This window comes from Urocampus carinirostris, chromosome 1 (assembly GCF_059441175.1).
Source record: "Urocampus carinirostris isolate Australia breed hairy pipefish chromosome 1, RoL_Ucar_1.0, whole genome shotgun sequence".
NCBI lineage: Eukaryota > Metazoa > Chordata > Actinopteri > Syngnathiformes > Syngnathidae > Urocampus > Urocampus carinirostris.
In genome coordinates this window covers 60,592,596-60,736,774 of record NC_142349.1, presented here as the reverse complement: position 1 = coordinate 60,736,774, position 144,179 = coordinate 60,592,596, and the positions used below count along the sequence as shown (strand labels likewise).

Sequence of the window (144,179 nt, the reverse complement as noted above, 5' to 3'; positions counted from 1 at the left end):
TCTTTTTGATTCGCTCGTAGAACACATAACAGAATAAATCTCTAAAATAAATACATTACAAAAATATACAGTTGCAAATACATATTATACATGGTTACACATATTTACGGAGAAAGACGGTACACCGAGAGAGTTTTCAAAGCTTTAATAATAATAATAATATAACTTTCATCCCAAACCGTTCCTTTGAAAGGTACCAACATGCTAGTAGGATCACGCTTGCAATACATCAAACGTGTCTGTCAAAAGAAAGCATCCCGTAATTGTGAAATTCATGGTAGATCGTCCTCAACTTCCTCCTCATAACTATCGCTATCAAGGGCGTCATCCTCATTATCGAAACGTACCTTTCCTTTACAGACAATGTATGCATAAACTTAGAGGTTGCAGTCTTTCTTGGCGCACATATTCTACTAGTCTTAATCTTACCTTTTATACTCCAACGCCGCTGGTGGCCGTTAGAAAAATTACTTAAATTGGCCGCTTCACTGAATAAGCCGCAGGGCTGAACATTTGGGAAAAAAGTAGCGGCTTATAGTCCGGAATTTACGGTAGTTATAATTTACACAATATTTACATAAAGAAATGACGGCAGGATGTTACATACAGTTGGTATCGTAAGGGTTTGTGCAATATGCATTTGGTGCAAAAATAGTCAACATAGTGCAAAAAAAATAGTCAACATTGTGCAAGGTGAGCAGTAAACATAGTGCAGTACACCTTGTGCAAGAAACATAGACATGAGTACCATTTTACGATCGAATGAGGTAGTGTGTTTGCAAGAGTTTTCAGTTTTTTGTGCGGTGTGTGTTTAGGGTGGTAATGGCTCTGGGGAAGAAACTGTCTCTGAGTCTGTTTGTTTTTGTTTTGTGTGACCTGTAGCGCTTGCCGGAAGGCAGCAGGTCAAAGAGGTGGTGGCCGGGGTGAGAAAAGTCCTTGATGATGTTTTCTGCTCTGCTGAGGTAGCGAGAGCAGGCAATGTTCTCCAGACTGGGCAGAGAGCAACCAACGATTTTCTGGGCTGTTTTGATAACCCTCTGGAGTGTTTTCCTATCTGCTGCACCATTGTCGGATTAGATTGAGGGTGGGCAACTATTTGGAGTAGGGGGCCGCATATGGTTTAAGTCATTTGGCCAAGGGGCCGACCCTGGGAACCTATACAATTTATGAATAAATATAAATGTTATATTCCTTTTTATATTTGTTTTATAAACCAGCCCGGTGGCCTTGGGGGTAGGGCGCCCGCCCCGAAACTGGGAGGTTGCTGTTTCAAGCCTCGACCGAGTCATACCTAAGACTTACAACATAGTGAGGGGGCTGGGAATCCCCTCCTCTTTATCAACCTCCCAGAAAGAGTCAGAAATATGAATGTGTTCTTTACTCTAGCCACCTGCCACTAGGGGGATATGGCTCTGGTATATATATATATATATATATATATATATATATATATATATATATATATATATATATATATATATATATATATATATATATATATAAGATTTGTTTTAAATGAGAATGGTCTAATTAAATGTGTTTTGAAACACTCATAATTAAAGAAAATGAAATATTAGGTCCCTTGGCCAGGAGAGGGATAGGCACCACCATGCACTACTTGCCCAAGACACACCATGTCATGATTACCGATGTGTATCACCTGTGCCGGCTCCTTTGGCGCCAACTACCTCGGACTCTGATTGGCTCCCTGTCCCTATTTAAACCCACTCCTATCTGTCCCCTGTTGTCAGTGCGTCTGCAAACCTGAGTGTATACTAGGCAAGCCTTTTTTCGACCCTGACTCCCACCTGTCTCGTTTTTGCACCCGTCTGTCTCCGGTTAGTAACCGTTTCTGACCCCAACCACGTTTTTGCTCTCCTGTCCCGGCTATCGACCTATTTTTCCGTGCTTGATACCGCCATCACTCGCTACAAAAAATCCACTTCACAATTTGAGTACGAGAGCGACTTGCTTCCCACGCCTAGTGAACGCCGGATCGTGGACACAGCCCTTCCTCTTTACATGTGAGAAACGTAACGCAATTGGGTCCTGTTTCTGTTCTGGTCCTGACACACCATACGAAATAATCCGTCAGATAGTTCAGTCAAACTTACTACCCCCAACCAACCAACCAGTATTAATATAGTTGTATTTTTTTGCAGTATTTATATAGTATTTCTGCAGTGGGATTTTGGTAAAATATTTGTAGTATATCTATAGTATTACTGTTAGTATTACTTATTTCTGGACTATTTTTTTAGTATTTTGTAGTTTTGGAGCATTTTTTTCATTATTTTCATTGTGGGGTTTTTGTAGTATATCTAGTATTTTTGTAGCATTTCGGTCGTTGTATTTTGGTAGTATTTTCTGTCATAACATATCTGTAGTAGTATTTTTGAAGTACAGAATTCCTGTCATGATATTTCTGTACTAGTATTTCCTTAGTAGTATTTTTTTTAGTATTTCGTAGTCGTATTGTAGTTTATTTTTTGTAGTATTTACTTTGTACTATTTTTGTAGTATTACTTTAGTTTTATTTTGTAGTAATTGGGTCATAATATATCCGTAGTAGTATTTTTTGTTGTATTTATGTCATAATATCTCTGAAGTAGTGTGTTTGTATCATACTAATACTGTAGTGGTATTTTGTAGTATATCTGTAGGATTATTTTTTGAAATATTTCAATAATAGTATTTTTGTAGTCTTATTGTTGTATATCCATCGTAATATTTTGGTAGTATTTCTTTAGTAGTTTTGTAATAATGCTGTATTTTATTTCTGTTTTAATATTTATGTAGCACAATTTTGTATTAATGTATAATTGTAGCAGAGTTTTTTAGAATTTCAAAATATTTTTTGCTTTTCAAAATTAAGGCAAAATAATATAATTAGGTCCCTGTTGTAAGCATTAAATTTGATATGTATTTTGGAGTAATTTAGTAGAATTTTTGCAGTATTTCTGTCGTAAAATTTTATTAATAGAGAATTCCTGTCATGATATTTCTTTAGTTGTATTTCCCTAGTCGTATTTTTGTTGTGTTTTGTAGTAGTATTGCAGTTTTATTTTTTTGTAGTATTTCCTTTGTAGTATATCTGTAGAAGTATTTTAGTGGTGTTTTTGTAGTATTTATTTAGTATTTCCATAGTCATTTTTGTAGTATTTCTTTTGTAGTTCTGTAATAATACTATATTTTTTGTATTATTTCTGTTGTAATAGTTATGTATTAGTATTTTTGTATTAGAGTAGTAGTATTTTGTGGTATTTCTAAGTATTGTTTTTTTTTTCAGAATGAAAGCAAAATAATACATTTAGGTCCCTGTTTATAAGCATTCAATTTGATATTTAATTTTTTACTATTGAACTATTTCTGTAGTAGTATTTTTGTTATAGACACATATAAGAACAATAGGGACAAGGTTGGCACTAAAGAACATGTTCATATTACGTAGATCTTCAATTACTATCATATTATTCATCATTATTATCATATTATAATACTATTATTATTATTACATCAATGTAACCGCTGTGTACCTATGCCACCAAAGATCCACATTCACGCTGGACTGGATGATGAGGTTTTTATCACAGTTGCTGCAAATGAATGAGACACAACACGTGGTAAGCTTCTCTGCTGGCTTTGATCTCTTTGACCTTGTTGACAGCTCGCTGTTAGACTGCCTTAAACATATCAAAGACCTTTCTGTTCGGTTTACATAAAATACATTTTACAATATCAACCATCAAAATACATGTTTACATCCATTTTAACAAGATACTTTTAACAAGAGATCGTATAGTGGCTTTTTAACGTTTACAATGAATTCAACATATTTTTCTTTAGTCTGAATTTTAACCAACATCATCCTTTTTATATATATGAGAAAATAGAAATAATAACAATAATGAGTATAAAAAAACGGGTACAATTTACCTGCAAATGAATGAGTCACAACACATGGTAAGCTTCTCTACTGGCTTTGATCTCTTTGATCTGAATTTGTTTTATAACCTTATCTTCTCTGTTCCCTATCTTCTTGGTTTCTTTACCTCACTGTGAATGTGTGAAACTGGAGTGTCATGCCCAATTTCGTTGTCACAATGAAATTAAATGAAATGATCTGCATTTATATAGCGCTTTTCAAGTCAAGACTTCCCAAAGCGCTTTACATTGTGCTTCACATTTCCCAATACAACCGCGCAGCCATGTAAGGCGCTAACCTGCTTATTGGGGGTATTAAGGGTTCAGTGTCTTACCCAGGGACACTTTGACATGTAACACGGAGGAGCCGGGATTCGAACTGCGATCTCTTTATCCCAAGACGATCGCTCTACCTCCTGAGCCACTGCCGCCAATATAGTGCCCCAATATGTTAACTCATTTTGGAACAATGACAATAAAGGTATACTCTATTCTATTCTATTCTATATATTATCATTATATTTTGACGATTTTCGTTTGGGTGGCCGGATGAAAAAGCCTGATGGGCCGCATGTGGCCCGCGGGCCATAGTTTGCCGAAAGACGAATAAGAACAATGACTGCAGGTTTAATCTCCCAATCGTTTGTCACAGTGGCTATCCGTCAAAATCCACAAAAAGTATCTACGTTCGGGTGTGAGGAAAAAAAAAGTATTTACCAGAGCGCCTTGTTTTCTTGCATCAAAAAAAAAAGTCCTTTTTCATGGGAGCGCTTAAACCTGGCAACTTTTGAAAACTTGCTCAGATCCTCAGACATTTATACTCTCTGATTTCTCGCATCATCTCTCCAAGATAGTGATAATACGATTTGTGCGCGTGCGTTGATGTGTGTGTGCGTGTGTTTTTTTCGCTGTTGAGAAACAAACTGGATTATGAGCAGATCACTACATAAACAGCTTTCTAAAAAGGAGGCAGCTATTTAAAAAAAACGGCTGAAGAAATGCAAAGAGGGATTTAAATTTTAATTTGAATTTATTCCAGCAAGTGAAAGGTTCTTTTGAGAGGGGATTTCAGCAAAGATGACGGTATTTAAAAGTGATAAACAAGCATCTAAAGCGCCGCCGGAAAACATTTCTTTTTGTGAGTGTGTGTGCTTCTTTCCCCAGCTTGGGTGGAATGTTGTTTAAAAAAAATATAGTATTACTCGTAATTAAAACGTAAATAAGCGTGATTTGCTGAGATGCCTTTGCCGATTCCTCGCTGTAAATTGCGTAATTACCGTTTTTTGTTCGGCGCACCTTTTGAGGAAAAAAATGTCCTCAGGTGTTAGGAAAAAACGGACTTGGCAGCAAACACTCTACGTGGAAACACTTATCACATGTCATTTCAATCGCCAAGAAGTTGAAAACGACTACCTTTAACTCGTTGGGTGCCATTTTGTATAAATATGTTTTCAGAAGTATTGGGACATGAAAATACGTTTTAATTTTTTCTTTTTCAAAATATTTATATTATAAAGGAGGCAGCACGGCGGATGAGTGGTTAGCGCGTCCGCGGCACAGTTCTGAGGTCATGAGATCGAATCTGTCACAACCAGCACACAGGGTAGACCCAATCGCGTAGAGTTTTCTCACAATTTTATTGAATAAAAGAGGAAAGGCAGCGCCTGCGATCGGATGCTTGCTGGACGCGGGAAGCAAGTCGCTCTCGCAATCGGACTGTGATCCAAATATGGAAGTGGATCTTCCATAGTGGGCGATGGCGGTGTCAGGGACGGAAAAACAGATCGATAGCCAGGACAGAGAGCAAAAACGTGGTCGGGGTCGGAAACGGGTTGTAAGCCAGGACAGGAGAGCAGACGTGGTCGGGATCAAAAACTGGTCGTAGGTCGGGACGGGAGAGTAGATGTGGTCGGGATCAAAAAGAGTCGTGGCCGGAAACAAACAGGAGCAAAAACGCGACAGGCGAGGGACAGGGTCAAAAAAGGCTTGCCTTGTATCAACAGAGTTTCGCAGACGGACTGACAACAGGTGATTGACAGGACAGGTTTAAATGGGGACAGGGAGTCAATCAGAGCCCGCAGCGGTTGGCGCTCAATGAGCGGGAACAGGTGATTCACATCGGTAATCATGACAGAATCCTCCTGTGTGGAGTTTGCATGTTCTCCCCGTGCATGCGTGGGTTTCCGCCCACATTCCAAAAACATTCATGTCAGGTTAATTGGCCGGTCCAAGTTGTCCCTAGGTGTGAATGAGCGAATGAGTTGTCTGTCTCTGTGTGCCCTGCGACTGGCTAGCGACCAGTTCAGGGTGTCGCCTGCCCACAGCCCGAAGATTCCTGAGATGGGCTCCAGCACCCCGAGACCCTACTGAGGATGAGCGGTGCAGATAATGGATGGATATTAAGGGTTTGGTGCAGCTCATCAGTAAGTATCAAAACTCTTGAAATGTTTTCAGTATGAAAAATCACCATTAGATGGTAGGAGGGGCTTTGAAGAAATATCTGCCCACACATCTAGGAAGCCCCCACATTGTAGTCTTGCTTCCTGTATACCGCATTGAAATGTATAGGCAGCCCCGTATGGCGGGTATAGGCGTCGTTAAGCATTGCGGTCAGACTAGCAAAGATATGTATAAGTACAGACAGTCCACGCTTTTTTCTCCTAAAAAGATAACAAAGACCTTTCATTATCGTCAGAGTAAAGAGGGATGACCTATAACTTCATTATAGGTTATAGGGCGCACCCCCAAAAAATAGTTTTTGGTCCTATATTTTCCATACATAAGGCGCACCGGATTATAAGGCGCTACAATGGGAACGTCGACAAAACAGTCAGATAGTTCAGTCAAACTTATTACCCCCTTAACATTCCCAAAGCTTGCAAAGAAGCAAATATGTGTCGTAGACACGTGCGGATGCGGTGTCCGTACGATGTCACCAAACAAACATTTCTTAGTTTCCATTTTGTTTTTTGCTGGCAACTGTGTGGGCAGCAAAGTAAGAATTTCATTGTGCAGGGAAACGGGGTTCTTTACTGTGCATATGACAATAAACACTTTGAATTGAATTTAGTTTAAAAATAGACTCATCACAGAAACATCAAGATCGTTCTAAAACAAGATACCGGGAAAATATAAATCCGCATAGCTCACCTAAGTTCTCTTGTAGCCTTCACGTAACCATGGTCTTCTTAATACCGTGAGTGTAGTAGATCCAGGAGAGTAAAATATTTACAAATACAGAATAGTAAAACATGTTTTCTCTATGCCGTAGTGCAACCCAACGTGTGATTCACATTCATCTTTTTCGGCCAATTGCAGTCTTTGTTTCGCCCCTTTAGCCTATGCGAGCCTGTAAATGATAAAAAGGAACTGCCCCCTTTACCTCCGAATAACTTTAGCCAATAGTGACTGATTCAAATGATGATTGACACATTGGTTAGGAAATGAAACGCCGGTATATAAATCCCAGCATACACCGCGGACTACTTCGCCTTCGGGGGAAAATCGAGTCGGCGGCTGCTTGCCTTAGTTGCAAGACTTTGCGACTTAATATTGAGCCATATATAGGGCGCACTGTATTATAAGGCGCATGGTCAGCTTTTGAAAAAATAAAGGCTTTTAGGTGCGCCTTATAGTGCGCAAAATACGGTACATTTTTTGTATCATAATTATGGAATGCCGTGACATGTTACTATGCCTATATAACCACAGAAATACATTTTTGTAGGCCTTCAAAAATGTGTCCAAATGGCAAAAATCAGCTGGCACCTGTATTTCTCATTTAGGAGAAACGTACCGTGGTTTGCCGAGAATTGTTTCCCCGCCGAGAACTGTCCCCCCCTAGTGGGAGCCCGCATAGGATCTGTTTATTTTGGTAGAATACAATACATTCATGTCTTCGTCTTCTGTTTTATCTTATGATAATTTGACAGTTCACTACAGCGTAATAAGCTTTTTGGTAGAGCTCATAACATTTTTAATACCAGTGATATTGGGAAGAAAAGGCAAAATAAACATGCTACTTGCGCAAATGTGCGTTACTGTTCTACTACATTCCCAACAAATGGAAGACGAAATTGTTTTAGTGTCATTTTCGCTATCATATTCCTAAAAAGTGAGATCAAAGTGAAAAAATGGTTTGATGGTTTTAGTCATAAGCGAACTAAGCGGCAGCTTAGGGGCCCGCAACCACCAGGGGACCTCAAAGAGCGGGTCACTTTTTTGGTGCCAACCTTGTCCCCATTGTCACTTTCATGTGTCTCCAACAAAAAAAACTTCAACAGAAATACTCCAAAAGTATTACAAAACTAAATATCAAATATAGTGCTTAAAAAACAGGGACTTCATATGTTGTTTTGCTTTTATCCGGAAAAGAAAAAAATAGTGTAGGAATACTGCAAAAATACTACGATACAAAATATTACAGAAATTTCACCCCATAATTACTACAAATACACAACTACAGTTATATTACAAAGATACCTGGGGAATAGGACAAAAACAATACAATGAGAATACCACAAAAAAAATACAAAAATATTACAAAATACGTCCACAGAAATACTACAAAAATACTTCATAATACTATAATACAAAATCACTACCAGCAAAATATTACTAAATACACAGTACTACAGAAGTATTCCAACAGAACTACAGCAAAAATACAGCGAGAGTAATAGTACAAAAATTCTACTATGGAAATACGACAAAAATATAAAAAAATAAAACTACATAAATACTACAGATATCCATCAAAAATTATGCAATAGATATACTACAAAATACAACAGAAATAGTACAAAAACACGAAAAAATTATTATAGAATATTTCTACAAAAACACAAAAATCATTAAAGTACTGTAATACAACAAAAATACTACAAAATACTAGGAGTTTACTACTGTGGAAAAATTACAGAGGAAACTACTGCAGCAATAGAACAAAACTAAAACTACAGTAATACTACAAAAAACTACTGAACTTCAACAAAAATCCGACTACAGGGATAATAAAAATATACTTTTAAAGTACAAGTACTGTAACGCTTGAAAACTAAATATCAAACGAATGTCACATCTGGCGCGGTTGCCATGGCGCCCAGTCGGCCCCGCCCATGAACACCGGCTGAGACGTATTTGACTGATTGGTTCTTAGAGTACTTAAACGCGTTCCTTTGAACTGTGCGGGGCTGGAGCATTTGTTATACTTGTTAAACTTCTGTGAAACGTCTGTGAGAATTATGTGAGACTTCTGTTGAATCCTGTTAAATGCCTAGTTCTGTGAACCTGCCCGTATTTGAGCCTGTTTTGTTTTTTGGTCTGATCCGTTTGTTTTTGGACATTCTTTTCTTTTGAGTTGATTTCTAATCCACTCCTTTGACCATCGATTCCCGGATCGTTTGTGCGCCCTCCTCCTTGTGGTGTCGTGTAATACACTCCCCTTCCTGCGGTGTCACTGTATACTTATGCGCAGCCTTGTACTTGTGCTAGAGAACTACCGAAGAAGAAGTTGAGTAAACACTCTATGACTGTACCGTCCGTGCCTGTCTCTGAATCCGACTGCAACCCGACTACATACACAACATATTGGCGACGAGGATGGCTTGGATCGGAATTTCACAACCCCCTGCTTTGCTTGAAACCCCGGGTGAGCCTACGATGTTGTACTCCACGTGGATTCAGATGTTCGAAAATTACCTGCTAGCATTGACTGCTAACGAAATGCCGGACAAACGAAAGCGCGCACTACTGCTGCACTGTTTAGGCACAGAAGGGCAGAGAATTTTTCTTTCCCTTCCTGACACTGGCACTTCTTACAAATCCGCCTGTGATGCGCTAGAAATTTTCTTTGTACCGAAGATTAATGTCGTTGCTCAGCGTACCAAGTTCCGTCAGCGTGCTCAGAGACCGGGCGAGACCACTGCTCAGTTCATTGCCGCATTGAGGGAATTAATTGCTAACTGTGACTTTGGCACGTTTGCTGATGATATGATCAGGGATCAATTCATTGAGAAGATGTCCTCTTCGAGAATCAGAGAGCGCTTGCTGCTGGAAACGGACTTAAAGCTTGACAAAGCGATCGCTATTGCTACACAAGTCGAATCTGCTATTTCAGAAGCTAATGCTATTACTCATGTGCACGTGTCCGACACTCCTGTGAAGTTTGTGCAACAAAGAGATAAAAGGAATCAGAGCAGTACACATACACAGCGCTCGAGAGATAAAAGGAATCAACACAAAACCTGCTACCGTTGTGGATCCAACTCTCATCTAGCAAATGACCCCAAATGCCCTGCTAAAAATGCAAAATGCAACCAATGTGGAAAAATTGGACATTTTAGTAAAGTGTGCCGCAGCGCAATTCCTACTCGATCAGTAAGAGAAGTTACTGTCCCAGAACTTACTGTGTGTCATGTAGCCCCTACAGCTGCAGTCCCAAAGCGCCTTACGTGTACAGTTGCTCTCCATGCGAATGATGAACAGTCAATTACTACTGACCTGCTTGTGGACACTGGTTCAGCAGTTTCAATTCTGCCAGAGAGAATTTACAGACAGTCATTCATGCACTTGCCTCTCTCAAAGCCTACTGTGCGTCTGGTGACCTACATGAAGAAGCCAATTCCAGTGTTGGGCTGTCTTCAACTTACTGCTACATACTGCAACCAGAGTGCACATACTGACTTCTACATAGTTCCTGACGGTACTCCACTACTGGGAATGGACCTGTTCACTGCACTTCGCCTCCAGATACAAGATGGGCAGATTACAACACCTGCTGCATCGGAGATGAGTCACTCTGTCAACACTACAAATGCTCTAGGCGTTGCTACAGGTTTTCTACACAAATTTAAAGTGAGTGCAGACGTCCCTCCAGTCCAGCAAAAGCTACGCAGACTCCCATATGCCGTGCATGACAAGGTGTCGGAGGAGCTGACGAAACTGGAAAATGATGGCATCATGGAGATGGTGGCTGCTGTGTCTCCTGATTTTGCTGCATTCACTGCTGATGAGCTCTCCAGTGCATGTGAGGAATGTCCAGTGCTACAGAAGGTGCGACACTACATGCAGAAGGGATGGCCTCGTACTGCAAAAGGCCTTGACCCCCTCATCGTGCCATACTTCCGTGTGCGAAATGAGCTTGCCTTGCAGAACAGTGTCATTGTGCGTGGCACTCATCGTGTTGTGATACCACAACAGCTACAGGGAAAAATGATCCAACTTGCTCATGCTACACACCAAGGGATAGTTCGCACAAAACAAAGACTGAGAGACTTGTACTGGTGGCCTGGAATGGATTCTCACGTTGAGCTCGCCATCAAATCATGCACCACCTGCTTGCAGCATGACAAAACCGCAACCACGCGTACTGCACCATTACAGCCTGTGCCTACCCCAACTGCTGCCTGGGAAAAAGTTGCTGTGGACATTGTTGGTCCTATTCACTCTGCGCCTGCTGATTGCCGCTTCGCCATCACCCTCATTGACTATTACAGCCGATGGCCTGAGATTGCCTTCTGCTCAAATGTTACTTCTGCCTCTGTTATGACTTTTCTTTCCATTGTGTTTAGCAGAGAAGGTAATCCACAGGAAATTGTTACTGACAATGGCCCTCAGTTCGTGTCGACCGAGTTTGAAGCATTCCTTAGTGACAGGAACATCACACACCGTCGCAGCTCTGTGTACTACCCCCAAGCCAACGGTGAAATTGAGCGTTTCAACAGAGTCTTCAAGGACTGTCTACAAACAGCCAACATCGAAGGTAAACCACTGAAAGCCTTCTTCACTGAGTTTTTACAGACTTACAGAGCCACACCACATGCTGTGACTTCAGTATCCCCCGCTGAACTGTTGCATGGTAGACCACTGAATACAAAGCTTCACATCACAGGTCTTCACTCCATGCGTCCCACTGCTGACAAAGGCAACATGCTACAAAACATACAAAACAAACAACGGAAGTCCAAACGATACACCGACAAACGTCGCGGTGCAAAATCACCCAGCTTCCAGATTGGCTCTGCGGTTCACATCCGCAAACCTGGAATCATTGCGAAAGGACACTCAAGGTTCACCAAGCCACTGACAGTGGTAGCTCAAAAGGGTCCAGCCACTTATCTGCTGTCTGATGGAAAGGTGTGGAATGCTTTCCACCTTGCCCATTCTTCCACCTGTGCTGCTGTTTCAGCGCCACAGCCTCCTGATAATGATGCTTGCCTCCTGCCAAGCGACCAAGTTGCTGAGCCACCCGAAACTGAAACTGTGCCCTCAACACATCCCTCTCCTAGTGCACCGAGAATACGACATGCTCCTGCATGGCTTCAAGATTATGTGACTTAAAAACAAAAAAAATACAGAAAAGATGTGATGATGTAAAAAAAAAAAAAAAAAAAAAAGACATGATGAATGTTCATTGTTAAAAAAAATTGTCATGTTTGTTTATGATGTGATCTTCATACAGTCTGCTTAAGTTTACAAGGTTTACACACTTTTGCTTACCGATATTGACAGTATAGTTCCTTACGTTATTGCTTACCTCTGATAAATATTTACCTCTAATCTGGTAATGAATATTGAAATGTATGTTTTCTACAAGCTCATACTTACCGAAGAGTTATTGCGTATTTTAGATTAATGCTACTGTTGTGTCCTATGCTAACAAAAAGGGAATATGTGGTGTCGTGTAATACACTCCCCTTCCTGCGGTGTCACTGTATACTTATGCGCAGCCTTGTACTTGTGCTAGAGAACTACCGAAGAAGAAGTTGAGTAAACACTCTATGACTGTACCGTCCGTGCCTGTCTCTGAATCCGACTGCAACCCGACTACATACACAACACTCCTCTTCCCCCAATAAACTGTAAGTCCACGCGAATGGGTCCTTATTTCCTGTGTCCCGCTCCATTCCGTGAAAAGGAATTGCTGAAAATAGCGACCTTATATATTATTTTGCTTGAATTGGGATTGTTTGAAAACCAATTTACTTCAAAAGACCTATACTATGTAAATGTCTGCATCTATATTTATTTCCGAATTTGAAAATCGGATCCTTTTCCAAGATCAGTCCCTTGGCCCACAATTTTGGACCCAATGCGCCCCTTGACTCCAAATAGTTGCCCATCCCTGGATGAGAACAGTAATAAGTAAGTAATAAGGGGCACCAAATCAAATTCTGCCTAGGGCCCCATGAAAGCTCGTTCTGGTCCTGGTTTTAGTGACATAGCGCAGACACGTCACTCGCGCTAGGAGGGGGACAATTCTCGGCGGAGTGGGGACAATTCTCGGGACAATTCTCGGCACAACGAATCGCGGGCGGGATCGGCACAGCGTTTAACTCGATCTGTCAGCTATTGTAACGTGGGATTAAATGTATACGGATGTGATGACCAGCGAATTCAACGTGAAGACACGAACCCAAAAGACAAAGAGTTACATCATTTTGCCGAACGGCTAATCCGATCACGGTGGGGAGAGGGGGGGGGGGGATGCTGCTAAGTAAAGCTATTTTACAAGACTCCCTCACAAGGATGCAGTGCCAGTATCGGGATATGATTTCACACAGCAGTCACATAACCTATAAGAAGGCTTAAGAATGGGAAAAAAATGGAACACGGCAAAGTCTTCCCCCCAAAAAAGACTGCGGTGAACTAATGCCGCGGTGGCAAACATGCGAGAGTTGTTTAAAAAGCGCTCGGCGACGGTTAGCGTGCACCTGGCATCTCGCGAGCGGCTTGGCAACACTCCTCCCTTCTAATTACAATGAGCACCCAGTAATGCAGGCGAGAGAGGCTGAAATCGGAACGTTGTCCTTCGAGACGGCTTTTTTTTGTTTAATGGCTATGCAGAAGAGTTCCTCGAAGTGCAGATGGCAGGCTTTTGAAGCGGGTTTGTACTCCAAGGTAAAGAAAAGGCCCCTGGTGGGAGGCCATATTGTCATAAAGCTTTAGATTTGTCATCTAGGGGGTCTAATGGATCATATAACGAATGTTTATTGTTTAACTCCTACAGTAATCACTCGCTGTATCGCGGCTTGCTTTTTGCGGTTTTGATACTTTGTGCATCTTAATTTAAATTCTCTTTATTGTCATTGACGTCAACGTATCGTGCATTGTTGTCAGTAGCAGACAGTGTCAGGTTCAAAACAATCTCAGGATGAAATAAGAGACTATTTTTGAGTTACAAAACAACTTATTTATTAAAGAAAAGTAAGCATAACGGGCAAGGCGGCCGCACTCTTAAATTATAATGAAATAAAACCCACGGACTGAAGCCTGAGCCCCTTTCTTATTCTGATACAATAATTCTGATTGGAGGATAAAACAAATCATGTGAACGTAGGAGGAATTTTGATTGGTTTGGACAGGAATCATATATTTAAATGCAGTGTATAATGGCGTGCGAGTATAATAAATGAGCAATAAGGATAGTGAAACTTTATAACACAATGCATCTCTGTAATTTCAGGGAGGCAAGCTCTCGAGCAGACTTTGGACTGTGGGAGTCAAGGCCATCTTGAATAACAGCTAGCAGAACCCAGGAGGAGTGGCCTAAGAAACTGTTAGTGGCCTTTCAAGTTTTAGCTTCTTAATCAGAGGCACATTTTTTGGTGCCTGAGAACTTATTCTTTTGACCTTGAAGGTCCTTGCGTAATCATAAAACTACACACTTATTGAGTATACAATAAAGATATAAGAGTACAAAAGTATAAGAGTATAAGAGTGTATCAAAATATAAGATAGCAAACAGCAAATACCATCATGTGGGCAGGTAATGTATTTGTGTGTTGGGTGGCTGTGACTGTCTGTGTGCGTGACTGTGATAGGTTCGTGTATGCTGACAGTCAAAAAGCTGGGTGGGCGCACAAGTTAATATGGCCACCAAAACAAACTGTGAAGCACAGCGACAGCTAGCTTTTAGCAGCTCAATACATTGAAAATAAATTAATCAGTTAAGAGCGCAAAGAAAAAGTCTTCCCCAGCGAGTAATTCGTGGATTGTTATCAGGTCCGAAAAGGGGCTGAGGTGGTATTGGGAGAGAAAGCAATAGAAGTGTTGCAGGTCTGGCCTACTGCTACGTAAAAAGCCCCCTCTGCCAAGCTTGAATCTCACCAACGCCAGATCCATTACCCATGAAACAGATGATCTAGACCTACAACTTCTGGAAAACCGCTACACTCATAACTCTTGTATTTTAATCAACCTTGTTTAAGCCGCAGTCACCCAATGCTAGCTTGCAGCCGCTCTCCAAATCGCTTTCCTGCACTGAAAGGAGAAGTCCTCCAATTTTGTCAAACTTTTGTATAATGACAATAAAGAGCATTAATTCAACAATTTCTGTGTTCTGTGTTTGCATTTGTTTTAAACAAGTGTAAATACTCCATGTGGAACAGCACTGAGTGTATTATAAACTCCTTCACTTGTCCAACATTGAAAACAAGGATAATTGATCTGGATTACGTGTTTTCCATTTTTTTTAACTTTTAGTTAAAAAAAAATATAGCAAAATCATAGTACCTCCAGGTTTCCCGCATCACTTCTGCTTCTGGGGATCTCATAGTAAACAGAAAACACAAGCTATGCTTGACATGTCCATGACATGACATTTTGCATGTCCAATCTGTCTCCAACCACATTGAAAGAATAAACAAGGCACTGCCTTCGTTGCTATAAGTGTTTAGTCGATGTCAAAGCAACTACATTTAGTATTAGAACAGATGTAAAGTCTTTGCACTTTATTTTTGCGATCAATCAGCACATGTTCTCAATGCACTGTATTGTATTGTTGCAGTTTTCACAATCTGGAAAAAGACGCTATAACATGATCCTGTTGTCCTGGTCCTTCTTTGGTGGTTTAACTTGGTGTATCATCGATGACGCTACAGTTTCATTATTATGTCGAAAACGTTTCCCAGGACTGCAACACGCTTGTCACACTTGTAAATTGAATAACTTGATTGCGCCGTTCTACTTGTTTTTACGAGATACATCCTGGTTTTACATGATGTAGGTATACCGTTTGTCTTTCTCTTTTTAGCTGTTGATTCCACCAGGTGTCCAAATTCAAATCAATGTGCACACACATACAAAATATTGCATGATTTGTCCAGACAAAATGGCGTTTAGTTAAATAAAATAATGTTCAGTTAAGGTAATGAAAAAAATAATGTGTTGTTTGAAAATCGTACTTCGACATCATATTTTAATATTTAAGCTCAAAGTTGTGTCAAATGTATCCGATGACAGGTATGTATATACTTTATAGAGATATGTCTGGTTATAGAGTATGTAAGGGTGTTACAAATAAAACTAGAATTGAATTACAGTAATGCACCACTCTCTGGTCTCCTAAAGTCCAAAATCAAGAGCCTGCATATGGTACAAAAGACTGCAGCGATGCTTTTTACTAAGACAAGGAAGTTTGATGACATTACTCCAATTTTAGCTAACCTGCATTGGCTCCCTGTTAGCTTAAGATGTGATTTTTAGGTTCTGTTGGTATTTTACAAAATTATGCATGGACTTTCTCCCTCATATCCTTTAGATTTAATTTCCCCCTATGTTCCTGTCCGGACCCTTCGCTCTGAAAATGATGGTCTACTAGTGATCCCAAGAGCCAAGAAGAGATCCGCAGGGTCTAGAGCATTCTCTATCTGGGCCCTGCTACTGTGGAATGGTCTGCCCTCTTAGATTCAATCTGCAACCTCAGTGGAACTGTTTAAATGTAGGCTTAAAACACATTTCTATTCTAGAGCTTATGAATGACCTATATTTAATGTTGACAATATCTGTGCATTGTTTGTTATTGCATCATCCCTTTAAGCCTGGTCATCCTTGAAAGGGATTACCTCATGTCCGGTCCCTTCTCGAGGTTTCTTCATTTTCCTCGTGTTGAGGTTTTTGAGTTTTTCCTTGCCCTCATGTAGATTTTAGATCAGGGGATGGTGTAATAATAGTCCGTGTCTGTGGTCTGTGCAGCCCTTTGATTAAGGGCTATACAAATAAATATGACTTGACTAGAGCAGAAAACGCTTTTTTGAAAGACTTCTGAGATATATAGACTTTATAGGTAGCAAATTGCTAGAAACAATCACCCAACAGAAACCGGTTTAAAAGACATTAAAAAATATTGAAAATAGGCTCAGGTACTGTCTAAAAGACGTCCATTTTGGTTAAATTGTAAGACTTTATCATAAAAATGTTAGGTCTTGAAACAGATGAATCTGGACTTAAGTTACTCAGCGTCCCTCCTACAACATGTGGGAATCAGAAAAATGGGGAAACTACGTATGCGGTACATTTCAGGGAAGATCGAGTATGTTCCTGTAACAAATATTTGGATGAATACAAACAAATTAAACATTTGCATGCCTAACACCTTGCTATTGGGCCTCTCAACTCACCTAAGCAAAAAATAAACCCTGAAAAAAACAAAAGTGGAGTGCGGCCAAACCTTAAAAACAGTCTAGCTTAGCGCTAGGCTAGTTGTTAATACCTCAAACAAAAACAACCGCATGGGTTTCGCTTCGGCCAATAGATAAAATGATTTTTTTTTTTAACATTACATTATTTGCCATCATTTTTTCAAGGCCATGAATATAAAACAAGAAAATGATCCATATAAAAAGATCCTTCCTTACCTTGCATCTTGAGGTCAGCTCATACAGAAGACAGTACTTCATTCCATGTCGTATGTAACCGCGAAACTTTATAGGCCATCGGAAACCAGAGATCTCCTACAAACGTAAAAAGACCCAAATTTGAATACGAAAGGACATTTTTAGACAATAATGTAGTACAGGAAAAAACCCAATAACAGTTGATGTCCTAAAAGTAGGCCAAAACCGTCTCCTTTGACAATACTGTGCAAAACAGAATGCAATCATTAAATTTGTATTCATGGACGTAGGAGCCAAATATATAAACCTGTTTGCAGTGCAAGTGTGTGTTTTTTTTCATGACGGACAGTCGGATTTATTCATACCTCCCCCTTCCCTTTGGCTCCCTCCCAAAAACTCCCATAAAGGCGAGCGTCGCAGCCTTTGAATAAGCCCACCACTGTGATACAAGAGCAGGTATCGCGACGGCAACAAACGTTTATCCGGAGAGAAAGTTTTGCCGGGAGTCGCACCGGAGTTACCGCATTAGCATGTGAAAAGAATAAACAGGCGCATTCTCAGTTACACGCTCCACCTGGCCGCTCACCAGCGTCCTTGTCAGAAGTCCACCCACCGCACTGGCTAACAGTGAAAGACCTCCCGGGGACCGCAGTGACCATTCACTGGCGTGCCTCTTTTTCCCATGCACCTGCGACTGTTTTTGTCCTCGCTATTTTTCGCTTTGTCTTTTCCTGGCAGCGCGGTATCATCTGAGACACACTTTGCCTCCAAAAGGAATTCTCTCGCCCAACAATGTGGTCTGTTTGTTCGCCGGATGTGGCGGGCCGGAGAGTCAAAACGCCGAAAAACAAAACAAGTCGCCGCAGTAATAATTAAAATCGCCTCAAGACAAAATAAGCTCGGGGAGGTTGCGCTGCGGAAAGGGGCGTTCGGGATACTTTTATGGTGTTTTTTTCTCGCCGACTTGAGGGTCCTTCCGGGTGCTCCTGGACGGCTTTGGGTCTTCGCTCTCTTCGGAGGGCTCATCCGGCTTCTCCACGGTGCTGGACCTTAGAGAGGCGCTTTAGCGTTTTCCAAAAGGACTTTTGCCACAATCGCTTTGTCCGCTTCTTGCATTGTTTTCTGTAGAACACATTTACGGCATGACTTTCCAGGTTTATCCCCCTCGTGAGCCATCTGCCCCCTTTTTTGGCTCCTACTTAAAACCTGGGCTCATCTTTCTCCAAAACCGAAATAAAGCTGGGAAGGCATTGTGCAAAAACAGCAAGTTTCTCAACTCTATCATACTTTTAGAAGACTGTCTTTCCTAAATATTTCTATACTCACCAACAATACTACCGCTATATGCGTTTCACCAGTGGTCGGCAACCACTGGGCTGTGGGCCGATGCCGGGCCGTGGATCGTTTAGTACCGGGCTGCATTGAAAGAAAAAGAAAAAAACTTATATTTTGCTCATAAAGTATTTATTTGTGAATACTGTACATACATTTTTTTCACCGCAAAGACCTAAAAGTTTGGGTGGGCTTTATGTCGAGGTTTTACAGTACGACAAATATCGCTGACCGAATGCTGACCATTAGGCCAGTGGTTCTCTCAAATAGAAATGCAGTCCCTCTTAGGAAGGGGGCGCGAGACTCCATCAAGGGGGGGTGCATGCGCGTTTGACTTCGGGGAGCTTTTTTAAATAATTTTTTTAGTTTCCCAGAATAAAGTGCAATTGCACATCCACTACACTGGGGTGCAGTGGCGTTCTCATTGGCTAAGTGTTTTGGTGACATTTAGGTTCCAGGCAGTGCATTAGTATTGTCTATGCTACTTGATTCATCCTGAAGGCAACGCAACTAGGAAGTAAATGTTTTTTATATACTTTAATACAACTCAAGTACCGTATTTTCCGCACTATAAGGCGCACCTACAAGCCTTTATTTTTTCCAAAAGCTGACCATGCGCCTTATTATACAGTGCGCCTTATATATGGATCAATATTAAGTCGCAAAGTCTTGCAACCAAAGCAAGCAGCCGCCGACTAGATTTTCCCCCGAAGGCGAAGTCGTGTATGCTGGGATTTATATACCGGCGTTTCATTTCCTAACCAATGTGTCAATCATCATTTGAATCAGTCACTATTGGCTAAAGTTATTCAGAGGTAAAGGGGGCGGTTTCTTTTTATCATTTACAGGCTCGCATAGGCTAAAGGGGCGAAACAAAGACTGCAATTGGCCGAAAAAGATGAATGTAAATCACACGTTGGTTGGGTTGCACTACGGCATAGAGAAAACATTTTTTAATATTCTGTATTTGTAAATATTTTACTCTCCTGGATTTGCTACACTCACGGTTGCAAGAAGACCATGGTATCATTAATGAACGTGAAGGCTGCAAGAGAACTTAGGTGAGCTATGCGGATTTATATTTTCCTGGTATCTTGTTTTAGAACGATCTTGATGTTTGTGTGATGAGTCTATTTTTATTATTATTGCCATATGCACAGTAAAGAACCCCGTTTCCCTGCACAATAAAATTCTTACTTTGCTGTCCACACAGTTGCAGCAAAAAATAAAATGGAAACTAAGAAATGTTTGTTTGGTGACGTCGTACGGACACCGCAGCCGCACGTGTCTACGACACGTATTTGCTTCTTTGCAAGCTTTCGGAATGTTAAGGGGGTAATAAGTTTGACTGAACTATCTGACTGTTTTGTCGACGTTCCCATTGTAGCGCCTTATAATCCGGTGCGCCTTATGTATGGAAAATATAGGACCAAAAACTATTTTTGGGGGGTGCGCCTTATAACCCGGTGCGCCTTGTAGTGCGGAAAATACGGTAAATAAAATTAAAGCACTTCATTGAATCAACATAAAATGTACGATATCCAAAATACTCACACCCAAAAATAAATAAGTAAAATAAATAAACCTGAATGTTTGGAATAAAAAAAAAAACTGTGTACAAAAATTAAACAACCCGGAAGTAAACGTGTCTTAGCAGCAGCCCCACGTTGACACTATGCTACAGGTATGGTTTCTTTTTTCTTTTTTATAATAATATTTAGTAGCGTTAAGCACAAATTGTAGAAACAAAGTGGGGTATACCCTCAAATGAGACCCTCTGAAAACAATATTTAACAAGTTTACAGAGACGGGCGAAGAGAGACGGCGTAAAGAGACAAACAAAGGTCTCCTCCTGAAGGCTAGGGTTAGGAAACGTATGTAGAACTTTATTTCATCTATGGAGGGAGATGAGCAAAGACCTGTGTGCTTGCTATGTAAAATTTTTTGGCAGGGGACAGCACAGAGCCAAATAATTTAAGCGATTACTTCACAACATTACAACTCAATCAAGTTTTTCATCTCATCTCGTCAGCTGCACCACTTATCCTCAGTAGGGTCGCAGGGGTGCTGGAGCCCATCCCAGCAGTCATCGGGCAGTGGGCAGGGGACACCCCGAACTGGTTGCCAGCCAATCGCAGGGCACACAGGGACAGACAACTCACCCGCTCAGTCACACCTAGGGACAATTTGGACCGGCCAATTCACCTGAAATGCAGGTCTTTGGAATATCGGAGGAAACCGGAGTGCCTGGAGGAAACCCACGCAAGCACGGGGAGAACATACAAACTCCGCACAGTAAGGCCGGGAGCTGGACTTGAACCCACGCAGGAGGTTCCCACGACCTCAGAACTGTGCCGCACACGCGCTAACCACTGCGCCGCCGTGCTGCCAATCAATCAACTCAATCAAGTTTTTATCCAGCGAAAATGTGCCGAAAGGCGTAGATTGGGCATGGACAGAGATAACGCGTTACCACCAATACTAACCAATCTCTGTTTTATCCCCATCATTTACTTAAAAAAAAACAGATTCATCTTGGGGGGTGCGAGAAGATTTTTTCATTCCGATTGAACAGCCCCTGATAGCAGGTACTGTAAATTCCGGACGATAAGCCGCTACTTTTTTCCCAAACTTTCAACCCTGCGGCTTATTCAATGATGCGCCCAATTTATGTAATTTTTCTAACGGCCGCCAGCGGCGCTCGAGTACAAAAGGTAAGATTTAGACCGGTGGAATATATGCGCCGAGGAAGACTGAAACTTCTTGGCTTGTGCATAAATTAAATTAGCGTAAACATACCCTCGTCATGCAAAATGCAAAAAGAAAGGCACATGACCCAGCTTTCAAGTTAAAAGCAATTGAGCAGTCTGATAAAGAAGGAACAGCGCGACAGCGCGAGTTAGGCTGCGGAAGCGTGGGACGACGTCTATATGACAAAGTTTCCTTCCGACACTGAGGAAGACGACTTTGATGGCTTCAGGAAGATGAGGACGGTTTACCGTGATTTTTACAAGTACGGTATGTTTTTTTAACGGACCCGTTTTACTGTGTTGCGAGCGTGTTGCTAGCGTGTTGCTACCATTAACTCCCCTGTCACGGGCACCGTTTGGGATGAAAGTTATATTATTATTATTATTAAAGCTTTGAAAACTCTCTCGGTGTACCGTCTTTCTTTGTAAATATGTGTAACCCATGTATAATATGTATATGCAACTGTATATTTTTGTAATGTATTTATTTGAGACACTTATTCTGATATGTTTTGCACAGGCGAATTAAAAAAGAGGGGCGGAACAAACAGGGGGGTGACGGAAAGTGGGGTAAAGGTGAGACCTGTTTGTTGCCGCGGCGGACAAGAGTGGATATATATTTTTCCCACCCTTACCTTTAGAAATATACACTTTTTTTCCTTGGATTACTTTCAACGGGTACTCTGCAGGTCTGTATCAAACCTTAAGTACCGGTAACATTTTCCGTTCATTTTGCCGGCTGTGATTTTTGGACTGTGTTCTTCAATGAAGGACATTTAGTTTCAATCGCGGGACTTGAAGTCGGGTTTGGATTAATTTTGTGTTTGTGTTACGTTTTTTTAATGTGGGCACATGCGGCTTATATACAGGTGCGGCTTGTGTATGTACAAAATCGTTTTTCCTCTTAAAATGTGGTGGGTGCGGTTTATAATCAGGTGCGCGCTGTAGTCCGGAATTTAAAGTGCTTTGGGATGTCTTCATTGACTTGAAAAGTGCTATATAAATACAAATTTACATTACATTACATTTTATGTCATCAGAAGAGCATATATCCAAAGGTAAAGCAGTAAAAGTAAAAATCTCACTATCGGAACTACTCAAACGGCAGAGCTTAAGAGAGAATTAGGGCATTGTGTGCAGACGCATTCTCTTAAGTATTCCAGAAAGTGCTCTGATTGGCCTGGCATCTGTTTTTAGAGAGCGGTTCAACATTGTTCTTGCAACTGCAGTATTAAAACAATACCCCCAAAAAAAAACAGAAACTGGAAACATGGAAGGAAAAACAAACAGTTTTTTTTATATTTAATCCAACGTAAAGGAAAATAAAAATAGCACATTATGCCCTAATTGACAGTCCACAAATACTATTACCAGGCCGATCAGGATTAGCGGAGGAACATACCTAGTTATCTATTCCCGAGTGCCAAGGCTGCTAGCGGTGGGCAACTACATTTCAAAAGCTGGCAAATCCAGTTGTCTCCTAAATACAGAAAGTACTTAAATCCAGACCGAACAGAAGAAAAAGACGGATAAAGGGGCCGCTCAGCATATCACCGAAAAGCTGGTGCACTTTCCAGAATCACTGGCTAGGTTAAACAAATATGCTAAGTCGAGATCAAAACAATCCTTTGATCTGCAGCCTAGTTTCCAGACGAATGGCTTGGCTCTTGTTGTAAATAACTTGTATAAATCTATATACCGTTTGCCTCCAGGTAATATGAAAAGTGCCAGGGATTCACAGACAAAAACAACAACAAAAAACTGGTAGTTAGGAGATACATCAGATAAAAGCATATGAATATTTCAGTGGCGCACTCTGGCATTTTGTCGCATACTTTCTAACCCCGTGTGATCATTCGAGGTGTTTGAAAGCAGACTAATGACAACTATCTGATCACGGAGCGTCCCTACCTTCAGCGCGGCGTTCAGCGGGAAAACAGAGTATAGCATTGTGCCCCACTCGCAAACCCACAGAACAAAAAAAAAAGGAAAAGAGGGCTAGAAGAATCAGAACTTGCTGACTAACTTTGCTGTGTTTTGGTGCTGCGCACAAAGCAAAACGCTGTCCATTCAAAAGAGACAGCATAACTCTTTTCACAGAGATGGTGGGGGGTGCATAGGCTGGCGGTGGGGGGGACAATGTGACATGCGGGCCTCGGAAGTTGAGGGCCACATGGGGCCGGGACCGACTGACACCGCGCCGGCAACTAACAGAACTACTTTTGTATGCTCTCAACTCTTTGGGACACTTTTGCGTTGTTGTTTGGGTTCAACTAAAAAAACTAAAAACCCTGATTGGCAAAAATATAAAAGTGTGCCTTTTAATCAGGAAACAGGAAGCAGAACCCACTTGCGTAACGTTACTCACAGTTTATTGGGGAGAAGAGGAATGAGCGCACACTCGATCCGGGGATCGCTGGTCGCGGAAGAACCGTAAATTCCGGACTATAAGCCGCTACTTTTTTTCCAAACGTTCAACCCTGCGGCTTATTCAGTGATGCGGCCGATTTATGTGATCTTTTCTAACGGCCGCCAGCGGCGCTCGAGTACAAAAGGTATGATTTAGACCGGTGGAATATATGCGCCGAGGAAGACTGCAACTTCTTGGCATATCCTCATCATGCAAAATGCAAAAAGAAAGGCACATGACGCAGCTTTCAAGATAAAAGCAATCGAGCAGTCCGATAAAGAAGGAGCGAGCGTGTTGCTGGCGTGTTTCGGAATAAGGGAGCGTGGGACGACGTCTATATGACAAAGTTTCCTTCCGACACTGAGGAAGACGACTTTGATGGTTTCAGTTCTAAGGAGGAAGATGAGGACGGTTTACTGTGATTTTTACAAGTACAGTATGTTTTTTTAACAGACCCGTTTACTGTGTTGCGAGCGTGTTGCTAGCGTGTTGCTACCATTAACTGCCCTGTCACAGGCACCATCTCACATTATATGAAGGGTTTACTGAAGCTCATCAGTGTGTATCAAACCTCTGGGGATGATTTCAGTATGATAAATAACAATTAGATGACAGGAGTGTCTTTGTCCACACATTGTGGGGGCCTCCACTTTCTATTGTTGCTTCCTGTATTCAGCGAAGGAGAGTGTGTAGGCGACTTCAAATGGTGAGTAGGTGTAGTGAAGCAGCATAGTTAGAGGAGCGAGGATAAGTACGGACTGTTAAAACTTCGACAGTCCGTGTTTTTCTTTCTAAGTCCCTTTGTCATTGTCAAGGCAGTGAGGGATGACGTTTTCAAGCCTGAAGGAACGTGATGGACATGGTGACCTAAATCGTGTGATCACATCACCAGAAACATCAGACGCTGAAAAGTTCTTGCCAAGTTCATGAATCGTTCAGTGTTCTTGCAAAAAAAGTTGCCCTTTGCCTACATAGCTTTAGAACTACATTTTCAGTGAGACAAAATGGGAAAAATTGGCTGGCATGTTAGAGAAATAACGTGAATAATAATCTTGTTATTACGTCATCTGTGCATATACAGTGAACAAAACTAGTATTTGAACACCCTCACAAATTGTTAAAAAATCATGTATTGTGATTTCTGGATTTTTCTTTTTAGTTTATCTTCCTCACAGTGGACTTCCACCTAAGGTGAAAATTTGAGACCCACCCCATGATTTCTAAGTGGGAGAAATAGAAAAATAGCAGGGTGTTCAAATACCTATTTTTTTTTCACTGTATAGTGGTAGATATACCGTGATATAGTGGTTAAATGCCGGCCCTCTCACCGTCGCAACCCCAGTCTGATTCCCATTGCATGTAATGTTATGTTATTATGTTCAGCGATGTTTTTCGATTGATCATCAACTTCTCATCCGTATAAACTTTGCGTATTAACCAATCTTATCCACCATATTATGCAGTATAGAAGGCACACATTTCTGGACAATTTGGGGTTTCTAAGTGTGCCTTATAGTCTAGGAAATACAGTACTTGTCATCTTGCCATTTCTCTTTCTACACTGGTGAGAGTTTGTTTGCGCTGTTCCTTGAAAGGAGTAGTACTAACCGTGGGAGGAGATGTTCAGTTTCTTGGTAATTGATCACATGGTATAGCCTTTGTTTCTAAGAACAAGTATAAACTGTCACATTAAAAGTGCTATTTTTCTGGCCATACTGAAGATTTAATCACAGCCACAAATGTGAAGCTCTAGATATTGAACTAGCTCGAAGGAAGGTGAGTTTTATGGCTTCTTTAACTAGCTAAACTGATTTCAGCTGCGCTAACATCACGCACAAGGGTTTTTTAATCATCTAATAAGCTTCTGACACAATTAGTATATAGTATAGTATTGTATATGTACTAAAATGTATATATTGTATTCAAAACAGATTGTCTTTTATCAATTTAAGTATGTATGAAGTGTATTTCTGATAAAAAAAAATTTGCTATCTCCATTGGGAAAAAAAACTGTGATTCTCTTCTTTTATGGACACGTTTAGGCAAAACTACTACTACTACTACTTGTCACGGTTGCCATGGCGCCCAATTGGCCCCGCCCGTGTGACACCAGCTGTGGCTCATTGACAGATTGGCTTTCTGTCTATTTAAGCTCAGTGCTCTCATTTTTCCTTTTTGAGTCCGTCAATGAACTTCTGCCCCGCAAGACCTGGGTTTTGACTCGGTCCTGTTTCCTGTTGACTTTTCCTGTCCGGTATTGTTCCCGTTTATTTTCGTCCTGTTTAATATCGGTTTCCAGTTTTGTTCCCGTCTATTTTTTTCCTGTTTATTATTTTCTCCAGTTTTCGTTCCCGTCTAGTTTGTCCCGTTTATTTTCGATATCCTCTTTTCATTATTCATCCTGTCTGTCCCGTCCTGTCCGGTATCAACCCCATCTGTCCGATATCCACTCGGGCAATTGGTATCGATCTCGTCGGCCTCTGGCTTCCTATCATTTTGCAGGGTTGAACAATTGGGAAAAAAGTAGATCCCCGGATCTAGTGTGCGCTCATTCCTCTTCTCCCCAATAAACTGTGAGTAACGTTACGCAAGTGGGTTCTGCTACCTGTTTCCTGATTAAAAGGGAAAATTTTATATTTTTGCCAATCTGGGTTTTTAGTTTTTTTTTCCTTTGATAGTCTCCTTTTTATTATTTTTCTTTCTTGTACTTTTTCTTTCTTTTTCCATGTTTTGACTTTTCCTTTTCTTCGTAGTCTCTCTTTTTTTAACTTTTTGCTTTCTTTTTCTTGTATTTCTTTCTTTCTGGGCAAAAAAATGGAAAGAAAAATGTTGCAGTTCGGTCACTTTGACTCTCTGTAGTTTGTATACTTCCTCGTGCTTTGTAACACTCGTTTTCAGTTTCCCTACACAATACAGTGACGTCTAGTGGTCAAATATCACACAGAGTCTCTTTAAGAGCAAAAAATGTAAACAAAACGATCGTCACTGTCAGGGCAGCACGGCAGCGCAGTGATTAGCGCGTGTGCGGCACAGTTCTAAGGTCTTGGGAACCTCCTGTGTGGGTTCAAATCCAGCTACCGGACTTACTGTGCGGAGTTTGTATGTTCTCCCCGTGCTTGCGTGGGTTTCCTCCGGGCACTCCGGTTTCCTCCCACATTCCAAAGACATGCATATCAGGTGGATTGGCCGGTCCAAATTGTCCCTAGGTGTGAATGAGCGAGTGAGTTGTCTGTCCCTGTGTGCCCTGCGATTGGCTGGCAACCAGTTCAGGGTGTCCCCTGCCCACTGCCCGATGATTGCTGAGATGGGCTCCAGCACCCCCGCGACCCTACTGAGGATAAGCGGTACAGCTAATGAGATGAGATGAGATGAGATCGTCACTGTCATGAAAAAAAACGTAACTTCAAAATGTATGTATTTTTTCCACAACTTTTGAAATAAATACCGTATATGTATTGGGGAACAGAATGTACCATCTTCTTGACCTGTCTGCCTCATGTGCGTGGCGTACCCCGACGCCGGACCGGAATGGTGCGATCCGCCGTGTCAAGGCGCTACATGGCAGTCGTCGGTGCGATCGGCACATATGCATTATGGGAGAAAATTGTGAAATGACAGATCCCGGGTGTGATAGTGAGCGAATGACTAACTCAATAGGAGGGGCGCTCCAGGCTGTTACGCTTTTGAAAAAGCAGTTTGCACGTTACTTTATCTTGTCAATCAGATTCCTGGAAGGGAAGAGGTGACTGATAACTTGAATTAATTATTTTCTTTTGCAGGCATGTGTTAATTCATGTTAATTTATGTCCCTTGCAGGCCCAAGCCAGAATATCCCGCGTAAAGCGCCACCTCTGGCACCCAGATCACCACGCCACTCGCTTTTGCATATATTTATATCCAATGAAAGACTTTTTTTTTTAATCCTGTTGGAACAAGAACTGTCTGCCAAATTTGATTTTTAAATGTACTTTTTAAGCTCTTCCTCTTTCAACGCTCCACGGGAACACGGGGAGCTGTGTTTACGACCCTGATGGGATTTCGAAGTTACAGATTATTTGCTCTTAAGTCAATTAAAATGTAGACACAGTTCAACTAGTAGCACAATGTTATTATTTATACGGCTTGGGAAGTGTACCGTGTTGCTTTCAGGAGCATTTGGGGAAAAAAAACGCGACGATGTGGGTGTTTTTTACGACGTTTATTGAGGAGGTGCTTTTCAACCGGGGCGGCACGGCGGATGAGTGGTGAGCACGTCTGCGGCACAGTTTTGAGGTCATGGGATTAAATACCAGCCTTCCCGTGTGGAGTTTGCATGTTCTCCCCGTGCGTGTGCCTCCGATTTCCTCCCACATTCCAAAAACGTGCATATCAGGTGGATTGGCCGGTCCAAATTGTCCCTAGGTGTGAATGAGCGAGTGAGTTGTCTGTCCCTCTGTACCCTTTGACTGGGTGGGAACCAGTTCCGGGTCTCCCCTGCCCACGGCCCCTACATAGCTGAGATGGGCTCCAACACTCCCGCGACCCTACTGAGGATAAGCAGTGCATATGATGGATGGATGGATGGTCTGCCGTGGCCTACCAGTGTGCTGTGAGAAATTTCCATATCATTTCTTTAGCTTGATCTATATCATTGCTTTCTTCCAGTGATCAGACAAATAAGTAACATTCATCCACAACAGTAGGTGGCAGCAGATTACCTTTTGTTTCTTCTCATGTGCTAATTATGTGTTCACGAAGTAGTACAGGTATATATGTTTGATAAAACTTTTAAATAATTTTATCAAACAAAGCAAAAATCATCTGCACCGTTTTGCTGATCTTTGTCAGAACCGGAACAGATGGTAGACCCAAACACGTAACGTTTCACACAAAAGTTTATTGGGATATCGAGGAAATCAGGTGCAAAGAAACAAACGTCAGCGATCCGGTGATCGCTGGACAGGAAGGGCCAGCAGCACACGGGATCGGCGCAAGATCAGAATGCGGAAGTTGTTCGCCAGGACAGAAGATCGGAGCGTGGTCACGGGCAAAAACGGATCGATAGCTGGGGCGGGAGATCAGAACGTGGTCTGTGGTCAAAAACGGGTCGTTAGGTGGAGCGAGAGATCAGAGCGCGGTCAAATAGACAAAACGGGTCGATATCCAGAGACACATCAAGAACAGATGAGTAGGAAACGGATGAAGATGAGACCGATGGCTGCCAGAGTCAAAGTGCTTGCCTTGCGTATGCAGAGGTTCGCTGACCCACTGACAAGGAGTGACTGGAGTACTGGGAATAAATAGGAGGGAAATCAATTAGGCAACTAGGAGCAGCTGCCGCAAAACGAACGGGCACAGGTGAGTGAAATGAGAAATTAAGACAATTTTATTTTTATTTTTATTATTGTGAAGAGTAAGAAAATAGTCAAAATAATTTGTTCCACTGACGAATATATTTTTTACAATTTTGAGTATTATGTTTTTAGTTTTCCAGATAAAAAGTGGAAAAAGGGTCTAAACTATTGTAAAATTGTAAATTACAGCAATGTTTTTAACCAAAATGAAGAATCTGTGACCGATGACCACAAATGATAAGAAACATTTGATATTGTCAATCTTGTCAATATGATCATTTACGCTTAATAATAAAACAGGTCTGGGAACTAATTGCTAAATATTTTCGATGAACGGTGTGTCTCGAGATTTTTCACTGAAAGAATATGTGCATTGTGTAGAAAAAGGTTGACACAAACAGTATTAGGAATTACATTTGGATATAAAATACTTTTGATATTGAAAATAAGGGGAAAAAAACATGCGGAGTTCCAGTTTTACACCAAGTCATGTTTCTAAGATGGCTGACTGCTACTGTTTGACATGATTTGCTATTTGCGTCACGGCATCATGAAAATACCAATATGCTGTTGGCTGAACTATCTCCCCCGATGCCTTTCTGTCTCCTTATTCAGTTCTTAATCTTGTGTCCTTCGGCTGATAAAATCCTGTATTTTTTATAATGGTATGGGTCCCAAGGCTTACAGTGATGCTGAAGGAAGAAGAAAAACATGATATTTATGGACACAAAGCTTACAATTATCAAGAAATACGAATGAGGCTCTCGAATCACTAACCTTTGCTAAATTGTGTGGCTGTAATCAATTGTTGATCGGGACTTTAAGAATAAAAAGGAGATTGAAACGAGCAAATCTTCTAAGGTCACGACAATCCATGCAAGTGCAAGTTTTCAAACCATTTTAATCCACCATTGTTGTCTCCTCCCTTGATGCATTCACCCGTAACCCCACTTGACCAGCTCAAGTCACGTCACATCAAAGGTAAATATGATTTTTTATAATGTTGTTTAATCATATACATGTATATTGTATATAGGTAGTACTTACTATATACTACTTAGCCATTTTAATAATCTAATCAGGGGTACCGGGGGGTTGGAAGTTATCCCCCACTATACAGCAATTTTATTTTGCAATCCCTAGCTCAGCATGGATTTATGTCGTATCCCAAGGGTCTACTGTATAAATAGATTTCAATTTCATACTGATCAGAAAAGTGGAGCTTGATCAGGAGGCTGCAGTAACGCCTTGGGCCTGTGGTGGCAGTAATGAGTATAGTGGAAACTTCAGTGACCCTTTAAGATATATATTTCTTTTTATCCTTGATGTAGCAGGAATCGATCAATGCTGTCTTCTGAGTAACATATTTTTGATATCTGTTAAAACTCTATTTGTTTACTCGTTAAAATGATATATGGTGGCTTTAATGTCAGGAAAAAACTTATCTAAATTGTCCTTCTGTGGTTTATGAAAGAGTAATTTCTAAATCCAGTAAAACTAAATATATCGTTGCTTTCAGATGAAAAAATGAAAATAAATGAGATTGTTAATTCATCCTCCTAAAAAACATTTTTTCACGTGACACGACAATATAAAATAATAATTTATAGTGTGGGACAGTGTGTAATATTTTTCCACTAAATGTCGCTGAATTGTGTGATGCACCCGGAAACAAGCGCCAAAAAGCACAATGAAGAATGCAAACTACGAAGACTCAAGTGAACAAAAAGCACAATTTGTCCATCTCATTTTTTTTTGCCCAGCTTTGTGTGGGTTTGGGGTTTTTCAGGTACCCGTAGCAGCAAGATGGTGGGCAATTAAGTTAGCTCCCTCTAGAGGAGGCTCTTGTTATTCATAAATATCAAAAAAGGCACCTTTGTATCGGAACCCGAACAGACGGTGGACCCAGACGCGTAAAGTTTTCACACAAGCTTTATTTTACGGGAAGAGGGGGCAGTCATGAGCGGAAACACAAACGCCAGCGATTCGGCGAACGCTGGGCAGAAGACATCGAAACCAGTCAGGACAGACGGGATCGATACCAGATACAGGATAAACGAGCAGATACCGGACAGGACGGGAAAGACAGGATCGATACACGAGCAAGATACCGGACAGGACATGACAGAGGGATCAATACCGGATACACAAGTAAGATAACGGACAGGATGGGACAGACGGGATCAATGCTGGGATACTGGATACAACAAGCAAGATACCGAACAGGACTGAACAGATTATGGCCTCCCTTCTAGCAGGTTATCGAGCTTTCATTTTAGCTTTCTATCTTTCTATTTAGATATCTTTAGCTAGATAACTAACCCCCCTTGTAGTGTTTGTACCTGTTTACCTCTCTAGCTAACTATCAAGTTATCTTTTTAGCCATTTTTCAAGCAACCTAGCTAGTTTTTAACATTTTTTTGCATGCTATTGAGCTAACATGTTACCTTTAAGTTAGTTATTAATCTAGATTATGGCCTCCTTCTAGCTAGCCATCGAGCTTTGTTTTTAGCTTTGTATCTCCATATTTAGATATATTTTTAATACCCTTTTAGTTTTTTGTACTTGTTTGCCTTTCCAACTAACTATCAAGTATCTTTTTAGCCATTTGCAAGCTATTTAGCTAGATTTTTACATTTTCTGTGCATGCTATTGAGCTAACATGTTACCTTTAAGTTAGTTATTAATCTAGATTATGGCCTCCTTCTAGCTAGCTTTCGAGCTTTGTTTTTAGCTTTTTATCTCCATATTTAGATGTATTTTTAATACCCTTTTAGTTTTTTGTACTTGTTTGCCTTTCCAACTAACTATCAAGTATCTTTTTAGCCATTTGCAAGCTATTTAGCTAGATTTTTACATTTTCTGTGCATGCTATTGAGCTAACATCTTACCTTTTAGCTAAATTTTGGCCTCCTTTCAAGCTAGCTATCGAGCTTTGTTTTTATCTTTTTACTGTCGAAGTTTATAAAGATATAAACTCATTGCTGACAAAAGTATTCAGATAAAGGCAGAAAAAAGGGTTAAAACTACTACGCAAATGTAGGAGCTCGGCCCGCCAGCCATCTTGTTTGGCTGCCCGGGCCGTTCTGACTACATCCGGTTTCAGTAGACGTATTTATTGAAAGGTCACGCATGCGCAGTAAATGAATGGAGTCACGCATACGTGTTACGTTACAAACAATGGAAATAGACTGAAAACATGGATCTTTGAAACGTGACTATGTGTGTGTGTGTGATGATTACTTGAATATTAAAAATAGAAAAACAGGTTAAACAAATTAATTTCATAGCATAGGAGTGTGAGAAATACACAACTAAAAGTAGCTTACTTTACATTTATCTTTTTTGATATGTATCCCACCCCTTTAGTGTTTTAGCTGTTTACGTTTATAGCTAACAATCAAGCTACCTTTTTAGCCATCTAGCTAGGTTGCTATTTTACAAATGTATACCAAACTGGGTGCCATTTGCGCCAACTAGTAATAAAAAGAAACTGTATGGTTAAAAAAAATGGAGACTCCTGATCTACAATATACATTATGCCAGCAATACATGTTCTTCAGGACCAAAAACGTGTTTGCCGTGTTTTCACCGTCTGTGTATAATGTCCAAACGAGGGAAGGGGCGGTAACGTCAACCCACAAATGTATCACCTTTTAATGTAATATAAGAGAGGCGTAATGCGACCCGAGTGTGAAAATGAATCGACGCGCAGATGTCACCACGCGTGTAATTGCGAACCCCGGACGCCATCGCTTATTTCGGACACTGCGATACGCTTATACATTATGCGGTTATAGGCCGTTTCAGTGAAAGGAATCCCGCTTTTGCCGCCGTACCTCCGATGAGTCCACTTAGCAGAAGCCCCGGACGATATTGTCGGTCCGGTAATCATCTCTATCTTCATTTTTTTCTGTTCTCGTGTCTGAAGTCAACCATATTTGGCTTTTGTCGAGCTGAATATAGATTCGAGGTATACTGCTCGTTTTATTTTAAGGAAATATTTGTAAATGAATCGTCAAGTATTCATTTGGAAAAAAAAAAGTGGGCATAGACATGAGATGGACGTTTGAATGAAGGCGCGGATCCAATCGGGACTTGGCAGATGAATCGAGATCTGTATGTTTCCCGTTTCATACATTTGGGTTGAGCTGAGATACTTAATGAGTTGTGTTTATCTTGGAATCATTTTCATGGTAAGAATAAAATGTTTTCGGATGAAATGATTTGATTTTACTAATAAAAACTGTATTACTTGCTAAAAAATAATAGCAATAATATATTTTTCATCTGTTTTTCATATGAATCATCACTCAACTGTGTATTAAACAGTTATTGTGTTCCTAGTCTTACAGTATTTAATGTATGAGGGGAATAAAAGTTTTTTCATCCTTCTAATAAAAAAACAATATATATTTATTTTACATGACAGAAATAAATTGTAGGATTATTCAAAATAAATACTAACCAATTGTATTCATTTTTTGGGGACAAATTCCTTTTGTTTTCTATCTTATGCAGTGGTGATTCATCGATAACCATTTTAAAAATTCATGAGAAAATAACATGCCTACCGATGAGCGATACAATTATCAATTGTTTTTGTTTATTTGGATGCTTCGGTGGTGCTTTATTGAGCAATTGTCTTATATGATTTGGAAAAATAATAGCATAAAATGACATTAATACCATGCTTTACTCTCTATTTTATGACAAATTCCTTTTGCTTTTTATTTATTATTCAGTGTTTTAGGATTTAAAACTATAATTACACTAAGGACATGTTTACCATGCTTAGAATTACAGTGTTTTTTATTTTTGTAGTTTAACAATAATATTGATTTGAGTGTTTTTTTTTAACAATTTGTGGAGTTTTTCCTGTTTTGTTATTCAGTACCACTTAACTGTGCAACCATTATTTAAGGCTGACAATAATTAAAATAAAACAAGCATGGCGTACTTGTCAAATATTTTTTGGTTTTGTTTACCTCAAGAATTTCTTTAATTACTGTTTTTTTCTAATTTTATCCAGTTTTATTTTATTAAACAACCATTATTTAACAATTGGGGGAAAATCATATAAATAAAGTAGATTGTTTGATATTTATTTTTCTTCTGATCATCAGACACAAGATAGATAGATAGATAGATAGATAGATAGATAGATAGATAGATAGATAGATAGATAGATAGATAGATAGATAGATAGATAGATAGATAGATAGATAGATAGATAGATAGATAGATAGATAGATAGATAGATAGATAGATAGATAGATAGATAGATAGATAGATAGATAGATAGATAGATAGATACTTTATTCATCCCCGCAGTGAAATTCACAAGATTACAATGAATTCAACAGCTCCATAAATAATTGACAAATTAGAGGAAAAAGAGGGGCTGAGGGGAAAAAGCCGGAGCTTCCCACTATGTTCAATATCAGAAAATGGTTTTAGTTTACAACAGAATACTTTGTTTTTGATAAATTCCTTAATTTTTTACCATTTAAATTGTATTCAGTTGTGCTTTATTAAGCAACTGTCTGTAAATATGTGTCTGATAAAAAAGAAATGAAAAACATGAGTAAATAAATGAATACAATTCAAATGTATATGATGTTTCGTATTTAACATTTTCTGTTTAGCGATTGAATTTATGTCATTTTTGAAGAATTCCTTCTAGTTTTTAATTCTGTAGTGCTTCACAGGGCAGCTGCCCTTTAAGATTACTCAGATAATCAAAATTAAACACGAATGAGTAGATACAATTCAATAAAAACAAGCCTATGATGTTCAGTATTTTTTTTTTTACAAACTGAATTTATATTTTAAAAAATGGAGTGTTTTTTATTTTATTCAGTTGTGCTTAATTGAGCAACTGTAATTTAAGATTTGTCTGATAATAAAAAAAGACAAATATGGAAAGACCAAAATGAGAAAACATGCTCACAAAGTTCAGTATAAGGTTTTTCTAATGAGTTTAACAAATGTATTCAATATTTTTAAACAATTTTTATGCTTTTTAATAATTTTTTTAATGAGTTCAACAAATGTATTCAATATTTTTAAACCATTTTATGCTTTTTAACAGGTTTTTATAATGAGTTTAACAAATTTATTCAATATTTTTCAACAATTTCCATGCTTTTCTATATGTTTTTCTTTTGAGTTTACGCAATTTATTCAATATTTTTCAACAATTTCCATGCTTTTCTATATTTTTTTCTTTTGAGTTTACGCAATTTATTCAATATTTTTCAACAATTTCTCTGCTTTTCAATTGGTTTGTCTTATGAGTTTAACAAATATATTGAACATTTTTCAACAATTTCCATGCTTTTCAATAGTTTTTTCTTTTGAGTTGACCAAATTTCTTCAATATTTTCAACAATTTCCATGCTTTTCAATAGGTTTTTTTTTTATATATTACCAAATTTCTTCAACATTTTTAACAACTTCTTTACTTTTCAATGGGTTTTTCTAATGAGTTTAACAAATTTATTCAATATTTTTAAACAATTTCTATGCTTTTCAATATGTTTTTCTTTTGATTTTACGTAATTTATTCAACATTTTAAACCATTTCCATGCTTTTCAATAGATTTTTCTAATGAGTTTAACAAATTTCTTCAATATTTTTAACAATTTTTATGCTTTTCAATAGGTTTTTCTTTTGAGTTTACGTAATTTATTCAACATTTTTAACAATTCCCATGCTTTTCAATAGGTTTTTCTTTTGAGTTTACGCAATGTATTTAATATTCTTAACAATTTCTATGCTTTTAGATTTTTATTTTGAGTTTAACAAATGCAGTCAATATTTTTAAAAGTTTACGTGCTTTTCAATCTATTCAGTTGGGCTTTATAGTGCAACCCTCATTTATCACTGGGAAAAATTATTTGACTAAACAAGAGATGCCTACCAGCATCACAAAAACTTTCCCCCCTTTTAATTAAACTTGGAAACTTCTATATCTGGATTTTTGTCAATCGACGGCGATCCTTCGCGTTCGCCACGTCGCTCTCGCAAGAATTGCCGAACTGAGCAATCGCGCGTTAAACACTTTGACAAATTGCGCGTCCCCCGGAGACGGCGGACGAGAGGAGCGACATTTGCGCGACGAGCAGAGAAACAGCAAGAAGTTCTAACAAGGAAAAGCCTGCCAGGTGGCGAACTGGCTGCACCAACAGAACGCACAATCTGTCTGCTTCTCCTTCCAAAGCGTTGACAGCTGCCGTCAGCAGCCTCGCGCCATCGCACTCCTTGGCTCCTCGGCTCTCCCGGCCCTTCCCTCTTTAGTGTTTCCTGCTAACCTCCGAGACGGGGTCACCTGGCCCCCTTTGCCGCCCGTCTGTGGGGTCCTGCTGGCCCCCTGGAGACCAGCCTGCCTGCAACGGGAGGGAATACGCACCTAACAAAGGTCTGGCCCGGCTCCTTTCCTGCGCCCCACCAAAAAAAGGGGGGCATCCCTTGACCCTTTTTGTTTTGTCACATCTATCGAATTAGAGTAAGGTATCACAAATGAGCCGAGAGCTTTTTGATCCTCTTTTGATCGGGTTTTAGCTTGATATCGGAACCAGATGGAGTCGAGTGCCGTGGCTCGATTGAAGGTGTAGGATTGGAGCTAATAGCATGGTGCTAGACGGGCTTCATTCTGTCCTTCGATTGAAGGTTGGGAGGGGCTGTTTTGGGACTAAAGCTTTACAAAGGAACACGTTCATGGAAGGCAATTACTATGAATGAATGAATGAAAACTTTATTCGAACGTCAAAGGAAAAACAGAACAAAAACAATAAGTCAACAACAAAATAATGTTACATAATATGTTCGAAAAGGGGTAGTAAGAAGCAGATGCTTATATTACCTACCTCTTCATCTTCCCCACAAAATACACCAATGATATAACAACAATTGTAAAGATATTAATAATAACAGTTATGATATAAGAATAGCAACAATAACACAAAGTTATCTAGACGCACTATTCCCAATCTCCCGCACCCTCCTCATCTCTGTATTCCGCCAGGAATGTTCCTTTGTATCTAAACCTGAACAAGTGAATAGTTGGACACCGTTTGATCTCGTCTTACAAACTGTTCCAAAGCTTAACTCCACACACAGACACACGCATACTTTTCCTGGTGGTTCTCACCTTTGGGATTATGAATTCACTACAGCCCCTTAAGTTATAATTTCCCTCTTTCAGAATGAATAATTTATGGTTGTTTTGTGGCACTATGTTTTTCATCATCTCATAAGCCACACCGCTTATCCTCAGTAGGGTCGCGGGGGTGCTGGAGCCCATCCCAGCCATCTCCGGGCAGTGGGCAGGGGACACCCTAAACTGGTTGCCAGCCAATCGCAGGGCACACAGGGACAGACAACTCATTCGCTCATTCACACCTAGGGACAATTTGGACCGGCCAATTCACCTGAAATGCATGTTTTTGGAACGTGGGAGGAAACCGTAGTGCCCGGAGGAAACTCACGCAAGCACGGGGAGAACATACAAACTCCGCACAGGAACTACTTTTTCTCCTTTTTCTCTTTTCCCCTCTGTTCTCTCTTTCTTTTCTCCCTTTCTTTGCCTATTTCTGTCCCTTTACCATTCCCTCTCATCCTTCCTCTATTTTTCTCCCTCTTTCTCTTACTTTCTATATTTACCTTTTCCTTCTCTTCTCACATTCTTTTTTTCTTCTTCTATCTCTTTCCTACTCTTTATCTCTCTTTTGCTCTCTCTCTTTTTCTATTTCTTTGTCTTTCTCCCTTTTCCCCTCTTACTCGTTTTTTCAATATCTCTTCTTTGTTTTTCTTTCTTATTTTCTCTCTTTCACTGTGTACTTTTTACCTTCCCACTTCTGTCAGAACCTGAACAAATGGTAGAACCAATCGCGTAAGGTTTCACACAAAGGTTTATTGGGATATCGAGGAAACAAACGCAAGCGATCCGGCCCTCGCTGGACAGGGGGAGCAAGCAAGATTGGAGCGTGATCGGAATGCAGAGGTGGATTTGCCGGTGCGTGAGATCAGAGCATGGTCAAATGGGGAAACGGGTCGATAGCCGGAACGGGAGATCAGAACGTGGTCGGTGGTCAAAAACGGGTCAATAGCTGGGGACAAACAGGAAATCAGGGACAGACGAGTAAGATACGGATGAGAACGGGACAGACGGAAGCCAGAGTCAAAGTGCTTGCCTTGCGTATGCAGAGTTTCGCTGACGGACTAAGAAGGAGTGACTGGAGTACTGGGTAGAAAAAGGAATCAATCAGGCAACTAGAAGCAACTGGCGCCAAACTAGCCGGCACAGGTGAGTGCAATGAGTACCGTAAATTCCGGACTATAAGCCGTTACGTTTTTCCCAAATGTTCAGCCCTGCGGCTTATTCAGTGAAGCGGCCAATTTATGGAATTTTTCTAACGGCCACCAGTGGCGCTGGAGTATAAAAGGTAAGATTAAGACCCGTAGAATATGTGCGCCAAGAAAGACTGCAACCTCTAAGTTTATGCATACATTGCCTGTAAAGGAAAGGTACGTTCAGATAATGAGGAAGACGCCCTTGATGGCGGTAGTTATGAGGAGGAAGTTGAGGACGATCTTTCGTGAATTTCACAATTACGGGATGCTTTTTCATAACAGGTGCGTTTGATACATTGCGAGTGTGATCCTACTAGCGGGTTGGTACCTTTCAAAGGCACGGTTTGGGATGAAAGTTATATTGTTATTATTAAAGCTTTGAAAACTCTCTCGGTGTACCGTCATTCTTCGTAAATATGTGTAACCATGTATAATATGTATTTGCAACTGTATATTTTTGTAATGTATTTGTTTTAGTGATTTATTCTGTTATGTGTTCTACGGACGGATCAAAAAGAAGGGGCGGAGCACACGCGGGCTGATGGGAATTGGGCTAAAGCTGAGTTACCGGTAGATCTGTCTGTTGTCGCAGCGGACAATAGTGGATATATATTTTTCCCACCCTTAACTTTGGAAATATACATTTTGTTTCCTTGGATTACTTTCAACGGGACCCGGACTTTACAAGTCTGCATCATACGTTAATTACGGGTGTCATTTCCCACTTATGATGCCAACTGTGCCTCTAGAATTGAGTACTATTGGCATGGTCAATAGGATTTGGCCATGAAAGTCTTCCAAGGAGATGGCAATGATCACGTTCGGGTATTTGATTTTTGCATTCCGGAGATGGAATAAGAGCTTGCTCTGTCCACTCCACGCATCGGCCCGGTATTGCAGTACCTCCGGGAACGGTGCATTCGCAATGATCGCAGCAAGGCTTTAGGGCTAGGACCTTAGCTTGGCCTTTTGGCTGAGAGTAAGTGTCCCGGCTCCTAGGCTTTGTAGCGTATTATGAACTGACCGATAACGGATAATGGATAATGAATAACGAAGATAGATCAATAACCCTTAAAAACCCCAAAACCCCCGCAGTAATAATTGTGGTGCTTACAGCCTGTCTGGGTTAAGCTTATGATTGTGTCACAAGTTCAGGTGCGGGCGCACGCGGCTCATACATGGGTGCGGCTTGTGTAAGAATAAAAGTTGCAGATCACCTAAATAATGGTGGGTGCGGCTTATAATCAGGTGCGCTCTATAGTCCGGAATTTACGGTAATCATGACAACTTCCTCACTCTGTTTCTCTCTCTTTCTCTGTTTCTCCCTGTTTCCCCCCCTCTCTCTTTGTCTTTTATCAGGGGTCATCTTATTTGCACATATTTTGTTGTGTGTCATCGGTAGCGAATGGGAGGCAGCGCATAGGGAAGGGGGTGTGGCTTATACAGGAACAACACACCAACCGGGAATTAATAAGGCAAACATAAGCACAGAATTTACAGCTTGTGCTGAATTTTGGTCTTTTTATTTGTAAAATTATCTTTGCGAGACGGATGCAGTTTAATTTAACACAAGAATTAGAAAAAATGTAACCCTAGAGCTGTAAAATTCAAGGATTTGGATTATCTTAAATTTAAACAAAAGCTGAAAAGTGACATTATTATTGCGATATCTGATGATACTTTTTCACAGCCCGATCCCACATTTTTTGAGACTTCTTTTTCAGTTGTTTTTTATTTGAAATGAAATCTTCAATAAGAATTGACTGCAAAGAAAAAACAGATCACTCCCATTTTTGTGGATTCTAATCCTCACCTTTACATGAAAACGTCCAACGCAGAACACTTCTTATCCAGAGGTTTCGCTCCAGGTGTCAACCAAAAGCACAGATTTCAATAGATAGGAAAGAGATATCAAATCCGAACCGGGTGTTAAATACTTTCTACGTTGTAGCAGGCCCAGGAGAGATCTATATTTGACAAAGAAGCTCACAGTTTCCGATTCTTTTCAGCCAGAGAGCAGAGCCGATTGCACGGAAAAGAAATCTAGCGTTGCAACCGGGCTAAAAATAAAACCTGGCAAAGTTTTCCCCGTCCCTTATTGGTCCCGTAGTTTGATTTCACATTTAGCATTTGCATTCCCCTCCGCGTAAACATTTCATTCTTCCCCCTCGCCGCGGCACAATGAGACTTGAGTGACTTTGGCAGCAGATTTTTGGATGGCTGCTCCCAGAATCCACCAGTGTATGTTATCAGCAGGTAAACAAGCTTTCCAACAAAGCCGTAATGGCGCGGCAAGCGGGCATAAAGAGGCTCATCTCAAAAAGCTATACAAGCCATCAAAGCCGGTGTCATTTGCTCCACTCTGCACTGCTGCTGCTGAAAAAGGCAGGAAAAAAAACAAAAACGGCCCGCCTATTTCCAGACACTTTGCAACTATTTGTATCGATTATATACTTGTCAGCGTTAAGCCGGCAGATTACGAAAATAAGACAAGGCCGTTTTTAATGTTTGCTTTTGTTTGGCGGCGGGGAATCATAAACGGTGTCACGCGTCGCATTAACGCGATTTGCTATTTGAATAATTATTTCCACACTTGTGTCTATATTTGGAAGGATTACGCGTGGAAATCAAGTTAACGAATTCGAAATAGAGGAGGCTTGCCTCCGTGGGGGGGAACTTGGACATTTTTTTTTAAATTAAGGAATAATAAATACAAAACTAACAATATTCCTGTGAAAACATTTCAATGCAAATACTGTAATCCATCGCTACTTCGTGGTCTCAGTGCGACTTTGGTTAAAAAAAATCGGCGATCCATTATCCCCGATCGAAATAGCGAATATTCGTCGGGCCCGGCGGCTCTAGTTTTGCTGTGCTATGCACCAAAAAGTGAATTGTACTTGTGTGGCCACAAACGATTTTTGCCGATTTTTAGTGGGTCTGGAGACACTTTTTGGGGGTTCAGTTCATCTTTTGTTTTTTTGTCGCTGCAATCCATTATCGTCTGTCACATACTGGATGCCAATTTGCCCCGCCCGTTTGGTGCCAACTGCAGCTCGTTGACTAGCCTCCCTCTTATTTAAGCTCAGTGCTCTCACTCACCCTTTGTCAGTCCGTCAACGAACCTCTGCACCCGCAAGACGTGTGTTTTGACTGTGTTTCCTGTCTGGTATCGTTCCCGTCTATTTTTGTCCTGTTTGATATCGATCTCCAGTGCCTGGTATTGTTCCCGTCTATTTTTTCCTGTTTTATATCCATCTCCAGTGTTAGGTATTGTTCCCGCCTATTTCGTCCTGCTTGTTATTGGACTCCAGTCTCCAGTGTCTGATATCAATCCCGTCCGTCCCGTCCTGTCCAGTATCGACCCCATCTGTACGGTATCTGCTCATGTAACAGGTATCGATCTCATCAGCTTCTGGCTTCCTGTCGTTCCTTGCCAGACTGCTGCCTTACGTCTTCCACCCAGCGATCGCCGAATCACTGGCGTTTGTGTTAACGTGCATGACTGCCCCATTTCCCGTAAAATAAAGCTTGTGTGTGAAACGTTATGCATCTGGGTCCTCCTCCTGTTCTAGTTCTGACACAGAAGAAGGTACTTTAGTCAAGCAGTGTCCCTTTCTGGCCTGCTTTAAATTAAATATATGGTTAAGGCTGTGATCACTTATCTCTGGTACTACGAACAGGAGTCGGCACACTGCTTTTTTGTTTTAGTTTGACCCGCTGAACCATTTTTTTGTGGCCTGCCTAAAATTAACTGCACTGTTTTGTCGCGATCCATTATCCACAGTTGACCATTGCTGAAAGCTGGGGCAGAGAGAGAAAATTTGTGTCATGCTCAGCGTCTTTTATTCCGATCTTTTCGAAATAAAATGGCGGGCATCTATCTCAGCTGGATCTGTTATCCCCGGTCGACTATTGCCGTGAGCAGGGGTTGGCAAAGAAGGAGGAGGGTTACCGGGCAGATTTTTGTCAATCACAGGGGCTTCTGGTCCCTGTTAACTGCGATCAAAATGGATTGTAATATATAATTTATTTTTTTCTAAAGATGTGTTTAACAATATTTCTACATGTGTTTCTAATGTAATGCTGATGTAATGATTGACATGTGAGACTCTCCTATAAAAAGGCAGCCAGTTATGCGGGGCTTATGTTTCCAATACTTCTTTTTTCAAATAACTTTGATATTAAAATATGCATGCATGTAAGATCATATTTTTATATTGTTTTTTCTGTTGGGATTAAAATTTTGAATTTTTTTCTGAGGTGTAAAACATTTCTGTTGCAAAATTTCCATTCATATTTTATTTCTTGACTCTTATTTTGGAAAAATGTTACTGCTCATGTCATTGCTCAGTTGTTCTGGTGGAATAATAACTTGGGCCAGTCTTTAGTAAATAGTTGCTTATTAATCCCAACATCCTTTTTTGTGGCTTTTTATTTGGGAACAAAACAAAAAACACCAATTAGCAAAAACAGAGAACAAAATATTTGCAAAAAAACAGCTACAAAATACAATGATTTATGCATCTACATGTGTCCAAAGAGAGTAGCCTGAAGTGGAAAATTTTAACTCCCTACCCCTATTCCTTTTTTGCAGAAAGTCAATTCATGTTTATTTGTATAGCCCTTAATCACAAAGATTGGAAATTTAAAAAAGAAGACATAACTGTACACCACAAAAAAAGGGAGGGGATAATATTTCAGACCAGCAATTATCCCGATATCGACTCTTAAAACATACGAGGAAACTCTGTATATTCATCTTCTTTAGTATATTTATAAAAAACAGATATAGTATGCACAGCAACTAGGTAGTTATTGGCAGCCACATGGTGCAAAGGTCCAGGGTTCAATTCTAGCAAACACAGCCTCTCCATGTGCAGTTTGCATGTTCTCCCTGTTTCTGTGTGGGCTTCCTCACACATTCCAAAAACATGTATGTCAGGTTAACCGGTCGAAATTGTCCCTAGGTCGGAATGAGCGAGTAAGTTGTCCGTCCCTGTGTGCCCTGCAACTGGATGGTAACCAGTTCAGGGTTCCACTGTCCGAAGATAGCTGGGATGGGCTCCAACACCCCCGCGACCCTACTGAGGATAAGCAGCACAAACAGTGGATGGATGATGGTATAGTATATCATTTTTTAAAATGACATAAATTAGAGACTTTTTGAGGCCATAATCTAAATCGTTGCATGAATTAATTCCTATTTTCTCTTCTATTACATGATTATCCTGGAGTCCCACATTTACTCTTGTTGTAAACAATGTTTGCTATATTAACAATGACAGTAATGACAATTCTAAATATATTCTAAATATAGTTTTATTATCATTTATATCTAGACTAGCATGACTTCATTTTGGGGGCAGCACGGCAGAACAGTGGTTAGCACGAGTGCCATACAGTTCTGAGGTAATGATCACACCTTTTTGTGTGGAGTTTGCAAGTTTCTCCCCGTGCTTGTGTAGGTTTTCTTCCAGGCACTCCGGTTTCCCCCCACATTCCAAAAACATGCATGTCGGGTTAATTGACCGGCCCAAATTGCCCCTAGGTGTGAATGAGCAGATGAGTTGTCTCTGTGTGCCCTGCGACTGGCTGGCAACCAGTTCAGGGTGTCCCGTGCCCACTGCCCGAAGATAGCTGGGATGGGCTCCAGCACCCCCGCGGCCCTTCTGAGCATAAGCGGTGCAGATAACGAATGGATGACTTGATTTTTCTGAAGAATTCAGGGGATGCATATGTCATTCATTTGATGCTTTCACTCGCTATCTCAACATAAGCAGACGTTGTTTTTCTATTTCCGTGGGTTTCGAACATGGCGGGAACTTTCCTTAAAACGCGTCAACAGCTCCACTTTTCATCTCGTTAGGCACACTCGCTGCTCACCGCCAAACTTTAGCGCGAACGTGCCTTTTGGGCACCACACAAACCTACGCACTTTCCTCCTTTGCGCGGGAGCCTCAAAAGCTCCCCTTTCACACAGCTAATTAGCCATAAAACGCCGCCATCACTCGCTGACAATTTCCAATCCCGAACCGATAAATGTGTTGAAATTTCAAATGTATGCGGTTGCCTGTGTTACTAATAGCGATTATGTGGGTTGAGGAAAGAAAAAGAAGAGAAAAAAACTCCAGCAAGCTCGCAGTCATATTTCGTCGACATTTCATCACACGTTTAATCTGGCCCCCGTCTAAGATTTCCTGCTCAACCTGTGGCGGAGGCACAATGGCGGATGAGATTACGAAGCATGTCTGTTAAAGCACGTCTGTTTGATCGTCATTGTGTCGGGGTGAACTTCTCTATTTGACAGCAGATATATAACCTAATCTCTCTTCCGGGCGATGAATAGTGCGGAAATGTGATGGCATTAAGTCGATTTCCTCCTTGCTTTGCACTTTCAGCCTTAATTCCCCTTGGCTCTTCTTCTCCTTTTCAGATGCTTTTATTTAGATTTCAAAAATGTTAACGTGAAGGCTCGCTTATTCGTTTTCATTGAACTGTCATTTGAAGTTCAGGCATTTATTTACCCCCCCTCTCCAAACAATGCTTGTTTATTTACAGCCGGAGCTATCTCGGCGAGTGTCAGGGAATCAAATGAAACTTGCGAGCGGCGCGTGACAAAAGGGCGAGATTTGACATTCTTTGTGAATCGTTTAAACCTTCGTTTAGCGGAGGCGGCTTGAGTGTTGACACAGGGGGGAAAGGAATTGCGGGCTTTCTTTGGATTGCAATCGAGGGGCCCCCTTTTTGAAACCGTATTAGCGGAACTGGCCTCATCCAATAGCAAACAGACGCCCGATTTCAGGTTTTTCAAACGAGTCCACGACTTTAAATGAAACATACAGTTGGATAAAGAAGTTTGAGCACCCCTAAACTATCCCAAGAGCCAAGAAGAGATCCGCAGGTTCGAGAGCGATCTCCATTCGGGCCCTAGTGCTGTGGAATGCTCTTCCCCTTGAGATTTTATCTGTAACCTCAGTGGAACTGTTTAAATCTAGGTTTAACAAACACTTCTATTCTATAGTATATGAATAACCTATATTTTATGTTGACGATATCCATGTATTATTTGTTATTGCAACATCCATTGTAGCCTGGTCATCCTGGAAGGGGGAATACTTCATGTGCGTCCCTTCCCAAGGTTTCTGAGGTTTTTGAGTTTTTCCTTGCCCTCATGTAGGTTTTAGATCAGGGGATGGTGTCATGATAGTCTGTGGTTTACAATACTCTGTGGTCTGTGCAGCCCTTTGAGACTCTTTGTGATTAAGGGCTCTTCAAATTAACATGACTTCACTTGACTATCGGATAGATAGTGTATAAAAGGGAAAAGTGTGAAGCTCATTGTAAAGCACTTTGGGAGGTCTTCATTGACTTGAAAAGCGCTATATAAATGCGGACCATTTACATTTAGTTGACTTCAAGCATTTCCTTTATAAATCCTCAATCGTTTGGATTGAGAATTTCAGTTAAATACATCACATAGCAGACAATCATAAATGAGAAGTGAATTGAAGTTTATAAGATTCAAAAGCCAATTTTCCAATTTCTCCAGTGCCATTAAAAGAAGAGATCGGGTGTGAATCAAGAATTTTGCAGAGCCACAAAAATATCTGTGATTTGCATATATTTTTAATCTTGTGTGTGCATTTATCAAGACGTATTATTTGTAGATCTTGAGTAAATCGCAAAAACAATTATTTTTGAGACAAATCCCTCCCCATATAAAAATGACAGTAGTCTGCGGCTTACATTTGCAGTTGCAGGAAGTTCTTCCCGACCCCTTATGATGAAACAAAACGTTGGTCCTCAATTTCCCTCGCCCGGACGCGGGTTACCGGGGCCCCCTTCTGGAGCCAGGCCTGGAGGTGGGGTCCGCTGGCGAGCGCCTGGTGGCCGGACCCTTACCCACGGGGGCCGGCCGGGCACAGCCCGAAGGGACGACGTGGGACCCTCTTCCCATGGGCTCACCACCTGTAGGAGGGGCCAAAGGGGTCTGGTGCGTAGAGAGCTGAGTAGCGGCCAAGGGAGGGGTCCTTGGCGCGACGATCCCCGCCTACAGAAACTGGCTTTTGGGACATGGACCGTTACCTCTCTGGCAGGGAAGGAGCCCGAGTTGGTGCGTGAGGTTGAGAAATTTCGACTAGATATGGTCGGACTCACCTCCACGCACGGCTTGGGCTCTGGTACCAGTCCTCTCGAGAAGGGTTGGACTCTCTTCCACTCTGGAGTTGCCCGTGGTGAGAGGCGCAGAGCCGGTGTGGGCATATTAGTTGCTCCACGGCTCGGCGCCTGTACGTTGGGGTTCACCCCAGTAGACGAGAGGGTAGCCTCCCTCCGCCTTCGGGTGGGGGGACGGGTCCTGACTGTTGTTTGTGCTTATGCACCAAATGGCAGTTCGGAGTACCCACCCTTCTTGGAGTGCTTAGAGGGTGTGCTTGAGAGCGCGCCCCCTGGGGCCTCCCTCGTACTGCTGGGAGACTTCAACACTCACGTGGGCAATGACAGTGAGACCTGGAGGGGCGTGATTTGGAAGAACGGCCCCCCTGACCTGAACCCGAGTGGTGTTTCGTTATTGGACTTCTGTGCCCGTCATGGTTTGTCCATAATGAACACCATGTTCAGACATAAGGGTGTCCATATGTACACTTGGCACCAGGACACCCTAGGCCGTTGTTCGATGATCGACTTTGTCGTCGTTTTGTCGGCCCTGCGGCGGCATGTTCTGGACACTCGGGTGAAGAGAGAGGCGGAGCTGTCAACTGATCACCACCTGGTGGTGAGTTGGCTTTGATGGCGGGGGAAGATGCCGGCCCGACCCGGCAGACCCAAGCGTGTTGTGAGGATCTTTTGGGAACGGCTGGCAGAATCTCCTGTCAGAAGAAGTTTCAATTCACAACTCCGAGGGAGGCGGGGGACATTGAGTCCGAGTGGACCATGTTCCGCGCCTCCATTGTCGAAGCAGCTGATCGGAGCTGTAGCCGTAAGGTAGTCGGTGCCTGTCGCGGCGGCAACCCTCAGACCCGTTGGTGGTCACCGGCGGTGAGGGATGCCGTCAAGCTGAAAAAGGGGTCTTATCGGGCCTTCCTGGCCTGTGGGACTCTGGAAGCAGCTGGAAGGTATCGGCTGGAATGCAACTTCGACGGTTGCCGAGGCAAAAACTCGGGCATGGGAGGAGTTTGGTGAAACCATGGAAGCCGACTTCCGAACGGCTTCGAGGAAATTCTGGTCCACCATCCGGCGTCTAAGGGGGGAAGCGGTGTGCCATGTGGTTTTCGTCCTGGCCGTGGAACACTGGACCAGCTCTATACACTCTGCAGGGTCTTTGAAGGTGCATGGGAGTTTGCCTGTCCGGTCTACATGTGTTTTGTGAACTTGGAGAAGGCATTCGACCGTGTTCCTCGGGAGGCCCTGTGGGGGGTGCTTCGGGAGTATGGGGTACCGCACAGTCTTATCCGGGCTGTGCGGTCCCTGTATTCCCGGTGACAGAGTCTGGTCCGCATTGCCGTCAGTAAGTCGGATTCGTTCCCGGTGAGGGTTGGGCTCCGCCAGGGCTGCCCTTTGTCACTGATTCTGTTCATAACTTTTATGGAATTTCTAGGCGCAGCCTTGGCGGGGATGGATTCCGGTTTGGGGGCCTCAGCATTGCGTCAATGCTTTTTGCAGATGACGTGGTGCTGTTGGCTTCCTCAGGCCGTGATCTTCAGCTCTCGCTGGAGCGTTTCGCAGCCGAGTGTGAAGCGGCTGGGATGAGGATCAGCACCTCCAAGTCCGAGGCCATGGTTCTCAGTCGGAAAAGGGTGGTATGCTCTCTCCGGGTCGGGGAGGAGGTCTTGCCCCAAGTGGAGGAGTTCAAGTATCTTGGGGTCTTGTTCACGAGTGAGGGTTGGATGGAACGGGAGATCGACAGACGGGTCGGTGCAGCGTCTGCCGTCATTCGGACCCTGTACCGGTCCGTCGTGGTGAAGAGGGAGCTGAGCCAAAAGGCAAAGCTCTCGATCTACCGGTCGATCTACGTTCCTACCCTCACCTATGGTCATGAACTTTGGGTCATAACCGAAAGAACACAATCCCGGATACAAGTGGCCGAAATGAGTTTCCTCCGCAGGGTGGCTGGGTTCTCCCTTAGAGATAAGGTGAGAAGCTCAGTTATCAGGGAGGGACTCGGTGTAGAGCCACTGCTCCTCCGCGTTGAGAGGAGCCAGTTGAGGTGGCTCGGGCATGTAATAAGGATGCCTCCTGGACGCCTCCCTCGGAGGTGTTCCGGGCATGTCCCACCGGCAGGAGGCCCCGGGGGCGACCCAGGACACGTTGGAGAGACTATGTCTCTCGGGTGGCTTGGGAACGCCTCGGGGTAGGGACGTCTGGGCTTCCCTTTTAACGCTGCTGCCCCCGCGACCCAACCTCAGATAAGCGGAAGACAATGGATGGATGGATGGATGGAAGTTCTTCCCATTAAAATATACTACTAGGAAACGCTACCTTAATTTTGTGCATGTCCCATATTAAATTTCCATAATTAATACGTACTACGCACTAATAAACATTGCTTAGTGACCTGAATGGGGTGATGACACTTCATAGGACAATGCCATACAAACAGATGCCAGCTGCCGTTAATCACAAAGGAAGAAGAAATGCAATGTCGATGCGAAGCCACCAAAAAACAGCAGTCTTGTTGACATTGCAAGTTCAAGGATTTACAAGCATTTCACTCAAAACAATATTAAAATTCAAGCACCTGTACGAAGCATGGATTTACAGAAAATGTGTAATAATTATTTACACAAAAGGAGGCATGCGTATAGAGGTACCCTAAAGGAAAAATGCCAAACTTAAGTAGATTGTCCTTTTGCAGAAATAAAAACCGATAAACCAGGATTCACCAACCACCAGGCCAGGACCAGTAAGGAGCTGTGGGTTGTTTGGGCCCGGGCCGCACAGAGAGAAAAATATGTTCCATTATGCTGTGCTTATTATCCTTTTACTGACACTGCTACGTTGAAACTGAACTTGAACCGGGGTTTTGAGGTTTCGTTGAACGTTACAATGATAATAAATAATATTTTTACTGTTCTATCCTATGCAAAGTGACAATTTATTGTTATTGTAACGTGTAGAATACAGAACCAAATTAACGTTCGCCTCTGGAATTGTGACTAAAGATAGAAAGGAATAATGACATAAAATCCAATGCCTTCCCATTTGAATGAATGAATTAAAACTTTATTTCGAACATTATAAAATAAAAACAGGACAAAAACAATGACTTAACAACAACATAATGTTAACATAACATGTTGTTTTACAGATTGCTCCTCATGTGTCTAATATTGCAAAGTCTCACGGATATACATATTACTTAGGTCGGATATCAATAATTATAATGATAACAATAGTCACATATTTTATACACTAATCGTAGTACCAATCTATTAACGTTATAATGCTACTAGTCACCAAATATCCTTGTGACACCAATGATAATAACAATAATAGTAATAATAACAGTTATGATATAATAATAGTAACAATAACAACAAGGTTAACTATAGTTAAAACGCAGTGTTTCCTATTTCTAGTATCACTCATTCCCCATTTTCTTCATCTCTGTATTCTGCCAGTAATGTTTTTTTGTATATAAATTTAAACAAGTGAATAGTTGGACATTGTTTGATCTCGTCTTGTTAATTGTTCCAAAGTTTGACTCCACACACATACACACACACACTTTTCCTGGTGGTTCTCACCTTTGGGATTTTGAATTTACTACACCCCCTTAAGTTATAATTTCCCTCTTTACGAGTGAATAATTTACGGATGTTTTCTAGCACTATGTTTTTGTTGACCTTAAATAGTAGTACGGCCTACAAACGTCGTTTGTTCTTAGAATTCTTTCACAAGATATCCATTTCTTTTTATTTCCTGATATATTTTGTCGCATAATATTAACATTTTTGGGGGGCTTATTTAGTCGGTTGTAAGATACAGAACTGTACTTAATCACATTTTTAGTGGAAGTACAATGTTGGCAACAAGATTCACATGATATAATTAGAAATTATTTGAATGCAACATGAACTTTTTCTTCTTTTTTCCGTGTTTTTTTTCTTCTTTTTTTTTAATTCCTTTAAGAAAAATCTTATTGTGTTTATTGTTTCCGAGCTCTTACTTTTTTCTTTTTGTTCTCCATTTACTTTTTTCCTACATTTCTTTCTATTCTTTTGTCTGTTTTTTTTTTAATTTTACCTTCTTTTTTTTCTCTTCCTTTTGTTTATTTTTTTCTCAGCTTTTCACTACTTTTTCATTTTGGTATTTTTTTCTTTTTGGTTCTATTCCCCCATTCCTTTAAGTCATTTTGTGCACAATTTTACATAATATTTGGTCATGTTGGGATTAAAGAAGAAAAACAACCTGAAGAGCCGTTTCGGACCCGAAAGAGCCGGTTCCTTTTAGTGAACCGAGCCGAAGAAACCAGTTCTCGACAAACTCTACTAACTTTACTCAACTTTGTTTTACTTTGACTCGACTTCAAAGTACCGCGTTTAATAATAATAATTATTATTTCCTTTGTATTGTCATTCTTTGTAACAATGTACACAGAACGAAATGTCGATACACCTGACCCGTTGTAGCGAGCCGATGCAGCCGCAGCCAACAGAGGGCGCTGCCATTTTACCAATGTTATAAGTCTTAGGTATGACTCGGCCGAGGCGCGAACCAGCGACCTCCCAGTCTCAAAGCGGGCGCCCTAACATCTAGGCTACTGAGCTGGTAGGACACAACGTCAGGGGAACCCGTGTATTTTTACCTTCATGCACTGTAAATTCACTTCTTAATTAGTAATTTTGAGCCCTCATTTTGTGCGCGGAACACTGGTCAGTAGACGTGGTTTATTGACGTCACCCATAAACAGGAAATGAAGTCACACATGAATGTGATTTCACATTAAAATGAAATTAGACTGAAAAACGTATTTACGAATAATGGAATTAGACTGATCTTTGAAAGGTGACTATGTGTGTGCGTGTGTGTGTGATGATTGTTTTTATATTAGTAATATAAAAACAGGTTAATTTCATAGCATGGAAGTCTGAGGAATACACAACCAAAAACACCCAACTTTACACCAATTGCAGTAGTGTAACAATGTAGGGTATTAAAAGAAAGTTTCATTTTCCCCCCTCTCCAAATGTTCCCCTTCATTTTCCCTTTTACATAAAGGAAGTCCCAAAATAAAAACAATTATAAGTAACCTCGAGGGCATCTATAATAACGAGTCGCTTTAATCACACCTTTAAAAACAGTCAGGGGAATGGAGCCGCCTATATAGCACATTTCGTTCCCTTTCCCTTTTTGAGGAAACGTCGCGGTTGGCAGACGGGCGCAGGCAACAGACTTGAAAACGGCTTCAATCGAGGGGGCCCTCGCGGAGACGCGAGCCCACCAACATCACTTTCCCAGTTCACAGCGGGGTGCATCGCAGCTCGCCGACGAAGGCTCCCTTACCATGTGGGTCTCGGGGTGTTTTAACAATGTTTAGCGCCATTTCCTCCGCAAAGCATAAGCCTCTTGTCACATTTTGGATGGCTCCTCGGTAAAATTGCTGGTGTGATTCCTACCATTTTCGGGACGGGGCCCGAACGAGAAAATATGCGAGGCGACATTCGATACCGGGGTTGGCTGGCAAGCGCCGGGCGTGTGCACTGGACAGGCTCTCAGTGTAAATGTTTACAACCCCCCGCTGAGCTCGGTGCCGAATGGGTTGCGGCGTTGCCATGTGCGCCCGTTTCCGTTGGAAAACCTTTGAACGGATGTCAAACTTTGCTGTGCGAACGCTTGACGACCAGTGTTCCCTCTAAGCTGCGCGCGTGCGCAATTACGCACTGCTCGCACATTCTCAGCGCACAAGAAAATCTAGCCGGCGCACAAAAATGAGGGCTCAAAATTACTGATTAAGAAGCGATTTAAGTCAAAGTTACAGTGCATGAAGGTAAAAAATACACGGGTTCCCCTGACGTTGTGTCCTGAATGCGGTATTTTGAAGTCGAGTCGAAGGAGAACGAAGTTGAGTAAAGTTAGTAGAGTTGGTCGAGAACCGGCTTCTTCAGCTCGGCTCACTAAAAGGAACCGGCTCTTTCGGGTCCTAAACGGCTCTTAAGGTTCTTTAATCCCAACATGACCAAATATTATGTAAAATTATGCACAAAATGACGTAAAGGAAGGGGGGGAATAGAACAAAAAAAGACAAAAATACCAAAATAAAAAGTAGTGAAAAGCTGAGAAAAAAAGAAACAAAAGGAAGAGAAAAAAAGAAGGAAAAATTTAGAAAAAAAGCCAGAAAAAAAAAGAAAGAAATGTGGGAAAAAAGTAAGTAGAGAACAAAAAGAAAAAAGTAACAAAAAAGTAGAAAAAAACACGGAAAAAAGAAGAAAAAGTTTGTGTTGCATTCAAATAATTTCCAATTACATCAAGTGAATCTTGTTGCCAACATTGTACTTCCACTAAATGTGATTAAGTACAGTTCTGTATCTTACAACCGACTAAATAAGCCCCCAAAAATGTTAATATTATGCGACAAAATATATCAGGAAATAAAAAGAAATGGATATCTTGTGAAAGAATTGTAAGAACAAACGACGTTTGTAGGCCGTACAACCTTTGCAATCGTACACGAGTCAATTCATTCAAAAGAGAAAAATAATTTTGCATTGCCGGAAACTCAGCAAAATGTAACTTGATGTCAAGTTTTGGACATGTTTGATAATTATTTAGTTGCCACACTTGGGATTATGGTTGCTCACTTTTGTTTCAAGCGTTGCTCACCAGCTTTGTGTGAACGCTCAGACCCGTGGAAAATTACAGGGAACATTGTTGACGACCCCTCCTCGGTGCAGGCCAGCTTTTAATTGGCTGGAGAGGAGAATGGACCGGACATCATAGCAGGAACCTTTTACACCCGATAATGTGTGTACCCGTTTTAAATAGCTTGGGAAAAGACAAAAATCAAAGCACTGTACTTTCATTGTCCTGTTTGGGAAAACAAATCAAAATGGAGCAGAGTAGTAAATCATTGCTGATATACGAAAATAACCGGACTGAAAATCCTAAATAACTACTGAATAGTATATTATTGTTGGTAACCTTCTTTCCTTAATTTACCCTGAAGGATTTTATACATTTGACTATAAGGGATTTTGTACGATCAAATACAAATTACATTTAAATGCAAAAGATATTCACTGGAAGGGCAGCACGGCGGCACAGTGGTTAGCGCGTGTGCGGCACAGTTCTAAGGTCTTGGAAACCTCCTGTGTGGGTTCAAATCCAGCTACCGGACTTCCTTTGCGGAGTTTGTATGTTCTCCCCGTGCTTCTGTGGGTTTCCTCCGGGCCCTCCGGTTTTCTCCCACATTCCAAAGACATGCATTTCAGGTGGCAACCAGTTCAGGGTGTCTCCTGCCAACTGCCCGATGATTGCTGGGATGGGCTCCAGCACCCCCGCGACCCTACTGAGGATAAGCGGTGCAGCTAATGAGATGAGAGATGAGACTATAAGGGGTTTTGTACGATCAAATACAAATTACATTTAAATGCATTAGATATTCACTGGCTGAGCTGTGGGGCGAGGTCAATGTGAAGAATGATGTTTACAGGAACAGCGGGGAACTGGGACAAAGGGCTGATAAGATAGTCAGCGCTTCTCGGCGCAGACGGCCCTGATGACGTGGAAACGCTCGGGGTCCAAACATCGAGGCGTGGGGGCGTTTCCTGGCATGCCCATGGGTGGAGCCGGCACATGAGCTGGTGGAAAAAACGTGGTCCTGCAGAACTTCAGAAGATCAAGGGAGAATCGAGAAGAGGCTCGACGAAGACTCGAGCGACACTAATTCGGCTAATTCGATGGAGTTCACTTAATTAATTTGTTTAAGAAATTAAATCTGTCCCTGTGTGGAAATTCCGGTCTCTTGTCCATATTTTCCCAAAAAGAAACGAGCTTGCATTGTTAGGTGAATGAAGGTTATGTTTGGTTAATGGAGTCAGATAACTAATTCGAACAATTTGGTAAACGATATATTTTTAATATTTATTTCCTAACAACCCCGTGTGAATTTTTTCTTTCAAACGAGTATCCCTAACCAGTGCAAAACATTTTTGGTTCAAGAAGAAAAAATGAAACACATTCTAAAATCATTTGGTTGAGATAAAGGGCAGCAAATGGACTCAAGTTATAGATATTTGAAAGATCTACCGTAATCAAATTCAGGGTCCGTGCGCCTTTATCATGGCCAAATTCAAACACTTTTTAAGGGGGAGCATGTAATAGTGAAGGTGTGTCAAACAAGCGGCCCGCATCAGGCCAGCTAAGGGATCGAATCCGGACCGCGAGACAACGCTGAGGGAAGCACAAGACAAAAATGAGCTGCAGGTTGAATCATGTCCACTTGATGTTGCCAAAGCCAGGTGCCTCTCACAAACGCTGTACTTGTATTCCTCTCTCTTCTACCTCTCTTTTTCTCTTTCTTTATTCCTCTTTGTCTCTTTCTCTCTCTGTGTCTTTTTACCTTCTTTTGCTCTCTCTCTCTTGATATCACATTCTCTTTTTCTCCCCTCTCTCTTTCTTTCCTTCCCTTTTCACTCATCTCTTTCTATTTCTCTTTGGATTTCTTTCTTTCTCTTTCTTTTGTTCTCTCTTTCTTCCCCTCCTATCACTATTTCTCCTTTGTTTCTCACATTGTCTCCCTCTTTTTTCTCTTTCTCCTTTTCTCTCATTCTTTGTCCCAACCTCTCTCCTCTTCTCTCCCTCTCTTTCTCTTATTTCTTTCTCTCTTTTTCTTTCTCTGTAATCTACTAATCCGGCCCCGGAGAGAATGTTTGTTCTATCGTGTGGCCCCCTGAGTTATAATGAGTTTGACACCCCTGATTTAGTTCCTATCTAGTGGTATGAAAAACTATTTCAGTGAGAAAAATATATATTTGATTAGTGGGCAAACATACTTTAACTATCATACCACTGTTAGTTTTTATGCAAAAAAATACATCATAGGTCGAGACATTTGTATTTCTCTTACATGGTGAAATACATACTTAGAAGTCAACACCATGTTTTTCTGGCATCTTGCTCCTACGCTTTGCTTTCAGCACTTGTCTTTTTTTCTCTCTCTCTTTCCCCCCTGTCACTATTTCTCTTTTGCTTCTCACATTCTCTCTCTCTTTTCTCTTTCCTTGTCCCACCCTTTCTCTTTTTCTCTCCCTCTCTTTCTCTTGCTTTTTTCTCTCTCTAATCTACTAGTCCGTCCCCAGAGAGAATGTTTGTTCTATCATGTGTTTGTTTGCATTAAAGAATACAAATATGACACACTTGGGCTTTAAATCCAGTGTGAATCATGTATTGAACGACAAATATTGAACCTTTGCACGTGACGTCACGTTGCCTTCCCTGGTAGAACGAGAGCCACAGTGGACGGCAAGAAGTGCATTTGAGTTATACAAATATCAATTATGACGACAGGGGAATAGAACTTTTTACGATGTTGTATTGCTGAGCAGTGGGCTCTGCTCACCGGCCAAGTTCTGAATTTTATCGTTTCCCTTTTGATGAAGACAGAAGACGGCAATGTTTATCCGCCATCAAAGAGAGGGACTGGTGTTGTGCCAAGGCAAGTATTCCAGGATTTGCAAGATACATTTGATGCATTTCAGAGCAATTTTATGTTGAGTGGGTAATGGGTGGAAATGTATGTTGACCTGGAGAGGGATGGGCACCACCAGGCTGTATTTGCCCAAGACACATCACAGGAAATGGTCCCCCTAAGACTCTGGAGCAGGGGTCGGCAACCTATGGCACGTTAACTGGGGTTAACCAGTGGCACGCAAGCACACGGCCAAATGATAATGATTTGTTTTTTTTAAAAGCGCATTTACCTGAAATTTAGACATCTAAAGGATTTACGTTAGGCTTTACGTGGGTTTTTCAGTGTGAGTTTGCCTGGCGCCTCGCAGAGAGAGAGAGGAAGAGAGACCCAGCCAACGAAAGACACGTGCGCAAAAAATGAACGAATCATGACAGCTCCTCGAGCGAAAAGACCTCGTTCTTTCCAGCCAGCGTGGATGGGGCTTTGTGCAAAAAAATGACCGTGCTGTTTTGTGCATTATTCCCCGAGAAGGTTGTACCTCGCGCATCAAGTGTTAAACGTCATAACGAGACGAAACATGACACATGAATTCAAGGCGGAGACATTAAAACGCGCTGTGTCCAGATACGGCAAACGAACACAGACCCTAAAAACCTTTGTCGCTGCTAAAAAAACACCACCACTGACGCAAGCTTTGCTCACTGCATAGCAAAGCACAGAAAACCATTTACTGATGGCGAATATTTTAAAGTATGCTTCTGCAATGCTGCTGTTATTTCAAGTTTTGATATTTTCTGCAACAATATATCATTGATGAATGGTTTAGTTGCTGACCATATTACTTGTTTTTTGATTGTAGTTTATAGTTAATGAAGAATGGTTGATTCTGGTTTATTCTTGTGGTAAAAAGTTGAAGTCAGAATGGCCTTTCCACATGTTGTTCACCTTCACATTTTAGTTACTTGATGAACAAGAATAGTGGAAGACGAATAGGTCAGTTATACCAGTGTGCTGCTGGAATTTTTTCTTTCCAAACATTTAGACCATTATTCAGTATTTTTGCACTCTTCAGACGAGGAAACTGTAATAGTCATCCATATCAGTAGGTGGCAGTAGATTCTTATATACTTTTATGTACTAATTATCTGCTTTTGAGGTAGCACAGTACATTTAATAACTTAAATTGTTTAACAAAGCGGTTTAAGATTGCACTGTAAAAAATAAAAACATAAACAACATCATTTTTTTTTATATTAAGTATTATTTTCTTCTTTTTATATACCGGTACTAATTATCTGCTTATGAGGTAGTACTGTGAAATATTTTACATAACATTTTCGACGGACGGTGTGCCACGGAACTTTTTTATAAATAAAAGTGTACCTTGGTTCAAAAAGGGTTGAAAAACACTGAGTTGTACGATTAAAATGTCTATCCAAGTTGTATATTTGGACTGGTGTAAAATGACAGCTCTGTTAGATATTAAAAAAATGTTGTCATTAATCTTGGTGTGGCACACTGATTTACAAGGAAATTTGAAAGTGGCACTCCGCACCGAAAAGGTTGCTGACCCCTGCTCTAGAGGTTAAGAAATCCAACCAACTGACCAACGACACTCTTATATAAGTTAACTAGTGCCAACTAGCTAAGTTAGTGTCTTACCTTTGCCATTTCTTACTAAGTAAATTACCTACTTTTATTACCATTAACCAGCCATTCAAAATGGTATTCTTCCAAATATCACATCTATTGAAGTGTTATAAGCTCTACCATGAAGCTTATTACGCCGAAATGAACTGTCAAATTATCACGGATAAAACAGGAGACGGACCTTCAGACGATAAAACATCATTTCGCCAAAGTAAATATGTTCAACGTGCTCAAAGGTGATTTATATACGAGCTGCAAATGCTCCGGGCTTTATTGTTCTATTAAATTCTGCCAAAATTTAAATACAAAGTAGTTTTAGCAACGTTGGGGGACATGTCACGCCGGCACAACAAAGTGAAGCATCACGTACTAGGTACTTGGGACTGGAAGCATCCAGACTTTGAGATCAGCGCAGGTGTATGGGGATACTCCATTTACAATACAGTGGTAGAGATCGTGTGGACTGAAGTCAGGAAAATTTGGTAAGTTGTATAGATATCAGGAGGAAGAAGGTATGGGTCGGTCCTCAGTTTCTCTAATTAGCACTTTTTGGGCTTTTTGACAAAGCGAGCAACCCCGTCCTACAGCTGCACAATATTTGTTTGACTAGTAATTGCTAATGGTGTTAAATGGCATAACTTTTGTTGTCTGTTTACTGGCCTCACCTACTGTTTACTACAGTTTACTGCCGTACGCCTTGGTGTTGTCACAAGGTAAGGGCACGTGTGTGCAAAAGGTCAATATGTGCAATTTTCATATGCAATTTTTAATCTTGCGTGTATATTTATCAAGACAAGTTTTAGATCTTGAGTAAATCTTACATATATTTGTTTTGGAGTCAAATTTGTCCGCATATAGGGATTGGGGAGAAAATGACAGTATTATGTGGCTTCCTTTTTTAATTGCATGTTTTTTGCATGGCCCATAATAAACATCCATAATTGAGATATAATCCTTGGACTAATACACATTTCATAGTGTGTAGCAGGCACCTGTCCACCAGGGCGCGACCTGGAGTGAGCAATGACGCTTCATAGGATAATCTCAAAACAAAATATTGCCAGCTGCCAGGAAGAGGAAATACAATGTTAAAGTGAAGCCACCAGAGAGCGGTGTCAGCTCCATTTTTAAGCTAATTTGATGAGAAACATGGCAAGATTTCCAACATTTAAAAGAACTTTACCTAAAATTCAAGCACTTTTCAATCCTTGAAATCACAATATTAAATTTCAAGTATTTTTTTCAGAATTTCAAGCACATGTACGAATCGAGCAAATTGCTTTTTCTTTAAGGAAATATTTAAAATACATTCTTAAATCTCTCAATGGACTTTAACAAAAATATATAATAAATTCTAAAAACAAAATGACAGCAAAGATATAAAAAATTGCAAGTTATCAAAAAAGAAATGTGGAACTTTGTCATTTAAATTAACTTTTAAAACAAAATAATAATAATAATAATAATAATAATAAAGAAAACTGAAAATGTAAACTCTGTTTAAATAAACGCTTGTTGTAGTTCTCATAAAAAAAAAAGACAATATTAGTTATATTTATATGCCTCATCTGGTTTTCATCACTGTATTATCATTAGTGGTCATTATTTTACGACTTTTATTTCAACATTAGAAAACCCTGACATTTGATTTAAACTCCACTACATTAACCACTTGTTATGGTTGTCATTGTTTATTTCTGTCAAGTTTTCATTTCTTTTTAAGAGTATTGATTTTTAATTTAATTTGTACATAGGTTTATTTAGTTTGATTATATCTTATTGAGATATACGTTTTTTGCCTGACAGTGATCATGTGTAAAAGTTCTCAAAACGGAAATGCTGACTTTTATATTGGAAAAGAACATCAAGATTGAATGAACCTTTGAGTTTTAAAACAAATATGCTGTATTTTAATTTATGATTACCGGTTCGTATTTATATTTCCTAGATTACTTTATTTGGCTTTATTCCATTTTACATTCACTATAATACACTGTGGGTTGCGTTAAATGTGTATTCCAACTGAAACACATCTTTTGAAAGAAGAACAAAATATTTAACCAAATCCTAAAATTCTGAACTAGATAAATTCCACGGACAGACTGAGATCATTTCTTCCTCATGCCATGAGGCTCTTTAACTCCACCCGGGGGAGTAAAAGCCCACATTAAACCCCACCTCCACATTTGCACATTACCCTATTTCTATTAAAGTGTGTATTTTCCCTAGCACATTTAAATACTCTATAGCAAAACGTTAGATTGCGTATATTTGTATTCTATCTACTGAGGATAAGCGGTGCAGCTAATGAGATGAGATCTTTATTTTATTTTTCAACACAAGGATACTGCTGGAAGTGTGAATTTCCCTACGGGGATGAATAAAGTATATCCATCTATCTGTAGGGTACATTAAATGCGTATATTAACTACAACACATCTTTTGAACAAAATATTTAACAAAATCCTAACATTCTTTATTACATGCTTACTAGAATTTCTGACTTGAAAAATACACAAAATGAATCACAAACGCTAACTTGTGTTATGCTGACAATGATCACCTAAAACAAGAAATGCAAAAGATGAGATTTTAGCGCATACGAACCATATTTGGGATCCAACCTTTATTGTTTCCAAACTCGTTTCTTTTGCAGTACAGTCATTTTCTGGTTACACGCAAGATCTGATGGCCGATGTACAATGTTGCCTCGTCATAAAACACCAGCACACAAGTCTTCTCTGCATTTTCTACCGCGAGGTTTGTGCATGATTTTTGACCTATAACGTCACGACTTCTTTGTTGCTTCCCAAAAATCAGTTTTTTTCATTTTCTTAAACATTTGTTTTTTAACATTTCAAAGTGCATTTTCAGGCTTCCAAAGGTGACTTACTTATCTGTCCCGCCATCAGCAGAGCTGAACTGTACACGTCAGTATTCACAGATGAGCCTGACCGCTTTGCTGTGAGGAACAACTACATTTTCCAAATACGACACTTATCTGAATAAGTCAAATTAAAAAAAAACATATCAATATGCATGCCATGAACATTCATCCATAAACATCTATTACCATAATAAAATGTATATATTTTTTCTTCATTACACTCTTTTGATAATGACAATATTTTCCACAAAAGAACAAATGCTGAGAACTAATGATTTTTTACATTTTTGTTCAATTTTTTTACACACAGGTCATATGGCTTCATGCCACAGTGTCTAGGGCAATACCCTAATGATTCATGTTGCGAGCATTTGGTCCGCAAAACCAAATTTAGCTTGAAAATAAAACCAACAAACAAAAAACAGATGAGTGTTTCCAACTTCAAATTTGCAAGAGGCTGACCTAAAGTTTTCCTTTTCATCTGTTTGAAAAGTTCGTTCAAGTGAAATGTTATGCCTTGAGGTAAATTAAAAAAAAAGTTTTTTTAATATTTTATGACATGGTTATTGTACTCTTCGGTTCCAGGGAACAGCTTTGACTCTGTAGAATTTAGTTCCGAGAGGTACCTTGAACCTGTTCTGAGCCTGGGAAGAGAACACAGGAAGAACTTTTGTGAAGCCTACCAAACAATGATGGCTGTGCCTTCAACTATCCACTTGTTGCTATTGTGCAATTTTTTTTTAACTTTTCATTTCTCACACACACTTTGACAGAGGCTTGGGTCACCCATCATACAACAACACGAACAAAAAATAGATACAATTGACATACCCATAAATAACAAAATAAACAACAACAAAACATGTTAATAAAAGAAATAAAATAAAAGGTGAGGTGTTTAGACATCAAGTAAAAATTGTGTGATAAGCTTCCATCTTTTCGTGAATTGATCTAGTTTCAGTTGAAGTCTTGCAGTGTTTTCCATCATGTACATTTGCTTTAATTTGTCTCTCCATTGTTTTATGTCAGGAGGTTGTGGTTTCACCCAGGAAGCTGTGATCATTTTCTTCGCTACCAGAAGCATAACCCTTAGTACATAATTTTGTTGACCAGTCAATAATTCTTCTGGCAAAATTGCTAATACATAGGTCACTGGGTCCAAAAGCAACTCCCCACCAATAATTAATTTTATCTCTGAATACTTCTCCAGAAATTTAATATCACAGGGCAATTCCGGAAAATATGTGTGAAATTTCCGACCCTCCCACAGTTACGCCAACATAAATTGGATGTATTTTTATATTTTGAAGTGACAGAGGGTGTATAGAAGTATCGCATTTTTACTTTCCATCCCTGATTGGTAATAAAAAAAGTAGTCATCGGCTTCAAATAGGATGACGAGCCTTAGTCTATATAGCACATATTTCACACAAATATAAACAATTTTGAGTACTTAATGGATGCAACCAATAACTACAAAATTAGATATAACTTGAATGAATTCAACTCCTACGAGTTGCTTTAGCGTCTGAATGTTATTCAAAAAAAGAAATTCAAGAAATGTATAAACACATTCAGTCCCACTAATGGCCGTATTTCAAAGCTCCATCTTTCATGTGGTTGGCTAGCAGAAAACGAGTTAAAGATGTGCGTTTGTCCATTCATTTTTTTAAAACAATAACCTGGAAATAGAAAAAAAATTTGATTTCTGATTAAGCATCTTTGCTTTTTACTTTTTTTACTATCATCCCTCTCAGCTATAATTAATCTAGGGAAAGATTCCAAAAACAGCCAGTGTAAGAGTCGGATGAAAGATCACATTTTTCTAAATAAACAAAGGGCTTAATCTATTTTAAGTACATACCTTTTTTGCCTGGCAATACTCTTTCTCTATCACCTTTCCAAGCACCCACGGGCGCCTCGATGACCCCGAAGCTGCACAACCAAAACGCGCATTATTGTTAAAACACTTTTTTTTTTAAATTTAGCTGGGCTAAACAGTAAGTATTTGTCTCTAACCCGGTTTGAGGTCGAGCGCAGTGAGTGACTCTGAATGAAGGAAGTAGAGCGTCGGGCCCACGGTGAACAGCACGTAGTTGTCATGTCTTTCATCCAGGATTATAAGCACCAAATCGCCCACCTGGAAACTAACACAAGCAAAAATAAAGAGGAATTTACTCAGATAATGATTAGAATTAATTGAATGATGGCAGGGTTTTTCTAAGCCGTCGCAAAAAATTGTGAAGGGATATGTTTACTTACTCTCTGATGGCGATTTTGTCAGAATGTCGTGAGGACACAGAAGACATGCTCTGAGACATCTAAGTAATAAAATAAAGACATAATTAATTTCATGCATTTTAAGACTATTAATTATTTTTCCTACATCCTTTAGTTCAAACTACTGCCTGAAAATAGTGTGAATCTAACACACTGAATCTCGTAGATGCTACTGGCACCAAGTGGAGATAATTGACTACTGCAGCGACAGTGAACTGACCAGTCTTTGGCTGAGGCGCTTGTTCTCTTCCTCCTTCATGTGTAAAGTCTGAAAAATGATTGAAGCCGTACGTATTAATAAGGCCACACTGAAAACAATTATCTTAAGTACCTCAGAGATCACAGTAAGACAAATGACGAAAAACATTTAATTTCAAAATGTTGCTAAAAAAAAAAATGTTAAATTGAGATTTATATGGTCTTTTTTGTATATTCCAGCTGTTGAGGGGGCAGTTAGATTACAGAAAAATGCATGTTTGGATAATTTATTATCTAAAAGGTACTTCAATTAATTATCAAGTGATTATAAAGGATGCTGATTACAAAATTGGGTTAGTCATTGCACAAGGAAAAACGAAAAAATATGTATATAGTTTATGAGAATGTATTAATTAAATAAGTACAAAAACAAGAAGAAAACAGAAATGGTACATATCCTCGCATGCAATTTATTTAAACTGCTTCACTGCTGTAATTTCATAGAATCTAGATCGAGATATAGAGTGACTGACTAAATTTAAAAAATTAAAACAGGTTGAAGTTGTGTAAATGCTCAGTATGTTTAAATACCCTCTCAAGTACGAGTATCCTCTGTTTTTCTTCAGACAGCAAAATGGTATCACTAGACAAAGAAAGGCAAAAAGAAACATCAAGTACTGCGACTGTCGTACATCATATGAATCTCAAAAGAATCATTCTGCTTACTGGACTGTCACCATGCTGGCCTCCACTGCTGAGTCGACATGCTCCTCTTCCCTCAACGTGGCCACAGAGGCTAGCCTATCAGTGTCGGCTACAAGTTCGGAAGAACACGCTCCGGTGACCTCCTGCGCCAAGGGCTGTGCGGTGAAGAAGGCTGAGGAGACAAGTGCAGTGCTTCGAAGCCGGTTCAGATCCTCTTCCAAGAGCTTCTTTTCCTGCATCACGCTGGCTCGATCTTCAGAGAGTGTCTCAATCAGTGCTACAAGCACAAATTAAGACGTCATATGGGGATCTTTACTAGGAATCAAGAAAACATGAGCAGTCCTCACCTTTGTCCTTTTCCTGCTGTTGAGTAACATTTTGAAGCTTCTCTTTGAGCTCACTGATGATCTGCTCCTTCTTCAGCCTCTCACGGGTCAGAACAGTGTTGAAGTTTGTCTAATGAAAGACACAAAGAGTTTAGTTGCGAGAGCTAGGACGTATTGAAAAAAGAAATATAAACTATTTTGAAGTGTTATTAGTCAGGTAGCATGTGAAGAAAAATACTGTTGCAGCAGCACAAACCTGTTGTTCAGCTATTAGAGAGGTCTTGAGGTTCTGGATCTCCTCATTTTTCTTCCTCTCTAAAAGCTCCAGCTGTGTCTGCAGTGAGGCTCTCTCCTGCTGCAGGCGTTCCTGCAGGGCCGAGTCCAGTGAAAGAGGGGCTTCCATGCGGTTCTCTGTAGCATCCGTGCGGCTCTCAGCACACAGGGGTAACCCCGCGTCACTAATAAGAAGCGTGTAAATCGATGTTGATGAATCACCAAGTTCATTAATTGTTTTTAAATATTCAAGCTTTAAATAAAACCAAAGTAATACTCTGGTAATCGCAACGCAAATCAAGATTTAGAAGTAAAAATGGATGGTGCTGCAATAGACACTGCATCAGAAATTAAGTTTTTAGAGGTCATAATAGACAATAAATTAAGCTGGAAATCACACATCAGACACATACAAACTAAAGTATCTAAAAGCATTTCAATAATTAATAAAGGCAAATTCATTTTAAACTATAATACATTGTATTTATTATATTGTTCTCTAGTTCTGCCATACTTAACATATGGTGCAGACGTCTGGGGTAATAATTACAAAAGTTCACTACAGCCCCCTTTTATCATCCAAAAACGTGCAATTAGAACCATACACAGGGTAGGATATCGAGATCATACTAATATTTTATTCCTGCAGTCCAAATTATTAAAATTGGATGATTTCGTCATAACTGCTATTTAAGGTCAACAAAAACATAGTGCCAAGAACATCCAAAAATTATTCATTCGGAAAGAGGGAAATCATAACTTAAGGGGCTGTAGTAAATTCATAATCCCAAAGGTGAGAACCACCAGGAAAAGTACGTGTGTTCTTGTGTGTGGAGTCAAACTTTGGAAGAATTTACAAGACGAGATCATACAATGTCCAACTATTCACTTGTTCAAATGTAAATACAAAAAAACATTACTGGCGGAATACAGAGATAAAGAAATTGGGGTATGAGTGATACGAGAGATTGGGAATAGTGAGTCTACAACTATGGTTAACTTTGTTTTTACTGTAGCTATTGTTATATCATAACTGTTATTAATATTATTACTATTGTTGTTATTTGCATTGGTGTATTAAATAGGGAAGATGAAGGGGTTGGGAAAATAAGCATCTGCTTCTTACTACCCCTTTTCGAACATGTTATGGATCATTATTTTGTTGTTGAGTTATTGTTTTTGTTCGGTTTCCTTTTTAATGTTCGAAATAACGTTTTTCATTCATTCATTCATTCATTCATTCAAGACCCTGTAGGAATATTTACCTGGATAACTGCCTGTTATGAAGCTCATCCTCAAGTTGCCTAATCATACTTGAGAATCGTTTTTCCATCTCCTCATTTTGAAGCTGCAAAGATTTTAAAGCTTCATCTGAGGCTTCATCTTCTAATCGTTTGCATAAAAGCTGGTTTTCAGCCTGCAAATTGCTGCTCACTGTCCTCAACTCCCGCTCCAATTCTTGGAAATTCCTGAACTGTATCTCTTTTTCTTCAGTTAGAGTAGACAACTGCAGGTCAGTCTCTTGCTTGAGGTTCTTAAGTTGCTCTGCGTGACTCAGTTCAGCATCTGCAGCCTGCTTCTGAAAGGAAGCGGATTCGCTTCGCAGCAGGGCCATCTCCTTCTCGTGTCTGTTCACCAGCTCTGAGATGCAGTTGTCTTTTTCGACCTTGAAGAGGCTTTTTAGCTCAGCTTGGTTCATTTCGTACTCTTCATCTTTAGCCTGAAGTTCTTGTTTGATTTTTGCTAGTTCTTCATTTAGTATTTGGGTCTCCGTTGCGACCTGGGATCTGACTTCCTCAGCCAGCTGCATCTTGGTCTCCTCTAGGATGACTCTGGCATCCTCTACCTCTGTCTCTTTGAGGGCCAACTCCATCTCCACTTTGCAGCGCAGTTCTTTAAGCTCAGCATAGTGAGCCTCTAAGTCTTTTATTTCAAGGTCCTTATCTTTTAGAGCAATGTTATGCATTTCTGTCACCTCTGCAAGTTTGGCATTGTTCCCATCAGCAATGTGTTTCAAAGCCTCTTGATGATTCTGAGTGAGATTAGCTAGTTCTGTTGTACGTTCCAAATTGAATCTGTCCTCAAGCTCTTTCAAGTGCACCTGCTCTTCAGCCTTCAACTCCTGCCTTATATTCTGCTGGCTGCGTTCAATCTCTGAATGCAGATTCTCGAGCTGACTTTTTAGAGAGTTTTTAGAAGCCAAAAGTTCCTCGAGCTCTGCGGTTCGTTCGTTCATCAACTGCTCAGATTTTTTTAGCTTTTCTCTCAAATCGCTCTCCGTTTCAACCCAAAGCGCCTTGTCACTCTCCAGTTGGGTGAGTTCTTTTTCTTTGCGCTCCATTAGGCCTTCCAGCTCCAACATGGCTCGCTGTACATCTCGCACAATGTTCTGGTTGAGCTTGTTGTCCTCTGTTAGCGATCTGACCTGTTGCTCGCATGCTTGCTGAATGGCGAACATCTTGCTCTGATGCTGCTCTTTCAACTCCAATTCAAGAGCCCGGCAGATGTTGTCAACCATTTCGCAGACATCTGAACTCACGCTTCTCAGGGCAAAGCCAAATTCGTTTTGCTCTTTCGAAACCTGACTGCGAAGACGGCACAGGTCATCTTTCACACACCTCAAGTTTGAGTGGGACTCCTCAGCGGCTAAGCGATAGTTGTCAATTGCTTGATGGAGCACAGCAATTCTTGTGTTTTCCCTCTCCAGAGTGGTGGTGTCCTGCATGCGCTTGTTGTCAATGGCATTGATGACGGATGAATATAAAGACTCCACCATCATTTCTGGGCTGGTAGGGTCACTGATGGGGTTCGGAGAGGTGAGATTCTCCTCAATTACAAATTCGTTGACCGCAGACATGAAATCTGACTCTGGGCTCTCTGCCAGAGAATCCAGGTCAAGGGAACCAGGCTGCAAGACAGTATCCATGTTGGGATGGCCAATGGTTTCAAAATCAAATGTCTGTGCGTCTATGCTGTCTGGAGAGAGGTCCTCTAATGAGGCAGGAATATGAAGCGGATGAGAGCTGGATCCTTCAAGACCCAGAGAGGCAGGTGCTTTGTTAGTTGTGGCCGGGCTTGGTGGGCTTTCTGCAGACTGAGGTGTCAACGCAGTTGACCTTTGTGTGCTCTGGCTACTTGAAGCCTTGACAGAGAAAAACAAAGAATGGCACTACTTGATCATTTAGTAGGGGAAAGTGGGGGTGTCAAAATACAATCCGCTTTGATAACCTTGAACAGCCATTAATTATCTACAATTAGCAAAATAAATTGGCATTTTATGGGAAAAAAAATATTAAGGTCAGACATATTTTGTGTCGACCAGCTTTTAATGACATGAATTTACCCTTTGTTCACTCAGCAGATTGGTGACTGTTTTTGACATGTCATCCAAACTCTGTGCAGCTTGGACAAGATGATGGAGCTTTTCCACGTGACGCTTCAAAGGCTCAAAGTCACACATTGACGGGACCCTACCAAGAAAAAGAAATAGAATGACTTTGATGGAGTAAAACAAAAATGGAAATACATTTACATATGTTACATTCTAAGGCTTACATCAGAAAAGGTTGAACCTCAGCAGGACAACAAGTCTTCAAAAACTGCAAGTCATCGACAGAGATGTCTGGAAGTTCATCATCAAACCTTCGTGGTTTCCGTGTCTAATTAATGAAAAGCAGCGTGATTAAATTGATTTATAACCAGGTTAAGTAATGAAAGGTTCTTAAGAAACAAATCTCTTACGCAAAATGATGTTGGAGGCCACGCGTCTAGCCCTCGAAACAAGCGATTTCTGAGAAAGGACTTTCCTAATAATACAATAAAAAATATTTAATGTGTGACATCAACAAGTAACAAACTACATCCATACTGTTTGTCCTTACTGAAGAGCTTTCCAAAATTCTCCCTTTTAAACTTCTCTGCCTCATACAGTTGTTTGCCATCCTTCACAAGTGCATAGGCCCACTACGGGGAAAAATATAATGGTTTGTGTTATGATTCTCAAAAGGCATAAATTACCCGTTAAACGATAGCACAAACCTCTTTGTAGTGTCGCATAAACATTTTCCTCCTGACAACTTCAACCACAGCTAGGCAGTACATCTGCGGCACAGTACTGAGGGCTTCAACGATGCGCACCCTTTCCAGAAGCTCAGTGAGGAGCCGGAGCAGAGCTTGAAGCTTCTCACCATCCTGGTCTGCGTGGAGCATCACGTAGCAGCACCATCTGAGGCAATCATGAACACCATGAGCATTAGGAAACAAAGTCGAAAACCGAATCTAATCGAAAGCATTACTTGAGTCGGACTTGAAGATTGTTTGCAAGCTCCTGTTTGGCAGTGGTGCACTTCTTTTTGATGTCCAGCAGCTTTCGGTGGTTGTTCAACATGATCATCAACTGGTTGGTGTGACTCAGACACAAGTCGGGAAGAACAGATGTATCCTTGAGGTTTTCAGCCCGTTTCTGGTTGGCTAAAAATCCCTATGGGATTCAAATAAAAAGCAATATAAATATAAATATATACATATAAACTTTTCTTAATGAGACCAATTCCATTATTTCCGCATCATTCTGTTGTTCAACCTCAAAATCATAACTTATAGAGTAATATATCCCATTTACAGACCTGAGCAAGTTCTTTTTGTTCATTGACCAGCTTCTTGCAGCTTGCAATCATCTGATCAAGAGCATACAACCGGTCCTCCAGCCCCTTGATGGCTTTCATGTTTTGGTTATCAAGCTTGGCAATTGTTTCGCGACAGTCGGCTAAAAAGGGTTGAATTATCCGAGGCTCAAGCTGCAAAAACAATTTCAGGATTTCTTGTTCTATCCAACACATACTTAGGACTTTTTATTAAATAGAATATTGAACGGACACTTACCCTGTTGATGGAATCAAAGCACTTTCTAACGACGGACTCCACATCGTTTGGTCGATCCTGCACGTTGATCCAGTCCAAGAGTGTGACATTGAATTGGGGCATATCGCCAACAACAGGAACATCTTCCTCCATCAGAGTGGCTACAAACCCTCCGCTATCTGTCATTTGACCGCTGTCCTGTTCGACAGCACTTTCGATCTTGGATGTCTCAGTACAACCTGGTACCTCTTTGCCATGTTGTGCATCTGGGGCATGTAGAACCGACTCAGTGGACTTTACCTCCTCCGTCTCATCTGAATCTTTGTCCGGGGTGGAAGCAGACTTTTTCATGTGCTCTCTGTGACTTTGCCTTGTTAAACATTCCAGCAAAGGTATCCTGGCCATCACAGCTACTGCTGTCCCAAGCCTGCGAAACAGAAAGGTATAAGTGAGCAAAGAACCATGACACAACTCTGTCCTTGCTGAATGGGGAAAAAAACCTCAGTCTAATTCCAAATAGACGATGTATTTTTGATTGCTTTCAAATTGTGACATTTAGATTTTTTTGTCGGTCAAAAGAATTCTTGTTACAATTACAAAAATATTTTTTATTAGTAAATTGTCATAGGTTTCCCTTTTAAAATTGTTCGAGTGAAATACATGAAAACTTATAGCGTTCAGCACAATATCAATTGTGTTTTGTTCCTAGGTGCTACTTAAATGATTAATTCAAACATAAACACGACAAAAAAAAGTTACTAAATAGAATGATTTGCATAAAAACTGATTGGATTATTACTATGTCCCGGGTGGTGACACTTACTTTGTGAGTTTAAACTTAATTTCCTCCAGATCGTGTTGGTAAGTCAAATATGCGGTGTCAAATTTCTTTAGCAGCTTCTGATAGGATAGCGTGCAGTCGTCCAGGTTGGCCATGATGGCGGCCCAGCCTTGGTGTTGGAGGTGTTCATCATGGACCAAACGTTCGCAGAACGAGCTAAGCTTGTTGGCAACTTCAAACATTTCCTGCAGCATAAGGAGAACACATTCCATATGTTAGTTAACACAACAATATTAAGTGAACATGTTCAATACAAAACAAGTACATTTTTAAGTGTACATAATAAAAATAATCATTACCAGAGCAAGTTGTGTTCGAGAGGCAACGGTGTGAAAGACGGCGGGCATCAATAGTGATTCCTCCACCTTCACCTGAATCTCACTTTCAATAGAAAAGGTGGTTTTGGGGATGGTTGGATCCCGTTCAGACAAGATCATCTCCTTATTGAAGAGGAATATGGGGTTTGTTTCCTGGAGGCAAAGGAATATATAGCAAAGTTAATCAAGTCTCTGTGTAAATTCTAATTACTGAAAAAAGGGTAGTCAATTATATAAAAATTGTTCTGTATTTTTAGAAACAAGTTATATTTATTTAACAAATAGTCCGAGTATGTATCAAAGAACACAAAACAATGTGTGCTGTATCACAGAGTCCAAAAGCTGTTATTTTGTTCCACTTGCTCTAAACCCTGCTGCTTTTTTAACAATGCAGCTAAATTATTGCAAAGTTTGGGTATAAAAGACAACTGCGTTACAGTATGAAAACTTGGCATTAAAATGTAAGAAAATAAACATCTACCAGTATAAAATCTTGAAATGAACCATATACATCCGCAAAAACATGGTGCGGGCTACAAAACAATGTGCATAGTTGGGAAAAAAAGGTACACTTACAGTGCCAGCACTGTAACTGCAGACACGTCTTTCTGCAGCCATACATTCGCCTCCATTGACAACAAGGACTTGATGTTGAATTGCAATTTTATATTTTGCTTGGATGGCATGTTTAAGCTCCAGTACACTGAAAAGATATCAAGGAAATCAGTTAAATGTAGGCAAAATTAGCAGGGAGACTAACAGTGTCCAGTGTACAGTACAGAATGAACAGTTCTCTTACGTTTGGACAGCAAGATCAGTGTCAAAAGTCAGTGTACTGCCATTGTTGACCTGGAACACATACAACTTCATGTTGAATTGGCCGCTGGTCTCTGCGCTTGTTCATTTAGTCTTCAAAGACCACCTATCAAAGAGAAAGAAATTAAATAAAAGCATCATCCAAACAGCACGAGTTGACAGATATTTCTTTCATCATTAAAGATAATTACTTTAGGAAAGACAACACAGGGGTAAATAAATTGTTGGGATTTTTTGAATACCATGTGGCGCTCAAAGTTCTTTGACACATTCACAAACAAGCGGTCAGTCGTGGCCAAGGATTGCAATGTCAGATGCCATTGGGAGCAAATAAAGGTTCATTGCAATGCCCAAGGGCACTTTGACATAGTCAGCAGAGCAGAGGATTTATCCCACAATAACAATAAAAGCAAGAATGTCTTTGTTGTATCAAAACATAAAAGCCTACAGGAATAGTTATCTCAGTCTGGATATTTATGCCATTGCTCTATTTTATGTGACTGTCTTTTTAAATTATAAATCCACATTATATTTAAAGACCAAGTAATAATGTTTCTGGTGCATTTCTTTAAAAATATTTTTTATCATAAAAAAAATAGAAATAAAAAGCCAGCATAGACAGATATCAATAATCAAAATCTGTCTATCATTAAGAAAGTGATTAACTCCATTACTCAAATCGAATCTCCTCACACGGTTCACAAAGTTTGATGGAAATTATCAAAGCAGTTTTTACACAGTAGGATGGCAACACCTTGAACTAATTCCGGGCCAAACGCAGCACACATGGACAAACAATTACTCGTCTTTGCAGTTTCTGTACAGTGTGCATGGCGGCTGGGTGGTTACTGCGCAGCGGAGGTGTAGGGTTCAATTACAGCTACCGCAGCCATCCCATGCAAAGATTGCGCACATTCAAAAATCATGCATTACATGTCAGGTTAATTGGACAAATTGTCCCTAGTTGTGAATGTGTGAGTGGATGTCTCCGTGTGCCCTGGGAGTGGCTGTCAACCAGTTGAGGTTTTCCCCCGCCCACTGCCCGAAAATGGCTGGGATGGGCTCCAGCAGATAATGGATGGATGTACACTTCAGTTTGAGAGTCTGTAAAACCTAGCATGAATGTGAGAGCAACCGGGAAAAAAACCCATACAAGCACAAATTAAACATGTAGACCTCAAGCAAAGGGAATGACCCGGAATCAGACTTTTATTTTAAGATTCTTTTACTTGCTTTAAAATCTTTAAATGGCCTTGGCCCTTCTAACCTCAGTGAGCTGCTGCACTGTCATGCTACTGCTCGGTGCCTCAGGTCAACCAATCAGCTGTTGCTGGCGGTACCAAGGTCTTCAAGGAAGCTCTTTTGTGTTGCTGTTCCCAAAATTTGGAACAATTTGCCAAAGCACAGGCTCCCATACTGTCCATTTTTAAAACTAGTTTTACAACCCATTTTTATTCCTTAGCTTTTGACCCAGCATTGGACCTAGTTCCTGCTTATATATATATACATATATATATAATATTTTTTGCGTGTTTTCATCATAATCTGTTTAAGTTTTTTTTGTCTTCAGTTGTGGCTGCTTTAAAAGGCTTATAAATAAAGTTGAGTTGAGTAGAGACCTCTAAACCGTAAGCCCGACCTTACCAGTCTACCGCAATGCATCAAACTATTGATATTACAGTATGCTGGTGAACATTTGACAAAAATGTTTTATAGGCACAAAATATACTACACATTGAAACGATGTTCTTCTGCATATCATTAATGTCAATGTTTAAAATTACCATTCAAAAGTGAAGAACTTTTACCCATCCGCCCTGTAATTTTTACTACCAGCCTCAATACACTAGCAAGACTCCTCAAAATATAATTGCAGTGTTTACAACACAAAGATAGTTAAGCCTGGTTGTCAAGGGCTAAGAACATAGTTTGAACCAGGTAAAAATTGGTCAACAAAATGTTTGGGGAACCCCATTCAATACTTCACAAGGGACGTATTACTGTACTCTATTTTGGGTGAAAACATGAAAGAGAAACAGGAGCTTTTAAGGGAAGGTTGCAGCTTAACGTCCGTCACTTCGCAACCACTCGTTTCCAAAATAGATTGTGGGGTTCCTGCTGATTTTTGGCCCCACATACTGGTTGATGGCCAGTTATAGGGCACACAGAAACAAAAAAACGTGTACGCACTCACTCCTAGAGACACTTTGGACACGCAAATCATCTTGTCACATTGTAAAGCGCTTTGGGAAGTCTTCATTGACTTGAAAAGTGCTATAGAAATGCAGACCATTTACCATGCTTGTTTTTGGCGACATGGGAGAAAACCAGAGTGCACCCACTCAGGTCACATGGAAACCATGCAAAAGTCTCCACTTAATACAGTGAGGCTGTTCTATGGAATTGAACTCGGGACCTCTGTACTGTGAGACAGGCTTGCTAACCAGTCATCCACCTTTCTGCCCTGCTTGCACATCAGTTAGGAATTAAAATTCACTGTTAGTCTGGTGATCCAATAGGCTTAAAAACTACAGTGTCAGAAACTATTGTCCCACAATGTAACCAAACTAAGAAGAGTCCTGCAACAACGTAAACCATTTCCCTTTAAAAATGATCATGCATTCAAATGACTAGTGCACTAAATGCCATCTATTTAGCGGCCCTTCAGTTTGAAGGGTCACACAAGGGACAGTCATGCATTTTGTCTCTATTGTTAGAGCCCGTGATACCTCAGGCTTTGTGTTTGCCTGTGTATATTTTCAAAACGATAGCAGGCCGTAAGCACGGTATTTCCATAACTTAAGCGAGTAACATATGTCACCTCGTCCATCAAGATAACCATGCTAACTAGACGCTAAATATATGATGAAAACACAATTGATGTTTACGAGCAAGACAAGCGAACATTCCTATCATAAGTGTGCATTTGTATGTAAAAAAAACGCCCCGGGTGAAATTAATGCTCACATTTGCACGTCTTACCTCACTTTACTTGCATCTCCCGTTATTGGGTCTCCACCTTACCCAAGGCGAGTGGGGCTAGCTAACAAGCTAGCACGAGAGCTAGCTAGCTAAGCCGTCTTACTTTAGCATACATCGAGCTAAATTAGCAACCTTTGGTCGCTAGCTTCTGGTGACACTCTTTGCGAGTGGGGCTTTTCAAAAATCAGTTCTGTTGTTTCTATATGACCGAAGACAACATGACAACGAGTATAGGGTGAGCGTGTATCTCTTGTTTAGCACAAAGCTAACTATGCTAAGAGCCTCATTCGCTCTGTTTTTGTTGTTGTCATCTCTTGTGGGCGGTTCGTAAACGATTGGCTCTTTGGTAACAAGGGAGGGAACAACAGTGAACAAAACTTTTACGAGCGATCATAAAGTTATATTGATATATTGTTAAAGTGGAACATTAAAACGTGTATTTATAATGAAATGTTGCTCTGCCAAAATTAAATTTTGAAATGGAGTGGGATTTTTTTTTTCCTGATCTTGTAATGAAACTTGGCCTTTTATAAAAAAAACTATTTAAATTGAAACAAAATTTATTTTTAATCACACAATGGTTTCTAAGGTCGTTAAAAGTTTGTTCTGTAGTAAAAAGTCATATCTGCATCTGGTTACGTCATTCAGTTGTTGCAGGTGCATTGTGGGAAAATAAAAGGGGACGCGTCGAGTGTTACGAATGTTTTGCTGCAACATGAGGAGGGGTGTGGTTAAAGTGGCCTGCAGTGACGTCATTTTAGAATTGATTTAAAAACGGCAAACTAGCGTTTTTCGTCTTACACCCTTCTTTTTCTGTCTCATTTAATTTCCTTATTTCTTTGTCTCTTTCTTTCTTTCTTTTTATCTTTCTTCCTTCCTTCCTTCCTTCCTTCCTTCCTTCCTTCCTTCCTTCTATACTTCCTTCCTGTCAGTCTGTCTTTCTTTCTTTTTTTCTTTCTTTCTTTCTTTCTTTCTTTCTTTCTTTCTTTCTTTCTTTCTTTCTTTCTTTCTTTCTTTCTTTCTTCTATTCTGTCTGTCTGTCCATCTGTCTGTCTGTCTGTCTGTCTGGCTGGCTGGCTGTCTGGCTGTCTGGCTGTCTGGCTGTCTGTCTGGCTGTCTGGCTGGCTTCCTTCCTTCCTCATATTTTCTAACCAACTGTCCTCATTTTTTGGGAAGAAACGTTCTGCCGCAAAATGACTTGGACAGACAGGCAGACAGACCGACGGACAAGCAGACAGACAGGCAGACAGACAGACGGACTGACTGACTGATTGACAGGTTGGTTGGTTGGTTGGTTGGTTGGTTGGTTGGTTGGTTGGTTGGTTGGTTGGTTGGTTGGTTGGTTGGTTGGTTGGTTGGTTGGTTGGTTGATTGATTTATTGATTGACTGTGAGTAAAAAAAATATTTGATCCCTTGCTTATTTTGATGGTTTGTCCATCAAGACATGATGATTATATAATTCTAATTAGAGCTGAATTCCAACACAGAGAGAAATGTAAGTGTAAATGTAAATGGTCTGCATTTATATTGTGCTTTTCAAGTCAATGAAGACCTCCCAAAGCGCTTTACAATGTGCTACACACTTACCCATTCACACACACACTCACACACCAATAGCGGCCATGCAGCCATGGAAGGCAAAATACCTGCTGATCAGGGGCCTTAGGGATTCAGTGTCTTGCCCAAGGACACTTCGGCATATAAAACGAAGGAGCCAGGAATCGAACCTGCGACCTCTTGATCCCAAGACGAGCGCAAATCAAGAAAAACATGTCTTAATTCTTCTTAATTTTATTGAGACAAAAAGTATTTTATCCTCTGTGGTCAGGTGAGACCAAAATTGAACTACTTAGTCTCAACCTGTCATGTGTGGAAGAACAGAAATGCTGCCCAAGAACACTGCCCTCCGTCAAAGTGGGAACCTTATTCTTAGAGGGTGTTTCTCTGCCAAAGGCACACGGCTAACTAATCGTATCAGTGGGAAGAAGAATGGAGCCATGTACTGTGCAGTTTTCAGGGACAACCTCCTCCCCTCTGCCAGGAAACTAAAAACGGGCCATATATGAGGGTCTTCCAACATGAAAATGACTGGAAAACTACAGCAAAGGCAACCAAGGAGTGTCTCAAGAAGAAGCACATTAAAGTCATGGAATGGCCCAGCCAGTCTCCTGACCTCAATACAATTGAAAATCTATGGAGGGAGCCGAAGGTCTGGTTAGGCAAAAGACAACCCAGCAACCTTAATAATTTAGAGAGGATTTGCAAATGAGAGCGAGCGAAAATACCCATTGGCATGTGTGCTAACCTTGTAGTTAACTACCACAAATGTCTAACCAGTGTGCTTGCAAACAAAGGCTTTGTCATCAAGTATTAGCTGTTTTTGACAAGCGGGATCAAATTTCATTTCCCTCAATGATATACAAATGAATTAAAATAGATTATTTAAAGCTACTTTCTTTTTGATGTTTTGTTTGTCCATGTAAGAATGTATCTATCATTAAAATAATAGACTGATCATGTCTTTATTAGTGGGCAAGCGAACAAAATCAATGGATGGATGGATGGATTGATAGATAGATAACTATATAGACGGATAGATAATACAGTAATCCCTCGGTTATTGCGGTTAATAGGGGCCAAAACCACCCACGAAAAGTGAAAATCCGCGAAGTAGCGACGCCCCTTCAAAAATGCTTAAAAAAAAAATATATATATATAAAAATATATATATATATATATATATATATATATATATATATATATATATTTTTTTTTTTTTTTTTTTTTTTTTTTTTGGGGGGGACCCGCGAAGCTCTGAACCCGCGAACGTGGAACCGCGAAGTAGCAAGGTCCAACGGTATACGTTGTCATACAATGTTATAAAATGTAAAAACAACATTTATAAATTATATTATTGTCACTTGGGCCCGCCCGTTTGGCCCCAGCTGCTGCTCGTTGCCTGATTGGCTTCCCTCCTATTCAAACTCAGTGCTCTCATTCACTCCTTGTCAGTCCGTCAACGAACCTCTGCACTTGCAAGACGTGTATTTTGACTCTGTCCGGTATCCTGCTCGTGTATCCAGTATCCGTATCGATTCTGCCTGTCTCATCCTGTCCGGTATCTTGATCGTGTATCGATTCCATCAGTCATGCCCTGTGTGGTATCTTGCTTGTGCATCCAGTGTCCGGTATTGATTCTGTCTGTCCTGCGCTGTACGGTATCTTGCTCCAGTATCCGGTATTGATACCATCTGTCCTGCCCTGTCCGGTATCTTGCTCCGGTATCGATCCCGTTTGTCTTGTATCTTGCTCCAGTATCCGGTATCGACCCCGTCTGTCCCTTCCTGTCCGGTATCTTCCTCATGTATCAGGTATCGATCTTGTCTGTTTCATCCTGTCCGGTGTATGCTCGTGTATCCTGTATCTGGTATCGATCCCGTCTGTCATGTACAGTTTTGATCTCTTCTGCCTCTGTTTTCCCACGCCCGACTTCTCTGTCTTACTTCTTCCGCCCAGCGATCGCAGAATCACTGGCGTTTGTGTTCACGCGCATGACTGCCCCATTCCTGTAAAATAAAGCTTGTGTGAAACGTTACGCGTCTGGGTCCTCCGTCGTACAGGTTTTGACAATTATGGAATTATAATAAATTATTCTGCTCATTTTAAGAACGTTTGGCGTAAAATAGTAAAAAAAAAAATAATCGTTAGATTAAGAGATATGGTCAGATGTTGCACATGACAAATGCTATAGCTCATTAGACTTTGAACAGGTGGATATAAAATATTAGAAAATTGAGTCAACAGATATTTGAAAAATTGCTAAGAGCCCCAACCAAGGAAGGTGAATTGCTGGTACTCCACAACTTTCTTTAACAAGAAAAATCTCACATGCAAAAAAAAAAAAAAAAAAAGAAAAACAATTGGGACCAAACTCTGTATCCAAAGTTCTTCATAAAAATTATAATATATAACCAGCTCGGTGGCCTTGGGGGTATTGCGCCCGCCCCAAGTTTGGGAGGTTGTGGTTCAAGCCTCGGCCGAGTCATACCTAAGACTTAAAATATTGGTACCCGTTGCCTCCCTGCTTGGCGTTCAGCATTAGGGGTTTGGAGTTGGGGGGTTTGGTCACCTAATGACTCCCAACACATCAGTTGGGTTGAGCGAGGGGGCTGGGAATCCCCTCCTCTAAATCAATATCCCAAAAGAGTCAGAAATGACTCTAGCCACCTCCCACTAGGGGGATATGGCTGTGGTATATATATCTCAGCTCATCTCATTAGCCGTACCGCTTATCCTCATTAGGGTCGCGGGGGGGCTGGAGCCCATCCCAGCCATCTCCGGGCAGTGGGCAGGGGACACCCTGAACTGGTTGCCAGCCAATCGCAGGGCACACAGGGACAGACAACTCATTCGCTCATTCACACCTAGGGACAATTTGGACCGGCCAATTCACCTGAAATGCATGTTTTTGGAACGTGGGAGGAAACCGGAGTGCCCGGAGGAAACCCACGCAAGCACGGGGAGAACATACAAACTCCGCACAGGAAGTCTGGAGCTGGATTTGAACCCACGACAGGTTCCCATGACATCAACTGTGCCGCACAAGCGCTAACCACTGGTATATATATAGTATATGATAATATATAAACTGTTTACGCTTTTATGGTAGATTTAAAAAAAGTTGTTTGCAGAGAGGAGGGAGTTTTACCTACTTATGTATCGGTGTGTGGCATCGGTATTGATGACCACTCAGTATATGGGTATTGGTCTGGGTCTGGAAAAAAAAAATTCTGTTTAAGATTCCTCGAAGCTTTTACAAACAAAAACCCCAAATCAGAATAAATTATAGTGTTTTTTAATCATAAACACGGACAAAACGACCTTGCGTGAGAATTTCAAAAGTAAAGTTATTATTTTGATATTGTTTGGGGACATTTTTTCTAAGCTTTGTATTGTCACAAGGCTGCTTCATAATTCAAGGAGCTTGAAAAGAGGAGAAGGGTTTCTAATATGATTCTGAAGGTTTCCGTTCTAAAAAGCAAACTCACTTGGTGGAATTAATGAAAAGATCAACATCAGACATCCAATAATATGGGTTCATGAGATGTAATTGTTTTCAGAAGTTGCTTTGGGGGATTTTGTCTACTCAATACAGGTCATACATAACATTGATGTATTCCCCCTTTATATCTGCTCAAGCCTGTAAGGACGCAGCATATGCAAACAGCCATTTGCCCCAAATAAGAATAGCCTGCAGGCAAACACGAATGATTCTTGACTGTGAAGAATGAAAGCCAACATGATCATTCCTCTCATAAACCACACAGTTCCTGATAGCATTATTTATTTATGACACATAAACCCCAGAAAACAATCTACTCCGTAGACCGTACATTAAACAGGGTTGGGTAGGGTTACTTTAACTGGATTACTTTCAATTACTTTTGGATTACTCCAATACCAAATATGCTAATGAAAGACAAAAGAAACTAAATATGAATAAAATTATGACTCACAACATGTGGTAAGCTTTGTCTCCTGGCTTTGATCTCTGGCAAAACTAACATAAAATGCGACAGAAACAAAATGAAAATAAATCCAAACAGCTTGCCAACATCATTTTTTGCCGTTCCATGTAATCCGTTACTCCCCAAGCCTGCACAAAATGTAGTAATTTTATTCATATTTAGTTTCTTTTGTCTTCTATTAGCATATTTGGTATTGGAGTAATCCAAAAGTAACTGAAAGTAATCCAGTTAAAGTAACCCTACCCAACCCTGACATTAAATAAACAACTAATCCTTCACACGTACACACGAAAGACATGACGTGAACACTCCACGCAATCTGCAAGGAAAAAAAAACCTTTTTCTGAATTTAAAATGCAATTGCTTAAAAATGACTTCAATTTACGCAACTCCTTTTGAAAACGTCTGACTTTTAACCAGCAGAGAGCAGCAAAAGACTAAAATAAAAAACAAACAGTCCGTCCATTCATCGCGTAGTACAAGTAGCTTATTGTGTGCAAAAAAAGATTTGTTTGTTTCAGATTCTACGTCAGTAACATTCAAGAACAAATATCCCTCTAGCGTTTGCGTATTTTTAGATGATGCATCTGCAAGGGAAATCGTCGTTGAATATGTGATATTTTAGTGCCTCATCTGTTCCTGAATGGCTTTAGGGTAATTCAATTATAGTCGTCTTAGCTTATGTTTGACTTAGCAGAAATAGTCAGCTCTTTTTACACTAACAGCTGTCTTTTGTCAATTACGGACTGAATGTCGCATATAAAGTATGTGTTTACAATTTAAAACTGCAGAACTGTGGATAGATAGCTATGTGGTGTTCACATATGAACATTAGCCAAAATACAGCTAGTGGCAAACAAACTTTTGAGAAAAATCTTGTTTAACTTCTGTTTTCTTCATTCTCATGTGCAAAATGAAGTGACAGATGCGTTTACATACTAACCCCCTATGTGAAAGCCGGCTTCACAAGGCTCACCTCACATTAAAGCATTGAAGTCAATTCAAGTCACATTTATTGGTATAGCCTTTAATCACAAAGTGTCTCTAAGGACTGCAAAGGTTACAAGGAAAAACTCAAAACCTCAACATGAGGAAAATAAGAAACCTTGAGAAGGGGCCTCATAAGTGGTAATCCCCCTTCCAGGATGACCAGGGTGCAATAGATTTACCATTAGGTAACAGTACACAAAACAATAAAAGAATAAATTAGGAATAAAAGAAAACAATAGGTACTATAGGCAGCACGGCGCCTGAGTGGTCATGAGATCGAACCTTCCTGTGTGGAGTTTGCATGTTCTCCCCATGCTTGTGTGGGTTTCCTCCGGGCACTCCGGTTCCCTCCCACTTTCCAAAAACATGCATGTCAGGTTAATTGGCCGGTCCAAATTGACCTTAGGTGTGAATGAGCAAGTGAATTATCTGTCTCTGTGTGCCCCACGACTGGCTGGCAACCAGTTCAGAGTGTCCCCTGTCCACTGCCCGAAGACAGCTGGGATGGGCTCCAGCACCCCCGCGACCCTGCTGAGGATAAACGGTGCAGACAATGGATGGATGGAATAGGTACTATGGTGAAATTTGTCTAGAAATTCCACGACAGCAACGACGCAGTTTCCCATCTCTACCGGCTGATCGATGCAGGTGTTGACATGCTTAATATCCAGATGGTGGTCCGCTGACTCATCTCAAATAATCCTTCTCCCATGTATCACCACCAGCCAGGCAGTCGGAAAAAGACAGGACAATAAAAGTATGGGGTGGGAGTCAATTATAAGCTATTACCGGTAAATAGAAGTGGGTCTTAAGTCTAGATTTAAAAACCTCCACTGAAGTTGTAGATCTTATCTCCGGAGGCAGAGCATTCCACATCACCCGGACCCGGATGGATAACACTCTCGAGTCTGAAGACTTCTTCTTGGCTCTTGGAGTCACAAGTCGACCAACATTTTTTTTGTGTTACAATTTATTTTGAGAGAAAACCAAAGTTTACTTTTTGTCATTTGCGGCATATTAAAAACGTGCTGAAATTTGGATGTATTGGATGGCAGGTACGTATGTTCTTCTAATGATGTTCAGATTTATCCCCCCACAAAGTCTTTTCAATGTCTTGAAAAATACTTTTTTATAATTTTGACTTTTCACCCAAATAAAAATGTATTTTGGACAGAACTTTGCGGTCTTTTAAACTTCTTCTCTGCTATTATTTTGCTGGGTGGGTAAATATTGAGGCAAGTTCCCCGTTTTTCATCATTTTTTGGGAGAATATTTTTAGTGTTTTGGGGTTTTAGAATGTATTTTGGACAAAACCAAAAATAGACATTTGGTCACTTTCGGCAGATAGAAATTAGGTGCATAGGTGCAGAAAAGATGGTGCATCCCTTTTCAATGTTTTCCAAATTTAGCCATCAAAAGTTGTATTTTCAATGTCTTGATAGAGACATTTAAACAACTCTCACTTTTTAACCAAATAAAGACATCTTTTCGCCATTTTTTCTGCTGCGTGAGTAAACGATGAGGGAATTTGTCGTGGTAGAATGTCAGTAACATTTTCTCTTCCATTTTATATAACTGCTGTTAGGTTATCATGGCGGTTGTTTTAGGGTCTGACACACCTCCTATGACCAGAGGTCCCCAACCAAGGTTTGAACTGGGCACAGGTGTGTCCAATGACCTGCATTCTTTAAAAAATACATTTCGGTTTTCACATGTTTGTTGGGTCATTGTAGGTTTTAATTTCGCCTGGGATTGGCATCCCCGTTTTCATTGCCATTTTCATATCCACTGTTATGTCAGGTTAGTTTGTTTTCACTTTCTTGTTTTCCTGCCTTATTCGATTTCCAGTTTTGGTGTTTGTAGTTTGGATTTTCTCTGTTTTTTTGTTCACATTTATTGTTTGGACGTTTTAATTAATTTTGTGATCACTTGTTTGGTACTTTGGTCCTGATTTTGTTAATAAATAGGCAAGGGAAGTTTATTTGTTTAGCACAATTCATACACAAGGCAATTCAAAGTGCTTTACAGAAATGGCAGACAGCTTAAAAACACACAATAAAAGACATTGAAAATTTGAAATGTGTTTTTAAAATGCATTAAAACCACAGATAAAACATAATAAAATCAATTAATTAAAATAAGGTAAAAGTGAAGAGTGCAGATAGAACCCTTTCAGTTGTATGCACAGTTGAACAGAGCTGTTTTCAGCCTGGACTTAAACATTGTCAGAGTAGACGCCTGTCTGACGTCATCAGGAAGACTATTCCAGAGTTTAGCTGCATGGAACTGAAACGCTGCTTCACCCTGTTTAGTCCTGGCTCCGAGCACCAGCAGAAGGCCTGTCCCTGAGGTTCTCAGGGTGCGAGATGGTTCATATAGGACCAACATGTCACAGATGTACTTTGGTGCTAGACCATAAAGAGACTTAAACACCAGCAGAGCTGTTTTGAAGTCTATTCTCTGAGCGACAGGAAGCCAGTGCAGAGACTTGACGCCGGACTAATATGGTCGTACTTCCTGGTTCTAGTCAGGACCCGAGCAGCAGCATTCTGGATGTTCTGCAGCTGTCTTACAGCTCGTTTAGAAAGTCCAGTTGTTACAGTAGTCCAACCTGCTAGAGCTAAATGCATAGATAAGTTTCTCTAAGTCTGGTTTAGACAGTAAACCTTTGATTCTGGCAATGTTTTTGAGATGATAAAGGCTGATGATGTTATGGATTTAATGTGGCAAGTTTAGGTCTGAGTCCATAAATACCATCCTTGTTTTTGAGCACCCATGCCTCCCCAGCATGGTTTAGTTTACCACTAAGTTGTTTGGAACCAAAACTGTGAGGTCTTTTCGACATATCTTCTACCAGATTTTTCCCGACTTTGTAAATACTAATGCAAACAATTTGGTCATTTTTGGTAAATAAACTCTCCATGCAAAAAGAATCTACCCCCAAAACAGTCTTTTCTTCTTTTAATTTTCAACCAAATAATGACGTCTATTGGACCAAACTTCTTTTTTTCAACATCTTTTTGCCAGTATTTTGCTGGGCGGGTAAATATTAAGACAATGAGCACTTTCGTTGTTGTTTTCATTTTCGGAAAATCACTTTTTGGTGCTGACAAATCTATGCATGCAAGTCAGATCAAGTCAGATTTATTTGTACAGCCCTTAATCACAAAAAGTCTCAAAGAACTGCACAGACCACCATTATACACCCCCTGATCTGAAACCTCCTCGAGTGCAAGGAACAATTCAAAAACAGCTTGAGGAAAATGTGCAGAGCAATTTTTAGCGCCGAAAATCAAATGCATTTCTTCTAGTGTGGTCCAAGTTCAGCCCCCTGGACGTCTAGAAAAATACGTTTTTTAGAGGTCTTTTCAATATTTTGAGTGGGTGAATTTTGATACAAAATGCCCTTTTTTGGGTCATTTTTGGCGTAAAAATTGTGATTGTTTAAATTTGTGGTGTTGCCACATAGCAGACAACTTTACTAGGGCTGCTAACGATTATTTTGATAAACATGTATTGGTCGATCATTGTTTTAAGAGACGAATCCGATTTTCTTTTAAATCCACTTTTTAAAATATTGTAAACAATTATTTTTTTAGGTTAAATCTTTTAATATTATAGATATTTACAATGTGCAAATGATATATAACATGCTTAAAAATATGTCCCTTGTGTTGAGATTTTTTTTAAACTTTATATATTTTCTTAATATATTTTCATATTTTTTCTCTATTTCTGCAGCACTTACTGTTCCCTTGAAAATTATTAACTTTGAAGTGGCAGGCCAGGTAAGGAGAGTTTCTAAAAGTGTGCCTGTCAGTCACACTTAGCCATAAACTTGGAGAAAAGTTGAGGGTGCTGGGTGAGAGAGAGAAGGGCTGCGTTATCTACATAGAGAAACTGCGCCTTGAGGGAATTGGTGGAGGAAAGAAGTATTGAGGCACGGCGGCAACCTCCCCGTGTGGAGTTTGCATGTTCTCCCCGTGGCTGTGTGGTTTCCTCCAAAAACATGCATGTCCGGTAGGTGTGAATGAGTGAGTGAGTTGTACGTCTCTATGTGCCCCGCGACTGTCTGGCAATTGAGGATGTCCCCTACCCGAAGTAGTTTGGGATGGGCTCCAGCACCCCCTACTGAGGATAAGCGGTGCAGATAATAGATGGATGAAATAAATATCGATCCTAAGGGACCATATCTAATCCAACTACTTGCTTACGATCGATAATATCAATATGTGGACCCGATCCCCACTCCTAGTTCAAATTAGTCCCTGTTAGGAAATTAAATATTAAAATGTACCGTTTACCAAATTGTTCAAATTAGTTATCTGACTCCATTAATCAAACACAACCTACATTCTCCTAACAATGCGCGCTCGTTTCTTGAAGGAAAAGATAGACAAGAGACCGACATTTCCACACGGGGGCAGATTTAATTTCTAAACAATTTAACTAAGTAAACTCCATCAAATCAGCCGAATTAGTGTCGCTCGAGTCTCCGTCAAGCCTCCTCTCTCGATCTTCTGTTTCTCTCCTCGGCCCACGTTTTATCTGCAAGCAGGTGTGCCAGCTCTTCCCATGGGCGTGCCAATGAAAGCCCCCACGTGGGGTCCACCCCCTCGCCTCGATGTCTGAAGAAACTCAAAACAACACCGAGCGTTTATCAAAACAATGCCTGACGTACTTTGTCAGAGTCCTGTTATCAAAATTCCCCAGCTAAAACATTCCGAATTTGGAACAGCGTGATCTGAAGCCCACTCAGTAAAAATCTTCATTGCACTCGATAAATGTAACATGTATTTAATCGTGTAAAATCCTTTATAGTAAAATGTATAAAATCCTTCACCCACAAACTTAAAAAATACTTTTCTTCAACACACTTAAACTAAATTAAGGCGTCTTTTGGACCGAACCTTAAAGTTTTTTTCCCCAACGTTTATCCTGCCAGTTTTTTTGCAGAGTGGGGAAATATTGAGGTAATTTCATAAGTGTCAACCTCTATGTTTTTGCCGTACAAAGTACGTTTATTATGCATTTTAAGACGTGTACGATGAACAAGAAAATCTGTACGGAAAAACGCAAATTTGTCAATTATGGGTACCATCCGGTATACACCGACTATCACGAAATCAATCAAGTCAAACGAGTTCACCGCGGTAGCCTCTATCTCGGTATGTTTTTTTTTCCCGTTGCAAACGAAGTGAGCGGTTTGATGCTACTGTGCGCATGCGTCTGCCTGCCGGGGGATTTCCCATCATGCATCATAAAAATATGGTGTAAGATTATTTTGTATTTTGTAAAGGAAAATACAACAGTTTGTACAGGCATGGAGCCGTGGAGGTTGACAGGTATGATATCGATATGCTGGGTTGGGTAGGGTTACTTTAACTTGATTACTTTCAATTACTTTTGGATTACTCCAATACCAAATATGCTAATAAAAGACAAAAAAAAATCATCATTTTTGCCGTTCCATGTATTCCGTTACTCCCCAAGCCTGCACAATTTTTTAAAATTTTTATTCATATTTAGTTTATTTTGTCTTTTATTAGCATATTTGGTATTGGAGTAATCCAAAAGTAATTGAAAGTAATCAAGTTAAAGTAACCCTACCCAACCCTGTCAATATGTGGACACGATCCCCCACTCCTAGTTCAAATTGGTCACCCAAACTTGAAAACTACTTTTCTTTAACACACTTCAACCAAATTAAGGCGTCTTTTGGACCGAACCTTGAAGTTTTTTTCCCCCAACTGCCAGTTTTTTTATGCAGAGTGTGGAAATATTTAAGTATTTTCCGCACTATAAGGCGTACCTAAAAGCCTTTATTTTTTTCAAAAACTGACCATGCGCCTTATAATACAGTGCGCCTTATATATGGATCGATATTAAGTTGCAAGGTCTCGCAACAAAGGCAAGCAGCCACCGACTAGATTTTTCCTCGTAGGCGATGTGGTCCGCGGTGTATGCTGGGATACACATGCCGGCGTTTCATTTCCCAGCCAAAGTGTCAATCATCATTTGAATCGATCACTATTGGTTATTCGGAGGTAAAGGGGGCGGATCCTTTTTATCATTTACAGGCTCGCATAGGCTAAAGGGGCAAAACAAAGCCTGCAATTGGCCGAAAAAGATGAATGTGAATAGCAAGTTTGGTTGTCTACGGCATAGAGTATACATGATTTACCATTCTGTATTTGTAAATATTTTACTCTCCTGGATTTACTACACTCACGGATATAAGAGGACCATGGTTGGACATTACTATTGAACGCAACGACTTCGGTAAGCTACTCCGGCTATACATTTTCCCAGTATCTTGTTTCAGAGTGATCTTGATGTTTCTGTGATGGGTGTTTTTTATATTAAACTCAATTCCAAGTGTTTATTGTCATATGCACAGTAAAGTTGCGAGCGAAAAAGAAAATAGAAACTAAGGAATGGTTGGCATTTCTTGAATCCCAAGACTTTAACCATCCGAATGATATTTGGAACGATGCATTTGAGTTACATCGTATGGACACCGCACGACACGTATTTGCTTCTTTACAAGCTTTCGGAATGTTAAGGGGGTAATAAGTTTGACTGAACTATCTGACTGTTTTGTCCACGTTCCCATTGTAGCGCCTTATAACCCGGTGCACCCTATGTATGGAAGATATAGGACCAAAAACTATTTTTTGGGGGTGCGCCCTATAACCCGGTGCGCCCTATAGTGCGGAAAATACGGTAATTTGTTGTTGCAGAATGTAAATGAACCTTTTGCAGTATTTTATATAACTGCCAGGTAGGTTATCGTGGTGGTTGTTTAGAGCCCTCCGCCCCTTCGAACGACCAACCCACCCACCCGAATCCAATCACACCCTCCCCCATCTCAAGTACAATTACGTGATGGCTGACGTTTGAGCATGCGAAGGAGGGAGTAGCAGCAGCAGCAGCAGCAGCAGCAGCGGCATTAGTTCGAGCAGAGGAAAACGACTCCACGTTAGCGCTCCCAATTGAAGGCGACCGTCTAAGGCAGCGGAGCGGACCGGAGCGGGGGGCGCCGCCGTCAACACGCCGAGCCCATTGTCTCCCCAGTCGGCCCGAGCTGTAGCTTCTCCGAGGCGTAGTAGTGCTAGGCGGGGAAAGGAGATCCAGGCGGCTTCGAGGGAGAACACGCGCCGTGGCCAACTTTGAATATGAGCAAGAAGATCGGAAAATCAGGGAGCAACTATTGATGCTTGTGACCGTTGCCAACAGCAGCACCAGCGGCGGCGGCAGCAGAACAATTCGCGCGGACTTCTTTTGTTCGAGAGCAGCACGTTCCGGTGGCCACGTTTGTGTTGCTACCTCGCTAACAAAAACAACAACAAACATCCGATAAAGTCTCAGTTCTACACGCACACACGCGCGCGCCAAAAAGATGAATTTCCAATCCGGCGTGTCCGGTATCTCGCCCCAGTCCCAGCCGGCCATGCCCACTCTGGGCACCGTCCCGTCTGCGGTGCCTCAGTCCATCCCGTCGCAGTTCGGATCCGGTTCGTCCGGCGGCTCGGGTCAATTCGGATCGGGGACCGTGTCCGGCCAGGCGGGGCAATCTGGGTCTGCCGGCTCGCAGTTTGTGCTGTCCAACTCTGCTGCCATCCGGGCAGAGATCCACCGGTTCGAGTCGGTCCACCCCAATATTTACGCCATCTACGACCTCATCGAACGCATCGACGACTTGGCCCTGCAGAACCAGATCCGGGAGCATGTGATCTCCATTGAAGGTGAGTCTGATGTTTTGGATCCTTGCAGCTTCATTCATTCGAGTGAGGAAGCAAACATTGACCTCACTAGTGCAGATTTAGTGTGGTCAAAACATGTGTTCCAAAAATGTCTTCAAATGTAATCACTATCTAGCTTCCATCCATTATCCATTATCTGCACCGCTTATCCTCAGTAGGGTCGCGGGGGTGCTGGAGCCCATCCCAGCCATCTTCAGGCAGTGGGCAGGGGACACCCTGGACTGGTTGCCAGCCATTCGCAGGGCACACAGGGACAGACAATTCGCTCGCTCATTCACACCTAGGGACAATTTGGACGTTTTGCATGTTTTTGGAATGTGGGAGGATACCGGAGTGCCCGCAGGAAAACCCACGCAAGCACGGGGAGAACATGCAAACTCCGCACAGGAAGGTTGGTAGCTGGATTCGAACCCATGACCCCAGAACTGTGCCGCACACGCCGTGCTGCCCCCACAATCTATCTTCTGCTATCCAATTATGGATATTACTGAAAAACACGATAAAAAACTCGCCCTAATAGTACATCAAATAGTTGTATAGGTAAGATTAAAAAAAGGATTATTCCATACCTGTCAACCTCCACGGCTCCATGCACGTACAAACTGTCGTATTTTCCCATACAAAATAATCGTTCACCATATTTTTTTTCCGGAATGATGCATGATGGGAAATCCCCAGGCGGCAGACGCGCACAGTAGCAAACCGCTCGCTTCATTTGCAACGAAAAAAAAAACGATACTGAGATAGAGGCTTCCGCGGCGAACTAGTTAGACTTCGTGATAGTCGGTGTTTACCGGATGGTACCCATAATTGACAAATTTGCGTTTTTCCGTACAGATTTTCTTGTACGTCGTACACGTCTTAAAATGCATTATAAACGTACTTTGTACGGCAAAACCGTACAGGTTGGTAGGTATGTGTATTCTAAATTGATATAAAAACCAAATTTTTCTGGACTGTAGGCACACAATCCCCCCAGAATTTGCCATAAATTTGAAAATGAGCCTTTTATACCAGAAAATACTGTGATTAAATTTGGAAATGCATCGTTATGATTATATGATACTGCATATGGTAACTGTTTCGCCTTTGAGAAACATAGTGGTCACCGAGTGCCCTCTTGTGATTAACATGTTAATTGATTGTTGCTTAAATTAATTTTAGGTGTGAAACCAGATGTCCTCATGTTAATTTATGTTTATTTTTTAATGTAAATGTATTATCTTCATGCAACTCCAGCTCTGACAGTAGTTTTAATTCTATACATCTTATAGTGCAGAGCATATTATGATATAGCATTAGCACAGGGAAAAGGTAGAGCGCTCGTTTTGGGATCAATAGGTCGCAGGTTCGATTCCCGGCTTTACGTGTTATATGTCGAAGTGTCCTTGGGCAAGACACTGAATTCCTAATTCCCCCGATAGCAGGTAGTTGCCTTGCATGGCTGACGCTGCTTTTAGTGTTTAAAAGGGAAAAGTGTGAAACACATCGTAAAGTGCTTTGGGAGGTCTTCATTGACTTGAAAAGCGCTATATAAATGCAGACCATTCATGTGTAACCCCTATGCTTCAGTGACAGTAGTGTCAATAGAGCTCATGTTCCCATTAAGGTGATTTATTAATACTATTTTTTTCAATCAAACATGATTGCTAATTGTAGGGATCGTTTTTCTCATTTTACAAGAAAAATATTTAAAATTAAAAGTATGATTTGTTTGGTGGTATTGGCATTTTAAGGATTATTATAAGGATTACTAAAAAAAGCAGATCAAAAAGTTTAAAATGCAGTGTATCATTTTTATATATCTATGGTTTGCTAACTTCTGGTTTGTTTATTTGCCTTTTTTCATGATCTCCATTTCCCATAGTGGGTGGAAAGGATGGTGGACATTGGACACATTGCAATTTAAATTTTGGCTGGAATGGTTTAAAAAGAAAAAGTTAATTCTGTTTCAATCAGATGCTGTTTAGATTCGTGCTTCTTATCCATCCATCGACACTCGGTCTCTTTAATTTGAAAGCTTGTCATAGAAGCCAACTGGCGTGTGAAAAAAATGCCTGTCACATGAAACTAATGGCGCACTTACATGCTGATTGGCGTAACTAGGGGAGAAGCAGAGAGCAATCCATAATGGAGTGAGTCATAATGTCATTGGAATGATTTAAGTGATTATCTTGCTCCCCCATGCTGAAATCAAGTCTGATGTTTGCATACATAACCATCAATATGTAGCAGGAAGTGTATCAATTTACGTTAGTTTCCAACCCAAATTAAACGATTGTTGGTATGATAGAATTATGCCTGAGGTCACAAATCTCATCCTGGAATTAATGAGAGCAAGGGCCTGTCGACATGCTTTCTTAAGGTCTAGGAACAGATTAGAACAATTGATGTCCCAGATGTGAGAAGATGGAGCATATGTGCACTGCAAAAACTCATGCTTAACTGAGGAAAATAATAAAAGGTTTAAGTAAAACTGTCATGCTGGAAAATAGTTATTAAACAGTTAAGGTTTTTTTCTTTTTATTTAAATATATTTTAAATGTAAAACACTGTCATGTGTTGATTTTTTTTTTATTAAATAGTTAAAGTATTTTTCTTTTGATTTAACTATATTTTCAAATGTCTCATATTTTGTAATATTTTATAAAAATAAGTTAAATGATAAGTCCGTTTTCTGGTTCTGTTGACATTTTACGTAGCAATTTCTTCAGTACGTTTTTTTTTCTTGTTGCTATAATTTTTTTGCATTTCCCAATTTTCTTCCCAGATAAAGCTCCACACTGCAGCTCAATAAATAAGAATAAATAAATACATAAATAAATAACAGCAATAAGTATAAGAATAATAAGTAATGTACCGAGACGAAAATTTGGGACTGAAACCGAAAACGCTTTTCCCAAAATGAAACACGGAGTAATAAATATATGCATTAAAATACATATTTTGAACTGATTTGCTAATAAAGATAACATATAAAATGATGGATACATGACAAGCATATTACTCGAATTGGTAGAAAAGAAGTAAAATGGTTAAGATATCTAAAATCCAAATCAAACAAGTAAGTCCATTGTACTTTGAGTAAATTAGCTCTTTTTATGAAAAATAGCTTGTAGGCGCTATACTCAATAATTTAGCTTTCCCCATTTTTAAATGCATACTTTTGGTGTATTCTAGTTTTTAATGGACAGGAGTATGAATCATGAAAATAAAACGGGAATTGGAGAGAATTGATGAAGATAATGGAGGTACGCTAACGGGTGCAGTCTAATGCAACAAACGTGTCAAGCTAGCATTGTCGCAAAAGTCAAATAATAATCTTAAACTCTTGCTGTACATAGTTTAGCGCCGACAAATCATCTTAATGAATGAAGGCACTGAATGTCTCACATAAAATACGTTTTTACAGACCAAATCAGCTCAACTGTAGTAAGTCATGTCTGTAGTTTTAGTCTAGCTACTAACAAAACTTGGAAGTAGGAGGACACCTGAACTTTTGTTGGTTGAAACTTGGCAAAGTCCATGTTTTAAGATTGGTTGTTTTTTGACAAAAAAAAAGTAAAATGTATTTTTCGCGCATTTCCATTTACCTAAAATAAAGAATGTAAAGTTTGGGTACACATTTTAAACAAGATTTTTGTGCTATCATTGATATGTTGGAAAATATCGTTGACCACAATTGAAAAACATGGGATGCGAAGGAAATCAAACCTGGGTTGGTGCGGTGAGAGATCCGAATCCTAACCACCAAACCACCCATAATATAGGTGACATACAAAATGTAATTACCGTAAAATTGGACTATAGAGCGCACCTGAATATAAGCCGCACATTCGACATTAAAAAAAAAAAAAAAAAAAAAAAAAAGTGTACATACATAAGCCACTCCTGACTATAAGCCGCACGTGCCAACAATGAAACATGAGATATTTACAAAGAACAACGGTACACAGAAAAAGTTTTAATAATATATGGTACCTAAACCCCGTAACGCTCTTATGGCCCGGCAGTGGGCACCCGGACTTTAGTATTTATTTATTTATTTTATCTCATTATCACACTATTTGTAGTCACAGTACCAGAGACGAATGTTTGAGAACGGAGAGAAGAAAAAGCCACCTTTTTTTTAACAAAGATAAATTTAAAAGAGTACTTGGAAACGTCATTTCCTATCACGTAGTATGGGCAGCACGGCGGAGCAGTGGTTAGCGCGTGTGCAGGCACAGTTCTAAGGTCTTGGGAACCTCCTGTGTGGGTTTAAATCCAGCTACCGGACTTCCTGTGCGGAGTTTGTATGTTCTCCCCGTGCTTGCGTGGGTTTCCTCCCACATTCCAAAGACATGCATTTCAGGTGGATTGGCCGGTCCAAATTGTCCCTAGGCATGAATGGTCGAGCGAGTTGTCTGTCCCTGTGGGCCCTGCGATTGGCTGGCAAACAGTTCAGGGTGTCCCCTGCCCACTGCCCGATGATTGCTGGGATGGGCTCCAGCACCCCCGCGACCCTACTGAGGATAAGCAGTGCAGATAATGAGATGAGAGATGAGACTTGGAAACAACTCTGGTGTCTCTGATTATGAACCGGACTTTGAAGTACATTGAATAAAAACATCGTAAATTTAATCTTAGTATTGTGTTTATAACTTACATGGTCAATAAATGACTTTAATCATTGCAGCATTTATTCAACATTGTCGCTTACAATGTTTAGTTTGAGCTGAGTAAAAGTGAAACCAAATTTTATACTGATTTTAACCAGGAATTAGGGGTGCGCATTATACACGAAGAACTACGGTAACACGACATAACTACATTTCCACCAATAACCACGAGTCTTCTCCCCTCATCACCATGTCTGATTCAACAACGGTTAACACAAACTAGTGAATTACTCCGTTTGCTGATTGTCAGCAACTGATTTCTGATTTTTATAAACGCCATCTGAACACTCCTCACATGATCACACAAAAGAAAAATCGCTCAAGGTCATCTATCAGACATCATCAAAGCCCTGCCGACTCCGATTGGTCTTGAGTTTTGGCGGATGTGTCCTGAGGTGACTGTGGAATGATTTTTGTGAAAATCCTCTAAGAATTTAGAAACTGCAGTTGCACACGGCCTGTTTTTAAGAAGCCTGTCTCATGCAAACAATCCACAGCTGACCCCTGCCCTACGTTACCATGACGACCCGAGAAGTAGACAAGTTTGCGACCAGGTGAACTACTGCTTCCGTAAAAAACTTCGACTGGCTTCTTTGATGGGAAACTTTTGGGAATATTTCATACCAGATTTGTTGGTGTAATGTGACACCTGATTGGTGGGCGGGCACCCGAGAGACCCGGTCGTTTCTGTCGCAGGCAATTAAAATGTCACATTCCCAGGATGAGTTTCCTTTTAAAGACGCCAAAAAGTTTCTCTGTTATTAATTGCTCAGCAAGCCCAGAAAACACTAGGGAGGTTTCTCGATTTGATATTACAGCCGAGGAGAATATACTATAGGTCGTTCATCACCCTGAAAACCAAATTGAGAAAGCGTATGTGTGTTTTATCAGTTTACCATGACATTGATAATTACACTTTTACAAAGGAAAAAAACAAAGCATGTTCAGTTCTATTGAGCTATGCAAAAAGCGAATCTATTATCAACACTACTGTTCTTTGATTATGAAATGAATCTCCAAATTATCATTTTCTAAATATTATAATTTCATATTTTCAACAGTAAATATTTTTATTCATCCTCAATGATTATATTTATGTTGGATTGTAATATCTTGTTGGTACAAAACCTCTTTAATCACAATTTAGTGAATTTCACATTTAAAGAAAAATCTATAATGATGATCATTTTGCACGTAGAAATGTCATTTCCAAAAATATTTGACGAATTATTAAAATTTTAATTTTAAAACAACAATTAAAAATTTTTGGGGGGCTGGGGGTTGTAACATTGCAGATATCATAAAATATTGATCTGTATTTGTGTATATTTCCTTACACATTTTTAGCCAAACAAGTGACTATACAACAAGGTAATTGGTCTTTCCCAGAACCACTTTGAAATAATTTCCTGTAAAAAAGCTCCCCTACTTACAACCATTCGACTTACGAAAAACGGCAGATACGAACGTTTTTTTTTGGGGATGTCGAAAAATATCCGCTTTAAGTTAGATTTTGTATTGTGTGCACCTTTTTCCGAGTACAAGACATTACTGTCGTGCTTCTTTCCGCGGCTACTACCGTGTGGCGCTGTGAGAGGTCACCCAGCATCCACCCGGAAGAAAAAAAATCTGCTTCCTACTCCTGGTTTGTGTGTAAACATGCTATACTGTATCTCCAGCGCGCGAAGAACTTTGACATTTTATTGTATAATATCTCGTGCATCTATTCAATATGCTTGGTGTAGAGTGTAAATAAGAGGCAAGCCGTTTGTTTTGAAACGAAAGTGGAATAAGAAAGCTTGATGCGGTTGAGAAAATGGTTGGATCGCTTTTTTTTGGCCACTCTCTCACACGGAGGAAGACCTCTTGAAGCGCATCTTCTAAAAGTAAGTTAAACTCGATTTGATTTATATTATATAGAGCATATTATTTTATGAAATGTTTATTTTTTAGTACAAAACAATACAGGTTACTTATGCAAGCCTTAAACATACTTATATAAGCCTTAATCATACCAAATATAGCACTGAAGCAACTTACGGACAAATTCAACTTATGAACGATCGTCCGGAACCTGTCTCGTTCTTTAGTTGGGCAGCGTCTGTATTATAAATGATCTAATGATTATTCAAATGTTAAAATACCTAATTTTCCAGACTTTAAGGATCACCTTAAATTTTTGTGAAATATAATCATATAACCGGTGCCTGAGATTAAAGTTACTAGCTGGGAAGCATGAAAAAAGAACCTCAGAATAAATATTATTGAGCATAAACTAACATTTTGATATCTGTTTTTCACCTCTAAATTGAAATGATAAATGGTTACCATATGCAGTAGGATTTCACTCTAGTTATGCATTTCCAATTATATTTACCGTATTTTTAGCTCTTTAAGGCACGCTCTTGAATTCCTAGTGTTTTTTTTTGTTTGTGTACCTTATAGTCCAAAAATACAGTAACTGTTTGTTGGAGCCCTAGTTACAGCAGATTCGTCTTTGCAGTTCTAACGTTCTCTGAGGCTAGGTGTTATGTGTAACTTAATTTTATTTTGATAGAACATGACAAAGCACATTTATTTGTCATTGCTTTTATGTAAAAAGAAAATATAACAAGTTTTGCTGTATGTTGACATCTTTTTGTTTTTTGTTGAATCAAAAACTTCCCCCAATATTGTGATAGTACTATTTTGAGGTATTAAAATGTGGTATTTTTTATATGCTGCATCCTGTCCTTATACGCAACTAATGACAACAATTCATAATATTCTCCTGGGTTTTATTCTTGTCGATCATTGTTCTCCTGTTGCTAAGTAACATGACATTTATTAACGGAACTCTTTTATACATGTTCCAATCTTTTTGTTTATTCATTTTTCTTAGACACTATAGAGTTGGGTCCCTAATCTTTCAAAAACCACACCAGTAATGCACATAACAATCGTAAATGCACTTGTTTGCCTACATGACAACCAATAAAATATCTTGAAACATTTTGGGTTACTGCAGCAAAGTTGTGGTAGGCCAGTCATGAAATGTAAAAATACAGCATATGCAAGGGTTTACAATGGACTTGTGAGCAAAGTTGCTCGGCTTTGCTATTTTGTTTGCGTTGAATTACGCTGGCGAGTTCCTGACAAGACAGTATGCCGATAGCAAAGACACACGGGATATGTTAAGCGCCGGCAACAATCACTTCTTGCGTCTTCCCAAAAAAATGCTTGCTTGGCAGTTACTTTCTCTTTGCCTATGATTGGCAGGCATTTATTCCTCTGTGTATTGCAGCTCATCCATGCTCCATCTTTTGGTACAATAGGTCCGCTAGCTGTTGTAGTTCATAGCATCAGTGCCCCAATTATTCATGTGCATCATCCACTTAAGACAATTAAATCTTCCATCTGGGAGAAAATAATTAGGTAAAGACTAAATATCCGCTCTTTTTTATCCATACACTAATATACTCTACTCTGCCACACTGTTGCAAACAAAACAACGGCACTTAGCAGCTTCAGAAAAAAAATTAACTACTTTTTAAACTGGTTAACATTATATATTTTTTTCAATTGGTGTCTACAGCACCGACAAGTTATCTCTGATCACTTTTAGTGCCATAATGTATGAATATGTTTTCAGAAGCAATAGATTTATTTTGTTTTATTTGAAAAAAACGATTATAACTGAGGGCAGCACAGCGGCGCAGTGGTTAGCGCGTGTGCGGCACAGTTCTGAGGTCGTGAGATTGAACCTCCTGTGTGGAGTTTGCATGTTCTCCCCGTGGTTGTGTGGGTTTCCACCCTGCACTCCGGTTTCCTTCCACATTCCAAAAACATGCATGTCAGGTTAATTGGCCTGTCCAAATTGTCACTAGGTGTGAATGAGCGAGCGAGTTGTCTGTCCCTGTGTGCCCTGCGATTGGCTGGCAACCAGTTCAGGGTGTCCCCTCCCCACTGCCCAATGATTGCTGGGATGGGCTCCAGCACCCCTGCGACCCTACTGAGGATAAGCCGTCAGCTGATGAGATGAGATTATAACTGAGGGCAGCACAGCGGCGCAGTGGTTAGCGCGTGTGCGGCACAGTTCTCAGGTCATGAGATTGAACCTCCTGTGTGGAGTTTGCATGTTCTCCCCGTGCTTGTGTGGGTTTCCACCTGGCACTCCGGTTTCCTCCCACATTCCAAAAACATGCATGTCAGGTTAATTGGCCTGTCCAAATTGTCACTAGGTGTGAATGAGCGAGCGAGTTGTCTGTCCCTGTGTGCCCTGCGATTGGCTGGCAACCAGTTCAGGGTGTCCCCTGCCCACTGCCCAATGATTGCTGGGATGGGCTCCAGCACCCCTGCGACCCTACTGAGGATAAGCCGTGCAGCTGATGAGATGAGATTATAACTGAGGGCAGCACAGCGGCGCAGTGGTTAGCGCGTGTGCGGCACAGTTCTGAGGTCATGAGATTGAACCTCCTGTGTGGAGTTTGCATGTTCTCCCCGTGCTTGTGTGGGTTTCCACCTGGCACTCCGGTTTCCTCCCACATTCCAAAACCATGCATGTCAGGTTAATTGGCCTGTCCAAATTGTCACTAGGTGTGAATGAGCGAGTGAGTCGTCTGTCTTTGTGTGCCCTGCGACTGGCTGGCAACCAGTTCAGGGTGTTCCCTACCCACTGCCTGAAGATGGCTGGGATGGGCTCTAGCACCCCCAAGACCCTACTGAGGATAAGCGGTGCAGATAATGGATGGATTATAACTGGTTTGGCGCAGCTCATTACTAAGTATCAAGCCTCTGGGATCGATTTCAGTATGTAAAATAGCAAAGCCGCTTTGATCAGGTCTTTGTCCACACATCGAGGAAGTCCCCATTTCAGAGTCTTGCTTACTGTGTCCAACGATTGAAGTGTGTAGGCCCTGTATGATGGGTATAGGCGAACTCAACTTACGGAACCTTGTTTAAAAGTAGGGCAGCGTTTGTCTATCGAAGCCACTTCAGCACTACATACTAGTCAAACAGCATAGTCAAACAGCCTTCATCTGTTATTTCGATATATCTAAACCATCTCTAAATGTTTTCATCAACTCTCTCTCACCACACCACTTCTCTTTCTTCCCCATTCCTTAACCTATTCAGTCGTGTCACTCTACACATTGAAAACAAACATTTCATTTCAAAGTCATTTAACGTATTACGCTAATTTACTCTCAAACCCTACGCCTTTGAGCCGTACATCACTGTTGGCACCACCACACCTTTGTACAATCCTCGCTTTTCATCCATTCACAGATCTCTACATTTGAACATAACTAAAATAAAATTAAAAAAAAAAATCAAGCTTTTTGGTATTGAAAATGTCGATCGTTAGAATAATGTTGATTTTTGCAAATATTTAACAATTATTTTCGTACCCAATCTGTCCAGCAATGTTTTTAATGATCACTTGTAGTTCTTTTTAAGTGATACCATTGTCTAAGTACCACGTCCTACCTAAAATGGCAATTGCTTTTAGAAAAAAACGTATCTAAGTCTGAAAATGTTACTCATTCATTCTGAAATATGGTTCTCAATATTCTGCACCTCTGATATTATTTTGATTGTGGAATTAATCGTTTATGAGTTATTTTACATATTTAATTGATTTATTCAAATGAAAAAAGTATTTATTCATTTGATTTAAAACATCAAATTTCAAGCTAATGTTTGAATAAACATAGACTTTCGTAGCTCTTATTAAAATGGAACCATTTTGGAGCTAGAAGGTTTCAATTTCACATATTTGCTTTAGAAACTAATAGGAAATTTGCATTTTTGACGCATGCTGTGCCGAAAGTTTTTTTTTTTTTTTTTTTACAGCATTAACTTGAAAGACAGATTTGTTTCAGGATTCAGTGATTGAAATGAAAACCGTTTTAGTTGAGAAGATTAGTTGATTAATAAACAAAATAATGGCTGCAATATTTAAGTGATCATTGAAAGTATTGCTCTTTAACTTGCAGTCATTGTGGCCATGCATTGTTTCGTCCAATCTTCCTGACTTTCTATTTTCTGCATTTTCCCTTCCTGTTGTTTTTCCATGTTTGTTCTTGTTTCACTCAGCATGAATGCAATTTTATTATTACCCTTTTCCCAATTTGTAAAAGCGGAACAATTGAATTTTTGGTATATTTTGAAACAAGTCTCAAGAGCGTTCGAACAACCTATAATTGCACCGGATTGATCTAGTCTGCTACTCTTTGTCGTTGTCACAACTATTACTTGCAACTAAAAATGAGGCCAACGAATGCTGCTCCAGGAATCTTGATTGCTGCATGTTTCATTTCCGCTGCTCATAACGTTGTGGATCTACATTATTGTCACGCTCGCAGGATCCCTATAGGATGTTGAGGCACGGATATAGTTGTTCAGCAACAAACATGGAATGCTAAATCTACCCCAAACAACACTTAGTGCCCCAATTTAAGCACATCTGTCATGGTCGAAGGTTGACCTAAAGCACTTCCTTGTCCCAGTCCCGTATCTGCAGGAAAATACTTAATTGTTATTCCTCACCACTCATGGAGGCACACAGCAGCAGGATTAACAGGTTGTTTTACGAAAGCGGCATTCGCTTTTCACAGTTGCTTATTTTCTACACCCAAATGAGAGCTGTAACTCCTTGAGCTTTTGATGAGCAGCAACAAACATCTGACTTGCCCTCCACCTGCATAAGATGAACCGCACCAAATCTCCTTTTTTCCCTTCACTCTTGCATCATTTCAGTGTCTGTTGCCTAGGAACCAACCAGTGGAGCGTGCATTTAGTTGCAAACGCACAAGATAGTGAATAGAAATTGAAGGCTTCATAAAAAGATATCCTGTCTATGGTCTCCCTGTGGTCTTGTATGTCAATAAGACCATTGTTTCATTTGTTGTCACTGTTATGTACAGTATATACATTTTCCCCTTCCCGGGCATTGTTAGTACTTGTACTGACAATATATCCTCTTCAATATAAACTCTTCTGTTTTCAGTGTTAGTGAACAAGCTCTCACAAATCACTCGAGCTCATTCCATCATTCAGCATAATATGCAAGAACGACCAGGTCGGCAAGTGGGCACAAATGGCAACGCTCAACTACAGTGTGGGAGTATTAAGTGGTCCAAGATGATTCAGTGCTTTCGTTAATCAAAGTTGCTTGTGTAAGTGGCCAAAAAATGTAATCTGCAGCGTTGGGAGCTTAGTTTTCAAACAACGTTGTAATGGATAACACACTTAACACAAAATGTATGGAAATAAATCGTGGAATGCTAGAAGACCGATTTATTGTCTATGTTTCGTCCATTTGACTGTCACATTTTGTGGCATCGGAAATCAGAGGGGTAACAAGTAATCAAGTGATCACCAACTGGTTTAGTATTTGTTAAAATAATTTTTCAATTTAAATTTCTCAGAATCTTCAGAATTTCACCTCCTACGTCAATCCTGACCAAATTTTTGTGTCCCCCATAACAGGAGACTGATTATTGTATATGCTTGGCTAAAAAATAATAGTTCATATTGAAATGATATCTCACGTGTTATAAATTGGTATTTTACATAATAAACTGATTAAAAAAAGCAGAAAGTATTTCCAGTTACGTTCAATGGTTAGCTGAAATGGGACAACAGTCATCCTGTTCCAGGTGGATTTTATGATGTTATCAGCATCTCGGGTGACACAATTGGCTAGCTTATTGGGCTAAACACAGTTTATGCTTGCACAGTAATCATTGCCTTTATTTTAGGCTTTAAATTCTGACACAGACAAAGTATGTGTAACGTGTTTTTTGTTTGTACTCTCAAACCACTACAATAATGTTGTTAATGCTTTCATCAGGCCCGCCACAAATTTCTGAATGTGTCAAACGAAGAAGTCAGTCTCTTGGTTATTTCTATCAAAAGTTAGGATTTTTTTTTAAAAATCAATGCAAACCAAATGCTCTCTCTGGCCGCTAGAGGGGTCGTGTCGAGTTTTTATAGCATGGTGAGTTGATTCGGGTGTAAAACTGCATTCACTCAACTGTTAAAATAAACCAGTTAACACGTTCAGTGCCAAACCTAAAAATCTTGTTTCCCCATATTCATGAATAAATGATTTGTGTTTAGAAAATATCCCTTGTTATCCGTGATTATAATTGGGTAGTCTACTAATGTAGGTTAATAGATAATGCATAATACTGAAAAAACAAAGCTAATCATTTGAAGTTGACATTCTTTTATTGATCCGCCTTACTTGAGAACAGAAAGTCTGGAACGGCCCCAAAGCCAAACTGAGTTTGACATCCCCGATTTAGATTATAGATACATCAGACAAGAAGAGGGTGCTATAAAGTTCCAAGTTTGTATAAAATTAAAATTTTTATGTATCTCTTAGTTTGTCTATAAGACCATACAAACCATTCAAATATACTTCTAATTTGTACAAATATTTTCCACACTACCACCAGCTCAGTAGCCTAGATGGTAGGGCGCCCGCTTTGAGACTGGGAGGTCGCTGGTTCGCGCCTCGGCCGAGTCATACCTAAGACTTATAACATTGGTAAAATGGCGGCGCCCTCTGTTGGCTGCGGCTGCATCGGCTCGCTACAACGGGTCAGGTGTATCGACATTTCGTTCTGTGTACATTGTTACAAAGAATGACAATACAAAGGAAATTATTATTATATTAAATGATTTTTTTTCTTTTTGCTTGAAATATTTGAAATTGTACCTGATATGATCCTCCCTTTTTTAAACTATGTCAGATTACTGATTCTTAATCACTGACCTAAATACAGGGTTTCCTCCAGAAAACATACTATGCCTGGTGAGTCAGGCATGGGGCAGACTGTTAATGAAATACCTCCGGGGATAAAAATTGGTCATCAGGAAGTGGGGGTAGTCATTAGATTTTAAGCGGTATATGCTGAATGAAATGGCTTATAACTCTTTATCCTTTGGACTTGGAAAAAGGAATCTAGGAGCATCACATTTTCATAACTTCAAAATCTACAAGAGTAATTGACTTAGAATACCATTTAAATTCAGTTCCTTGTGTTGCCATCGTTATAAAATGTCGCTGCGTTTGACTTAATAGTACCTTACTATGCCTAGGCATAGGCACATTTTTTTTTTAATAAAAACAAAAAACACCCTGTCTTTTTGTGCACCTCTCGTTTGACGTACCGCATCATTGGCTTCTTGTCAGAAGTGTACTGTATTTTGTTGCCACCTTAGAGACAAAGTTTAGTGACCGTGGAGGAGTAGTGTTTAGCCGCTCGACCGAACAGGCGACAGCTCGCGGTTTGTATGGCACAAAGAAGCTCAGCCTATAAATTATCCTGTTGTAATGGTCGTTCAAAGCTAAACAGGGAGAATTTATTGCATACACTGCACTGTGTTGGGATTGAAACTTAATCAAGGAAACTGATCAATTCAATGTATTCAAATGGGATTTCGACTAAAGAGGCCAATCGACTTGCTGATGTGCATCTTTTGTGATGGTGCAGCGGATATGTGGTCTTTTGTTCTAGTGAAGCCCCATAATAAGAATGGCACTTCTCTGGGAAGGATGTTTGCATTTGTTACTCATGTCACACCTTTCATGTGACATGCGTTTAACTATAAGTAGACAGTGACTGTTTACATGAAGGCAATAACATGATACAAAAGGGAGTATTGGATTTCTAGAGCAATCTGAATGAATCGTTTACATGCCGAGAGACAAACTAATAACCCCGTACTCATGGTGTTTGCAAGTATTTCGATTACAAGGGCAAAGCGGGAGAAACTTCATCCTGCATATACACATTTAACTTTTAACTTTCGGCATTAAATAATGATTTCATTCTTGTCACTCACCAAATTCAACACAGAACCATGCTTGTCTCAGGTCAGCTCCATTAAATCTTTTCGTGTTTATACGTTGTTTGCCAAAGAATATGGATGAGGGTTTGTAAAGATGCTTGAAATCCTTGAAAAAGCTTGAATTTGGATTTTGTGTTTTCAAATTCAGGAAAATGAAGTGCTTCAAAAATGCTTGAAATCCTTGAAAAAGCTTGAATTTGGATATTGTGTTTTCAAAGTCAGGAAAATGAAGTGCTTCAAAAATGCTTTATTTTGCTGCCATTGATATGTTTTTTTGCAGTCTGACTCTAAACCACACAATAAATGAAAAAGGAAAAAATTAGTGTGTGAAAATGACGCCGACACGCCCGCTCTGGTAGATTCTCATAACTGCATAGTCATGTGGAGCGTCACTACCCCCCAAGAGGACAGCTCTATTGAGAAAACTGTCTCTTTTGGCTCAGCTCTTTCGGCTTCCAAACTGCTCCTCAGATATTAGTTTTTTTTTAAAATTTGTGGTCTTGTGTGTGGTCTGCATTTATAAATGCAAAACACTAAAATAAAAATAAAAAATATAAAATTTTCAATGCTGCAAATAAATAACAAACCCCCCCAAACTATTCACAATTCTGTATTAACCAATTTAGACACAGATCTTCTGAAAAACATGCAAAAAATATAAATCAAAAGCAAAAAATCAGCAGTCTCTATGATTGAAAGATTGAATGCATTCTGCTTGGTAGCAATCAATATAAATAAAATGAGAAATTGGCTCTTTTTCTGCTTTTTATACATGCAGCACTTTTTTACGTCATCTTATAGTAGCCCATTGACACAAAAATATTTTAAATCATAGATGTGAACAGCTCAAAATAGTATGTGCTAGCAGCAAGATGGCGACTTTATTATAGTCATCAAAGTCAACCCCCAAAAAAGTTATTTTGATCCGTGCTGGATTTCTTCCTTTGAGAGTACTAAAGTGAAAAATTGGCCCTGAAAATGCTTGTAGAGTGCTGGAGTTTGGCCATGAAAAAAGTGTACGAACACGATGGATGGATACAACTGGCATTCACCAAATATGGATTGTAGCATTTTTGCCGTGCCGGAGACAATAAAACAAAAGATTCCTGGATAAATCAACCAGGAGTTTTTTTTTTTTTAGTTTCTAAGCAGAGTTTGTGTTGATCATTCGTCTCTGCACTATTCTTTAAGACCCCTTGTGATTTTGGGGCAATAAAAAGATCCCGATTAAGAAAAAACAGCACATGCACACAAGTACCCGGATTACGCAAATGCATACACATGCAAGTGTATTGGGATGATGAAAGGACCAACCCAACCAATTTAACCTGAATACTCTCAGTCGGACTAAATGCTTATTACCTGCACCGCTTATCATCAGTAGGGTCGCGGGGTGCTAGAGCCCATCCCAGCCATCTTCGAGCAGTGGGCAGGAGACATCCTGAACTGGTTGCCAGCCAGTCGCAGGGCACAGAGACAGACAAACCACTTGCTCAGTCACACCTAGGGACAATTTACAATTAACCTGACATGCATGCTTTTGGGAATGTGGGAGTGCCAGGAGAAAACCCAGGCAAGCATAGGGAGAACATGCAAACTCCAAACGGGGAGGCTGTGGTAGCTGGGCTTGAACCCTGAACCTCTGCACCGTGGGGCTGCGCGCTAACCACCCAGCCGCCGTGCTGCCCACGACAGGCATTTATTTGATATTAATTAACTGACCGCTGGCTGAATAATGGAACATCCCTTTTGGGATACATGAAATACATATAGACTAGATCAGGGGTGGCGAAGAAGTTTGACACAAAGAGCCGAACTTTTTAACTGTGAGAGTCAAAGAGCCACACCACGCACTGACCGGCATTAGACGTAACCTACGCAGATGATTGGCAGTCAGTTATGTGTCCGGAGCAGCATAAAAACAACAAATCTGCCATATTCATTTCAAAATATTATTATTTGTTATTAACTCTGATGGTTTCAAGTGTGTTTTAAGAGGGGGAAAAAAACTAAACATGAAACGAAGCAAAGAGCCACAGTACATAGAAAATATGATGAGGCAAAGAGCCGCATGCGGCTCTAGAGCCGCGTGTTCGCCACCCCTCTGCTAGATCGTCCCTGGTTTCAGAAATTCTACCATTCCAACAATACTGTTTTCCATACTTATTGTCACAGCTTGTCTTCAATGACTGCGTGAGAAGCGAGATACAGCCTGAAACCGATCGCAGCACATCTGAAAGAATAAGAAATACAATAGAGGACAAACAAAAATAACCCCAATGTTTGTGTTTTCTACTTTATATTCTAGCCAGCATGTTCTGCTCTCTCATTTTGTAGTTTGCATGACTAGCACGTGGAGTTGAGAGCAACAATTTCCTTCAAATATGTATGTGTGGCAGCAAGGTAGCGCTTTTCCTGCAAATTCTTCCTCTTGACTCTTGACTTTTTTGAGAGTAGGTTGCATTTTTTCCGGTGGATTTGGTCCAATGCCCTTTTCCTGTATGATAAGCCGCGGCTGTGTTTATCCAAAGGTGGAAACTCCGGACAGAATTTACATTTTCAGGCAGTCACCTGAAAACTTAACTGAAGCCTCAAAGTGTTATTTGGGTTCTTATTAAGATGGTTTTCACAGTGAAATTTGGTGTGCTCGTTAATCATAGAAAATACGAAAAAAATCTTGTTGAAACCATGATTTTTCGGCGTTTGCTGTGCTATTTAATATCAGTGATTACTTTAGTCATTTGCCAAGCTCATTTGAAGGACGTGATGTGTATGAGTTACAAGCAATTATCATTAGCCACGGGCGCTCCTATTAGGAGAAAACTAGCAATTGATTAATCGGTTGATAAATGTTTTTTTGTGTTCGCTGATGTCATGCTAACTTCTCATGAAAACACATTGCACTGAATAGTGCAACATTGATTAGATTCCCTGCAGTCACCAGTAGCTTTTCTGTATGCTGAGCTACACTACTGCGGAATGTATTATTGTAGAGCAGTTGTTCAAGAATTGGAGTACGTGAGATTTTAAATAAGTTTAAATAAAATCATATTCAATCTATGTAAATAATGTTAAATGATATACTATCCAATTCTCTTGATCCTAGCGAGGATAACTGGTGCAGAAAATGGATGGATGGATAATATTTAAACATTTAAAAGTAATTAAATTCCCTTTTTCTCAGAAAATACAAAAAATCTACTTATAATGAAAGGTATTTTAGAAGACTATATATTTTAAAATATGCTGTAAGTTACAAATTCATTATTTGAATACAGATATTTTTTATGATCCCCAGTGAGTCTTGCAATGGTGATGTGTAGTATGCATACAAAAAAACAACATGTGTTCATTTAAATTATTAATTTAATTTTTATATATTTTAAGAATTGTTTTTCAAGTACAGTATGAAGAATAAAAAATAAAAACAAAAAATTATCTGAAATTAGTGAGATTACATGCCAACTCAATGATTTTTGTTTTTACTAGGACAGACTATTATTTAACTTATTTTACACATTTTAAATGCATTTTTCATTGTAGAACATGTTTGCTTTTAATTATTCACTTTTCAGCATATCTTTGTATTTCAAAATAGTTAAATGATTCAAAAAATTAAGGTAAAAAGTTTAATAAATGTTGTTGAATATTTTTTTAAATGTGTTTCTAATGTCGTCCACCAAAATATTTTAGCAACAGCTAGTCAAAGTGAAATGGGAAATAAAATGAAAAATTAAAGTACAAACTGAGGGCCGGACTGATTGAATATTGGATTTAAAAAATAAAATATAAAATTGTAGTGAGCCTACTAAAAGGCGGACAAATATATTTCAATATGAACCGTTAAATAAAGCTATAATTTTTAGGGCTTTGTTTTCAAATGGCACAAAGGACAAATTTCTTTGGTTTATTAAAAAAAAATCAAATGGAAGAAGCCATTTTTAAGGCACCATCAGTAAACTATATTTCATTTCTTATCAAAAGTGGGCTAATATCGTTTTAAAGAAAAAAAATAATAGCAATTTTCTCTTGTTAACTCAACTACAACAAAATAAAGTGCAAGGAGAAGTAACGTTCAGTAAAAATACGATGATTCCTGGTGTATGATACAATAATGAATAAAAAAATAATAATCTCGGAGGCCAAATAAAAACCTCAAAAGCTGGATGTGGCCGGCGGGTTTTGACTTTGAGTCAGGGGGACATGGCAAGTAGAATATTCAATGACAATTTTGTACCTCACTTATAAAAGTAGCAAACCACTGTAGTAGAGTATGCTCCTATAGCTGACATTACAACGTTTTTTTGTTAGAAAATCTACTAATTGTTACAGATATGATCATTATTTTACCAATTGGCCATTATGAAATAAGAAAACATAAGACAATTTTTTTTTTTTAATTTTTAAAAACATTTGTCAAACGAATTCATCATAAAAAAGATGGATTCACAGAGAGGATCACCGATCCGACTGCATTACTGATGTTTAATTAAAGTGTAATATGCATTATTAATTGCAGTTACGGGACTGATCTATTGTCCATTTTCAAGGTAAACGCATTCTATGTTTTGACTTGCATTAGGCAGCTGGACTGAAACAATTTTGTCTGTTTTGTCTTGGGTTTTTGATTTGATTTTTCAAGGCAAGTTTACTTTTATCACCGCTGGCCATCTGTGTCAACAAGTCATCACAATGGCCCCGAGCCCTCATTTGATTTACAAAGTTATATCTTTGGAGAATATGTATGCGACTGTCGGTGTGCACTGTTGGCAACTGATGGAAAAGAGGGATTTGCGCTTCAGGTGCTTGGTTGCTCATTGTTTTCTCAATTTACATTTTAGGAGAGGAGTAAAGTGCACTGAATCGAGTTTGAAGTGCTCAGATTGCAAAACTGCTACGAGAGTACCAGACATCCATCGTCACTTGCTGAAATGACACAGATGAAAGAGTTTTGTTTAGCTATATAACTTCCTACAGGGACTGGAATGCGCACATTCTACTGTTTATTATGTTTGTTCGGCAGATGCAATTCTGGTATGTGTAATACTAATACAATTTTCCCTTCTTCCTTTGAAAGGATTAGGCTATTAGTGTTTACTGCTTAATCATTTTTTAATCTATACTAGATAGATAGATAGATACCTTATTCATCCCCGCAGGGAAATTCACATTTCCAGCAGCATCCCTTTGCTGAGAAAAATACAATAATAAAGCAAAAGGAATACAATATACAAATACCCGATGACAGTGACAGCAGTCTGTACTAGTACTAGTACCTATATTCACATTTTACATATATAGTAAAGAAAATAAGTATCTGAACACCCTGCTAATTTGCTATTTTCCCACTTAGAAATCATGGAGGGGTCTGAAATCTTCATCGTAGGTGCATGTACACTGTGTGCGAGATAAACTAAAAAGAAAAATCCAGAAATCAAAACGCATGATTTGTTATCGATTTATTTGTATGATATAGCTGCAAATATGTATTTAAAATGAATGTAAATATTCCGTACAGTAGCCTTTGTTTGCTATTACAGAGGTCATACGTTTCCTGTAGTCTTTCACCAGGTTTGCACACACTACAGGAGGGATCGTGGCCCACTCCGCCACACAGATCTTCTCTAGATCAGTCAGGTTTCTGGGCTTTCGCTGAAAAACAGAGTTCGAGCTCCCTCCAAAGACCTTCGATTGGTTTCAGGTCTGGAGACTGGCTGGGTCATGCTAGAACCTTGATATGCTTCTCACGGAGCCATTCCTTAATTTTCCTGGCTGTGTGCTTCGGGTCGTTGTCGTTTTGGAAGACCCAGCCACAACCCATCGTTAATGCTCTGACTGAGGTAGGGAAATTGTACCCCAAAAGATAACAATACACGGCCCCAGTCATCCTCTCTTTAATGCAGTGCACTCGCCCTGTCTCATGTGCAAAAAACACCCCAAACACCCCTATGATTCAGAGTAGGTATGGTGTTCTTCGGATTTTACTCCTCATTCTTCTTCCTCCAAACACGCTTATGGAATTATGACCAAAAATTTCTATTTTGGTCTAATCTGACCACTTACTCCAATGACTCCTCCGTATCATCCAAACGGTCATATGCAAACTTATATGAACATTTCAGATGTGGTAGAAATAGCAAAATAGCAGTGTGTTCAAATACTTATTTTCTTCACTGTATATGTTGTTGTGGAAGCACTATTATGATTAATCCTACTCTTCTGAGTAGATTTTGCTCACATTGGCCAACAAGCCCCATTGTTTTAGGACTGCATTTAGTGTTTCTGACCATCCCAAAAATCTAAAAAAAAAACTTCTACAACATAACATTGATGACATCCCTTTCCTGGGCAACAAATGTTTTCACCCGGTCTCCAATCGGGGACACAGTGCCAGTAATACAAATTTAAAACGCAATGATATAATTATGTGAAATCATTTACATAATATTCTCACCCGAGTATTAGTCACTCTATGAAATAAAACTATAGTCCGGAAAATACAGTAAGATCAAACATTTTATTCCTGAACTACCGCTCCCGAATGTTACGATTGGCTAGTTTGCTAATTCCACGCTATGTTTGGCTCTCTAACTGTGACTATATGATCCCTGCTTATTTTTCTTCTCTGTTTTTCATTGTTAGCCTCTCAAGAACACCTGAGTAGCTCACAGACCAGTTCAGAATATACATCGCCAGTGATGGGTCGTTGTGATTTTCTAAGAAATATAATTTCTAACTGGCATTGGAAATTATTGTCATGCTCAGTGTCTTTAAATGCACTATTATTTCTTCCTAAATTATTTAAAAATCAGTCAATAATTGATATATGGAAATCTTTCAATGCCTTCATACAAGACAGGTGTTTTAGTGGTTGACTGAGCGTATTTTAACCCTAATAGTTAAAACCAGGTAATAACATAAAGGTAACATAGTAACTACATTATGTTATATTAGAAATTCATATAAGACTCCCTTCACTCTAATCAGTAACAACTACATAGCTCTTGGCTTCAAAAAGAGCTATGTAGTTGTTATACTATTTACTATTGTTATTATCATCAATTTTGTTGTTATGGCTTTCTGAGTAGGTTAACATAAACATGCCCTAACCTTTCAATGTCAGAGTAATAAGGCCGAACGATTAACTGAAATCTAATCAATACTGTAATGTGACGTAGTGCGAGTGTGTAATCGCATGACACTGCATTTTTTTCAAGGATTTATAGTTCTATGTTTGTGAGTGAAGGAGTGTTTGGCCAACCAGAATTGTCACAGTTCGGGTTTTAACTGTGCCATCCAATCAGAGGCAGGTTTTAACGGCGCTAGCCAATAAAGGTGAGAGAAAGTTTGCAAGCAGCATGCTCTTCCACACACCCGCATGTGAGCCTCGTGTCAGCAGACGGCAACCTTAATAAAGCTCCTTAGAAAAGGGTGCTGGTTTCTTTAGGTTAAAGCATGTCACTGTAATGACGTTTTTACATAATACTAAACTAACTCAGAAAATGCACAATTCTTTGAAAAACAAAAATCTCATCGAAATTGCAGTAGTCTTCTGAAAAATTTTGCAGCCCTACCAAGTGATACATTTTTTCATGTGAGTCATTTTGCAATGCTATTTTATAAAGTTTAACTAGCAGGTTAGCTTATGTTTTTTGTTTTTATTTGATGCCTGAATTGGTTTTACCTCTGTTATGCAAAGTGTTTGTCGTTTAGCCTTTTGGTTCTTTATTGATTGTAGATTCAGTTGCATTGTTGATTCGTAATAATAGTTTTAAAATGCATGCAGAGTACCGGATTGGAGGTATGCCAGGTTCAATTGCAGGTTTTAAGCCACGCGTATTTTTTCTTGTCTGATTTAGGCTGTGTAATAACGATTAGAATCAAAAGAAACACTCATCAAATAGACATTCTGCTGCTCTGTATTTGACAAGACATTGATTCGGTGACTATAAGCGGGAAGCGTTTTAATGAATGCGTCTCATGTGACTAAGAGGTCTGCAGCACGACTGTCACGCTTTCATTGAACGTGAAGAAACGCAGATTAATCCTAGCGCCTGTCTTGAATCGTCCAAATGGGGTTTGATAAATCTTTCGAGCATCACCTGAAGGCATTTCACTATAGCTCACTATAGCAGCCGAAAAAACGCCACACGCCAAGTTTGTGCAGTGTTTAATCCTCGAAAAACACAGCCGGCATAGCACACTTTCGTCACGTGGTTATTCTCTCGAGTCAAACAGAGCCCCTCTCTCATGACAGACTTGTACTAGATAGGCGGGCTTGACATATTTCACATTCTCTGTGAAAAAAAACTCTTGTTATGGAATTAGCTTGGACAGTATCATTCATTATCTCAGTGCGTTGACTCTTGAGCACAGGTCAACGGAGATGAGTTGTAAACAGAACCTCGGACGAAGGGCCTGGAGGTCTCTGCCTGGCCCTCAAGTGCCTTTTCCACACTATGCATCTTTGCCACATTCAATATGTAACCTTGTCCTTTGCAGCAGAATGTTCTCCATTGTGCTACGGAACAAAGACGCTCTCTCTCGCTGTGACAGCATCTTATTTTTGTGTGTGTTTGATTGTTGAGAGGTCAAGACGGGGTTGTTGAGCTTATTTCAGGAAGATTTAGAGCCGAGTGGTACATTGAGGTATGGTCACAATACCTTTCTGGTGAAATATTTTGGAGGATCTGCTATAGGCACTCTGCAAAAATATAAATTAAGTTGGCCACTTTAAAAAATTGACAATTTGCACAAAAGAAAACTCATGAACTTGTGGATTACAGTGACACCAAGGGACTCAACCATAATTACTGAATTGTTTTCCCATACAAAGAAATTGTATTTTTTATGATTATTGTACATTCGTACACGTTCCAAAATACCCAAATAATAATAATAAAACATTTAAACAGAAATATTGATTTAAATGTGTAAATCATAAAGATTAAACGCAAGATAAAAATATATAACAATTTAAAATAATTTACTGTACCTTTTTTGAGCAATGGTTTGATGCCAGACAATGTCATTATCGTACTTCACAGTAATTTCGTTCTTCAACTATATCGTTGTTCTCACTGTTTTCTTCTTTTTCTTCCCTTGATCATTAACATTTCTGGGAACTATTATTATTCGCAAAGAAGGCAATAAAACACACAAATCACAATAAAGTGTCAGGCTGATGCTCCCTCTCGAAATGATACAGGCCTAGTGTAGCCAAAATGGCTTCTCATCTTACTCAGCTATGCGTTAGGCTGTGTTCATTTATCTTTTTAATTCAAATACAGAAGCAAAAATCATTCATGTATTTTGGTCAAATACTCATTTGTTCAACTACAGACGTATCCAGTACATATGTATGACTATAAATATTTTTCATAGTTAAAAAAAATCTTCAAATTTGCAATTAAGTCTCAAATAACATTTACTTTTTAAACTCTACCTGAAAATAATCTTCCATCTTGAAAAATGTACGGAACATTTACTGTTGAGACGCTGAAATTCTTATGATTTAGAGATTTTTTTTTGATAAAAAGCTATCCAAACAATTAAATGGTTTAAAAATAGTTTATTTGATAAAGAATTATTCTCGATAAATCTATTGGTTGTTTCACCCATAAATCTTATCTTATTTGATTTGTTTTGCCCAATTTCTAGCAAGACCTTGTACCATTTTCGTGTAAAATGTTAAATATGTAAGAAAACAACAAACTGACAAAAGTTAAACTATTAAATTAAGAGCACAAAAATACCAAATCTGTTAAAATACTTGTAGGACCCTTAAGGGCAACTAGTGGCTGTGTAATGGCTGTGTATTCTTAGTCTATTGTATAAATCAGCTTAGTAAGATTTTATTCAATCAAGAGTCTTCGTGGTCTCCGGCCTTTTCATTACTTGTTCCGACCGTGCTGCATAAGAGCTCCTTTAGCACATTCACCTACTAAAAGATTCTCTGACAATTTTTCCATACAAAGACTACAAAGGAGACGCTGAACTAATAGATGTTATTAAGTCTCCCTTGTGGTTTGAGGTGAACTAAAAAAATAATCAGAAGGAATTGAAATCTATATTTAATGTACTCCGAGAAATACTAGGTGAGATGGTGCTCGGTAAAGTTCAGTTTTTTTCAAATTTCAAAATAAGGATTATTATTTTATATATATATATATATATATATATATATATATATATAGGGGTTCTTTTTACAGCCGTCGCAATCTATCGGTCAGTCGCAAGTAATGGTCGATCACACAAATACATTGTGCTTTTTGTGAAACGCTGTAATCTATCGGACAAATGTAGCATGTCACGAACATCAGAGTTGCTCATGCTCAGTAACAAAGCCGAGACCATAAAATTATGTAAATGAAATGCATTTTTTTCTAATTAGATCACTTTTTAAAATATCGCCTTTCTACTTCGGAGTATTTGATGATTCAGAATTCAAAAGAAATGTAATGTATACCGTTTGTATTTACGTTTATCATTTGTAAATTGTATGAAGTTGGAATTTATTTATATTCCCTAAAAAAGAAAAGAAAAAATAACTCCAATGCAAATTATATTACTAGTTAAGTGGATGTTGGAATTTTGATTTTCACATAAATGTACGGGGCATTTAATCTTTTTCAATATGATAGATCATTTTGACTTGATCATTTTGTAAGTAGCTCGAATGCTAAAAGGTGTGAGCACCCCTGATATACAGTACAAACGCTGGTCTACTTATGAACGTTCGTAAGTTGAATTTGTTCGTAAGGTGCTTCAGTGCTATATTTTGTGTTTGAGGTTGATATAAGTATGTTTAAGACTTGTATAAGTAACCTGTATGGTTTTGTACTAAAAAAATAAACATTTCATAAAATGATATGCTCTTTAAAGATGAATAAAGTGAAGGTTAACTTACTTGTGGAAGATGGGCTTCAAGAGGTCCTTCTCCGTGGTAGCAAGTGGACGAAAAAAAAGCGATCCAACCGTTTTCTCAACCGCATCAAGCTTTCTTATTCCACTTTCATTTAAAAAGAAACTGCTCGCCTCTTCTTTACACTTTACACCAACTGTATTGAATGGGTACACAAGATTTTAAACTTTGAAAAATTCAAAGTTCTTAGCGCGCTAGAGATACACGACACTGGAAGTAGAAGCCGAATTTCTTCTTCGGGGTGGATGCTGGGTGACCTCTCACAGCGCCACGCGGCGGAAAGAAGCACTACAGTACTGTCCTCTACTCGGAAAAAGGTGCACACAATACACAATCTAACTTCCAGCAATGTCCGGATATTTTTTGACATCCCGAAAAAAATGTTAGTATGTACCGTTTTTTTGTAGGTTGAATGGTCGTATGTAGGGGAGCGTCTGTATATCCATCCATCCATTTTCTGCGCCGATCCTTACCAGGGTTGCGGGGATCTATGGCATAAAAACTTAATTTTTTTAGTATATAAACAGCAATGCATTTGGAAATAATTTTATATTTTGCATGTTTTTTGTTGGGTAGATTAATTTGAAAAAGTCTGAGCACCCTGACTTATAAAATAAAACAAAATTATTTAGTATATAATTAAATCATGTTGAATGAATCATCAATACATATGAAATTTTGCATTTTTTTATGGTACGCACATACTTTTGAGTTGGTCATTTTCTAAATTTCTCTCGTACTGAAAAACTGTAAGCAACAGCGACCTATATAAACAAACTATACCTTATGTCTTGGAAAGATGGTCTGCATGTAAACACCTGTTGCACCGTTTCGCTCTTCTCCATGATGGAAATCCATGATTCTGACTTGTTTCAATGGAGTACAAAGAAGTTTTCGTCTTCACTTGTAAAACTATGTTGTGTTCAATAACTCCCTTCATTAATTAACCCCAAAAATGTTCAAGCAACCCCGCCCTACTCATCTTCTGTCCTGCCTTTCTTACTTTCATTTTTTTTCAAAGTATGTATCATCATCTTATCCTATGCTTGTTGGAAATGCTCATGTTTCCTGCCAGTGGGGTAGGGCTAGAAACAGATGGCCAGCGACTACCGAGGAAGGGGTTTTTGGATCTCAGCGAGCGAGCAACAGATGGAAAGTCGCATATGCCTCCAAGTCCCTTCATCCTGCCAGCAGTCCCGTGACAAGCTGTGGGAAGATTCTTCCCAGGTTGTGGAAGACAGGATACAGGATCGTGGCACAGAATACATTTTCAAAACTATAGACATGATTATCTAAGGCCAATTTGTCTGCGATGATCTCACACGGGATAAAGGGGTTAAACAAGTTTTCTAGTAATTGGGGAGACAAATCAAGCCGGTTTTTGCAATTGATCTTCAAAATAAAAGCTACGTGTATTCCAGGGCCTTGTGAATATTTTATTTTTATTGGGGCGGGATTAGCTCAGGAAGTAGAGCGCTCGTCTGGGGATCAAAAGATCGCAGGTTCGAATCCCGGCTCCTCCGTGTTACATGTCGAAGTGTCCTTGGGTAAGACACTGAACCCCTAATGCCCCCAATAAGCAGGTTAGCGCCTGACATGGCTGCACGGCCGCTATTGGGAAAAGGGTAGGGCGCCCGCTCCGAAACTGGGAGGTTGCTGGTTCACGCCTCGGACGAGTCGGTACTCATTGCCTCCCTGCTTGGCGCTCGGCATTAAGGGTTGGAATTGGGGGGTTTGGTTACCTAATGACTCCCAACACAGCAGTTGGGTCTAAAATGGCGGCACCCTGTTTGGCTGCAGCTTCATCGGCTCGCTACAGTTTTACTGTACGGGTCAGGTGTATTGACATTTCCTTCTGTGTGCATGGTTACAAAGAATGACAATAAAAGTAAATTTTATTGTATTTCTATTCTAGTATATGGTGAACCTTTCGCTATAACGTAGTTCGATTTTCACGGTTTCGTTACTTCACTGATTGTGTTCTTCATTCCGATTGGCTGAACCGTGTTTCCGCTTCTTCTCTATGCATCAATAAAGTTGGCGTCTAATATGTACATTTATGTAAAATGGCTTGCCAAATGTATGTACATGCAAATTGTATTGTAATTCCAAGTTTCTCTTAAGCCCATAATGTCGACAAAATGTTCTGTCCTTACACAAGTATTTATCGATAGGTTTAAAGTTTAGTAGACACTCAAAATAAAGAAACAAGATATCTATGGATTTTAAACTTGCAAGAAAATGGGATTGAAACTCAAATTTTAAACAAGAAGTTCTAACAATAGCCCTCCACCAAGCACTTTATTTTTTTTTTAAATATCTGAGGTCACAAAATTAGACCCGCCCTAAAGAACAGTAACATAATTAGCCCGTAGTGACAATAATGTAAACAGTTCATTATAGTCAAAACAATGACCAACATTGCGCAATAATAGTCAAAATAACAAACTGGCATCCTATGCAATCTCATCTGCAAGTGTCCCTTATCAAAGACAGACTAAAAGTAACATTTGATAATACTGTAATTGTGCAAAAAACGTCACAGATTTCACCCATCACCGGTTCTTTTTGGAGTGTAACTCCTTCAATAAAAGAGCGTACACTGTAGTACTATTTTCCAGACTGTACACGACTATAACAAATGCGAATGTGTTTTCATTGTTTTTGTTTACTGTAATGCACTACTCTCCGGTCTCCCAAATACCAAAATCAAGAGCCTTCAGCTGGTACAAAATGCTGCAGCGAGGCTTTTAACTAAGACAAAAAAGTTTGATCACATTACCCCGATTTTAGCTAATCTGCATTGGCTCCCTGTTAGCTTAAGATGTGATTTCAAAGTTCTGTTGGTAGTATACAAAATCATGCAAGGATTCATATCTTTCAGATTTAATCTCCCGGTATGTTCTGTTCCGAAGCCTTTGCTCTGAAAATGCTAGTCTACTAGTGATCCCACGAGCCAAGAAGATATACGCAGGTTCAAGAGCGTTCTCCATCCGGGCCCCGGTGCTGTGGAATGCTCTTCCCCCTGAGATCTGATCTGCAACCTCAGTGGAAATGTTTAAATCTAAGCTTAAAACACACTTCTCTTCTATAGCACATGAATAACCTATATTTTATATTGACAATATCTGTGTATTATTTCCCCTCATATAGGTTTTATATCAGGGAATGGTGTCATAATAGTCTGTGGTTTGCAATAATCTTTGGACTGTGCAGCCCTTTGAGACTCTTTGTGATTAAGGGCATTACAAATAAACATGACTTGACTTGTTAAAATAATAACTTATTATAACCTTCAGGATGCCCTTTTTGATTTTGGGATTCCTCGTACATCTTCCTTTGCTCTGTCTAGCAGCTATAAGCGCTAACCTTGAAGGAAAACTATCCTTTTTATTGAGGGTAAACTATAAGACGGAGATCAACAGCATTGTTCCTGCGCACAGATAGCCCCCTAAGAACACATGAGTAATCTGTGGAACGGTTCTGAAAATTGCTCACAAATAATTGGTCATTGTGATTTTCCTGGAGTTTTTTCTTTTCTACCTGACATGATCATTTTTTGACGTGATATTTGTCTTTAAATACTTTATAAGTTTGTCTAAGATGATTTTAAAATTATACAACTCAGTTTTGAAATTTAAGGCAGATGTTTTAGAGCAGGGATGTCAAACTCAATTGCACAAGAGGCCAAAATTCAAAACACACTTAAGGTTCAACCGCTCAACAAGGATAAACATTTATTGAACACACTTAAACTGAATGTTTTTGGAACATAAATATGAATAAAACAGACAAGAATATTAACTTTAAACCTTAAAACACTTATACAGTATTTATAATTTTCTCTAAAAAATATCTTGTTAAATTATTCAACTTAGAACTTAACTTAAACAACTTAACATTAAAATAACATTCAAAGTCATTTGCTCCTATGTCAATGTATATATCAATAAAAACTTAAATATCCCAAAAGATTTTGCTCTACTTAATATATCTCCTGTCAAAAGTAGAAATATGAAAATGCTACACAAATTATTTTGTAAAAACGTCACAACATTCTGAGAACAGTGAGCCTGATGTGCTTACCTTTGGCGCAGACGGAGTAGGGCGAGAGATGGGATGGAGTACTTACACTTTTTGCATAGCTCCACCCATCCCTCCCACTCACCCAATCAAATAACTTTAAGTTCTCTTCCGGTGTTTTGGCGTATTTACAATTTGTTCCGTGGATTCATCAAAAAGTATCTGAACACTGAACACAGATTATATAGTGAGCTTTTATACAAAGGGTTCTTTAGCGTTGTACAGCCAAAACGAGTTTTTTTTGTGTGACACCTTGATTGTAAATCATAGTGAAAACGTGCCCTATATATTCTGAAAACTTCTTTAATCTTCAGCCATGGTTTGGCTATGCGTGTGTCTGAACAGGCTTGACGGCTAAAGTTTTGAACGAGATGGAGAAAATTTGCATGCAATTAAATTTGTCTCTGAGCCATAGGTACTCATAGATAGAGCCATATATGGCTCGCGAGCCATTGGTTCCCGACCCCTGGTATATAGTATAGTATACGTCATTTATGAAGGAATAGGTACAGTGACTAAAAAGTCAGAATATGATGTCCAGGGACGAGACGGCGTTGTTCATATTGACGGGCCATTAATTACAATAATGTAAAATGGTCTTGCGGGCCAGATATGATTAAACGGCGGGTTGCATGTGGCCCGCGGGCCGGGAGTTTGACAAATGTGTTTTAGCGGTTGACTGAGCTTATTTAAACACTAATTATAATCATTACATCCTGCTAATAATAACTTCGTGATAACATAATACATATCAAACTGGAAGCCAATTGTGCCGCTAAGTAAGAAAAAAAGTATCTCTCATTTTCAAAAAGCTAAACCTTGCCTCTCCCAAGCAAAGCACCCACGGTCATTCCGTGCTGGACTCGCTCTACATTCAAAGACCAAACACAATGTTGGAACCTTCAGTATCCAACAGAACGCCGTCTGAATGTTGGGTTTCACTTGATAAAAGTTATTTCCATTACAATACAGCGAACATAACACTATAAACTCCTCGTGAAAAGGTCCCCAAAGTCTGCTTTAATAAGTTTTATTAGACAGGATTTAACGTTGCCATTCACACTTCACAAAGAGTTTGGATCATGTGACCACACACTCGGTATCATTTAATTGAATACATTTTGCTGCTCACGTTAAAAATTTCAGTTTAATGCAAACGGAATACTGTGAAGAGGGAGTAAGTTTATGAGTTACTCTTTACGACACTTGTATGACAACGTTTTTGCATCGTGTTTTAGGAAACACTGCTTTAGTTTTATTTTCCCTATTTCCTTTGACTGCGTGGACATTTTTCCACCAGAAATGAATAAAAACTCATGATAGAAAGAGTGTGACCTGTTTATGCACACACTGGCTATAAGTGAGACGCCAGCAGAAGTGTGTCACAGTGAGCACGCGGACTATTTAAAGGATGCAAGGCTGTGGAAATTCAATGTAATTCCTTAATAGCTTAGGGACAAGTCACATTTTTCCCTTTGCTCGCTTCAAGGGCGTTTGTGAGTTTTGTTCACTTCTTCAAGCTTGTGGCTTAGCATGTTTTTTTTGATTGTTCTTTTTGTGTGTGTGTGTCAGGTTTAGTGTTAAACAAGAGTCTTATCACTGAGGTCCTACATTCCTTTTGGTAGTGTCATTGTTTGGAGGGTGTCCTGACATGCGTTTGTGGCCTTGTGTTCGCTACCTTTAGACAACAAGCCAGCTGCTTTAGTTTTGTTGCTCTTTTTCCATGCAGACACTAGTAGTTGTGTTCTTCCTGCTGTCTCAAGTAAAATATTTAACATGTTCAACTGTGAGTTAAAGCTTTAAACCTGCTTCAAATCCAAAATTGAAATTTTTAAAATGTAGTAATCACAGAAACCTCATGATCAGTCTGAAACAAGATACACGAAAAACTATGAAGCGGTGGTGACTCGGTAGTACGTCCCCTGGCCGTCTTTGACTTTTTTGAATGTCCGTGAAAATGACTTTGTTACATCAAGGACAATCCATAGAATCCAACCGTGTAAGATATTGTGTAAAACGCCACTTGTGATTCATTTTCACACACCATTATGCACATGTGTGCTACAATCATTGATTGAATTCTTGAAAGAAGTCAAACATTTACAACTCTTTCAAAATGTCTAAAAAATTGGCCAAAGTAAAATACATGGTTGCCAAATTTTTATATCTGTAAACTTGTCGTCTCCAAGTGGCCACTTTTGGAAACGGGCAGACCTACCCTTAGAAAAATGTGTAAAATAAAATGTTTAGATTTTCAGATTGAGATCAAATTTGACTAAATAGCAGGTAAGGCTTCAAGCTATTGTCTTACCTGTTTCCCAGGTAAGATGTCTATGCTTCACTTATCTGCAGGCATTTGATAGCAAAAAAAAAAGAATTCAGGCGAGATTAAAAACCTTCTTTTTTTGTGTGTTCCAATTTAGATTACTTAATGCTTGTAGTACTTGCAGTGATTATCTCAGTTTGGAACAAAACGTCAGAGTGTTATCTTTCAAAAGAGACCGAAATTGTCCATATTCTCCAAAGGGTTTAAGAACAGAATTACATTTTCTTTGGGTTTATCTTGGATTGGGATTTTAGGCAAATTTTACAGGAATAAGGTTTAAAACCTTCGTAACCTCTTTCACAAATTAACACGTAAAACAATATGGCGACTGACTTGCTAGAATGCTTTTGTTCCTCCGATGATGTCACAGCTCAGGATGACAAAGAAGAGTGTCCTCAATTTGCATTACCTCGGAAAATATTTGGTATATACAGATGGAATATACTTTATTTGAAAGGGGACATGTGTGCTCCATAAACTCATGTCACATACTATAATATTTTAGCCAAACGCTAATTCTAAATGTCTGCATATAGATTTTATATACAAACCTTGCACTACTTCCTTACATTTTGCATCTTTAAGAAATCTGGAATATCTGTAAACCTGTTTCACCTCACTTTAACTATAAAAGTGTCAAGATTTAAAGCTTTAAACCTCGTTGAACCCAAGAGATAAAATGCATTTAACACAGGAGTTAAAAAAGTTTTAATGCGCCAGCACCACAAACTGCGACATTTCGGTCACATTTCTTTTGTTTACTCCGTAGAGAGTTTATGTGAGTCTCTGGGAAACAACGAAGAGAAAGCGTAACAGGACCTCCATAGCTGTTTACGCCCCCCCATTTCCTGCTCGAACTTAATGGAATAACCGAAAGCTCAATCCCACTGGCCTTGACCCAGGCGGCGTATCATGCGACGGGCCTGTGTGAACTGCGTGTTCTACGGGCCCTCAAGGACCGCTGTCGTTTTTGAGATTTGGTCGGTTGGAACATCTAAAACGGAGTGAGCTTGTGATTGTTTGGAACGTCAGCTGTGAGATTTACACTCTCTGGCGACGCGAGGTGGATGAGTGTTTCGCCGTATGCGGCGGTTCCACCAATGAACCATATTAGGGAGGGTTCGCTTTACACACTGCATGATTTTAAATATCTCAACAGCTTTTTTAGGATGTGTTACGCTGCACAATCTGCAAGGAGGAATTTGCATATGTGTTCTTATTGTTTTAAGTTTTGTCTTTGGTAATTGACTTGATCAGCTCTGCCTACCCTACACTCAGGCAGTAATTTGCTTCTTGAGAAACATGTTTATTGTGTTTCCATGCCTTACCTGTGAGAAGCAGCACAGTAGCTCAGGACTCCATAAATACAGACGCTGCCCTACTTACGAATGAGGTTACGGACGATCGTTCGTGAGTTTAATTTGTTCGTAAGTTGCTTCAGTGCTATATTTTTTATGGGATGTATGTTTAAGGTTTATCTAAGTAACCTGTATTGTTTTGTACTAAAAAATAAACATTTCATAAAATAATATGCTCGATAAAGATAAATGAAGGTAAGTTTGACTTGCTTTAGAAGATGAGCTTCAAGAGTAAGCCGACTTTCTCCTCCGTGGTTAAACGTGGCCGAAAAAAAGCAATCCAACCATTTTCTCAACAGCATCAAGCCTTCATATTCCACTTCCATTTCAAATAAAACGGCTCACCTCTTCTTCACAGTTCACACCAACCATAAAAAAATGGATGCACGAGATATAAACAATAAAAATGTCAAAGTTCTTAGCGCGCGTGAGATACAGTATAAAATGTTTACACACGAACTAGGAAGAGGAAGCCGTATTTCTTCTTTGGGTGGATGCTGGGTGAGCTCTCACAGTGCCACACACCGGTAGGGGCAGAAAGAAGCACTACAGTAATGTCCTGTACTCGGAAAAAGGTGTATACAATACAAAATCTAACTTAGAGCAATGTCCTGACATTTTTCGACATCCCGAAAATTTTTCGTATCTAACGTTTTTCGTAAACCAAATGGTCGTAAGTAGGGGAGCGTTTGTACAGCAGCAAAGTCAACCACGAAGAGAAAAAGAAGAATAAATATTACAATTTTTTTACATATAAAGACCTAACCGTATTTTACGGACTATAAGCGCATCCTCCAAAAAACCCAAATTGGCCAGAAATGTGCGCGCCCCCGCTTTAAATTCTGGAAGGGCAGTTGTTTCGGATTTCGGTAAAAAAATTCTCCAATTTCCACTTGTCCTGGAAGCGGCGGCCTTCTCAGTCAACCTTCCTTTTTTTATTTACAGTCACCATGTCAGAAATGGGGACGATTGCCAAAGGGATACTGCAACAATCTGGTGAAATGGTAATTTTTTTCGGGGTACAAATTTATTTTATACCGCGGTCAACATTACTGGCGGGCCACATCTTATGAATTTTATGACAGAGGCCAGTAAAAATTTGATAGAGGGCCGGCCTTTGGACATAGGTGATTTTGTCTTGTACAACCCCAACACTTGGGTGTATTTTTTGTAAAACAAACCAAAAAAGGTCAAATTGATACAAGTGTTGGGTGGAGCAAGCTCCAACCCCCAAAACCATCCTGAAAAGGGGTCGGTGCTGCCAGGCTGTACTCTCCCAAGACACACCACAAGAAGTGTTGCCTTGGCTAGCTGTTAAAAGATCTGTAAACCGTTAATGTCTTAAGTGTGGACCATTTTGTTTAAATGTGTTTAACCATTACAGGGTTCAAGCAGATCCTTTCAAATTCTTAAAGGCATTGATTTCATTATTCTGAAAATAAGGCCCCAATTGGCATTAAAATGTCTTAAATCCAATTTTTGATAGTCTTGAAAATGGGAACACACTAATAAAATGTATATTTGTTTGGAATAAAAAAGATTTAGTAACATTTATCAATTGTCTTTTAAATAGTTCACGATTTACTTTTGTGGCAACATTGCGTGACTGCAAAAACAGAACAATCAAAACGGTGATTTGGTTTCAGTCGGGCCTTTCAAAGCAGATGCATGTCTTGGGTCTTCTCACATTACAAAAAGCAACTTTGGACAGAGTCGTTTACTAGTCTGGATCATGTGTAAGTGTAAATTTAAAAAGAAGTGGCTGTCTGAGGAACGTTTTTCGCCATGGCTAAAAGCTGTGCCAGGTTATGTGTACGGAGTACTTTGTATTGTGTGCAAGGAATATTTCGTCATGTGTTTTTCAAATGTTTTTGTTGGGTTGGTCTTATATTTTATTTCAAAAGGCATTGAAAAGTCCTAAAAGGTCTGGAATAGAACTTGCCTTAAGCTGTAGGAACCCTGAGTTAAGGGATCCATTAACCACCTGGGTTGTCAGGCCATCACTTCCTTTGAACGACCCAATTAATTAAGTTGTTTTGTGTAAAACGACCCAGGAAAAAATAATAGATTATATCAACCCAAGTATTGATTTGTTCCATTTTTGACCCAAACCTGTGTTAGTGTAACAAAGGAACCTTGAAAAAAGTAGAATAAATACTAGTCTTTCATTGGTATGTTCCTAACACCCTTAAGATTAAGAAGAAACTGACATAATTGTTTCATATTTATGTCTTACAGGAGTAGAAAAAAATCATAATGATGGGTATATATGGGTCATGAATCCTGAAAGGAAAGTGTTCAGAGTTCGGCCCATTGCTGATTTAATTCAAACCTTTGGCCGAAAAGGTTGAGGGCTCAGACAAAACGATAAAAGGCTTTTAAATGCCAGCACCCCAGCGGCCATTACAAAGCACACATGAAGTCTAACCAATGAATAGCACTCTACGTTCCAGTAGTGTGGCAAAGAGTTTGGAAGCTTGGGTTATTTACAGAGTAACATTTGTTCATGTTGGGACAGATCAATTCTCTGGGCGAACAGACCTCGTTGTGCTTACTGAGAGCCTCGCTCAGGGCCAGCGTTCCCGCTGTTCCTAATGGCGCTGCTTTTGGATGTACTTCTTCAAACCGAGAAGGACTGAAGTGGTTAATGTGCTCCATTCTGCAATCTGGCGCTATTCTCAAGACTGGCTTCTTTTCAGGTTTTGCTTTGCCCGATAGGAAGAACTTGAGTAAATAGATCTCTGGGAGAACGATGACACCGTACTGTGCCCATTCTGTCACCTAATATTCTGTCGCTGTAATGTCGTGATGACACAGGCAGTTTTTAGGTGAGGAATGATGCGGGATGCACTCGTTCCTGGCAGTGTAAGACAATGTGGGGCACAAAAGTGGATTGAGGCTGCAACTAACGATTCATTTCTTAATCGATGAATTGGTCGATTATTATAAAATCAGGATATTAATTAATATAAACAATAAAAGTTTGTTCACTTGACAATAGACAAAAATACATAGAAATGTATGCTATACATCTGCAAATATGTAATAAACTCTTTACCTACCACCTCATCCAAATACATTTCATTTTATTTGTTGTGATTATTTTATCTAAAAAAATATCCCAAATGTAAACAAAACCCACTTTTCAAAATGTAATCAACACATTTGTTTTTTGGGGGGGTTTAAATCTCGGAATATGATAAACATTCCCATTATAAAAATGGTACATGCTCAAGAATATGCCTTTTGTGCAGATTTATCAAGCAATTATTTTTTTTCTTTTCACTATATTTTTTTTATCAACTTTTTTTCCGTTTTTTTTTTCTCTCACTGTTTCTGAAGTATTGTCTGTTCCCTTGAAAATTATTAACTTTGTTTCATGGTGAAACAGTCAAACACTACAAATTTGAAACTTTCATGCCAATTTTGTTTGTAATCATGCAATGTTCAATTATTATTATCATTATTATTTTTAGAAAAATGTAAAATAACTCTTTATAAAGAATGGTCTTGCAGGATCAAAGCGGTACTACTACTCCTAGCATCACAACGGAGAGTGTGCACTCTTATTTGCATTGATGTAACGTACTTGGTGGCTCATAAATCACGTGATACAACAAATCGATGATCTAATTAGTTGCCAATGCTTTTAGTCATAGATTTTAATCAATTGAATTGATTAGTTGTTGCGGCCCTGAAGTGGATTCTCCTTTACCGCCATAACTACTTTTTTTTTTTTTTTCATTTTTTTTGTATTTATTTTATTGATTTATACATATATATTTGCTGAAATTCTGCCATTAGTAATATTCACAGAACATTGTTGATACTAAACTATGGTTCAGATTGGAAAATAACATCCCATAAAAATCGAATGGTTTGTTTTTCCAGTCAATTCAGTCATCAGGTTTTATTTGCCGTCTAAATAAGTTGCGTGACTATGCTGACCTTTCTGCCATCGCATGACTGCTTACCGTCTTTATTCTGCTCAAAAAGTTGAAAATGGCCCCCCTCGTCATTTCATTTCATTTTCATTTCATTTCCTAGTTGCTCTGCTGAAAATATATGTGGAATTGACACCCATTAAATCAACAAAAGAGTTTTTTAAAAAACAAAAACAAATGGCTTTTAATCTCTAGGCTAGAAATTAGATTGATTTTTTTTTAAAAATTTATTATTATTATTATTTTTTAAATTCATCACATTCGATTCCCAAAGCAAAGACACACTTGATATTGACCTATTGACTTGATAATGATTACTCTTTACAGGGACAGTGTGTCATATTTAGTGCCTCCTAGGTGTGCAAATAGGGCAGCACGGCGGCGCAGTGGTTAGCGCGTGTGCGGCACAGTTCTAAGGTCTTGGGAACCTCCTGTGTGGGTTCAAATCCAGCTACCGGACTTACTGTGCGGAGTTTGTATGTTCTCCCCGTGCTTGCGTGGGTTTCCTCCGGGAACTCTGGTTTCCTCCCATATTCCAAAGACATGCATTTCAGGTGGATTGGCCGGTCCAAATTGTCCCTGGGTGTGAATGAGCGAGCGAGTTGTCTGTCCCTGTGTGCCCTGCAATTGGCTGGCAACCAGTTCAGGGTGTCCCCTGCCCACTGCTTGATGATTGCTGGGATGGGCTCCAGCACCCCCGCGACCTTACTGAGGATAAGCGGTGCAGCTAATGAGATGAGATGAGATGAGGTGTGCAAATAACTTTCATTCAGTCACATTGATTTGGATACTGGGCATAAATACATGAACTATCAATCACCAATGTCCGGTTGAGAAATGTGTACAGTAATCCCTCGGTTTTCGGGGTTAATGGGGACCAAAACCACCCGCAAAAAGTGAAAATCTGCGAAATAGCGACGCCCCTTCAAAAATGCTTAAAAAAAAAATACATATATATATATTTAATTATTTTATTTTATTATTATTATTTTTTAGACCTGGTTAATGGGGACCAAAACCACCTGTGAAAAGTGAAAATCCGCGAAGTAGCAACGCCCCTTCAAAAATGCTTACATTTTTGTTAATTTATTTATTTATTTTTCATTTTATTTTATTATTATTTTTTTTTTAGACCCGCGAACGTGGAACCGCGAAGTAGCGAGGTCCCACTGTATTTCTTTTACATAATGGAATCCCTACCTAAAAGTCGCCATCATGTTTGTTTGGCATCTTGTTGCTATGTTGTGCCCTTTGCCACTGGTTTTTGCTTACATTAGACAATACAGTGCCTTTTAGTGCTCAATTATTACATATTGGGGCTTTAAGTACACTATTTAATAAGTCATTGAGAGAGAAAAACTCATTAGTTGGATATTCAATGTATATGATATTTTAATGAAGGTTTTTTGGATTAAAATAAGTCGCTATAAATCAGGCATTTTTAAATGTGTCAAAATATACACACTATATAAGTATTAAAGTTCTTCAAATTATTTTGAATAAGACAATTCAAGACTGCAAGACCCGAAATTATAACTAGTTAATGTTAAAAATGAAAACATTTATTTATGGGGTTATGTATTGATAATTGACATTTAACTTTGACATCTTATCAGGCAGATATACAAGTATATTGCCATATATTGTGTTTGAATTTCATACTTGATAAAATCTGTAAGCGGTTTCTGGTGATACCAGTAAGAAAAGTACAGTAGAACTGGAAACTTCTAATCTAGGGGTCACTCACAAGCATTGACATGATCAGTTTCTTTAAACACTTCCATAATTATTTTTAAATGTAATTGTTTTTCTTATATGTAAATAACTCAGAGGTCTAAATATAGTGGAAGCCAGAGCTCTTGTTGGTGATAGGAATGAGTTGAAAGGTGTTGTAAAAGGATAGTGGGATGTTTAGAGGTGTTCCAAGGGATGGGCAGGGCACCTGTATGATGCGGCAGGGGTAAACCAGTGAAAGCTGTCGGGCCCTGCTGTTGAACAGAAGAGTGTGTTGTGTCACCCCGACCCGCTTTCTTGTGTCCCGTTTCATCTGGAGGGACGAAAGCATGACAAACTTGGATGCCGAGGTGCTTAACTTGTTTGGGCATTTGAGCTGGCCATGGTCCCAAAAAAATCTGTTTGTGTTTTTTTCTCCTTTTTCCCTTTTTTAAAAAAATTTCTTTGTTGTTTTAATAGTTTACTGAACCTACTAATCCTACATGTAATAATTTCAACCTGGAAATAACATGGTAGTAACATAGTAACGATATAGTACAGTGGACCTCGCTACTTCGCGCTTCGACGTTCGCGGCTCCAGAGCTTCGCGGGCCTAAAAGATAATAATAATTAAAAAATAAAATAAAAATTATATATATATTTAAATTTTTATTTTTTTTTAAGCATTTTTGAAGGAGCGTCGCTACTTCGTGGTTCCATGTTCGCGGGTTCAGAGCTTCGCAGGTCTAAAAAATAATAATAATATAATAAAATGAAAAAAAATGTTTTTTTTTTCTTCTTTAAAGCATTTTTGAAGGGGTGTCGCTACTTCGCAGATTTTCACTTTTTGCGGGTGGTTTTGATCCCCATTAACCGGGTCTAAAAATATAATAATAATTGATATATATATATATATTTTTTAAAAAATATTTTTTTTTTTTTTTTTTTTTTTTAAGGTGCGCCGCTACTTTGCGGGTGGTTTTGGTCCCCATTAACCGCGATAACCGAGGTCCCACTGTAATAAAATGAGGTGTTTAATCCTTATCGCTCATGGGTAAAGAAAAAAGTAGCTCTAAGCTTCATTAGGTTTGCGACCCCTGCTGTGTATCATTTGTGTGACCCATTTTGAAAAGATTTATGTTGTCATTGACACATAAGGATATGGGTTAAAAGCAAGCATTGTGCTCACATGACTCATGTTAACTAGTTTCTGTGAACGGTGGCTTTTCACACATTTGGCATCAAGAGACCACGGGCCCCACAAAAAGTGCCTTTTGTTCTGTGGGGATCTGGCACGCAGTCTGGCTTTGGCCAAAGACAAATTGGCCACTAATGTAGGCACGGGCTCTTTCAAAACCACATTCTGTCGCTTTACTCAGTGCAACCCATCTATCTGTGGTCTCTCCCCGTGCCAGTAAAATAGAAGCCTACTTTCGAGTGTTCGGGAACAACTACTTTGAAAAGAAAATCCTCAGTCACGCTGGATCTGAAATCTTTCTTTTTTTCCCTAACCATATCGGCGGTATTTAAGCGAAAAGCCCCCGCGTGGGAGGCCCGCGGGACCTGTCCTCTTATGTGAAATGAGGATTCCATGTGGAGAGGCGTGGAAGTGGATTGCTAGGGGGTTGGAAGCTCCTCGGATGCAGATCCGCCTGGTGGACGGGTAGGCAGGGTGTTATGTAAGACAAGTAGGTGGCGAGAGTAAGCTCTGTGTGGTGAGTGCACGCGTCGTGTGTTTTGTGTGGAAGTGCGAAGCGTCCGCACTCGTGGGCCTTTGCCTATGACCTGGATGGCCGAGCGTGCACCCGCCCCCGAGACATGCATGCACTGAGAGCGTTGTGATGGGTGAGGGGTCGGTCCGGGAGGTGCGTGGAGTCTTGTGGCGAAAGACAATCAAGAGTCTGTCAGGGGTTGAGAAATAGTATTCTACTCTTCATGCTTTCACAGAAATGTGGTCCCAAATTGAATAGGATTTCTCTGCCTTTCGGCTCCATTCTGATCTCACCGATTTTTGTGCTTAACGGAATGCCAAATGTGAGGTGTTTCAGGGTTCGTATTGGTGCTTAAAATCCGTAAATATACCTAAAATTTAATGTTGCGTTTTCAAGGTTTGAAAAGTGCTGGAATTCTTGGTGAAGTGCTAGTAAATGCTTTGATGTTATTCTGCAGCCTAAGTCGATAGACATCATATTAAATTGAATACCGCTCATTTCGGACGGATAAATTGGACCTTTTGGAGACTTTTTATTTACATTTGTAGTGACGTAACTTGAGCAGGTCAAGTGGAGTATCAGGTGGATGCATATGGCTGAGGTGACAGGTTTTGGGCACATAAAATAATTTTTGCTTATTTCATATTTTCACACCCTAATGTAAAAATGTGTCATAGTATCCTGGGGGTCTACTGTATTAAACATTTTCGTGAGTTTGTTGAAAACCTGTTCAAGGAAATTAATATTAGATTGCTAGCAACATACTATTAAAGAATATTCAGTAATATATCAGTTAGTTATTTACTAAAATAATAATTGAAATCTTAGTACCGGATTAATTTGCGTGAATTTTACATTATGTCATACCTGGAAAAGAACTATGAAGTTTGGATACGCTTTATACACGAGGTTTACCGTATTGTTGCAAAACGTTGGTTGTAATGGTTTTTTAACCCGGCGCACAGCGTTGAACTCTAACCACTGGGCAACCAGTGATAGATGACATACAAAAAGGCGCTGCATTTGATCTCATCACACTATTTTTAATCACAGTACCAGAGAGAAATGTTGTGCATTTCACATGATACAATGACAATATATTTGTCACTTACAAGGCTTGGAATATAATTTATTGTAATTGTAACATGTGAAACTCACAGTGACTAGAAATAGTGTGATAATGAGACTAATCTACTGTTTTACTGTATGTCATCTAGATGACCGGTAGTCCAGTGGGTAGAATTAGGTGCTCTCACCTCCGTGACCCAGGTTTAATCCGTGTAGCATCCAAAGTTTGAGCTGAGAAAAAGTAAAAAAAAAAACCCTTAATAAATATTTTTATTTACAAATTAGAAGTGTGCGTTATACATATAGATATGGTATATTAAAATACTCTGTCATATTAACAGTTACCACTTTCTTACCAGCCCAGGAAATACAAAGGAAAATTCGGCATCAGTTGAACAATGGCTACCGCAGATAAAAATAAAACTATAGCCGATATAAAAGTTGTTTGTCCGTATAAGACGCCCGAGGATTCTTCTCTTCATCAGCTGAGATTTGACGTGTTTTTTTGACACATGAAAGGAATGCTAAGCTCTCCGCCATATGGGAGTGGTCTTCTCTCCTGTCGGCATTTTAGTGATGAGATCATGAATAATTCATATCATGTCATAATATTATTCCATCTCATTCACTTTCACAAGCACAACAACAAAGAAAACCATTGGGATGCCCACTGGATTTTTCAACTAATTAAAAAAAATGCGATGCCTTGCTTGGGAATTTAAATCATTGTTATTTAACTGCTGTGTTTCTATGCATATTGAATGACGTTTTTGAAAATCAGGTATACTGAATGGAACGTATTTTCCAGACTATAACACCCAAAATCCCCCAAATTGGGCAAATGAATTGAATGTGCGCCTTATAACCTGGTGCACGTTATATGCGGAAATAATAGGAGATGCAGTAATTTATTTGTGCTATCATGGATTAGTCGATAATTTATTACTGACCCCTATTGTATAACAATGGTATCAACGTTGCTCAAAGCGGAGAGCAATGTAAGAGCACAGATTTCTAATCACAAGGCCGCTAGGAAAATGGAAGGTTGTCCGTAATTTCACAACAATTAATGGAATGGGAATCAAACCTGAATCGCGGCAGGGGGAGCGCCTAATTCTAACCACTAGACCGCTAGGGTTGCAAACATTACATGAGAAGGCATTAGGTCTTATGTTATTAACACACTACTTTTAGTCATAGTATCCTAAATGTTAGAGTGGGAAGACTAATGTTTTACATTTTTTTGGCTCAAACTTAGAATTGAAAGTGACAAACATTTTTTAAAGAAGTGCGGCCATGTGTTTTATATATTTCCACAATGCTGTTCTCTTCATTCAGGTCAAAACAGAGAAAGAGCTAGCGCATATCGCAATATGCCAGAACGCTCATGATGAAATGACTTATCTGACGCTATGACATATGTCTATGCTATGCGCTAGTGGTTACTGTCCGAACGACCAAATTTCTTCCTACAATGCCCATATCGTAACTCAGTTCAGAATCTCGTCGACAATATTCTAGCAGCCCGGCAAAATGATAACATCAACAATTTGGTACTGGGACGCAAAATAGTGTGATGATGAGGGCTATTTTGGAAAAAAAAAACTAATTGCTATTTTTCAGACCTGTATTGCAATTTCGATGCGATTTTTGATTTCGAAAGAAAAGTGAATTTCTGTGCTTCTTTTGTTTTTTGGGAGAACTTTGACAGTGACATCCAAACATACCTCGACATGACGTCCTTAGAGACTGAGAGTATACAAGTGTAACAAAATGATAACTCTAAATCTACAAATAAAAACAGAATTGCAGTTGAATCAATGATCTTTATTGTCATCCTACAAAAGTACAACAAAATTGGAGGGCTACTTATCTGTGTAAGAAAGCTATTTAGAGAACGGCTGGCTAGCTACACGCTAGCGTCGGGTAACTATGACTTCTGCAAGGTTTCATGGGTAATGGATCTGGCATTGGTGACTAGCTATGTTTGGCAGTGGTGGCTCAAGAGTTGTTAGCCTAGCTGTTAGCTTTCCCTTCCGACGTTTCCTCTGTCAATTCCCAGAAGTGATAAAAATCCAGGCGGCACCTGCTGGTGGTCAGCTTTTCTTTGCGCTCTTTTACTTTTCCTCAGAGTCCGATTTAATTGATGAATTCATTTTCAATGTAACGAGCCGCTAAACGTTTGTTTTGGAGGCCAGATGTGCGCCCAGCTGTTAGGCTGATGTAAGCTTTCAGTCAATCAAAGTCGAGAACACACGTCTTGCAAATTTTGCCTCGCCTTTATCGGTTGGTCCCATTGAAACGTGCTTCTGATTGGCCGGCGCTGTTAAACCATTAAATGTGATAATTCTTGTTGGCCAAACACTCCATCACTAAAATAACAAACTGGAATTATGAATCCTTGAAAAATGTCACATTGCGATATCGATTAGATTTCAGTTAATCTTGCAACCCGAAATGAGATAAGACCTAATGCCTTTTCATGTGTGGTTTGTATCTCTACTGGTCTAGTGGATCGAATATGGCACACTCCATGCAACGATCTTGGTTGCAGTCCCAATGCATCCAATGTTATGCAATTGTGATATATTCTGACGGATCAATCAAATATGGCACTTTTTAATTTTTTTCTGCTCCCTTAGCCCTTGCAGCACTTTCAATTCCTTGTGACTTATAGTCTGGTGCGCCTTATAGATGAAAAAATATCACTAAAGACTCACTTTTAAAGATGCTCCTAATATTTAGGTGCACCTCATTGTGTGGAAAATACAGTACATCATTGTTTTTCACACACTCTAACTTGAGTTTTCTTTTTCCTCTTTCCCTCATGAACTCTCCTACCCGCGCTCCGTTTTGCTGAATTTCTACCGTCACCTCACCACTGCAGGTAAGCCTGACAAACACGCGCCTTTATGAACCCGTAGGTAGTGGATGCACTTTTCTGTCTGAAAGCCGTACAGGGTTTAACATAAGGTTCCTTACGTGGCACGACGGCCCCTGAGCCTCCATTTCCGTCTGCTTGCCTCATCCTCGAGTTGACAAGTCCCGACTTTCTGCCCTCTCGCCATCGGTGCCTCTAATAGCCAGCTGTTGTGCAGTATTACTGCATTTATTATCCAAGATTCTATGCTGTAGGTGCCAAATTTATTCACATTCATTTATATCCCAAAGTGTGACGAGATTTTGTAATGCCTGTCAAACTTTCGAAAGCATTTCCTACTAAAATGAATTGTTCTGCTTCATCTGAATCTAAGATGTTATCATGCAATTCAGGAAAAGGATGAAAAGTCAGAGATTTTCAAAACGGGTCCATTAAAAAAGGATTACTACTCAGTATTTTTACATTCATTCATTCAAATAATATAAACTATTTCTAATCTGCACATGAGGACAAGCACAAAACAAGACATTTCTTATCAATAGATTATTAGCAATAAAAAGCCTGATTTTGGAGATGAATAGACAAAAAATATATAAATATTGGGATGTTGTGTCATGACTTTTTTTTTCCTCCATAAGTTGGCTGTGACATGTAAAAATAACATCTAGTCTACGACTTACTGGATTTGCTTACCAACCACAAGGCAAGAAGATGCTTATTCATTTCAGCGAATGCTCATTTTTTAAATTCAATGTCTGTCACTGCCGCTTGTAGCGGCCCGGCAACACGTATAACCATTTTGAGACCCAGTCATCACAGCAACCTACCACTACACTCACTAACTAGATACATTGTAATGGCTTTATGAACAGATCGTTTTCATAAGTCGTAAGTTTACATGAACTGTACCAATAATATATAATTTTACTAACTACGCGCTCTAAAACCCTAAACAACTTTCTCTTAAGCATAGAAAAACTATACTTGCATGATGAGCATATTAAATAAAAAATTATATTATTATATTATAAGTGTCCTTGGGCAAGACACTGAATCCCTAATGCCCCCAATTAGCAGGTAGGCGCCTTGCATGGCTGACACTGCTAGCGGTGTGTGAGTGTGTATGTGAATGGGTAAGTGTGAAGCACATTGTAAAGCGCTTTGGGAGGTCTTCATTGACTTGAAAAGCGCTATATAAATGCAGACCATTTACCATTTATATATTGGTTTGCATGATATTTTGTGATTTTTAAGAACTTAAAGCTGTGCTGAATTACCCAGTTTTCGCTTTCCAATACGCTTGCGAAGCTGGACAGTGGTCATATTAAACACTTGCATGGGAAAAAAATGAATAAATAAAAATATTGGCAACATAATTAGCTGTAATTTTTGGGTTACTTCATTACTATCACTTAAAAATACGTGGTTATCTCTTGAGAATACTTAGTTCAGACAACTAGAACAATAATCCGATTTAAAATTGTTGTTTCATGAAGTATGTGTTATATTTATGATTATTTTCTTAATGATTGACTTGTTTTTGGCCAAATAAGAATTCATTTATCAGCTAAATTCTTACCTAAGGGATATTGAAAATTGAAAGTATTCGAACAGGAGAATAATGTACATTACAAAGTGCTGCAGAGCGTTTGGGAGTACATCATTTTTATAGCTTCTGAGGATTCCTAAATTATCGAAGTCATCCTAACAGCCTACCCTCACTGTCACTTGTAATACGAAGCAATTTGCTCAATCGGGCTGCTCGCCTTCTCTAGTTTAGTCAGCCATGTAATAATGAATTTGTAATTCGACCCCGCTACATCGGCCGATTCTTGCGTGCGGTATTCTAACATTCACAAGGCCGTTACAGTGACTATGTTAACATGCATAGAACTGACGTCACAATGCAAATAACTGTTGTCTCTGCATTTAACTTTTGACATTAAATGAAGAAAACGTTTATTAAAGGATAAACTAAATATTGTCGCTCACCAACTACAATAAAGTATACAGATGTTCCCTTACTTACGAACATTCGACTTACGCAAAACAGTAGTTACGAACATTTTCTCGGGATGTCGAAAAATATCCGAACATTCCTGTAAGTTAGATTTTGTATTGTGTGCACCCTTTTCCGAGTCCAATATAGTACTTTAATGCTTTTTTTCCGACACTAACGGCCTGTGGCGCTGTGAGAACTCACCCAGCACCTCTTCCTAGTTCATGTGTAAACATTCTATACTGTATGTCCAGCGCGCTAAGAACTTTGACATTTTTATTGTTTAATATCTCGTGCATCCTTCAATATGGTTAGTGTAAAGTGTAAAGAAGAGGCGAGCCGTTTCATTTGAAATGAAAGTGGAATAAGAAAGCTTAATGCGGTTGAGAAAATGGTTGGATCGCTTTTTTTGTTTTCTTTTTACCACCTAGGAAGACCTCTTGAAGCGTATCTTCCAAAAGTAAGGTAAACTTTATTCATTTATATAGTCAAGTCATGTTTATTTGTTCACCTTTCTGTGGACTGGAGCATTTTTGCCACGGGTTTATACAAAACAATAAAATAAAAATGTTCCATATATATCAGGCAATACACATGATGCTTTTTTAGCAGGTAAGCCATAGTTTGAGTCCATCATTCCTCTGTGTACTACAAGTCCAGTGTGCTTTACGGCTAAAATGATCCTGGATTGATGAACTGTGTTTGCGCACGAATGATCAGATTGCTCAAATGCGTATACATGCATTAGTAATTGGAAAACTCAAGATCAGAAATTAATTGGATTTCTGTGTTCACATTAACTGATTACTGGCAATAGTACGTTTTTAATCAATATTTTGCATGCATGTAAACATACTACAAGATCAAACCTAGCAAATCCAGCCCAACCCGACCCAGGTATTAAATCCCGACTCACCCCGAGCCTGACAAATGCACTTGATTTGAGGAAACAAGCCGGAACAAACCCAAATTTTCATATTTTATCTGTGAAGAGGAGGGAGGAAGAACAAAGAGGGTTTTTGGCCGACTACGAACCCCCCCCGATACTCTGTTTTTGACAATGCTGGCTAGCGACATGCTGACGCGCGTGCATGTTGTGTGCACAAATCCTCCACAAAGAAAAGGAAAATGATAAGACATGACCATTGTATGGTTAAAAAAAAAAGTCGGTAAGACAGAAGCCCGGCCCGAGCCCGAACTAATGATTGACATTTTGGGCCCGACCCGACCTAGATTTTTGGCCTGGTTTGGGCCTGGGCCCAAGATCTTACCTCTTAAGTGTACCCATTGAAAACTGAATTCTGAGTAATTTATAACTGTTATACCAGATGCCTGTAAACTGTTCACGGTCAGTAGGTAGGGACCTCAACTTTGATTCATAGGATTATGGGTCCCATAATTTCTAGTTTCATTTTCAGTTCTCTCCGTGTTTAGAGAGGAAAATTTGTCTCATTTACTTTAATTCACATTATAATTTGGTTCATCTGATCAAAGCTCAAGGTGGCTCAAATAGCTTTTTAGGCAATTTTCTGATAATTTTTTTGTTACCTCAGATGCTGTTATGGGGTGTAATTGGGACAAGGTGTGAAAGTGCATCAACATCTGTTGATGAGAGCCTTTTGTAATCCTGAGATTTATTCTTTTTCTTTTTTTTGACTCTAATGACTGTTGAAACGCATTAAATAAAATCTTGGCTCTATGCCATCTGAAGCTTCTTACTTAATCCAAAAGACAAGATTGGAAATCGACAGTGGCAATTTTAAGAGACAGACTTTCGTTTCCATGGTTCCATCTCTCATGAAAGTAACAGAGAAAGTAGTCAAATTTGAAGTGGTTGGTTGGGATTACTATTTAATGGTGTTTCGAAGATGAACATAAGTGTAATCCTTTTTAGGAAGCAGTCCCATCTCATGCAAACGAGCCACTACTCACCCTTCCCCAAATCAGTACTGCCGGGCAAATGCAGAATACAGCTTCTGTTACCATGACAACTTCGGAGGAGCTAGATGGTTGCCATGAACCAAGATCCACGCTTGAAGTGGGAGTTTAGAGAAAGGGGAAAAAAACTAAACCAAATAAAATACTATTTTCAATAAAGAAGGCAGAACTTCATATCAGACCCCAAGCAGTTGCAACGTCACATTTCAAACGATCCAAATGACATGCACATTGTATACATTTGGAGTGTTAAAAATAAATTGTGTTTAATAATTGCCCCTCCTATCTTTTTTTCATTAACAAATAATTAATAACTATTTACTATTAATAAGTAAATTTTCTATATATGTATTCTGGATCGTTTCAGGGCCAATAGTGATTCAATGCTTTAGATAATCAGTTTACAAGATAAAAACATCTGCTCGTTACGTTAATGTTTTCACTTTACTCTTTAACTTGTTTATATAAACGTGACATAACACATTGCATTTAAAATCATATTTTGATAATTCATAAGCCCACAATTTACTGTAAAGTTGGGGAAACTTAAACAAATAATGCATTGCTCCACACAAGGTCTCAGCTTGCATTCCTCTTGTGCCACACGGCAGAACCTTGGCTGGAGCATTCCCTTCAAAGTCTTCCAAAGCCTTGAGAAAATAGTGCAACTTTTTCCGTGCTAGTTTATGCAGCCAGGTCATTAGCTTTGGAAGGATCACTGTGAAATTTGCTGTGATGTGCGTTCTTTTGTCAGAACTTGCGTTGGCTGAATCCTGCTAATTCAGTGGTTTATTTTCCCTCAGTTTTTGGGGTCTTAAATCGAAAGATTCGGGTTGAGATGGAGAACCCAACAGGAAGTTAAATTCGTAATTTTGAACAGTACAGTATGAAATATAAACACTACAGTAAATATACAATTCTAACATCTTCTTGATATTTGTACCAGGCCCTCAGAATGGCAACACCCAGCTCACTTAGCTCCAATTTGTCTATCACATAATGGAAAGGTTTTGGTAGTGCATAAAAATAGTACTGTATGAAAACATGCATGAAAAAACAAATTTATTATACCCTGATATTATATTTCAGGATGCACAAAAACTGATTCTTCCCACTGGTTACTAAAAAAAATCGTGCTTCTGGAATCCGATAATGGTAACCGATGATAGCTTTTTTTAAAACTGCATGCTATATTTAGAAAAAAATGAAATAAAAACATACACAAAAGAAAGAATGAGTTTCATGTGTGTCGGTATAATTACAATAGTGCAATACAGCTTCAATGTCCCCAAAAAGTAGGTTTTAAAATACCAGCTTGAGTTACAAATAATCAAACGATCAAAAAGTCTTTAAGATGCTCATGAAATTAGGAACTGAAGGAAGGCAAAGGCATTGTGGGAGGTAGTTCAGCTTAAAGTACATCGGTATTTCCATCAGGCAAACCTGCGTTGTATATGACTTTGGCCATCTAATAGACACAACTATGTACATGTTAATACGTTTATAGCTTAGTGGACACTCAAAATAAGGAGGGAAGACATCAATGGGTTTTGAACTGATCCCTTTTCTTTATATTAAATCGACTCGATTACAAACAGCAAATCAGCGCTAAGAAGTGTGGTAATAACGGAACAGCAACATAATTGGTCAACAATGACGATGATCTAAATAGCGCAGCGGTAGTGGAAATAATGAAAACCCTGGCATACTCGGGAAAACGTCTTTGCATGTGTCTTGATGGTAGACAAAATAAATGATTTATTTATCATCCAAAATCCAACCTGAACCAGGCCCGCCCGTATTAAAGCCCCACCCAGCCCGAGCCTTGACCTCCACCTCCCTCCTTCTCACAATTAAAATACAAAAATTCCGGTTTGTTTCGGGATTGGTCCTTCAAATCAAATACATTTGTTGGACGTCTGCTGGGCCGGGCTCTGATATCCGTGGGCTGGATTTTTTTTAGGCCTTATCTTACCTTTAGTATCCACATATTGTTTTAATATGTTTATAAAAATGTTTATATCTATAATAGTCAGTGAAAGAAAAGCCCGGCCTGACCCAAATATGTAATCCTTGACATTTTAGCCACAACCCAGGCTGAAATTTAGGTTGACCTTACCCTTGTTTCATGTATGTAAACAGGGTATTCTAACCAATTCTGAAAACTATAGGTTCCTTTAATCTGAATATTGTCTGGATGTCAGTTGAGTCTTTCTTATTCGGATTCGAACATTAATGATTAATAAAATTCTGAAAACTATAGGTTCCTTTAATCTGAATATTGTCTGGATGTCAGTTGAGTCTTTCTTATTCGGATTCGAACATTAATGATGAATACAATTCTGATCCCAAATTTGCTTTTAGAGACCGGTTCAAATAGGCAATGGAACGCAAGGGCTATCATGTTTTCAAATTGGCTAGCACTTCGTCGGAGAAACAGAGAGATGACTAAGCCACCGGATGTGTAGTCAGGAAGCAGTCATCACTCTTGTACTAATCTCTCTGTTCATCCCGCCGTTTTCTACCATCTGGAGAGGATGCCAGGGTCTGGCCCGCTGGCAGAATGAAACTCGCAGGCTTGGTGCACTGCCAAGTTCAGGCAAGGGGAGGAAAATCCTCGAGGACACGTTAAAAAAAGGCCCTTTTTGCAGTACTTGCTTGTCTGTCCTCTGACCCGGCACTGTTGGTGTGGCTCTTGGCCTGTGGTGCTGACGTAGGTCGCCCCTGCCTCTCAACATGACAACACCCAGCTCATTTGGCACCCAAAACATGGCCGTGAGAATAAATCTCCTGAGCTTGGATTAGTCACAGCCTGCAGAAAAGCATCGGTTGAGAGCAACCAAAGTCATTTATTTTGTTTGGAAAACAGCATAATGCTGCTTTACTACTTCTTCGCGCTATTGGCGCTTTAAGCCTAATGCGTGAAGATAGGGGTAATCCTTGTTCATAATTGTGTCGATTGCATAGAATTGTTTGCTTATAATTGTAATTGTCTGGGGACAAACGAGGCAAAATGGAACACACTTCTAGAGCTGATGATTCATTTTCAACCAAAACACAAACAGAACAGCAGCTAAGTCCGTATAGTTGAAGACCTGCTGATTAATTTGTGTATGGAAAGCTACTCCCCAAACCATTTATATGTGAAAAAAATAATATTGTACGTGGTTAAGTGCTGTCACAGCATATTCTAATTAGGGCAGGCCATCAACAAAGAATTACTGAATTATTTTTAATGTAATGTGTTTTTAAGGTGGGGGCGTAGTTTGAGGGGGTACTTAGAATATTATGAAATCATTTTTACATTAAGTATGTGTTAACAATGCACGACTGAGTTCAAATAGCCTTTATATTACCCTCCCCCACCGCGCCTATCTTCTTTATCTTACTTTTATCGTCTGTGTTCTGACCATTAAGCATTACACTAAAGGATAGGGGAAAGTGATATTATGCGCATGGTAATGGGTTTCTTTTAGTCCAGGATGAAAATGGTGAAAGTAAGAAAACAAATTCAGTCGAAACGCCAACCCAAACCCCAAAATAAGATGGAATAAGAAGAGTTTATCCGACTGAATCTGGCACACGCAACAAAAGGAGCTGCAATTATGATTTCAGCCGGTAGATGGCGTCGGGAAGAAGAATATTTTGAAGTTACATCCACCACCTTTAAAGAGTTAATAATATATATATATATTTCTAATTTCCTTTAGTTGAGAATAGAACATGAGTTCAAAATACAGTCAAACGTAAATTAATTATTCAGTTACTGGTCAGGATCAGGGCAAACATGTGAATTCTAATTTTCCGAAATTAATTTTTCCTGTGTTATTTTAAGTGAGACTCATAACTGTCAATAATTTTACCAATATCAACGATCAAATAAAAACAAGAAATTCCAACATCAGGAAGATGTTCGGTTTCGTTTTATTGCAGATATAAATTATTTGTCATCAAATGTTGTTTACCGCATTTTTCGCACTAAAAGGCGCATCTAAAGGCCTTCATTTTTTTCAGAAACTGACCATGTGTTTTATGATAGGGTGTGCCTTATATATGGATCATTATTGAGTCACAACAGCCCTCGATAAGCAGCTGCCGATTTGATTTTCGCCCGTAAAAGTAGTGCTCGGTGCATGCTGGGATATATATACACCGGTTTTTAATTTCCTAACCATTGTATCAATCATCATCTTGGCTAAAGTTATTGGGAGCTAAAGGAGGCGGGTCCTTTTTTTAGCATTTACAGGCTGGTATAGGCTAAAGCAGCGTAAAATAAAGCCTGCAATTGGCCGAAAACAATGTGAATCACAAGTTAGGTTGGTCTACTGCCTAGAAAACCGAAAGCTAGCAACAAGCAACGTCCACTGATGCAATGATGCTTTATGGCAGATTTTTTTTTAATTTTTCGGCATTATCGAGTCATAAGTATTTGACATGTCACTCACGGATGTAAGGGGACCATGGTGATAGAACGTATTGTCATCTCATGTAATGGCTACAAGACGATATCTTTGGTGAGGTACCCCGGCTTTATATTTTTCGATTTTTCTGTGATGAGTATATTTTAAAATACTCATCATATGGCGAGTTTGGGCTTTCCAATGTTATGTGGCATGACATATTCTTGTGACTGGTGACATTGCACAGACACATGTCTGTATGTGTCCGAGACACGAACTTGCTTCTTAACAGTCAACGTTAAGGGGTTAATTAAGTTGATTGACCTATCCGACTGTTTTGTTGATATTCTTACTTTAGCAACTTGTAGTTCGGTGCGCCTTATGTATGGAAAATATATGACAAAAGACTATTTTTGGGGTGTACACATTTTACGCCGGTGCGCCTTATACAGTGGAACCTCGATTTTCGAACGCCTCCTTCGGTTTACAGGATATTCCCAGTGCCATAAAAGCATGTTAAAGAATAGAGAACAGAAAATTTGTCCCGAAAGATATACAGTGGAACCTTGGTTTTCGAACGCTTCTCATTTCGAACAAATCGGAGTCCGACCAAAAATTTCGAGAAATTCTTACTTCGCTGTTCAAAAAAATCGGAGTTCGAACGGCGGTAATCCGAGAGTGCGTACGTGAGGGTGCGATGCTGAGTGGCGTACGGGTGTAGATCGCTCTTTTCCTGACCAACTATTATCGCGTGCGGACGTGCTTCGTTTTGCTTTCGCTTCAATATAGGTGTACGAAGTGCTTTAGCCCCTAATTATGCCTCCGAAGAAAGTCAGTGCAAGCAGCAAAGTTGCTATAGGTGAAAAAAGAAAAGTAGTGCATACAACTATTGCTGATCTTGCCTGCGCCTTCTGCTGACCACCACAAAGGTAAGAAACCCTATCCATAATTCTTTTTTTTATCCTTTTTTTTTATTTTTACACGTTCATGTTAGCGTAATCTTTCGTACGGAAGATTACGATAACGCGAACGTACGATTAGCCTGGGTTAGCTTTAAGTTTACGTTAAACATTCAGTAAACATTCAGGGTGTTGGAACGGAGCCCAACATTGAGGGTGTTGGAACGGAGCCCCCTTTCCAATGAACCGCTCACCACTTGTTGTGGAGACCCGGGTGCTAAATGACTTGTAAACGACCTGATTTTTTTATTTTTACACGTTCATGTTAGCGTAATCTTTCGTACGGAAGATTACGATAACGCGAACGTACGATCAGCCTGGGTTAGTTTTATGTTTACGTTATACATTCAAGGTAAACATTCAGGCTGTTGGAACGGATTAAAAAGATTTACATTATTTTTAATGGGAAAAATGATTTTGGTGATCGAACAAATCAGTTTTCGAATAGGGTTCTGGAATGGATTATGGTTGAGAACCGAGGTTCCACTGTAGTGCAGAAAATATGGTATTTGTAATATAAGAGGGATCCAAGCAAAAATATTCATTTTTTTACTGGCAGATTATTGAATTAATTAACCAATCGACTACATTTTTATTAATCACACACACACATATAATATATATATAAACACATTTTAACTGGATTTTTAACTTTGATTTATAGAAAATGACCACAATTTGATAAACATTGAGTGATGTTTTCTTAATATATTTCGTATAATAATTTGTAAAATGAGAAAAAATAATACTTGAAATAAGAGGCACATGGCTAGGAAATTAATCTCGCTGTGCATAAATTAGTTCTAGCCAATCGACTTTAGGGATGCAAGAATAAACGCCACTCATAACGTATGTGTTTACAGATTAAAACGTCTCATCTCTAGTAAATTAGCATGAGAACCTTAGCCTGGGGCTAACAAAAACGTAGAAGCAGACAAACACAAACTTTGAAAAATGTCATCGCAGAACTCCTGTTTTGACCTCCATCTCCTTCATTTCCATGTGCAAAATGAAAAATAAACACCCACATAATGCACAAACTCGCCCCCAGGTCAAGGCCATCTTGGCAAGGCTCGCCTCACATTAGACGCCATCACAACATCGTTCTTTCAGAAGCTGTATTTTTCTTATTTCTCTTTTGTCCGTCATCCGAAAATACACTTATAGGTTTATTATGCTTACAATGAATAATTTTGTTCTTTCTTTAATATCGGACACCTAAAAAAGAAATGGCATTGAGTGACAGGTTGTTTGTTATTTGAACTATTATGCACTGGTTACTTTTTGTCACTATTGACCAATCATATGGCTGTTCAACCTCAGTGGAACTATTTAAATCTAGGCTTAAAACACACTTCTATTCTCTAGCTTATGAATGACCTATATTTCATGTTGACAATATCTGTGTATTCTTTGTTATCGCAATATCCATTGCAGCCTGGTCATCCTGGAAGGGGGATTACCTTATGTGCGGACCCTTCTTAAGGTTTTCCCCATTTTACTCATGTTGAGGTTTTTGAGTTTTTCCTTGCCCTCATGTAGGTCTGGTGATGTTGTAATAATATTCTGTGGTTTGCAATAATCTGTGGTAT

General features: G+C 39.6%; 2 protein-coding genes and 1 pseudogene across 2 annotated transcripts; 2 read left to right on the top strand and 1 right to left on the bottom strand.

Annotated features, from left to right (window-relative positions):
- The first annotated feature begins 39,550 nt into the window (after positions 1-39,550).
- LOC148376463 (U2 spliceosomal RNA) lies at positions 39,551-39,641 on the top strand (annotated as a pseudogene).
- A 20,949-nt stretch (positions 39,642-60,590) lies between these two features.
- On the bottom strand, positions 60,591-74,871 carry rb1cc1 (RB1-inducible coiled-coil 1). Its single transcript, XM_088347356.1, has 23 exons — positions 74,491-74,871; positions 71,492-71,614; positions 71,269-71,395; positions 70,675-70,845; positions 70,358-70,560; positions 69,556-69,961; positions 69,300-69,470; positions 68,970-69,154; positions 68,713-68,899; positions 68,556-68,637; positions 68,416-68,480; positions 68,230-68,333; positions 68,018-68,144; positions 65,940-67,816; positions 64,658-64,859; positions 64,423-64,531; positions 64,097-64,352; positions 63,962-64,013; positions 63,393-63,440; positions 63,155-63,213; positions 62,912-63,039; positions 62,757-62,827; positions 60,591-61,536 (listed from the first exon to the last, which is right to left on the bottom strand). Exons 2-23 carry the CDS (start codon positions 71,560-71,562, stop codon positions 61,456-61,458), a joined length of 4,782 nt encoding a protein of 1,593 aa, XP_088203482.1. The 5' UTR covers positions 71,563-71,614; positions 74,491-74,871; the 3' UTR covers positions 60,591-61,455.
- A 13,015-nt stretch (positions 74,872-87,886) lies between these two features.
- On the top strand, positions 87,887-134,376 carry LOC148376461 (uncharacterized). The gene is made up of 2 exons (XM_088347304.1): positions 87,887-88,757; positions 133,298-134,376. Exons 1-2 carry the CDS (start codon positions 88,412-88,414, stop codon positions 133,324-133,326), a joined length of 375 nt encoding a protein of 124 aa, XP_088203430.1. The 5' UTR covers positions 87,887-88,411; the 3' UTR covers positions 133,327-134,376.
- Positions 134,377-144,179: the final 9,803 nt, after the last annotated feature.

Coding starts and splice junctions, on each gene's coding strand:
- rb1cc1 (XM_088347356.1), bottom strand. CDS start 71,562: ATGAAGTTGTATGTGTTCCAGGTCAACAATGGCAGTACACTGACTTTT. Junction 69,155..69,299: donor AACAAAAAGAACTTGCTCAG/GTCTGTAAATGG, acceptor TGAATCCCATAG/GGATTTTTAGCCAACCAGAA. Junction 63,040..63,154: donor GACAAAATCGCCATCAGAGA/GTAAGTAAACAT, acceptor TGCTTGTGTTAG/TTTCCAGGTGGGCGATTTGG.
- LOC148376461 (XM_088347304.1), top strand. CDS start 88,412: ATGAATTTCCAATCCGGCGTGTCCGGTATCTCGCCCCAGTCCCAGCCG. Junction 88,758..133,297: donor GCATGTGATCTCCATTGAAG/GTGAGTCTGATG, acceptor TCACCACTGCAG/GTAAGCCTGACAAACACGCG.